Consider the following 113542-nt stretch of genomic DNA (forward strand, 5'->3'; position numbering starts at 1 on the left):
AACCTTTGTAACAAAAGAAAAGGGATTAAAACGTAGGGTTTTTATAAAATTATAAGTAGCTGAATGCAAGTGACCGCAACAAGAACACCATGCATGCATTAAAGTTTACGATAATAGTTTAAAAAGTGGAACTCTCTATAGATCTTTCGGTAACGTCAATTTTCATGTCAATAATATAAACATGATAAAAATTATGACGTAAGAGAAAGCTTATTAAGATCGAAAGAGTCTTTCTTACATTTTTCTTCCTAATTTAAAAAACAAGATGGCAGCTCATGGTGGCGTAAAATTCCATCATTCTCTCATTCCTAAGATAATTAATATTGGGAAATATATATTTTAGTAAACTTAGGGATTTGTGAGAATTTAGCGTAACGAACTATAAATGGGATTAGAGTGAGAAGAAACTTAAGGATGTTGCTTGACGCATTTGGCATCTCTCTCTCTCTCTCTCTCTCTCTCTCTCTCTCTCTCTCTTAAGCTTCTTCTTCCTCACAGCTGCTTTGGGTTTGGGGTCCCTTAATTCCTTTCCTTCCATGATTCCATCCACCCTCTCCCTCCCTCCCTCGTGCCTCGATTGCTGCGCAATATCTCAGTCGTGAGCCACCACACGTGCTGCATGCCCTAATATACATATGATATATATGTTGGAGTCATTTTTAAGCCATGTAACATTCTCTGTTCTATTAGATATTAATTAGTTATTGTTTAAAAAATCAAGATTAGTTACTTTATTAGCATCAACAAGTTTAATTAAAGTATGTAAAAGGTTGCTACCTTGCCCATGCACTGAACGCGACCTATTATATTCTTTTGTTACCTTTGTGGAGCACTCTTGTTTGGTCAAACTCAAGCAGACAAACCTAGATTTTGGGGTCCCTTTGGCCAACAACACCCACTAAACTAAGTTTATCCAATAATTCTATAAGAGGGCCAATAATTTCGCAAACCGTCCAATAATATCTAATAATCTGTTAATTTAAATGGTTAAAAGTGCTAGGATTATAGGATGATATGATGGACTGCTGAGATTGTGACAATCAGTTTTGTTAGAGTAGATGTTGTTAAGGTGTTAAGTACGAGAGTAATAGACTCTCTATATGTCTCAATGTAAAATTCAACAACCTATTCAATGAAAGCTTTTATTCTTCTTTCTTAACATGGTATTAGAGCAGTTTTCTTGTGTATGAAGTCCAATAGCCACACGTGCTCCATGTCATCTGATTTGTATGTCACATGTAAGGCTTAAAAATTACTACACACTTCAAATTATGTGTTCCATATCCCCCTCTCCATGCATGGCTTGTAAAACCAACGTGATAATATGAGCTCAAATAACATGTAGTTACTAGAATTTTAGGAAACCATATCTTACTTGTTTTGTTACAAATCTCTTTCCTTACCTTATTACTTTTCAATATTTTATAACACTCAAATATGCAATCAGAGCACACTAAATCTTGCTTCTTGAAGTTAGTTTATGGAAAATTTCTAGGATGGCATCTTTTAATCACTACAAGGAGAAGGAAACAAAACCGTTTAGGATGTGACCCTATATATAGTACTGATGATCGTGAAGAATTTCTAAATACAAGCCCCACCTTTCTCATTTTTTTCTTTTCCATGATATAAAGCGCAATAGCATGAGGAGCGTGGATATGGATTACATCAATTGAATCAACTTTCAAAGTTTGCAAAATATACAACGTGAAGAACAGTGATGATGAAGTGGTAACGTCGCCTGTTGCTGGCTATTCGTTGGACACCCTTTATGACCCTAAACCTTAAAAATGCCCCAAATAATTAAGTGAAGTTGACCTCAACTCCTGTCATCCACCTCAAGTACTCCTTCGTTGAATTAGAGTGTAAGGCAGCAGAGAATTTTTCAGTGAACAGGGAATACGTTCAGATACACTAAAAAATTTCTCTTAAGACAACAATGCAGTTTTTGCGAATGTAAGGTTTGGGATGATATCAAAATGTGTTCTTTTTAATTTTTATTTTATTTTATCAAGTTAAACACATTTTGTTGCAAATGTAGGCCAAACTACTTTTGTATTACTTTTTTCTACTAGTTATCAATCATTATACGTATTATGTATTCCCTAACTAAGATCTCCGCACTGGTCTAAAAAAATCAAGAAATCTGTAATAATAACGTACTTGAAGATAAAAAAAGAAAGAAAGAAAGAAGCTAGTTAGCATATCATCACATCCAAAAGAATTAATACATTTTGATATTTTGTTCAAATTCAACCCAAAAAGTAGGTCATTATTTACCAATATTTTTTTTTCTCATTGAACCCTTATTTTTTTATTCTCTCCCCACCTCTCCTTTCTCCCAATTTAGGATTGAGGATATATATATCTCTCTCCAAGATTCTAAAAGATGTTAGGCGCTAGGCGTGCTTAAGTAAATCTATTATATTTCATGTAAATAAGTATTTGTTTATACTTAAAATATATGTAATTTCATTATAAACTACAAAATAGAATGACATATATATATTATGAAGTATTGGAACATAATGAAAACATGGGGAACAAGCACATAGTGTGTGTTCATTTAAGTATTCAACAAGTCTCTTACAATTTATTAAAAAAATAAAATACAAAATGAAAGTCATCTATTTTCTGTCTAAGTGAGTCGCAACCTAGGCTGGTCTGGGCGAGCTAGGCAAGTGCTTAGGCGGTCTAGGTGGGCGCCTCAGCAGGTCTAGGCATCCTTTCTTAATTTTCAAACACCTAGGTATTAATCGGGATGGTGATCAGCCGTCTAGCGCTTAGAACAATATATATATCCGAGTAAAAAGTTTGAGAGAAAGAAGTTCCCCCACTACAACAAATTTGGGGACCGCAACACAAGTACTCGATTGTGGGGATTTCCCAATTAGAAATGGGGGCTTTTGAACTTTAATCATCGAAAAATTGAAATTAAATTAAAATATAGTGTTAGATTACATATGGTTTATAGTCCTTTGACGTGTATTTTAATTCAAAATTCATATTCTAGTTTTGTTTTAATACTTAATGACACATACGAAACATATGTAAATACATAAGATCGTGAAATATATTAAATTGAATTGATGTACCTAACATTTGTACCGAAATATATGTATCGTAATAATATTAAAATAAACTATTAATGTACTTGAGTGTATGTACCAAAAAGTATATTGAATGTCTGATATAAATATATCAAGGTATATTAAATGAATTAATGTACCTAAATGAAGAACACAAAGCATATCAGAATATCTTATAAAAAAATTAATTTACCTAAATGTCTACAACAAAATATATTATGATAAATCGTAAATGCGGATGAGCAAGATAAGCGGAAGATGGGGTGGCTTGCCTCCTCGTTCCCTTTTACCTATGCCATGAAGCTCATGGGCAGGTTATCTCTAATTGGATTTCCTTTTCTAACTGGGAAATGAAATAAAGACTAAATGTAATTAATAGATTGAAATTAGGAAGAAAAAAGAGAAATAAAATATCAAAATATAAAGTAATATGAGGTGATTAAATGTATGCTGACATGCATGGACATTCAGTTAAGGACTAAAATTAAGTTTTAATCTTACATAAGATTTTATTTTAAAAGTAATATTTTTTTAAGAATTTTAACGAAAAACTCTTGGTACTAATCATTTTAACGAAAAACTACATTTTTACACTAAAAAATCAATCTTAGTACTATTCACTTTACATTTTATTTTGTCTTTATCGTTAAAACTCAAAGTTTTTAAGTCATTTTCATTAGTTTTCGTTATTTTTTTAAGGAATAGAATGAAGTTTTCTATTGAAAATGTCTAGAGGAATGTCGTGATTTGGTTTTAAATGAAATTTTCTCAATAAACTTGGGGAAGAGCTTAGATGAGGAGAGCATTGGACGACGTGATAAACTCAAAACGAGGAGCTCAACAATATTGTTGAGTTCTTGCTGAATTTAGATAGCTAGGTAGAGTTTCCAAGTGTTTTTTTTTTGTTTTAATTTTTTTATATAGAAAATTGATGATTTATTAATGACTAGTAGTATTAAAAGCGAAAGGAAGACAACTTGATCCGTATCATGAAGGATTAGGCAAGCTAGATTACATATTAGGGTTTGATCGGCCGATCTAACCATGCAACTTACTCCTTCCCTCCCCTGGCTCTAAATTATATTAAAAATTTAATATTATTCTGATGTAACAGCTTCTAGAAGTGAATTAGCATATAACATCAACATTCATTCCAAATTGTGACTCGATAGGAATAAATATGTATATATGTGCACGTCTCTATCTGAAAATTGTTTGTGTGTTAGCATAAAACCCCACGTCATTTTACATAAATCAATTAAATAGGCAGACTTTCTAATCCAAACTCGAAAGCAAAGTTTAAAGAATGATTAGAAAAATAGTTAACCTCAAAGATCAAACACAAGGCATGCACCTAAAACACACAAATCCCATATCAAAATAAGAAGAAAAGCACGATAACACTGGTAAAGTGGCCTTTCGGGTTGTAAGATATGCATGCACCTGTACGGAGTTCCGGCTGCACGTCACGGTTGAGAGCTCCGTTTTAGCTAACAAGTTTGTTTGCTTCATTTTTCTTGTAATTGACTTGGTTACAATATAAGGTACTCACACCAATTATTATCTAATGAGTGTGATTAGTTTGTTATAATATAAGGTTGACTCTTGACTACGGCGATCGATCGATCGATCGGCCGTCCAAAGACCCCACAATGTGATCGTCTATTCTCATCAGCTTAATAGATATAAAGAGGCAGAGATTAGGTGGTGTACTAGAAGCAATGGTTGCATCACTACAGATAATGCATACAAAACATCACGATCGGCCGTCCAAAGACCCCACAATGTGATCGTCTATTCTCATCAGCTTAATAGATATAAAGAGGCAGAGATTAGGTGGTGTACTAGAAGCAATGGTTGCATCACTACAGATAATGCATACAAAACCCTGATGTTTTGGTCGGCATCTAATTATCTTAAGTTTCCTGACAAAAAAAAAAAATGGTTGTCAATTTGTGTTTATTACCTTATTTGCTAAGGGTGATGGTAATCCTATAATTAGTAGCATTTTATCCATCATCCCACTAGCAAGTTCCTCAACTATAATTATTCTTCATTCCTCCATTTTTTTCTATTTTTATTTACCGGACAAAGAAGAGCCTTTGTGTGGTGTAGCTTTGGACTCTTCTTTTTTGTGCAGATAAGTTTGAGTCGCACAACAATTCAGTTGGACTGTTATATCCTAGAAGAGACATGTCAAGAGATATATTGTTGCACCGGTTTGTAGACTTTTGTCAAACCATAATGGACTTGAATCTCCTTAAAGAGAATGAGATATACGCATCTCAGCCTAATTATCTACACGCTTCTTAGAAAAATATCATTTTTCCCAATAATTTTCCCAAACATATCTTAAGTTAACATCACCAACGGATTACTAATAGATTATGACGTGACCCCAAAACCACAAGTGCTTCTGGTTTAGTTCATTTCGTCCTGTACGTACATATGTCTTTTCGATTAATCGACCCATAGCAATATTTGAATCGACAAGTCAGTCACTTCTCAGTCCCTTGGCTTTATAGGACGGTTTCTAGCTAACTTTTTAGATTTTCTTTCTTGAAGCTTCTTTGGGATAATTTTATTAATTTCAAGTGTATATGTGTGTGTGTGTGTATATATATATAAACGACTTTCTTCGTAATAATTTTTTTTTAATCGGCATTAAGGCATGCTAAGCACCTATTCATTATTTAATTACAATGTGACTGGCTAAAACTTGATCATATAGGCAGATATATTAGTAAAATAAGTGTTGACATAGCTAGTCATGTTTATATTTCAGGCTCAACCCACCTACTTACAAGTTTTAAAGTTGACAGAATCATGCAGTTAGTTTACAAGAAAGGCTACTAATGATCATGATTTGTTTTCCATTAAATTTGTGAAGCACTCTGCATGGGATTATCATGCATAAGCTCAATAGTGTGACACTGTGCTTTCGATATGGTAGATTTATACTTAAAAACAAAAAATTATATCTAACTAGTTGTATTCAATTATGTGTCTTTTTTTAATCTAAAACAACATAAATTTCTTTGAATGTGCGAAGATTAACCAATACACAATACATAGCTTAACAAAAATTGGGGATAACCAATAAGCCCATTCAACAGCAAGATGCAAAACAAAAAGGAGAACCCTAATCCTTATCTTGCTAAGGCAGAATGCAACTGGTGTCGCTGCCCCCGCCACTTCCACCTTGCCAACAACTATAAGGGTAGCTTCCCTAAGAAAATTAACACCGCGTTGACTTCAACGAAGGCATTGCAGCAAAAAAATTTCAAACCCGCAACAACAGAACGTCACCAACCAGATTCGCCACAACAAACGACGCACCGTAAAAGAACCACTAGATCCAAACCACAGTCACAAACCCCTACAAAAAGAACCAAAAACGCAAAAATGGAGAAGGAGATGGGGTTAAGAGGCATCTTAAACACCCCCTTGCTTTGGGCTAAGCCGCAACACGCTTGGCCCCATATTCCGGCATGCCGGTCATGTGAGGGATGGTAATGGGAGGATTGAGATATGATGACGGCCAAAAGAGATTTGCCACTTGTAGCTTTGAGCGAAGGATGTGGGAGTGCGGTGTGAGAAGGGGGATCTTATGAAGTAGATGGAAGATGGAGGGTGTTAGGGGTTGAAGAAAGGCAATTACAAGACAAGAATTGGGTTTACCGAAGATAAAACACGGTAATAAACACCAAAAATTTGACGAAGAACACCGAAAAAATGGTGAAGCACGCTAGGAAACCAAGCCATCCACGAAGAGCATGGCTGGAGAATCATGAGTCGAAAGGGAAAGAGAGAGAGAGGGGGAGCGGTGTTGTATTTAATTATGTGTCTATACCGATAATGATAGAGAATTTTTTTCCCGAAAAATTATCAGAAATTAACCCTAAAGTAGTCCCATTTTCTGGTGAAACCCTAGAGTAGTGTTGATCTGGCAAAAAACAAGGATAATAATATTTACGCACTAATTTTTACCTCTCACATATTTTTGTAAATTTGTGGTCATTGATCTTTCTAAGTTCATTAGATCAAATAGGCAAAAATTAAAAAATATGTGTAAGAAGACAACATAGGTGTGAATAGCACTGGCAGTGATTACTGCCATGAGAATGATGTTATTTACCGCTTTCAAATCTATAAATCCCAATTCCTTTGCAAATCTGCGATGTGCACTCCAACTATAAACTCTCTGCGTTGTTGGCATCAGATTTGCCCCCACCACTAAATCACAATCTTGAACCTAAATTCACCACCGATATCATGTGACCATATCATGACTGGTGTGGACATAAATACAGAAGCACCATCATAAAAAAGAAGAAAAACTGACATAATAATATAATTAGCTTTTCAAGATGTGCATGATTTAGTACTTTCAGAACAATAAACTCGCTGGGACTTGTTCTTCTTTACGTTCTATCTCGCATGTCACGCAATGATTCATAGGACTGCGTCGTCGCTTGTTGACTCCGCAATTAAGAAACAATGAAAAGGAGAGATTAGAAATAGAATTGTATGCTAATCAAACTTTAGGAATCGGCCCTACTTGTCTGTCACGGAGACAATTATTTTTTCGGTGTAACCGGAAAGTTTGAGGAAAGCAATCACACAAATTTGACAAAACAAATTACACTTGATGAGATTGGTTACAATACTTACATGTATTTAATACAAAATTATAATATGAGGGTCAGTTATATTCATGTGAATATATGTATTTAATGCAACTACCTCTTAACTGTTGAGATGGTGATTGTATTGAATACATATAAATATTGTAGTCAACCCCACAATTTGTATTGAATAGTTACATTTCTAATTGTATTAGGACATTTTGTGATAAAATTAACACATGTCGGTTTGTGCTACAATTTGTATTGAATGGTTAAGTTGAGACAATATCAGTCTTATTAGTAGTACTAGTAAGTTGTTGGTCCGACTTTGAAATTTTAACATAGAACACATAATCGGACCAGTGACGTTACTAATTCACTCAAATTAGAACATGCAGATTTGTTCTTTATTTATATTATGGTATTACCTTAAAGCATATCAACCTCATCGTTCACCCTTAATACCCAACACGTAAAATAATACACTACATGATTTTGTTCTAATACTTATAAAGATTTCTCCCATGGGAGAGAGTTGTAATTTTGTAATGCTGTAATGCTCAATGACTGCTCAGTGAGACATGATTAGGACACCGTTTTTGTGCTGTAATTTCCTTGGCAGACATAATTGCAGTACTAATAGCGAGCACATGGTTGCATGGCAAAATGATAGATAAGGAATCCAAAGGAAATGATATGAAGTAAAGGAGAAGAAGATAAAGATTATTGCGATGCCTTTATATGTATCAAACATGGTTTGATGTTGTTGGTAGACCTCAAAACAATCACTAATTACGTTTTTCAAATCTTCCAACCACCATTTGCTTCCTTAAAAGGACCATTTTCTACCAACCTAGATTTCTTGGTTGGTTGCTTTATCTTATGGGGTAAATTTGGGATAATTATGCCTCAGTAATCCTAATATATACATGGTTATTTTAACTTTTACCGTTTTTGTTAATTACAAGAAATATTATTCCTCTGAATAAAATTAAGAAAATGAGGATGGTTTCTCTTCTAGTAAATAACCTTCGGAAAGAAAGCATTCCTCCCTCTTGCCTGCATCTGAGGGATTGGGCGCTCTAGTAGGGACATTTTATGGTGTTAATTAATAAGAGGAGGTAGAGTGAATGATTTGCCAGGTGGGTCTTTACCAACTTAAGTTTTTTTTAGGGAAGTCAGAAAACGCGAGCGCCCCATCATAATTCTGTTTTTTATGAGCTACGGGTCTTCAGTCATACTACCGCATTTGCCAATAATTTAGGTAGCGAAGTCTAGGATGAAATGACTGATTGGTTTACTGGTTTGTGACTTAGGTTAAGCTCTGTCTCGGAACCTTGCGGAGTTTGGAGTAAAGCATCCGGAGGTTGGCGTATCTTGTTCGTTCAAGATAGAGAAAAGAGGGGTTTAAACCAAGATGCAATGAGTGAAGAGAAAATCCTCACCTTAACTTTTGATCCTTTGCATCATTGAAAAGTTTTCATCATTGCGAAGCCATTTTCCAGAGCTACTCCTTCCTTTCACATATGGGTCAAAAGTCAAAACTTTTGTGCTTTAATCCACATCATATTGACTTGTATGCAGAAATTATTGAATGTTTGGGTTTGATCTAGCTGGAGTTGTATTTAGTTTTTCCTCTTTTGTTTCCCAAATGATTTCCCACAGCTGCTGCTTTCTGCTGATTACTTTGAGTAACCAACACTCTTTCCCTTATGATTTTTACAGCTGCGTCATGATAACAAGGCTATCAAATTTGTAGAAGTAGCTCCTCTTCTAGTATTCTTCCAAAGTTATGATTGGGCTTTTTTCTTTAAATAGCCCAGGAAGCCCACTTGAACTGTGAATAAGTTCCTCCTGACCCAATAAAATTCAATTGGGCTTCATGTGATAGAATGTCTCAAGCTAATAAGTTTCTCTCTTAAATGAGTCCATACAGTTAAGCCCAATTCAAGCTGGGCCTCCTTAAATGACCCGATTTGGTTATGGCAATCTGACTTCGACCTATCCTGATTCTGAATCATTACCCTAACCTTCCCTCACTGCTTGGCTAACACCGGAAGCAAAGACTATTACAAACCCTAACATTAGACTCATAGAAATCATTACAAATTCTAAACTCCGAAATGTAATTGTGGTGGAGAGCTATAAAAACTCGGCACGTGATGTAGTGCACTGAGCTTTTGGACACCCTCCCATTAGTCTATGGATAGAACTCACTCCCAAAAACCGGCTTGTAAGAGGGATGTGCTTCAAATCTCAATGCACTACATCAAGAATTTGCCAAGAAGAAAACCGATGATAACTTCTCCAACACATTACAATACAAGTCAATGTATTTGAGTACAATCTAGTCTGGTGAAATATGGTCTAATACGGCTACCAAATGAGGCTTTAACGTTACAAATAAGACGTCATTGTTATGTTTGTTCGAGAACTTTGGATAATCAATGGATTCAAGCTTGTGTTGATGTTGTGTTATACGTGCTTCATACACATTGAATTGGGTAATAAACATTACCTTATGTGAGAATATCAGATATCTACTTGGCCTCCTTATACGATGCCCTCATTGGTTGCAATCAGTTCTCAGATATATTGGTGACTCTGACTTGTAATGTAAACCACCAGTTTGTGATTTTTCCAGGTAAGCTCAACAACTGGAGGTGGAGGGAATGAAGGGGCCCACTTTCAGATTCTGCACGCCACATGGCAATCCAAAAGCCAATCGGACACCACTCTCCTATCCTACAAGATAAGCCCTTCAATTCTTTACATTAACTCTCTCTCCCCAAACACTCCAAACCCCCCATCCAATTTCACAGATCAAACAAGCAGCAAGGTTTGGTTGAAGTCTCACAAAATGGCCTCCGCTTGGGCTTCCTCTTCCGCCATTGCAACCGTCGCCGTATCTTCACGGTAATTAGTAATTAATTAACTTAATGTTGTGGTTAATTACTTGCTCTTGCATGGTTTAGTGGAAATTTGGAGCTTTGTTTTTAGTCACGTTTGCTTAATTGATACAACAAGGATATGGATTATACTGCAGCTCCCAGAAGGGTGGGGCTACTTTGGCAGCGACCAAGGCTTCTTTCTTTGGTGGAAGGAAGCTGAGAGTGAGAAGCTTCACAGCATCCACCGGATCATCGTCATCTTTTACAGTACGTGCTGCTGCTGCTGACCCTGATAGACCTCTGTGGTTTCCGGGAAGCACCCCTCCACCATGGCTCGATGGAAGGTCGGTCCAAAATGTTTCGTATACCTACATATAAATGTTCTCTTATCGGACTGTCTAGCAACATTTAGTCTTTTTTGTTACTAACATGTGAACTCTAAAAATAATACTCTATATTCTATATGTTTCTTTATATAGTCTACATCTTCCTTGCTAGTTTCTGATTACGTGTTTATTATGCCACAATAATGCAGCCTCCCAGGAGACTTTGGCTTTGATCCGCTTGGTCTTTGTAAGTTGAACACCAGTGTTACTAAACCCTAACCCTAATTCTCACATGATCTCTAAATGCTGATGAAATCTGTAACTAATAATGTTTATTAAATTGTAAGTACAGCATCTGACCCAGACAGCCTGAAATGGAACCAGCAAGCGGAGCTTGTACACTGCAGATGGGCAATGCTCGGCGCAGCCGGAATCTTCATCCCCGAATTCTTGACCAAAATTGGCATTCTAAACACCCCATCATGGTACACAGCCGGAGAGCAAGAGTACTTCACAGACACCACCACTCTCTTCGTCGTTGAACTTGTTTTGATCGGGTGGGCCGAGGGAAGGAGATGGGCGGACATCCTCAAGCCCGGGTCTGTTAACACAGACCCAATCTTCCCCAACAACAAGCTCACCGGGACAGATGTTGGGTACCCGGGAGGGCTCTGGTTTGACCCACTTGGATGGGGAAGCGGCTCGCCTGAGAAGATCAAGGAGTTGAGGACAAAGGAGATCAAGAACGGAAGGCTAGCTATGTTGGCTGTGATGGGAGCTTGGTTCCAGCACATTTACACTGGGACTGGCCCCATTGACAACCTCTTCGCTCACCTCGCTGATCCCGGCCATGCCACCATTTTTGCTGTAAGTGCAATTAGTACAGTTTAAATTGATTTAAACTAATTTGAGAACATGTTCAGGGTTTTCTTAATTAGGGTTAACATGTATTTGTTTTGGTTGGTTTTTGACAGTCTTTTTCCCCCAAGTGAGGAAGGAAGGAGAATTATAATTGGGACTCAAGTGCGTGAGGAGAAGGGGCAACGTTGGTAGGACTTAAAACTTGTAATTTGATTTGCTTGCCTTGTGTACAAAAATATATTTGGAACCTTCGTTCCAATATGTATGAAATCAGCTGGTGACCTACAAAATCGGAACTTATAAATATGTAGACTACTGTTTTGCGATATAGGAGGGAACTATCGAACCTAGAACTACAAATGTATTAACAAGTGTTCTAAATCACTCGAGTTACAAATCCACTTCAAAACGATTTCTTTTTTTCGTGGAAAGAACTCAACTTGGGATCTATTTGGACCACAATATTCATTACGAAAAGGTTAAACAACATGAACTTCTAAAAAATCCAAATCCTGGTTTGTGTAGACAGGGAGAAGATGCTCAAAGCCTCAAACATACAGTCAGATTGCAGTCTTATTTATTAAAATTAAGCGATTTCGAAGTTTCAATCATGTGAACCGATGTTCTTATCTAATAGCTTGGGAATTATATACAATAAAACCGGTTACAAGATTTTACTCAAAATTAAACGTGCGGATCTAATAAACTGATATAAGCTGTATATTAATCACGATTTAATATCATTTTTAACAAGCTTTATTTGTGCATATGGAATGAGGATCCTCTTTGTGAGGATTTTGGGGATCCATAAATCATGTATGTTTATCATATATCGTGTGATCAGAAATTATTTTAAATTTTTTATTTAAAATTGAATACAAATAGTATCTGACAAAAACTGACCACACACTATACGAAGTACGATGAACGGACATGATTTATGAATTTTCAAGATTCTCATAAAAAGAAGGGAGCTTTAATGAAAAGGATCTAGGCCAACAAATATTTAACCAAAAATCATCCCAAAATGTTATTTAACCAAAATGGCTCAAAGTTTAATAAAAAATCATCCAAAACTATTATCAACGGGTCAAACTTACAAGCCCAAGCCGCTACAAATCTACGCTTTCGTAAGTATCCTTAAATGATTTAATATTGTCATGGCTCTTCACTAACCTCAACCCAGAACAAAACCACGCGTAATAACTCTCTGTCTTCATATCAAATCAAATTCCCCCATTTCAAAAACACTCAAATCAAAGTTGAAAAATGAAGCATTCATCGGAACAAAGCCGCCTAAACAAGTTCAAAGAAGTTTAATGGCAGAAATCGACGAAAAAGTGTCTGGAAAAAAAGAAAGAACCGAAACATAAAATTATTTCTAGAGAACCCAAAACATAACACTGATTCCGAAGAAAAAAAAAATCAGATTTAGTGTTTGTTTTATCTGTGCACAAACAAACACTGTATTTGGAAAGAAAAGAACCAAAATCCAGAAACAGTAACTTAAATTTCAGAAACAATCTATGTTTTAACCTTTGACTGTTTCTTTTCTTTCATGCATCAGTTGATTATATTTAAGAAACATAGTGCTTATTTTGCTTTGAATCCAAATACAATGAATTTCACTATTTCTTTTCTAACTTACATTTAAGAAACAATATGTCTATTTCATTTGGATTCTGAAACAGTGACTTAAATCCAAAAACAGCAACTTAGATTCCAGAAACAGTGTTACTTAAAATTCAGAAACAGTGACCCGTCGTTATTATTGAATAACATGCAGATCTCAAATTTATTTTATGGAGAAACAAGCGATGAACTTCACTGACAAAAAAAAAATTGAAAAACAGTACCTCGAATACACTATGAATAATAACGACGATCACATTTCAACGAAATAATACAAAATATAAATTAAATAGCATGAGGATCTATAATTTTGTTTCAAAGAAAAAGAAGGTCTTTCAAACAACGATGAACTCCATTAACGACAAAAATCTAGAACTCAATCTAAAAAAGTTAAGGGTAAAATCAACAAATCATAATTTATTATAGTTTAGCCATTTTTAGTTAAACTACTTTAATATGGGCCTTGTATTAATCATTAAACAAAACTTATAACATAGTTTTTTATTAAAACTAAAAAATTTCAAATTATTTTCATTAATTTTCCTTAAAAAGAATCCGAAAATGATCATCCTTCGTTTATATGTAACCAGAATCTCCTGCCCTTTCATCTGAAAGTTGTACAAGGTACTTAATCATCAACTTGGATGCCAAGTTGCCAACTAACATCCACAAGGCTCTCAGCCTCAACATAATTTAATCAGGAAGGTGAGCTCCGGATGGAGCGGAGGCACTCCCAGATTTAACCATCAAATCATGCATATTATATTCAAAATCTAATTTATCAATCATTTCTCTCAGACCAGTTAAAATTTAATCCAACAGCAACAAAGAAAAGTCCATTTTAAAAGTTATAATAACTTTAGCTATTATATTAAATTTCAATAATTCGGATCTCCATACTTGATGAATTAGGAAGAAATGATCCGAAGATAATTCATTTCCATTCCCCTCAAGTTGAAAACAAAAGGACAATTATTTGTTTTGGAAGCATTCAGCTTTTATGAAGCTAAGGCTCATGGAAGCCAAATTCATGTTAGTTGGTTTGGAGATAAAAAAAAAAAAAAAAAAAAAAAAAAAAGTGATTTCCGCCCATTCTTTCCGTTACCACACATTTCTGAAGAATTAAGGATAAAAATAAACACCAGAGTACTGAAAAAGAGACATGTACGGAAATCATTTCTCAAAGAGAAGTTGTTTGGACCAAAGTCCTGAAATCAACACCAGATTAGTTAGTTAACTAAACACAAGGATTGGACGGTAAGATTTCTGTTCACTCGTTAAATTGCCAAACACTGGTTCTTGCTTTGTAGTTTGCACAAAAGCCCAAGTTGCAGATACGAAAACAAACCCAAAAAAATGAATAAACACAAACTTTGTGGCCACAAGCAATAAATTAAGCAGCAAATACTAAAATTCTAATTAAACTTGAGTAAACTAAATTGTGAAATTCAGTGGAACCCAATACAATTTACAAACAAATTACACTTAAAGGTAACAAATTTATCAATTAAGCAGACAAATTTAGTTATAAAAATATATTAATTTGAAGGAAAGTCACCTCATTACAGCCGAATGATGAACTCTCACCTTCTCTCCTTCTCTCAAAATATCATTAACTTACTATAATACAAGATCTAGTTTTTTGTAGTTTCTACAATTTTTTTTTTTTTTTTTTGGAAAAAAAATTGTGAGGAAAGAGAGAAATTCTATGACTTTCTAATAAGAACCAGAACTGACCCAGCTAAGACGGAGGGTTGGGACGCTGTACGGAGATCTGAACCGGAAGTGGCCGACCCGTACCCGACCCACCGCAGCTGCTACATAACGTACGACCCGACCCGGCACAACTCCGACACCCGACATCGCCGTCGGACCAGCGGGAGCAGAAGCACGAGACCCGACCCGTTCCGTTACACCTGGGACACCGCGGGAACGGGCCGGCCATGGTGTTCCGGTCCATGATCGTTTTGACCAAGACCGCGCCCGCCAGGACGCCGAGACCGGTGGCCAGCTGAGTCAGCACGATCGGACCTCCCATTGTTGCTGATGTGGCAGATAACCAGGAGAGAGCAGAGAGAGGGAGGAAAATAAGCGAAAGGTGTAGAACGAGGATTTTTATTATTTAATTTTTGGGGTTTTATTGCAAAAAAATTGAAAAATTAAAGTGGTGAAGTGAATGAACACGTAGACGCCGCTGGGTGGGATTTTTAAGCACGTCGAATATTTGGAATTTTGCGGACGTGTTTTGTATTTTATTGATTTTTCTTCCTTCCACGCTACTGGTAGGATTGTACCACTTGATTTTCTTTTCTTTTTCTTTTTCTTGTACACCGCTGGAAAATTTTCAGGTGTGATAGGCCTGAAAAACATTTTGTGTTTGTCATGTTTGTGAAGAGTTTATAGTATCTTAACAAGATGTGTCATGTTAAATTTATTATTTCAACAGATTTTTAGTAGGCGACTCAATTGATTAATGGGTTGTGTGTTTCGTCTCAGACTAACAGACTTTTAACAGGTTATTTTAGTGTCCTTTCGCGTTGTGTTAGTAGGTCGGTTAAAAAATTGTCAAACTTACGTGTGATGTTAATTAGTTTTGAAATTTTTATGGGTGTTTGTAAAAAATATCTGAAAGTAGATAATGGGTGTGATTGTTGTGAATATTCTGATAATTTCCTATTCCAAAAATTGTTAGACTCGTTAAATTAATTACTGATAAAATATCTCTCGTCTCTCTGGATCCATATGCCAATGAAATAGAACGGCTACTCAAATATGAGTAGGGACTCTTACTCAAAACTCTTCATGTTCAACTCACAGAGCTTTGTGTTTATGATCATAACCGTTCATATTATAAATCACATTGTAAATATCATCTCTGTAAAAAATGAATTAAAATTAAGGTCGTTTAGTTAATTTATTCTAGCAAATACATAGACGGTTCGTAATGTTTTTACTAATTCCGTTCATTTGTTTTTATATAGTTCGATAACTAAACAACTTTAGTTTTAATTCATTTTTTACAAATGAGATCTTTATAGAGTAATTTATAATATGAATGATTCTAATTATAAAAACGGAATTCCATAAATTGATAACGAATAATTTTGAGTAAGAACTCCTACGCCTTCTTTGAAGAGGCAAGTATTGTTCTGGTATTGTCGCAAAGCCAGCCACATTCACGGATGGAGTTACAAGTACACCTTGGTCTCCACTAAAGTCTTCAATTGCTTCAACCATATCACAATTGTGTATAATGTCTTCAGTTGTCAATTCATTCCAGTAGGGAGACAAGTCCTAATATAATTATCAGACTTATCCTTCCCGTGGATGAGAGCACTTATATAGATCATTTTAACCATTATTGTGACATTCAGATCCAATAATACAATGTCACATATAGAAAAACCTAAATATGACGACATTGTATTGTTGAGTAATTTTCCCGCTTCATAGTTTCTTACTTGAAAATTCACGTCTTTGCGTTATTTTTTATCACATTTTATGAATTAGTTGACTAAACTCTAAAAGTAAGTAGTGAACTGGATCTTTCTGAAATATATTTCACTATTTGCTTTAGAGTTTAGCCAACCAATCCACATTGGGAAAGGGCCCCCAAAAATCACCTTACGAACTATATAACATAATACCTAGAGATTCCCATCATCGCCATCGTATGCCGCTCACACCTCAACATTTCCAAGCCATTTTTCTGTTCGATCCGGAACAAAAATAAAAGAAATGAAAATTTATCATAAATCTATTAAATGCCGATGTAAGAAAAATATCGAAAATGAAGATAAAGAAAGAAAATTAAAAAAAAAATTATGAAGTTAAATTGTAAAAAAACCATAAGAAAATTTTAAGTATCTAAATAAAACATCATTAAAATATTGAATTTAATAACGATACTCCTGAAGAAAAATGAAAATATCAAAAAAGTCTTGATGATATTCTCAAACTTTTAAACCATGTTCATAACTTTGCTTCAAACGTGTATGTGGATCTAGAAAGTGATTAGAATTCACTTTCAAACAATGAAATTTCAGCTTGAACAATCTTGATCCTTGAACTTTATACTTGGAAGTCATAAATGAATATCTAGAATAGCGATTTTGATCAAATCTAAAATGAATATTAGTATATGAAAAAATTCAAATCGAGATATGAGTAATTACTTTGTTATACGAACTATGTTGGTTGAGGAACTTCAAGCACAAAGAGCTATCTTGGGCAGAACTTTGTCTCTAATTTTCATCTCCAAAACTAGATTGTTTCTTTGAAAAATTCTCACAATCATGCTGTTAAATACTGATTTTGATGGTCTTATCGAGGAATGAAGATAAGAACATATCAACAAACATCGACAAAAAAATCTCAAATGGGATACGTTACCAAAAATGGGGATATCGAGTAAATTTCAAACAACCTCACAACTTGAACAATAGCACAACAACGTTAAATCTTTCTTAGCCCAACATTTAATTATATAAAATAATGATTTTAACTATTTAAAAATAAAAAAATTCTCACAACCAAGCAGTTAAATAATGACTTTTACAGTCTTATCGAGGAATGAAGATAAGAACATATCAACATAAACATTGACAAAAATCTCAATTGAGATACGTTACCAAAAGTGGGGATATCGAGGAAATTTCGGCGAAATTGTAGGCACGCTCACAACTTTGACAATAGTACAAGAACGTTAAATCTTTCCTAACCCGACATATAATTATATAAAATACTGATTTTGACTTTTCTCAAAAAAGTTTTCACAACCAAGCTGTTAAATACTAATTTTGACGGTCTTATCAAGAAACAAAGATAAGAACATATCAACATAAGCATCTACAAAAAATCTCAATTGCGATACGATACCAAAAATGGAGATATGGAGAAAATTTTGCAAAACTTAGACATGCTCACAACTTGGAAAATAAAATAAAATATTTCACTCCTAATTCAGGAAGAAAAAAAAAGAATGCAACGTAGGATGAGGGGTGAGGTCAAGCATCACGCTAGGCAAATTATTGTCCATCTGTGGGACTAGTGCCTGAAAGGCAAATGGATGTCATGATATGTTCAGGGCATGTCAAGCCTTGTAAAATGTATGTCATGACATGTCAAGTCTCACAAAATGTAAATAATTATCTTGATGTGGATCGTTGCTCTACTAACTCAAGTAGTTTAAGGCGTGGTAAATGACCCCACACGTATAAGAAGATGGTGACCAAAATTAAAACACTTTTACTCTCATCATACATCAATCACATTATTGCTTTGTTTAGTTACAAGTTCACACTATCAGGCTTGGTGATATCAAATTTAAGTGTAAATCTTTATGAATATTTTGCTCCAATCAATGTTTCCTGAAGTGGAACAACTTATTTTGTGATTGGCGCGGTGTATTCTATTACCTTATTTAAGTGAAAATAGCATGGTGTAACAAGCAGTTGATATGGCCGAGTTGGTCTAAGGCGCCAGATTAAGGTTCTGGTCCGAAAGGGCGTGGGTTCAAATCCCACTGTCAACATTTCTTTTTCTTTTTCTTTCCAGTTTCATGATTTTAATTTTATTTTTTTGGGGGGGCTAAAGTTAGTTTGAATTTTAATTTGCATTTGAAACGGAGAATATTGAGCTTAAAAAAACAATTAGCATCCATTAGCTTCAATTTTTTTCCAAAGATGGTACAAATATTTTCTTAGGCCCCAGAACAACCTACAAAATCGAGTTGTGGAAAAACTACAAATTTGCACGGCAGGAGCATATGTACTATGAATTAGGCCCAGTTTAATATTGTTTTTTTCACTAAAAACTGCTTCATTTTAAAGTTAAGCAGTAAAAAAGTGTATATCCTGCTTATTTTAAAAGCAACGAGCTCCAGACAATAGCATTTAAAAGCAGTTTATAGATTACTTTTAAAAGCTGCTTTAATAAAAACAGAGTTAGGTCTTTAATAAATATTTTCAATTGTTGTATACCTTGATTAATTTTTTTTAAGTGACATTATTTAGCTTTCCGCACGCATTTTATTTTTTAGAGAAACAGGTAAACACTACCATTGTTACCACCATCATTACCTCCACTGCCACCATCGCTACCACCACCACTACCATCACTGCCACCATTGTTACCACCATCAATGTCGCCATCGCCACCACCACCACCATGCATCATTACCACAACTGTTATCACTGCCACCACAACCACAACTGCCACTACCACCATCATTGCCGCAACCACCACCACTGTTGTCGTCACCCACACTCCTACTATTATGAACATTTGTTATTATATACATTTATATCACTTTTACATTAAATTTTACCATACGCTTTTACGCTGTTTTTTATACACACAATACTTTTAAAATTCAATTAGCCAAATGCTCATCAACTTTATTTTACATCTGATCGTTCTTAAAACACAGCAGAAATAGTTTTTTTTAAAAGCACAACAATCCCAAACTGACCCTTATTACAAAAAATAACAAACGACTCCCAATAATATTATCACACACGTTAGATTAAATTTCACAATCAAATAACCGATGCCACTTGCATTGCTCCATTTCCTTTTTATTTTGGATAATCAATGATGCCTGCATTCATACTTATTTTCTCTTGTTTCTTCTTAACTTGTAATGAGCCACACATTCACGGGTGCAAGCCCACGTTGTTGTAACTCTCCCACGTCCTTGTGTAGCACCACCTCCTACAATTCTATATCGCCAAAAATTCTTTCCGAAACCGAAAATTCAATGAGAAGGAATTTAACCGTATCGTCAGAGAAATGCTTCTCAAGAGGCACAATTTCAGCATTTTCTCCATCAGTGAATAGCCGAGGCACGCATTTACCATGAAAGCATTCCCTCGATTCCTGGCCATAAGTAGAACATCACCGCTTCGAAGGAACATTGCTGTTGGAGGAACCTCCCTAAGCTTTCCGCCGAAAAGGAAAATTGCTTTGCAGCCTGAACCGAGGAAAGTGAGACATTTGTTGATGAACAACCAGGATCGAAAAACAAAAATGAAATGGCTACCTCATGCTTACGGTAGGCTTACTCCAATCAGCTTCTATGTCATCAAGATGTCCCCAAGCATATCACCTAGACAAAAAACCAGAAGACACAACAAATGTAAATTCCATGTCATCAAGGTGGCCAAAGTAATTGACTATTGCACCTTCAGGCTGGAACTCTTCACCCAGAGGCATTGCAGGTTTTGCCAGTCTTTTGGGCCAAAATAAAATTGAAGCCAAAACTGATTTTCCTGAGTTTCCTTTTGACGACACTTGATGTTCTTCAAAGAACTTCCACCCGTGGCAGTTGGCACCCCCTTTGCTGTCAGTAGGATTACATTCAGAATTTGAACTCCCTTCTGCAGCCAAAACTTTTCCCTCGTTCGCCACAGATAATAAATCATTAATTGGCCACGTAATATCCATACATCTCAATCGGAAAAGAATCAATAGAAAAGAAAGAATCGGAATGCATTGTCATTGGTTCTATTAGAGGCTGCGGGAAGCTGGTTAAACCCTCCTCTGTCCATTGGCATTTTTCTTCTACACGCAGTGCTCCAGGAATGAAATAAAATCCTGCAAGGTTTCCAAAAGGAAGGATGTATATGCTACAACATTGATGACTCGTACATGAACACTTCACATTGCAGCATTAACTAATTTACGAATTCTATCCATAAAACTATTTATTTTTTGTTCAAGTGATATTTAAATTAATTTAATCTAAAAATACAGAACAACGAATTAAAATGAACGCCAACTTTACTACGCCCACGTCCGCGTTCTCAAATCCGTCAATTCAAATTCCCATAAATAGTTGAGTTCATAAAATAAAAATACTTTTATACCCTCGTAAGCGGTAAACCAACCGCAATCACTCCAAATGACTTTTATACCCTTCATGATCCCCTCACCAACGCCAATTTCAAAGGATAACTTCGTCCTTCTAAATTTCAAAGAATGTCCTTTATTTATCTTTTGGGACAGAAAAATAAAAAAAAACACACACACACACACACAAAATAGTCTGTTCTCGGAATCGAAAAAGGACCAGAAATGGCGTGCAGGACTGCGCTCCGCTCCGCTCTGCTAATAGAAGCGTGGCGACCCGTTCATCTCGCTCGGAGCTCCGCCTCCGCCTCGTTCAGGACCCGCGGATTCTCCTCCCCCAGGTTGAGCCGCCACTTCAGGACCCGAGACATCCACTTGGTGCGACGGACTCACCTCAACTGCTCCCACAACGAAAACTCGCCGGCTTTGTCGGAGGACGACCAGGGCCCGCCGCAAGAGGCCATCTTGAAAGCAATTTCAGGTTTCGCTCGCCTCATAGCCTCCGAAATTTATTTTATTTTACCTTAATTTTTTCTATTAATGTGTGTTTTTGACTCGTTGTTGGTGTTGGAATTGGATGCAGAGGTGTCGAAAACAGAAGGGAGGGTTGGGCAGACGACGAATGTGGTTATCGGAGGCACGGTGGCGGATGATTCTACGAATGAATGGGTCGACTTGGATCAAAAGGTATTGGGAAAGCCATTGTCTTAATTTTGACTTAAAAGCTCATTGATTAAGTTTTTAAGATTTTTTATGAGCTTGTGTATATAAATGGTATGGTTTTGTGCGCGCGCGCGTGTGTTTTAAGGTAAATTCGTACCCGACTGTTAGAGGGTTCACAGCAATTGGAACTGGAGGGGATGATTTTGTGCAAGCTATGGTTGTTGCTGTGGAGTCCGTAATTCAGCAACCTGTTCCAGAGGTATGCATACTTACGATATATATATATGTGTACGTATCCCTTGTTGTGGATGGCTGTCATTTCAATTCGTTGATAGATATATTTATGAATTGGTTGTCGAATGCATGTATTTGCAAGCATTATGCGTACCAGTACCTTGCTGAAAGCAAGCCATTAAGTGGACATACACTTCTGGGGGAAGTTGTTTCCCTTTTGGGTGAAATTTTTGTAAATAGTATTTCATTGGGTGTATCAATGTTCATGAATACGTAGGAACTTGGGTGCATGAGTAAATTCTTTTAACCACTTCAATAGGAGATGAATAAAATAGGCAACTAGCAGTTAATTTGGAGTTGACTTCTCAAGTGTGTAAATTTATGGACTGATACAAGTGAATCATGATAGCCATAGAGGTGCTTGTTGTCGTAAAGCATGCGAGGACATATTGTTGCAATGTTTAGTATGTGCCAAACTATACGCAAAGATGTGGTGCGTTTGAGTTGTTTCTTAGACTTCTGTGTAAATCCTTGAAATTACTATCAGTAGGCTTAAGGTAATTTTATTATTCATTGGGGTCAAAGGGAGACCTTATAGCGATGTATATTACCATGTCCCTCGTGCGCTTTAATTTTGTACAGAACTTTATGATTCCAACCAAAGTAAGTGTCACTGTAGCTCGGAGACAATAAGATGTACTAATGGACAGCCTGAGGAATATGGCTTGTGAAGCAGTTATGAGAAACAAGGAGCAGCTTTGACCAGTGATCATGATGGAAAACTAATCATGGTTTATGCAGTTATCCACCGAGAAATATCTTATTGCAAGCTCAAAGCTCCTGAAGAGGAGTGAGAAATGTGCTCAAAAATGATTTTGAGCGTTATTAGGTTTGAATTGAAAATGCTGTGCAAAGAGTTCAGCAAGGCTGCTATGTCGTAAAAGGAACTATTCAACTCCTCTATTGAATGTAGTAGGTACTTTGCCAACATCTATTGAGAAAGAGGGACCTGTTGGCTAGAAAAATGTGGTATACATCCTGCCCTTAGTGCTCATAACTGAAAAAGGCTCTTGACGTGAACTTATTGAGGGTTACATGGAACCAATCATAGGGATACCGACCAATAGTTGAATTGACCATAGGACTATCAGAATGCGCTTTGAAGTTAGATTGTTGAGTGTAAAATGAAGTTATGAACATGGCAAATTAAGATCAGTGGATGCCAAATTATTATCTTTTTTGTGAGTTCCATCATTGGGTATTTTTTACCGATAAGATAATTGTCAATGAAAGGAACATTATACTAAAAGTACTGGGAGTCTTTGTCTTCTCGGCTTGGTCACAATTCATGCAGTAATCATGAGTTGGTATTGGTTTTAATTTAAACCTACCATACGATAAAATTCATTTCATCCAAAGTGATCATGTGGCGAGTGGTAGGATGGTGTAACATGTATCAACTATCCTTGCGCATCAATCCTTTTTGTTGCCCGTTTTGAATTAAGAATCACTTTCGAAAATGTGATTGTTGACATGTTTACTGATGTCTAATCAATCAAGTGCACGAGTTCAATCCACTCTCAAAATAATGAATGCAAAAGTTTGATGGACAATTTTATGCAGTGTTGTGTTTTATGGCAGGGTCGTGTGAGGCAGAAGGTATCATCAAGGGGAAAATATGTATCTGTAAACATTGGACCTGTTCAAGTAATTTCTAGCGAACAGGTTTTCCCCCCTCTCCCCTGCACAACCGCCACGAATTTGCTAATGTTATTTCTCTATATCCATGATGTAAACAAATTTTCATGTAGTAAAATGGTAAAATTTATAATTCAATGACATGGAATATTACTGTGGTTTCCAGGTCCAAGCTGTGTACAATGCCATGAGAAGAGATGATCGGATGAAATACTTTTTGTAGCGGGGATAATCCTTTTTTACCGTACTTTTGTACAGAGTGCCAATTTATAGCGGCCTTCCCAGTGCCCTCCTCGTCTGGTTCAGATTTGGGCTAATTCATGATACCAGTGAGCAGAGCAGTCGTGGCTCAGAATCTATCCATATGCTCGCTCGGTATGTAATCAGGTATAACTCAGAAAGTAGGCATTCATCGGCCTGTATTATTCGGTTGTGAATTTTATGCTTTGTTTACTGATTTTATGAAAGGCCAGATTAGTTTCCTACTATTTTAGAATCATCTGTCCAAAGATCGTATCCAATACAATTAGGGCTCTTTGAAGTGTTTTTAAAATGACTGAAGACGCTTTGGATGATAGTGTTTTTGGAACTAATTCTTGGTAAAAATGTAAGTGATTTGGAACTCAGAAACACTTTCACCAAAAGCGTTTTTAATTATTTTAAAAGCACTTTCAAACGAGCCCTTAACTTCTACTGGGGGGCATATTTTTCTTTAATGTTGGCTTCGAAGTCTGCGAAATGAGTCGATTTTAGTCGTAGTTTTCTTTGGGGTAATTTGTTTGAGGACACAAATGCTTTCAGCATATTTCAATAATGCAAACCAATTATTATCATCATGCTAATCGAGTCCGTCCAATTTGATATTCGTGAAGAAATAATGTGTTTGGTTGGAGATGAGATGCTGCCGACATACCAATTTAGCAAAATTCCAACCATGTAATGCAAACATATGAAGCGTTTTGCTTCAAAGCTTTGGCTCAAGGGAGCAACCAAATTGCTGCCATGCGGCGTCTCGTACGCAATAAGACCTTTTGTGCATCAACTAACGTTTGGAACTTGGAAGGGGGATTGCACTAAAGGGATCAAACCAATCCAACACAACTATCATTTTTAAAGAACGATAGCGTAACTAATATTAATTTTATCTGACGGCATGTTGTTAAACGAGATTTTGAGTTCAAATTTCTTGATCGACAATTGTAGACAAATGAGCTAAAACAATGCAGAACTTGCAAGATGAACAAATAGTGTTTTGATTCCAAGCAGTATGCGTGTAATGGTTGATGGATGTGAATGTTTAGGACCGCATCTATTTTGAATTGTGGTTGTGACTAAATTAAAGCATTATATTGATAATCATGCTTTAGCCCACATCATTAACCATATAAACTAATCCCTGGTTTGGGGAAACATATTTTACTTTAAATACATCTACGCTACAAAGAGTAACATTCAAACTCGAATGCAGAGAAAAAAGCACGCTACTTTGAATAACTGACACATGATTTCGTATACCGCCTTCCCAACAAATAGAAAATAAACCCTAAAAGGCTAGACGAATTGGTTGTACGTGAATATTCAAAGGCAATCGCATAATTTTATTTCACAAATCAAATCCCACCTAAAATTATTATTAACTTCGGTTCTTTCTACTAATTTATCTAGTCGTAGGCTGAGTTCATTAAAATTACGAGTCCCTATCGTTTTTCTAAAGATTCCTGAATGCGTATGCCCTCCTCAACGAGTCGCCATCTCTCCCAATAATTTAATTAATCTTTGATGACCAAATACTTGGCATCTTTATTAAAAAAACTTTGCTAGTTGTTGACATTTCGTCGTCTCCAACTTTTTGTAATATTTTATTTTGTGTAAGTTAGATTGAATTACGGTGTCACGTAGGCATTTCGGTATAAAATATATAAACTTACGGGTGACACAAGTTAAAAATCCAAAAATTAAACCATCAACTAGATGCCCTACTTAGTTTTGGTTTAGGGTTGAGGAAAGGCTACGAGATCAACTACTTCCGTAATCAATGCAATTGATTCTTAACTTTTCAAGTATTGGATTACATGTTGTAATGTTCGACTTACATGTTTTTAAATTTTGTACGTGTTAATAAAAGCTAAGACAGTCACTCATTTCTAATAAGTAGACATGTCACGAACGTTTGAAAATAAAGATTTGAAGCTGTAGACATATTGTGTACACTTGGGTTAATTAACCTGAATAATTATAGTTTGCTGAGCTAATCAAGGGGATTATATAATTGAATAAACTCTGATTAATGTCCTAAATGCTGTGTGCGGGTGTTGCTTTCATCACTTGCTGGCATTGCTCTCTTTGTCTTGAAGATATATGGTTTTAATTTAATATTTCAATTTGATTCCCCAACCCTGCACCTACAGCATATAATCTTCATGTAACAGAAGACTAGTCTCAGCTTCTTGTTCAACATTTCTATTTCCTCTCCCAATTTTCTATGTTCTCCTGCTTCTGAAGGAGGGAGCAGCAGCATGGGAAGAAACATACAAGAAAAAGACATCATGAATGGCAAACTCAAGGTACATATACATATGTCCATAAACTTTCCTCTCTAACTTAATTACTTCAAAATTGCTCCTAATTGGTACAAGGAAATGATTTCCGTCCATTCATTCTCTCCGTTTGCCCCTTAGTTCTCCTTAGTAATAAAACTGAAAGGCTAGGAATAAATAGGGTGTGCATCGAGAGAAAATGAGTATTTGGAAATCACTTCCCATTGACATATCTTGGCATAGTGAAGTTGGGTAGAGCACAATGCTCTTCTTCTGCACCCAAGTTCAAATTCTTCTCATCGTAGTTGAGATAATAAGAATAAGAAGAAATATTGTTGCTAAGTTTGAGCTGTAAATTTCTAATTCTCTGCTCTTTAGGATAGAGTAAAAAGTGAACTCCAAGAATTGGCTTCAGGTTCTTCACCAAACTCACCAACTCAAGATGGAAGTCCAAGAAAAGATGGGAGACCAAGCAGCATGATAATTAAGGTCGTTGAATTCTGTTCTTGGACTAATTAGCCCATTACATTTTTCCCTTTTTTTGTAAGTGTGACGATCGCACCACCTTGTGGTATTACTAATTCACGTGTTAATTGAATTCCGCTATACTTGTTTGAATTACAGAAGGCAAACACCATGTTTCCTGCTCACTTGATAGCAGAAGCCATATCCTCACTCAGAGGCCTTGATCTGAGATGGTCAGGTCCAATCACACCAAGTGAGATGCAATATGTTCAGCAATACATCTTCGCAAAGTACCCAGAATACTTCAATGGATTAGTGGAGGATGTCGAAAAACTAGACATTGATAATCTTTCGATCAACGAAGAATCATCAGGAACTCCACCCCATGACAATAAGCTCAAGTCACCCAAGAGTGTGGCACCAAAAGAGTTGTCCCCATTCAGCAGCACTCACTCAGACCTGGACAGGACTCAGATGGAACCCTCAAGACTTTTAGACATCCTGACCAAGAAATCTTCGTTCCAAGGGAACTTTGTATCCATTCCTGAGGTCCAAGCAAGGAATAGGGCATTGAAGCACTGTGGGTTACAAGAGGAGGATTATTTAGTCCTTTTCATGGCAAATTACAAAGATGCTATGGTGATGATTGGTGAGAGCTACCCTTTCTTCAGAGGAAATTACTATATGACCATTGTGGGTGAGGAGACTGATTCCATAAAGGAATTTGCAAGTACCAAAGAATCTAGGGTTATTTCAGCACCAGAAACTTGGTTGGATTTGAGGATAAAAGGGTCACAACTTAGCCAGTACTTTAGGAGAAAGTGCAAGTATAGTCCCAAGGGACTGTTTTCCTATCCGGCCACTGTCAATGGAGCTAAATACTCCATGCATTGGATCTCGGAGGCTCACAGGAACTCATGGCATGTCCTGCTTGACGCAACCGGCTTGGTTTTGGGGGAGGACCGGTTAGCACTGGCGCTGTACCGGCCAGATTTTGTGCTGTGCACCCTCAACAATACACACACTCAGACCCAGCCATCCAACATCACTTGCCTCTTGGTCAGGAGAAAAACATTTGATACTATGACTAACCTAGCCTAGGGTTTCATCATGATATTGCTTTTAGTAACAATAAACATGTGTAATTTCATGGATCTGATTGTACTTGTTCCTGTTATAAATGGAGCATAGTAAGTCTTTATTTTTCTTTTTCCTAATCTTATTTTTGAAAACCTAATAGTCTTGACATAAGGCATGTTTTACTTTCTTGGTCAATCAGCATTAAGCAAAGAATTTGTGGTTAGAGCTTTTACTTTGGAGTATTTCGCTGATATTTTCTTGGAACTTGTAGCAACTGCTGATTTTTCCGTTGAACTTCATCTGCGCCTATTATTCCCTACCCTCAAACGTCAAACCTCAAGTCATTGTAAACAGTTAAATTTCAACTTACTGGTCATGTTTACACGCATTTCATTCAACTTCATTAGCTGTTATTTGGTATTATTTTAGGAGAAACTAGTTAAAATAAAAGTTTAGAGGGAAATCAGCAATGCAGTACAAGTTATGGTGAGAAGTCATAGAAATATTCTTATCATTAATTACACCGAAGTTTTATGTTCCAAAAATGTGCGAAAGACAATACACATTGGCCATTGGAGTTTTCACTCACTGTCTCTTGACCTTCACAAAGAAGATTATGGAGTCGAACATTAAGGCCTCATCTACATGCAGAGACCAAGAGGATCAAACAATCAGAAGCATCAATAGTTTAAATCTGAACAAGGATAAGTAGCAATTCATAACCTCTAAACAGTAACAAATGAAGGATAATAATGTCTGCCTTGCAACCCTAACCTAACCTAACCTCACTAAATAAATAAAGGCAAGTGGCGCTTTACGAATGAGGATCTTCTTCGGATCCTCAAATCGTGTCCGTTCATCTTACATCGTACGGTCAGAAATCATTTTAAATACTTTTATTTTAAATTAAATATGAATAGTACCTGACGAAAACTGACCGTAAGATATACAATGAACGGACACGATTTGAGGATCCACATGATCCTCACAAAGAAGATTCGGAGAGGATCCTTTTAGGTCCTTTACCACAGTGGTGGAAAAGAAGTTGAGCCGTTCCATGAAGGTGTGGGTTTGAACCCGTCGATGACTAATCGAACATCTAATCTGACAAAATATATCGTTTGACAAAAAAAAAAAAAAAAAAAACCCTTAATAAAAACAAGGGAACTTTAACGAAAAATCCTTGTATTGTTCACTTTAATAAAAAAAACTACATTTTTACACTAAAAATTCAATTCTGATACTATTCAATTATTGGGAGAAGGCCACTTTTGGGCCCGAAGTTCAAGTTACAATTAGATAAGCCTATCAGCATGGGTGTATAATTTCTTTTTATTCTTAAAACAAGCGGGATTTGAAGAGAATATCGAATGCAAGATTTTGAGTGTAGAAATGAATATTTTTAATCAATTAAACTAATAAATAAACATGCAATTCAATAATTAGATTAAATTAATGATGATATGATCGGTAAGCATATACCCCAAGTACTCGGATTGTTCCGCGGTGTAACCCACACACTGCGAGTGACATTCCAGTTGACAAGGTCTTTACAATTAACTCACAAGCCTAAAAAAAAAAAAAAAAAAATTAAAGTCGGAAAGTACCTAAAAAATTCGAAATCGCCATTATTGTTCTGTTGAGAGGTCATTTACTTTCGAATCCGGATTTTCTTTGTAAGGATTCCGAAGATTCGTAAATCATGTCCGTTCATCATACATTATGCGATTATAAATTATTTAAAATTATTTTTATTTAAAATTAAACACAAAATTACCTGATAAAAATTGACCATACGATTTACGATGAACGGATACGATTCACGAAGCCTCAAAATCCAAAAGGAATCCTATTGAATTACTTTCCACCATTATCATTAATTAATTTAAATTATCTTTCTTTTCACCGATTATTCCAGGCCCACTAATCATTCCGTCAACTTATTAATATTTTAAAAAGAACAACCAAAAAACTATTAGGAATGAGTTTTTGATAGATCGTGCGGTTAAAAATTATTGTAAAATTTTTATTAAAAATTAAATATAAACAGAAATTAACAGTATGATTTACGATAAACGAACATGATTGGAAGATCTTCGGGAATCCTCACAAAGAGAATCCTCTTTCAACTAATAGTGAACTATCACATTTCATACATTATCATATTGTAAAAGCACTTCATGTTATTAATAAAATCTAATAGTGGAGATGGATGGGGGATTTTCTATGTGCAACGGTCTTTTTTTTTAAATTAAAGAAAAGCTAATTTCAACTAATCGTTTTATAATAATTAAAAAAATACATAAAAATACTGTAAAAACAATTCATAATTAAATAAAATTAAAATAATTCCTCAATAAAAAAAAAGAGAGAGAGAAAGCAGCGAGTAGTAATGCGTAACGATTCTCCAGTCTCCACCAATCCAAGCTCGCCGTTACGACCGCCGCGGGATTTAGCAAAAACGCGAGCCGTCACCGTGCGTCGCGTTTGCGGAGGAGGGGATCTCGAAGTGCCACAGCCTCCCCACCGCCTTAACCAAAAACTTCCTGCACAAGAACTCATTCGCGAACGCCTTCTCCACCTTCCGATTCACATCGTGCAGGAACACGTGCGTCACACCGGATCCCTGCCTCCTCCTCGCCATGACAGCCGCAGAGAAAATAGCCCCCATCCGGCCCGGCGCCTCCGGGAAATACCCGCGCGGCGCGTCGATCATGATCAGGTCCCACTCTTTGTCGTACACCTCGTCCGGCAGGTTGTCCAGCGCCAGCCTGCACTCCGTATTTCCACGCAGGACCGCCTCGGACGGGGAGCACGACCGTTTGGAGCGGTACGAGGAAAGGAGTTGGTCCGCCTCCTTGAGATGCGTGCGGTAGCGCACCGTCTGGGCCCGCAGCTGAGGGGCGTCCTTGAGGACGCTTTGGACCCACTTGGGATCCTCCTCCAGGAACAGCGTCGTGCCGCGTGGATTCAGGGAGGCCCACATGAGGGAATCGAAGCCGAGGCCGAACACCAGGAAGTTGCAGGGGGCGCGGGACTTGAGGACCTGGAAGGACACGCCGATCTCGTTTCGCGACTGCTGCGGGGTCTGGCGCGACGTGGCGTAGTGGAGGATGGCCTGGATCTGGATCGCCACCGGCGAGTAGTTATTGTCGACGGCGCGTAGAAATGTGGGGCCGGCGATGGAGTAGAAGACGGAGGTGCCACCCTGGCAGAAGCTGGAGATGGCCAGCGCCGCGCCGATCAATAGAACCAGAGTCACGGCGAGAAACCCAGGTCTCTCGGAAAATGGACTCCGATTCTTCATGTTAAACTTTTTAATAATATCACCAACAATAAAGATCCAAAATAAAAAAGTGAAATGTAAAAGGGTAAATCTGCAGATGTCGGTTGCGATTCTAGGTTCCGGTGTGCGGTGGTTTTTATAAAGGTGGAGAGATTGGAAGGGGAGGGGAGGGGCGAAGGGGAGGGGGGTGTTTCGATGGGGACATTAATACGATTATTAGTGCAGCAAAAATCCTGTCTGCGGTTGCCTGGTCTGGTTTTTGTGGGTGCGCAACTCTCGTCGCGGGGTGGACGAGATGGGAATGCTTCACATTTTTTAAATCTCCACAATTTTCTAATGGTGCTCACTCGACTGACGACACGTGACTTACTTACTGTTGCGGAACTTTTCTAAGTGCCGGGTACTCAGGTACTGACTCTCTACTCATTTTTTTCATTTGGCTTAAAAAAAATCAAAATTTTCTTTGGTTTTTAAGTTCAAGAAAAATTAAATAATATGTTTATTATTATTTAAATAATAAAAAAGTATTTAAAGTATTATTGGACAAAGTGTGTGTCCTTTGCTGTGTATGGATTTGGCGATGTCTTGATAAAAGTGGACCACGATGGATAAATTTCATCGGCTAGATAGTGCGAATGAATAAGAATCTTACCAATAATCTGAACGGATATTATGAATGGATAATAACACATGATACTATATGAAGGGTCGAGAATTTTAGCAAAAATTTATAATGATAATGACACATGCAGAATAAGACGAAGAGAACATTTAAAAATTAAAAAAGATATATTTATGAATAGTAATCGCACTTGCCATTTTCCTTCATTTTTCGAAACTAGTGAACTTGCCCAAAGACAATACTTGTTTGGAGTGAATAGTAAGAGCAATTTTGTTGACCTTACCCTCCAATTGTCATTGCCCTTCACCAACTAATAAATGTGCTCTTAGTCTACAGATTTACACTAATATCTATGAATGACAATTTGATTAGTAATGCTTTGGAGACTAAAATTTTAAGGGTAATGCTAGAGAGACTAAATTTGTATCCAGAATTTTATAAACTAAATGACATGAAAATTGATGATTGAAATATTATTCAAACGTTGATAACGTGTTCATTTCTATTGGTGACATATTATTTAGTTTACAAATTGTCTACAAATTTAGTACCTCTAGCATTACCCAAATTTGAAATCAAATTTGCAAACCAAATGATGTATCACTAATAGGAAATAAGCACGTTAATCAACGTTTAACGTTTAAGTAATAATTCAATCATTAACAACCATGATTTGATTAGATCCAATTTAATGAAACTGTTGGCTACAGATTTAAATTTAAGGAACCTTTTTTTTTTCCCTGTTGGGACTGTAGGCTTAGCACAAAGTTGAATGGAAAAATTTATAAACCTATCGGCTAGGTTTGCTTATCCCACTGCTTTTTTTTTTTCGAAGGTTTTGGTAAATTAGACCGATGAAACATCAAAATAAAGGTACAGTCGAAGTGATTAGCTACAATACAGTATGCAATTCAAATAACATGAACGGCAAATATTAGTACAAAATATTTTTGTTATACTAAAATAACAAGAAAATACAAATTTCATGTAAAAAATGAATACTTGTATTTTCTCAAAATTAAACGATGAAATCCAACTAGTCTCCTTCGGGCACTAAAAAGATGATTAATTGTAGTTCGTCACGAATCATCTTTTTAAAATACCCTTGGCCACGGGCGTGGAGACTTTTTTGCCGCGGATGCAGTCCGGCTGATTTGTCCCAACCAGTGCTGAAATTATAACCGCAATTATTGTTGGTGCATGATTGGCAGGCAAAAACTTAGCAAGAAAAAAAGATATCAAAAGGTAACAAACATGCAATGTGGGGGTAGTGGTTGCCGGTTGGCATGTTATATCACAAACTTTTGTCGTAAAAAAAAAAAAAAAAAAAAAAAAAAAAGAAAAGGAAAAAGATGTGGAGTATTGCCTTGGAAGAGTCCGGTAGTCCATGAATAGTAGTGTCATGAGAATCTAAACATAATAGCAATTTTCTTTTACGATTTTTACCAACCACACACACACACACACACATATATATATATAGGAAGTATTTAAAGGAAGGAATTCCATTTTTCAAGTTGTGGGTCCACATTACATCGAATTTTAACGATTCTAACCGTTTATTTTTCAATTTGCATCTTTTAGAATCATTATTACAAAATATTAGTCAAATCAAAAATATTTGAGACATCTAATTGAGTTTAAAGAAATTGATGAACACTTTGTTTTATAAGAAACGATGAAATTTCATTGTGATAATTAAATAGACAAATGTTTCGGATTGAACTGAATTTTTGCAAGAATGATTCATGAATCGGGCAAACTAGACGGTTCAAATAGTTGAAATTCGATGTGGAGTGGATTTTACAATTAATTCTCATTTATGGAACAAAAATAAAGATCCTTTTGCATAAAATTTAATTTCTACCCTCCGAACATGCAAAAAATAAAATATGTAAGCATGGCTCGGTATAGTTCAATTCATATACTAATTTATTTTTTTATTTTTTTATTTATTTTTGTATAAAATGAACGGAACCGATCCATTTTCAATTTGAGAGGAAAGCAGACATAATTATTGCGGGGTTCCGACTTTCATGTGAACATGGGCTTAGCTTAGGCCCCACCAATAGCCTAACATTTCTTGGGCCTTTAGGGGCCCATCATCAATCATTGTTGCTGTCGTATTTTAGTCTGAGCCGTTGGATCATTGAACGACTCCCGAGAAGGAAAGCATTTGAACCCTCGAATCTCGCACATCACGGAGCTTCCACGTGGTCAAAGGCTACAGCTCACTTCACCAAAAGCGAAACCTCATCTCGTCAAGTGCACATTCCTACAGCTCACTTCATTAGAAGCTATTAAATGCGGCCCAACTACCCGAATGGGCCTCCGTTCATAACGTCTTAAAGTCCATCTGAAAAACAAGAGAGATCTAACTTATATGATAGGAGGAAATAGTAAAAATATATAAAAAGTAAAAAAATAACTTTAACGAAAAGCTTATTGTTTATTTTAACGAAAAATTATATTTTTACATTGAAAAGTCAATCCTGGTACTATTCACTTTACCTTTTATTTTGTCATTATTGTTAAAACTCAAAGTTTTCAAGTCATTTTCATTAATTTTTCTTAAAAATAAGTGTGTAAAACTTGTCTCCCTACAGATCTTTAATTGTCTTCGTTGCATGCAAATCTCCTTTATCATAAAGGAGTAATGCTAGAAATATTACATTCGCGTAACATATGATGCTGTAAATAATGCACACAACTAACATTCTATTATTATCAGATAGATTCATTAATCGATATAAAGCGTATACAACATTTATTATTTTAAGTAGTATGCATGTGATATCAAAATATGGTCTATCTAACATTTTTCCTCGTAAAACAAAATTGGCCATTGTATAAACATCACAATGGTCGATGCCACCCGAAGCTGACGTGGACGGTCCAGATTGAAAGTACTCAACACCCAACTCCCCTTCATTAAATGAGCTACTTATACAAGACCTACTCTTAAGATTTCCCTTTTATATATATCGTTACCTCTTACCAGCCAATTTGTTATTACACAGTATCAAATCTCACACGCAAAGAAGAAAATACAAAATTCTTGAAATAGCTCGTTGAGAAGATGACGAGGAAAATGATTGCGGTGTTGTTCTCCGTTTTCGTCGCCTGCGCTTCTGTTGGCGACGTCAGAGCGGCAGCGCCAACGGTGGCGGAGAAGTGCAGCGACAAGTTCCAGAAGGTTGCGGTGTGCTTGAGCTACGCGACAGGGAAGGCGGAGATGCCGACGAAGGAGTGCTGTGATTCGGTGAAGGGGATAAGGGAGACTCAGCCGGAGTGCCTGTGTTACGTCATGCAGCAGGCGAACAGCGGGAGCGAGGAGATTAAGAAGATGGGGGTTCAGGTGGCCAAGTTGCTTCAGCTCCCCACTGCATGCAGCTTGAAAAACGCCACTGCCTCCGATTGCCCTAGTAAGTTTTAGAACGGTATCATTTTAGGTTTACATGCCTGTCTTGATATATTACTTTTCTTTAATACAAATCTTGAGTTGGATTTGGACTAAGTTAAATCACAAATAGTTTGTAACTAGGTATTAAACTTGTGAGCGAGTCAAATTTAGGACATTTCACTTACAATTGGGAGGGATACTCATAGATAGTAGTTCCAAGGACTTGTCCTAATATACTTCGTTAAATAAGGTGCATGCAGTGCTTGGAAGGACCAAATCTATATAGTAACTAGTAAGTGTGGATTTGTGTTTAGTTAATGATGGTGGGATATTGCATATTACCTCTTAACGTCTTAAATGAACATAACAACAAAAATTGCAAACGGAAAGGAGGAAAAAGAAAAAGGAAAACAAGCAACCCCATCAGTGATCATTTGATCTATGAAATTCAGTTTTCTTCTTCTCTTAAATAATCAAACTAGTCGTTTCATTTGTTAAAAGCGATGCAATTTAGTTTTGCGTAACAAAATAATATGATTGATAAAGTAGGTGATGCTAGAACATAAACCGTGTTTTGTCAAATTTTTTTATTCCAAGTCTCTGACAGGAGTCCCATATTCTTAGAGATTGTTTAGTGTAACCGAAACACAGGATGATACATTACATATCATTATGTAAGTGATAGGATATGTGTGTTAAAAGTTAATAACTTAAAAAATAAATTTTTTAACCACTTATATAAAAACATGTTATAAATTATCCGTGTTCCGTTCATAATGAAAATTTTCTCCGCAATATGAACTCATTTGGTAATATGTGACATGGGGGAAAATGTTGAGTGGATCCTACCACTTGAGAGTGTGAAGAAAAAATTGGGAAATTTGAAGTTTGGATTTTTAAAAAATTTCCTTTGCGGGTAATATTAAAGAGATTATCTTTACAAAACATAAGATTAGTATTACACTTATTTCTATTTCTATTTCTATTTCTATTTCTATTGCTTTGCAACCCTTCTCAACAATTACAACAAATTCAATCATTATTTATTTTTCATCCAGCATATCTCATCCAAAAATTAAGTATATATTTTAAATGGTCATTTATCACAAAGGGTAGTGCTATCCACATGTAATTTTTTATCTTCCACACACCCATGTTAATTTATGTCATTTGAACTTCTTCAGTTCATTCGACGGTCAAAAATTGAGAGAGGTGTGTGATAGCACTACCCTATCACAAATCAATAACATTTAAATTAAAATTCGTCATTCACTTTTAATTAAAAACAAATTGTCTTTCACTTATGCACATGCATATTTATTCCCTATTCTTCTTGAATTTCGTATATTTAGCCATTCCAAATCCCAAATTTATTGAATAAAGAGCAAGAAGGTTTGTAATACTCTATAAAACATTTGTTTCTATTCTATCCCACCTCGTACTTGAGTTTTAGGGTTTCCAAATTTTTTATTAGTTCTCTCTATTGAGTTTAATCATTCTTTCAATAGAAGTATTGATGATATCATGCAACGGTTTCGAAATATGAAATTCGTCAAGAATAATTATGATTACTATGAATAGATAAAATTATCTAAGGAAAATTAATGAAAATGAATTGAAAACTTTGAGTTTTAACGATAAGGACAAAATAAAAGGTAAAATGAATAGAATAAGGATTGACTTTTTAGTGTAAAAATGTGGTTTTTCGTTAAAATGAACAGTATCGTGAGCTTTTCGTTAAAGTTCCCAATTATCTATGCATATGTTAAATTTGACTACTTAATTATTCGGATATATATTTATATATTATGATGTTTTGCATTATTAATTTTATTTATGATGTTTTGCATTAGTAACTTTATAACCACTATTCAAATTTTTTTCTCTGTGTGAGGCCTATTCTCACGATGAATCCTGGCTCCACCACTACTCCAACTACCAACCAGAAATATGGCTCACATATATACGGCCACTGGCACCAGTAGATAGCCATTAATTAGGTTAAAAAGTTGATTGGCTCTTTATTAGGTTGAGAAATGCTCAAAAGTGAAACTCTTCATGGACTTTTTGCTACGAGAAATTTTTAATTATGACAGGAACACAAGTGGTATACTATGTGTTTTAATAGGAGTGGTGGGAAATTTTATTTTTTAAGTTATTAATTTTTAAGCACACATATCCCACAATTTGTATAATGACACGTGATATACCATCCCGTGTACCGGTCACATTGAAAGACACGTGATGTATATACTGATCACACTGAAAAATCTCTGCTCTGCCATCTCACAGTTTAACTTTAATTTCCATGCCAACATTATAAAACATTACGCCAAAAACATGAAGTAACCGAGAGTCCGAGAGTCTCACTTTTGTGAAAGTTTTCTTAGCATTTCTCTATTAGATTAGGGTCTCCTAATTAACCTTACTTAATGTGTGACACAGAGATCTTAATCCTACCTCATTAATGACTTTGCAATATTGTGGTTTGAATGGCCAGAGCTTTTAGGCATACCTGCGGGCTCACCTGAGGCTGCTGTCTTCATCAATAATGCATCATCAACAGCAACTCCCACTACTGGAGCTGGCGGACAACAATCGGCACCGGAAAAGGTCCGCAATTCCAACGGAGTTACAAAGCTTGGACCCCAGCATGCTGGTCTGAGGGCAATGGCTGTGGCCATCGTTTTCTTTGCATTCCCTGCTCTGTATGTTTAGCTAGCATCTGATCAGAAGATGAAGGTTCTCTCGTGAGGAGTATTTTACGTCCTTTTTGTTGGTCGTTTCTGTGTGATCTTTTTAGGGTTGTTAACATTTGATTGCCTTTGCGGTAATTTGTTGTTTCCTTGGACTCGGTATCTATGTTTTGTGAACTGCATGCTGTAGTTGCCCACTTTGGCAATCTTCTAAGTTTAATGTTCATTTGTTGTGGTGGGAGCAGATTAGTATTTATCGGAATCATCAAACATTTGAAGCAGTAAATATTTGAATCATCAAAAAGGTTTCTTTATCTAAATTGCGGAAAGAAAATACGACGAACTCAGGTGCATAGGAGAGCATGTTCTTTTGCTAATTTTGGCTATGCTCAAATGTACATAGAAAATCACAGGAGGAGAAAACTGTATGCAGAAACAACTTTTGAAAACGCCAATAGGAGTCGTGCTGTATATGCAGGGAACAATTAACTTTTAAATAAATTTGTGCCTTGGAATTCAATTCTATGAGTAAATGGTCCTCGGGTAGCTCAACTGCTCAAGCCAAAGAGAAAGTAAAGGCACCAAAACATACTGTTTCTCACACCGCGGCAGCTGACAAAGAACAGAAGTGTCAAAGGGTTTTTGGCACTTCACAATAATTTTCACAGCCAAGAGTTGATCTTTACCTCTGTAAATTGAGTTTCTCTACTGTTTAACTTGCTTGTGGTCATTATTTTGTACTGATGGTAAGTGGGGAGCATGTACGTCGCTTGGCTGGGAACGGCGCCACCAGTAATTGCCATTAGTCCAAACTCCCTGCGGTCAAAAGTCAATAGGACTGCCTGTGATACCATGTCAGCCTGTCCACAGAGCAGGACTGAGCGCTAGCATTAACCTCTGTCCAATTGTAACGTTGCAAAGACAGAAAAATGCATGTACTTCTCTTGTATAAACTCGGATAAAAACACTTCAATCTCAATATTCCGAAAAAAATTTGGTTTACTATACATTCATCGATGGCACCTAACCTATGCGGATTTTGACAGACCGTGCTCCACCCGATGAGCTAATTCCAACGTGTCCAAATGCCAGAGGTGAATCCTTTCACGATATGTAGGACCGACACCATTCGAAGGTTGGTGTTCCGTCTTGTTTAGAACAATCATGTTCGATTTTACACATATTTACTCACTCACTAATCAATTATAGTTTCGCTTGCTATTCTTAATAACGAAGAGCGGCTCTCTTCAAATCATCACAATGTTGCAAGACCTATCTTACAATGTGTCTCGTGTAGACATATTGTGGAGGACGTGAAAGCTATGTTGCGTATGATCATCGGAGCTACTATCATCCATGTGCGTCGCCAAGCCAACAGTGTTGCTCGTGGCCTCATGCACACTAGGTCAAGGTCTTTAAAGTGTCCCATGGTTAAAGTGAACATATACACTTACTTAAGAAAAAGATAAAAAAAAACACCTAATAGTCTTCGATTCGGTTCCATCTGGACCGTCCATCCTAACCGAACTTGCAATCTGAGAGGGGAAGGGGAAACACAAAACGCTGCGCTGCGATCGACCCGCCAATCAAATCCACATAATCGTATAGAAGAACCCTCACAATATCTTCGTCGAGTCCTCCAGCCAGACAGCCAGCGCTACCGTTGTTTCTGTTGGGGCAAATTGCGTTCCTCTCTGATATTCGAACCGGAATCTGATATCTCGCCGTTGATATGTCTCAGGTAATCGCCTCCCACTTCATTCAATTTCAATTTTTGCCTTTGGATTTTTCCAAATCACCGCGACGGAAGCCAAAATTAGGGATTTTGGCGCGCCGGACGAAAGTTCCAATTTTTTTAGCCGCGAATAAATTTGATATCACTGTGTTCAGGTTGATAACAGAAATTCTTCAGCAGCCAAGCGTGCTAGAACCGACGGTATGCCTTTTTTCAAATTTTCATTTTTTTAATTGAGGTCCTTTGATTCGTTTTTTTGTATGTTTTTTTTTTTTTTTTAAACAAACGATATTATAGCACTAGGTGGGTTTAGTCTCACAATATGCTAGCAATACTGTGGTTCAAACTCGCATTTGGCAAGAACTAAGACCTCTCACTTAGAGGAATACGGGTGGGCTTAGCCTCACAATATGCTAGCAATAATGTGGTTCAAACTCGCATTTGGCAAGAACTAAGACCTCTCACTTACAAGTGAAGAGGAATACCACTAGACCGTAGTACTAAGTGGCGTTTTTTGTATGTTATTAGCTACAGATGATTTTATTTTTTTTGTTTTATTTTAGTTTATTTATTTGGAAAATCTAATGTCTGTAATTGTATATAATGTGCATGTATTGATTCATAAAGTTTTGATTGTGGATTTAGGGTTTAATGAATTTGTATGATTTTTGGTGTTATGATTTCGGAGTTCATTATACCTACATATGGTGTTTGTAGGTAGTCGAAGGGAAGATGATTGGACCTGCCCTAGCTGTGGGAATGATAATTTTTCATTTAGAACGACTTGCAATATGCGTAATTGCACTCAGCCAAGGCCTGCGGATCATAACTCAGTAAGACACCGACCACGATTACACTAAATACTTATGTTAATTGGATGAGTGTGATGCTTATAATGCATATTTGAAATTTTGAAGTCGCTTTCTCAATTCCATTTGCTATTTTTGTTGTTGAAACTTTGCATGATTTGTCCATTGGTTTTCGCTTTTTTGTTTAAAAGACAAAAGAGAGATGGAGGTCAAGCGGCAAAGGGGATTTATGTTGCCAAACTTCGCTATTTATAATGAACACTTGTATATTTGGGCTGATTATATTTTTGATAATTGTGTTTGACATGGAATCTTTGTTGGGTTAATTATGTTAGATATAGATATTAAGATCCGAGTTTTGTACATTTCAGAAACCCGCTGCTAAGCCTTTCCCTGCCCCACAAGGATACACGTCTGCTGCTCCTTATCTGGGCTCTGCTGCACCCTCCTCAATGTATCTTGGTGTGCCACCCTATGGTTCTTCTATCTTCAATGGATCATCCGTTCCTCCCTATGATGTTCCATTTTCAGGGGGTTCAGCATATCATTACAACTACGGTAGCCGCCTATCTACAGGCAGCCCCTACAGACCTCTGCATTTGTCTGGACCAACACCATATTCTAGTGGATCCATGATTGGAAATGGTACGCTTTCTTGATTTATCCTATGATGATTTTGTTTTTTTCTTGATTTATCCTATGATGATTTTGTTTTTTCTTACTTGGGCAATGGATTAGTTAAGTACATTGATTTTTATACGCTGTTTAAGCAAGTTTTTCTTTTCCCGTATACAATGTTGTGGTTTTCCCATGTTGCTGTAACCTTTGCTTATGGAAGTTCCATGTGAGACTGTTATTCCTTGATGATTTAGTGTCTTATGGTTTCTCTTTTGATTTTCTAATTTTGCAGGTGGAATGTATGGTATGCCCCCTCCTATGATGGATCGGTTTGGCCTGGGTCTGCCCATGGGCCCTGGCCCTATGGTATGCGCAAAAGCTACTGTTATTGTTGCATTCTTCACATTTAGTCATCTTCGTTCCCTAGAACAATCTGCTTGATATATGTTTCCTATTGCTATTTTATAATTTAATCCAATTTTTGCGCAGTCATTTAATTACATTTGATGCTATTTGGGCTCTCAAATTTTCCTATATATTTCTTTCCAAAGTTCAGAGGAAACATTTCTTTTCTTTTGTTGAACTTGCAACAGAATTCCTTGATCTTGGATGTGGTAAAATTTATGTATTATTTTCTGTGCAGGGACCAAGGCCAGGATTCCTTCCAGATGATAAAGCTCAAAAGAAGGGCACAGGTGAGTCATCTAGTCTCCTTTCGAATCACTAGTCGTTGTTGGACATCATGTAAACAATATATATAGAAATGATCATTGAATTTTCAACTTTATTGCACATTTAGATGCTACACGTGACAATGACTGGGCATGCCCAAAATGTGGAAATGTCAACTTCTCATTTAGAACTGTTTGTAACATGAGGAAGTGCAATACGCCAAAGCCTGGATCTCAGGTCTCTCTCTCTCTCACTCAATCTCTCTCACACATGCATTTATGTATCTCTTTTCTCTGAATATTTTACATATAAGTTTCTCTTGGGGATCAATTTTTCTGACATGCAATGTTCTTTTCTATAGCAGCCTGCAAAGGGTGACAAAACTTCTAGTAAGTCATCCCAGGCGTTGTTCTCACCGAATTAATTCCTTTCTCCCTTCATTGTTCTTGACTCTATTAACTTTGTTGTCCTTTTTTTTAACGTCAATAACTATTTTTGTTTACAGAACAAAAAATGCCGGAAGGTAGCTGGAAGTGTGAGAAATGTAATAATATAAACTATCCATTTAGAACCAAGTGTAACAGACAGAACTGCGGAGCGGACAAACCAGCCGAGTCAAAGAAGTCCCCTTCACCTGCTCCGAATGAAAATAATCAGGTTTGTTGCATTAGATATTTTCTCTGGATTTCTATTGGTTGCTTGGAATCCTTGTTTTTGGTGATGTGTATACACATTTCAAACATAATATACATCTTATGCTGTGAACTATTAGTGGATCAATTTAAAAGCTTTTCTTCTGCACTTGATTTTGTTTCTAAACTGTATTGGATTTTGATTCTAGCTGTTTGATTTTCCTTGTGTATTTTTCAAGTGCATCTGTTAATTTATAATTGTCTACTGTTCCAGTGAGTACTAGACATAATTGAGGGTTGAGAAGGTCCAGAGTTGTCATCCAGCATTGCTCAATATGGGTGTCTGAAAGTCAGTCTTGTCGTCGTGTTGCAGCGGTTATCGAGTTACTCTACTTTATCATGATCTGTGTCAAGTTGTTGTATTAACTGCTATGGTATTTATGGTCTTTGTGGATTGTACAATGCATTTTGTGTCCGCCAGTACCATCTGGCATGCGTTTTACAGGTTGGTTCTGGTTTCTATTAGCTAGACCCTTTGCTTTTGGAATCAATTCATCTTTTCTAGTCAGTACGTTACCACGTATGATATGGTACCAGTTGGCTATAAAGGTTACTGTAGTCCGTATGTTTCTGGTTTTCATTTGATTCAACTTGTCCTGTCTTTTAAGTATCTATGGTTTGACCGGTACTTCTGTTAGAAGCGTATGAACCCCCCAAGTTTGATTGTCTTACTGTTAAAGAGTTGGGGACAGAAAGGTTTCTGTTTTAGTCAGTTGCTTATAGTTCAATTTCGAGTTGCCCATTTGCCTTGTTTCCTCGTTGTGGCTGTTGAAATTCTGTCAGGACTTTGGCTCTGGTATATGGTGGTTCCACGTCTTATGGCCGTCGTGAATCCTATGGCCTTTTTAAAATTATGTTTACAGTTTGACAGGCCGTTCAGTGTCATGATATACATCCTTCCCCGTGTTTGTTGTGTAGAGTGACATAATACACCTCATATGCAGCAAAGAAATTGGGGGTTCATATGATAGGTCTCGGGATCTAAGTTAAGTAGAGTGACATAATACACCTCACTGCATGATGTTTGTGCCAAGGGTCTCAATCTAATTCTACTTTTTAACGTTTTTCAAATAAAAAAAACAAATACGTTTTCCTTTAGATATGAAAGATCTTTCCGTCGCTGAGTTTTTATGTTTCTGTCAGGTCAAATTGGGTCTCTGTTTGAAAGTTTGAGATTTTGTGCTAGCAGAGTGGTGAGTTTAATAAATGCGAAATTGAAAAAAAGTGGCCCTTGAGTTGTTTTTATTTTATTTCAATAGAATTTAAGGTCTGGTTTTCTTCTTCATTTAGTCAAATTTGTAGAGTGAGGATCCTCGCTGGATTCTCCAATCACATCCGTTTATCGTACATCGTGTGGTTAGTTTTGTCAAGTACTGTTTATGTTCAATTTTAATTTAAAAAATTTACAATGATTTTTAACCGCACGATGTACAATGAACGAATATGATTGGAAGATTCTCGCCAGATCCTCTCCTAAAAATTTGTAGAGGTAAAAGAATTGTCAGAAAGCCGTGGTTGGTCAAAATAATCTTTTGCGTCAATATGTACAATCCTTCTGGCTCCCCATTGGTATATAGGGAGCAACGAGCCCATTTTTCAGGTTTACAATTTCCCACAACCAGTTGAAGGCGGCGTTTCGAAGGCGAACGTTGGTCGCCTGGCCTTGTGAACGGTGCAGGCGGCCTGGCTGCAAGGAGGTACGAGTTGCGGCCAAGGCATTGTGATTGCGGTTGGGCGCTAAGAATCGGCCGGCGGAAATTGGTTTTGTTTTTTCCATTTGTTAAAAGTATTTATTAAGAGAGAAGAATAGATAGTGTTGTCAAATGTATATATGCGAATTTTAAATGATGACGGCAGCTCATGAAATACGTACAGGTTCGAATGGTATTCTCGGTAAGGGATCTATCTCTTAAGTTCCTTGACCACCGGAAAACAAAAAGTCCGGTGGATTCCTTCCAAGGTTCACAGCACTCTGTTAAAAGTTGCAAGAAATCTGAGCTTTGGGAGGGGCATGTTAACATCCCCTTTCAATTTGACGTACAAGTCGCAACAAATGAAAGAAAATGCATGTGTAAAGCAATGTAACAGTGAACCAATTTGCTACAAATTGTCAAATTATACATGCCATAACAAAGGAGATATGGTAGCACCAGATTAAACGCATACACAGCTCTTGCATTCGCAACCGATAATATGCCTAATCCCCGGAATTTCATCCTTGAAAAACCAAAGCAGTGCCGAGTTCCTGGAAGACAATGACAGATTTTTATCAGCAGCCTCTACCAAAAAGGTACTCAAAACAGAGATTCAGATCTCACAATTTTTTCAACACAAAACTTCATCAGTGTAGTAATCAAGAGGCAAAGAAAAAGCAAATATAGCGGTAAGATCAGATACGCAATGCACAAAAAAAACTCCGCTAAAGGAACCAACCTTAACATGATAAGTTATGCGGGTGAAAGGACAGTACCCCAGGGGGAGTCAACTGAATTGGTTTGGGTTATAGCCAAACTCGTACGGCGCTTTGAACTGATGAAGATCCTGAAATTGGTTGCCAACATTACTGTGTGAGTGGGAAACGTGTGCTTGGGTATCTAGGGATGGATGCTGAGTTTGCCAGTACTCTGAAGAGGCCGGCACACCTTGAGTCATCGCATGCATCCCCTGTTGAGGTGAGTTGTTATGATAACTTTGATTGGTATCAAGTGGAACAGATTTCCCCTCGCCTGAGACCCAAGGACTCGTTGACAGAAGAGAGAGAGCACGATGAATATCCTGCGTTGCATCCAGGTTGAAAGAGATCATAGATTCTTCAGCACCTGCAAACATCACCAATTAAAACTTACACACCACCTACAATGATGTGACACTATCCAAATCGGGATTAGCAAGATCTTTTTTTCTGTGAGGTTCAACAAATATCAAACAGTGAATCATAACAAAAATTGATTGTTGGTCATGAATCATATGGCAGTCTGCATTTTGAAGTAAAACAGACCTCGGTTAAGAACCTCAGCCACAGTGCCCTTAGATGGTGACAGCCTACTGGAATCCTGATAAAGCACATTTATCGAGCCTGGACTTCCATTGTTATGAAAATTTAGCTGCCTGGCAGTGCCTCCTGCTTTTGCAGGATTTGGAAAATACTCTTTCGTTTGTGCAAACTTGAGGTTGCATGAGCCATCCCATGTTAAATTTGAAGCATGCTTTGTGTAAACATAGGGACCTTGGTCCAAAGAAAGGCTCATGCCATCTGCATCGGAACAGAAACCCAGCTCAACTTTAATGGATGAGCAACGGGGCAGTACAAATATGATTTCAAGTATTTAACATTAGCTTTAATCTAAAAGCATGCCTGATGACCAGTATTGCAGTTGGCTAAGTTCTCAGTAAAATTCATTACTTGAATCGTACTAGATGGGTGAATGTCGAAGAACACTCAAAAGATTAAATTATTAGATGGGTGAATTAAACCCTGGTAGGTTTATTTGCATTCTTGACAACTCTAAAAAAGAAACAGAAACATACTGTTTAAACTAAGATTTCAACAAAATGGTCTACATCATGATTTGATGTATGTCGGTAAATAGCAAGAATTTAAGTGAGTCCAATACCTGTGCTGAACAGTGATGAAGACAGCCTTGCTGGGTGTCTCACTACTTCTGTCTGTGGTTTGCGGCGCCTTGCATTGTGATCAGAAAGTCGCCTGCGACAGCTTCGCTTGTTTTCATCAAATTCAGAAAGGCCATGGAACCTGGTACAAAGGATTTATGCATATCAAGATCTATGTTAGAAAAGAACTAAAGCTCATTCTGATTTAACTGCTAAAGAAACAAAACATCATTGTAATTCAGAAAACAAGTAATTGCGGGGTTGCTGCATCACCCAAAGAATCTCTACCAAGCTTTACCTGCTACACTGTTGACAAAACCGAAGCTCCACACCATCTACAACAACCTTCGGAGATTTGGAATGATTTGCGCAAATTCTATGTTTGCGATGGTAATCTTTGGCTGATGAAAGATCAAGATTGCAGCCTTCAACTTGGCAGTGTGATGCAAATGCACTCTGAGCAGCAGACTTAAACCTCTTTGTCTTTGTTGCCATAGATGTGGAAATAACAGAAAGAGAAGAGGTCTCATGATTATTTCCAGCACAAACGTCTTCGAAGTACATCCGCTTACCAAGCTTTAGACTGAGCAATGGCTCGCCGGAGCCAGCCGAAACATCATGAGTTGGAGAAGATCCAAGGGCCTCAGCTTCAGCTGAATCCTTTTTATCAAAGAAATCCTTCGGGAAACCTTCAAAAGCCTCTAAGTTGAAATTGGATTTCTTACTTTCCTCGACTGAAGAATTGACAGAAGCTGATTTCGAACTCTTAGATGAACCATCTCCCAAATCAGAGCCAGAAACCCCACTACCCCCATCACCCCCAGTCGAATAGAAAGATTCAGAGTTCATTCCTCGTTCCCCTTCAATTCCCCAGTCTGCTGGTTGTAACTTCTTAGGATTTTCAGTAACTTTTGTACCATACATGAAAAGGTTCTCCAAATCCCACAGTGAAGGAGGTTTTTCATTCCACTCCATCATCAGCACCGAATTCATAAAACTACTCCAAAATCGTGTCTTCAAATAACACAAAAGCACCCAGTCACCAGACTCTGCAAACGTATAAATATCAGATAAAAAAATATATAAGCACATATGTAGCAAAGTACATGGGAGGATCAATACAGTACAATGTCAACTAACTAATCAATAAACATCAATACAGTACAATGTCAACTAACTAATCAATAAACACTATAAAAACAAGAAGCAAACATAGTAAATCTTTGCAGACTGAAGAACAATGTGCAACTACTTCAGCTCAGATCTGAACAACCACAAAGTTCTAAAAATGCAGATCAAACAATTCAATACATAAGCGAAAGAAGTATCTCACAGCAGATAAACAGCTTTCCAACCCCTGTAAATATTTTCGCAGCTATAACTAGTACCTATAAATCACCATCCTTCTAAAGCTAATAAATTTTGCCAGATTTTTAAGGCACACAGCCACACACAGCTGCAATAATCGCCATTTACTCCATTTGACCGAAGACAAAAGGCACGGAATACATAAATCCAGAACCCTACCTATTGTATTCCACACGTCCAAGTCATTTCTTCTCAGTCAAGTACTTTTAACAAGCCCCACCGATTCACAAACTTACTACAAAACCTGAACCTCCAGTAAGTTTGTCAACCGTTCCCCATTCCCCTGCAAATATTTTGAGGTAAATTTCATGCTAACCTGGATTTTTATCCTCTGACCACATATAAAATTTACCACCCTTATAAAAGATTATACATGGACATTACCTCTGCATCTCTCCCACTCTCTTCAATTATTTCCAATAATTGTTTTCTTTCTTCAACTGTAACTTGTTACCGTCACCTATACATGCATACCTTGTACTTTCCAGACCTTTAGCTCAATCATTCATATATACAATACGGTCACAATCTAAAGTCGGCCATTAAATAAGCCCCACCCACTACACCCTATCAACTATCAACCAATATTTCACACTTCAACGTCCATTGCTCTGCAATTCACACATTCCTCCAACAAACCTCAAAGCCTCTTGCAGAGGCCTCGTAGCTCAGTTGCTTAAGAGCATTGTCCATGGCCGAGGTCTCGAAACTTGAATCCTCCTACCCTAATATCAATAGTATCAAAAATATAAAAAGTAAAAGCTCAAAGCCTCTTCCTTTCTGGTCACCAAGAAATTGGCACCAGTCAACAACCATGATCACCCATCAAACTAAGCAGCTCAATATCTTAATCAAATGGGGTTTTAATCCCAAAAAGAAAGATTAATTCTTTTTTATTTTCCTAAAATCTTGTTTACTAAATACCCAATAATTTTTTTATTTTAATTATAAAAAATCTGGAACCAGACCCCTCAAAGAAATTGCTTTTAGGCATATTACCAAAGAAGCTCAATAATTTTCCAGTACAATACATATGAGAAAATACAAAATAAAATTTCAGTTCCCAATAAAGTTGGACCTCTTATTATTGGAAACAGATTAATACAGGGAGAAAGAAAGAAATAAAAATCTAAAACTGATAATTCCAAAATTAGAAATTCCAGCAGCTTCGATCGTCATAATTGCTCTCTTGTTTCCCCAAAAATACATACCAATCTAAAATCGGCACAACCACAACCGCAGCTACTGATCGTTTCCCAAAACTTCCAACATATAACATACAACATACATATTGATTCCATTCAGCACAAAAATAAAAAACAAAAAAACCCAACTTTTATACCATGAAATGCTGCAAGTGCAGAGGGAAAAAGGAGAAAAGTGAAAAAAATGGAAAATGATTGCGAGCTGAGGTTGTAATCAGTAAAACTTACATGGTGATTTGGGGAGGTTGCAGAGGAGATTGCTTTTGGGGTATTAAAGAAGGAAAAGCTTTTGTTAGCATCAATCGTCCGTTCCCTTTCCAAAGTTTCAATCTTTGGTCCTAAAAATTGACCCCAGAGAGAGAGAGAGAGAGAGAGGAAGGAGGGAGAGAGAGAGAGGAAGTACCGCCACTTGCTCCCTCACTCGGTCTCACACTTATATTGTGTGATTTTTGTTTTTGTGCGTGAGATCAAAAATGCTATTTCTACCGTTTAATTGTATAATGGGCTCTATCAATATCATAAAGATAAAATTAAGGGTTGTTTTTGGGGAAAGGATGAGAACACAAGCTCTTCTTTCTCTCTAAAAATTCGGTGCAAATAGATAGTACATGTAGCATTACATAAGTGAGATATCAAACTTTTTGGCACAGTCTCACACCCGCTCCCCTCACTCATGTTTGTCACTTCATGTTTTTTCATAATATTAACATACAAATTAACGTGAAGTTATAAAATGACAAAATAATCGTAAAATTTTTTACTTTGAGCCAGTCTCTTTAGCATTTCTCTTGTTTTATCATTCCCTTTTTCGTTTTGGGATTTAACGAGACTCTTTACTATTGATTCATGACTGAAAAAGCAGCTCAAATTGATGAGCTTTAGTGCGAATAGTATTCTTAACTTACAACTTTTAGACTTATTAGCTAAAATAATTCATAAGATTATCATAACTTTTTATTTTGATTCTTGAGAGTTAAGATTGATAAAAGTGGTCAATGAGATTGTCCACTGTCAATTATTTTAGTTATTCTGTAAAAAAGTTTTTGTTAGATTGAAAAACTACCCGTTCAAAGGAATTGGTTGATTTGACAAAAATACCCTCAATTTAACAGAGATTTCTCACAAAATGATTGACGGTAGACAATCTCATGGACCACTTTTATCGATTTTAAATCTTACAGATGAAAATGAGAAATTATATCAATTTCAATGACCATTTTGAATGAAAAAACCTAGCTTTTATTGTGTCAATTTATGACTTCATGAAGTTGACTGTTATGGTCAATCTAAATCACACACTACATTATTTTACTTGTATTTTATTATTGATAGTATTGAAATGGAAGATAATATAAAACTTACCATCCCATACATGTTTTTATGGTTGGAGACTTGGAGTGTGGTTATATAATAATCTACCACAAAAGACGTTACCAATGTCATGTGAAGCCTTCTTTAATTGAGAATTTTGGTTAGATTAAGGAAAGTAAACTTAGGAATGTGTCTTGTACTAACAACTTGGACTAATTTACAATATGACTGCTAATACTAAAATAAAATTAGAGATCGTCCCCATGTTAGGGACTCGAGATCCATTCTAGATGTCTGTGTTTGAAGCATGCAGATCAAAAGATCTTAACCGCTCAATTTTAATTGTACATTTTCTATTAGTTCATTTTACTATCCCACTTTACAAAGACTCAAAAACTTAAACAGTTTAGATCTCTTTCTCTCTCTTGAACGGTATAGATATCTTAATTTGTGTGTTTTAGACACAAAGAATCGAGTACATCTCCACCCCATGTTAGGACTTGGGCCAAATCATAATTTAACTTAAGATACTCATAATTAATAATTTAGTTTAAGATACATAAAATCAACATGGGATGGGATTGAAAGTAAGAATAATCTATTGGTTGGAGAGAGAGAGAGTTGGGTTTGGTTTTGTTTGCACAAGTATGTGTTTAAATATTCATGCGATATAATTAATTAATTTTGGCTAAACCTAGTTGTGTGTAATAAATAGTAAGTTCGTGTGGATTGAGGTTGGCAAATGGAAACAATTAGTTAACTAATCCGATAAATTAATTAAATCGAATTTCAAGATCTCATGCTGAGAAGGGCACATGTTGTTCATTACTTTCTGCCATTTGGTGTTCATTGTTTTCAAAATATCAAATCAACGGACGCCGCGTACGCATTGGAATAATAAAAAGAGTGGCAATTAGTTCATTCAAATGGAACTATTTACACTGCGAGCAGTGAGGAATTTAGGATTTGAAGTGAGGTGCATAAAAAAAATATAGTTTATTCAGTAAGGTATTTTGCCGAACACTTGGCGAACTTATTATCGTTAACCAAATTATGTTGTCCACAAGTCAACATATATAGACTTAACATTCTAGCATGCATTATATCAAACACTTGTTGGTTGTAAAAGAATCTGTATCAAACATTCGGTAGATCCTCGGAAGACCTTCATATGTATATTTTCTGAACTCTAAATGGTTCTAAAACCACCTTGGTCCCAATGTACATCCTCAAGGAGTGCGAATAATTTTTTCACAATCATTTTCGAGTCATCAAGAACTCATACTCAAGGACAAAATAAAAAGTTATAACATTGTTGAAATATTTTCTCCATCTAGTATGTGTGGAGAAGTCAGGATTCTATGTGAGGGAGGGCAAAAAGGAGGTTTGTAAATATAGATGATTAGGTTGCTTTAGAAGTATTATTAAAATCTATTTTAAACCCCCATTTACTAACTTACTGTTTCATTAAACTACAAAGACAAAACAACAAAATTGTTAAAATTTGAAGACCACGACGTGATGAGCAACAATCCATCTTCTTTCTCATATCTTGCGGCAATTGCAAGCTTGAGGCCAACAAAAAAATTCTTACAACATAGTCAGAATGAGCCCGGAACCACTGGAGTCTCTTAGTGGCTCCACTCATGTGTGAGTGATTGATTAAATTTGTCTTGTGAGTTATTCAGAGTGAATTATTTTTTGGTATGATTGGCCTATATTCCACTGAGTGGGATGAACTTCATGCATGACACCGTTTATAATATAATTATTCATTTTTAATAAATTATTTTTACTTGTATATCATGCATAATATCATGCTGTGCAAGAGAAAGTTGCCAAGATGTGTTCATTTTTTAAGTGGGAACTTTTCTTTGGGGAGCAAATATGTGTGATCCTGCAACAGGGTACGTGTGCTCGTGCAGACCAAGTGTAACCTCATTTGCTTTATACCCCCACTGTCCTCGACTTCCTTGTTCCATGGCCTGGTCGGTGGCCACCCTCTCACTAGTGTCTGGTCACTTGTGAAAAGAGACGTATCATAACAAGAGTAAATTTATGATACCACGTGATCGTATGATAGCGTTTGACTTAATTATTTTAAACCGGTTAAATAATCTTAATAGTGATTGATTTGCTAATCACATCTCAACAGCAATCGACCTAAATTAAACCATGATCTGTGTAATTAATTATTAATTTGGACATGCAATTAAATTGTGGATATATTAGCTAAGGCAGTGGAGCTTGGATGCCTTTGCTCTTTTCTATCATGCTCTCTTTGACAAGCCTTCTCATGACCTTCCCGGAGAGTGACTTTGGTATTGTGTCCACAAAGTGCACCACTCTCACCTTCTTGTATTGTGCAACTTTCGAGGCCACATAGTTGATTATTTCTTCCTCACTCTCTTTTGCACCAGCTGTTATCACAACACACGCTGCTGGAATCTCCCCTGCCTCTTCATCCGGCAGCCTGAAAAAAGTGCCGATGACATAAGTAGATAACGCAGTCCATAGCAAAGCATATCGATATGTTATTCATGCATTGTGGATACAAAGTCCATTGTTTGACAAAGGAAGACCGTCGTGCACAAAAAATTTCTACCAAAGAATCTAAACAAGAACAGCAAAACTTTTTGTTTTGATTCATCGAAATCAACTTACGGGACTACTGCTACATCTTCAACTGAGGCATGACATAGAAGAATGGCCTCAAGTTCAGCAGGAGCCACCTTCAGATGTTGCATACATAATTAGTCAAGCAATTACATTGCAATGTGGATTAGTGTAATTAATCTGGAGTAGTTATAAGTATTCCATCTTACTTGGAAACCTTTGTACTTGATTAATTCCTTGATCCGTTCGACAATAAAGACGTTGTCATCATCATCTATATAGCCAATATCTCCAGCGTGAAGCCATCCATTGTGTCGATAGTCAGTTTGGAACCGTACAGAAACTATTTGCGATAAAAAAGCCTTATTCATTTTGATGTAAATCTCTATCCTTTACCTTGCATTACACATTGACTCAAAACACAAATTTCACCGCGAGTGTTTCTCGGTAGGGATTGACTGGTGTCGGGGTCAATGAATTTGAGTACCAAATTCAGAAGAAGAAACCCTACTGAGTTTTTCTTTGCTACAAGACCTGGTCCTGCGTGTTCAGTGAGTGTGATGCAATTATGCTCCGTCAGTCCATATGCCTGCATTTAATTTAAAACAACTAATCAGCACAAACATAATTTTTTGTTACAAATGAAGTGTCTTGTCACAATGTGTCACCTCTTGGACTTGGACGCCGGGAAACTTGTTTTCGAAAGCGTTGAGGACTTCCGGAGCAAGAGGAGCTGCTGCAGTCATAATAGCTAGGAGTTTGAGCTTACTAAGATCAAACTCATCAACAATTGGATTCTTAACGAAGTTCAAAATGATCGGTGTCACAATGGGTGCATACGTGACCTCGTGTGGGATCAACGCGTTAAGAAATTTGCGAAGTTCAAATCTTCCCATCACTACCACTTTCCCCTTGTTTTGAAGTGTGGCACAACATATTCCAGTGATCCCATAGATGTGGAAGGATGGAATTAGGCCTAGCACGGTTACTTTACCAATCATGTCTGGCGTTACTCCAAAAAGCGTGGAGCTGAGGTTCGCTACTAGGTTTAGGTGAGTCAGCATTACACCCTTAGACAATCCTGTTGTGCCTGATGAGAAGGGAAGGGCACATAGATCAGTCTGCTGCAGCTCCTCATCAATTCTGTTTCCGGAACGGTCTGCTGCTTCAAGTAGGTTTTCCCAGTTCATAGCACCTTCAATAACTTCTTCTCCAAGCAAAATTACTGGCACCCCAAAAGCTTTTACCTGATCATCTCAAATTCTCAACTTAAAAGACTTAGAATTATGATCATAAATGCCTGCATTATTCAAAATAGAAGAATTAATGTGATTACGATCTGAAAGCGTTACCTTTTCATAAGTTGCACCATTTGTTACAATTATCTTGGCATCGGCAACCTCAACCTGCTTCTTAATTTCAGATGCGTGCCCCGACGGATTTGCACCCGAAAATACCCCGCCAGCAGCCATTATTCCCAAGGCAACAATGGCATACTCTGCTACATTTGGGAGAACAACCACCTCCACTTGCCCCTTTTTAAGGCCAAGAGACCATAAGGCCTTAGCAAACCACCCTGTGTCTCTAACCACGTCGCCGTGGGTAATTTTCTTTCCGGTCACAGCCTCCACGAATGCAACATTTCCAGCGTATAATTCCGCATTTTGGAGCACAAATTCTGCAACGTGATGTTATCAGGCACTCGGACACTTGGGACTGGCTTCTGATAATATGTTCATCCTCCTGGGCTGAGTTCTGCACAAAAGTTCCCATGATGGATATCTGCCGGGAGCTAGTGGTAGGGAAATTAGTGAAGTTATGAGATTTGCAATTGGATTAGTGACTTTAAAGGAAAATTAAGATGGGATTTGTGAGTTAAATAAGGAAATGTTGTTAGAAAACAAGTGAGGGTGAGATTTTCCATGGTCTTTTGGTTGGTAAGAACTTGTTAAATCATGTTTCTGTCACAAGCTATTCGCAAGCTGTTCAACTTCAAGTGGCAAATTCTGTTGGCATGTGAAAAAAGAACTTAAATTTTATGTTTGCGAAAATTGAATGGATCGGAATGCTCTTAGGGAAATTGTACATTACAATAATTAATGACTTCAGATTTGGTTTGAGCCGAATTTAATGACGTTTGGAGTTTACATTATTAGGATACAGTTGTTGTAGCCTTTGCTATACATAATTGTATACAACACGGTTGTATCAGCCTTCCATCAGGCTTTCTGCGACATAGAGCAACATAACATAACGTCTCTTCAGCTCCTTAGCAATGGAATCAGGTACGCTTTCGTGGTAATTCAATGTTTATATGGTTGGTCTTTATATTTAGAAGTTGGGATAGAGCAAAAATAAGGCAGCTGACTAGCTATTATATATATATAAAAACAGCCTGGTAGCTATTTTTCTATATTTTTTGTGCTCTTTGGTCATCTAAATTTTTTTATCTATGGCTGATGGATTCTGCAGAAAACATTGGAGTCTTTACATCTGCGGACTTGAAAGCATGCACCAATGATTTCAAAACCAGAACAACTAAATTGGATTTACTCAGTTTTTAAATCATATCGAAGACGGATTAAGCAAGGGTTACGGGAACAGATGAAGCTCGAGATGTAAAAATATGGGATGAAAAATCAGCAGGCTGCAGCAAACTCATGCATGCATGATGAGATTTTGATGATTAAGGTAATTGTAAAAGTTAATTAACTTTTTGGGTTTTGGAGGTTTACCGAATTGATGATTTAGTTTGTGTTGCCGGAAGAAGTTGAGTTTTTGACACATTCGACTGTGAATGGTCATCCAAACTTGGTGAAATTGTTTGGTTACTGCTGTGAAAAGGAAGTTGAAGGTGTTGTCTATGACCTCAATCCATGGGACACTCTGCATAATTTGACAGTCAAAGGTAAATTCAGTTTGTGTTTTGAACATTCTATTTCTTGTGGGTTATATATATGCAGTTTGGTGAAAAGTTTATGTTATTATTAAGGGCATGTTTGACTCCTTATCATAGGAACGAGCTGTTATTTGATAATCATAGGCGTTCCTGACAGTATTTGACCAAAAAGGTTTAAGTTTTGTGGGTTATAAAACCGCTGTTTTTTGAAGAAGGTTAAATTTTTAATAAAAGCGCTCTAGGAATATAAAGTCATCTCCAACCGAGGGTTGGCTAGAGGACTTGTTTTAACCATCTGACTCTCTAAGATTCTCTAATATATTAACATTTTAATGAATAGTACAATGTCATATTTGCCTCCGTCTCCAACCGAGGGCCAAAGGATTAGAGGGCTCGTTTTAGCCCTGCCACAAAAAACTTTCTCCAACCGAGGGCCAAAGGGTCATAGGGCCAAACATAATTTATTATTTAAATTTAAAAACTACAACAACTTAAATTCAAATCCAACAACTTAAATTTAAAAACTACAACGATAACTGACCCAAAAAACCAAAAAAATTAGAATTTAAATTTAATGAATGGTTTAGGTATTTATAAGAAAAAAAAAATAGAATTTTTAAGAATTTGAAAAAAAAAAAGGCCCAAAAAACCAAAAAAAATAATAAAAAAAATTGAATCTAACAATCCTGTCGGTTATAACCGAAAAGAAAATTATATTTTCTGGCCAGCCCTCTAGCCCTCTCCGATTCTGTGGGGCCCTCTCAGATTCCACAGCCCTTTGACCTAGCCCTCAGTTAGAGATGGTTTTCGGACTATTTTCGACCCTCTGAACCCATCGGTTGGAGATGACCTAAGCTTATATAGAAGTGTTTCCTGCATTAGCAATTTCGAACATATTATCTCAAGTGGGTTCATAGCGTGAATGTGCTTGTGCAATAAGCAGGCCTGCTTGAATGTCTACACAACAAGGGGAAAGCCATATTTGGTGTTGGATTTGAATGCATCTCACAAAATGCTGGATTGGGTTTGGACCTCATGCCCTTCATCTCTTTGAAATCTACCCTTCAATCTTGTTATCTATTTGAAATCCTCATCGAATTTAATAAATCTTCACAATTTTTTTAGGAGTGCAAGCTAAAATTATTTGAATTTGGACTCATTAGAGGAGGAATCATCGGTGAAATGACTACACTAAAAAAGCAGATACCAATTTCCTTTGGCTTTGTTGATCCATTTTTCGCTGCAAAGGGTTCTTTTCTCTAAAGCCAACTTATACTATTGCTGTTTTGCACACTTTGAAGTTTCAACATTATAGAAATTCTCGTAGATAGCGCTTTACCATAGTTGAGAAAAATAATAATATTTATACATTCGGGTGCAGATTTGATCACCATCGATTACCATTCTCTCTAACATTTAACAATTTAAGCAAGTAGCCCTTTACCACAGTGGTGGAAAGGAGTTAAGCCTTTGCATGATAGGGTGAGTTCGAACCCCATCGATGACTAATCTAACATCTAATCTAACAAAACTTATCGTTTGACAAAAAAAACATTTAACAATTTAACACCGTGATGTGTGTTCATTAGTTGCGATTCTTCTGGGCTCTAGGGTGATGTGTATTCATTTGATGGTGATTCTTCTGGACTCGGTGCATTTCCAGACTTGGGTCTCGTTTGGAGCCCAATCGTACGATGGACCCCCACCCACCCCCAAAAAAAAAAAAAAAAAAAAAAAAAACTTATTTAGAGGCCCAAATGACCAAAATGACCCCAAAGCTGAGGAATGAGCTTAGCTAATAGCTAAATACAAATTAGAAAATTGAAAGTGTTGACTGAAGATTCGAAAAAAGAAAAATCTGAGACGGGGAAAGGGAGGAAAGAGGATCCTCTCCGAATTCTTTTTATGAGGATTCCGGATATCCTTCAATTATGTTCGTTTATCGTGCATCGTAAGATCAGTTTTCTTTATGTACTGTTTATATTAATTTTAAATAAAAAATTTATAATGATTTTTGACCACACAATTTACAATGAACAACCGTGATTAGAGAATTCTCAAAATTCCCATAAAAAGAATCCTAAAAAAATACTCAATTCGAAGGGGAGGCAATAAAGGAACGGAATTATGGAATGCACTAATTCCGTTGTGCACACGTAAAAGAAGGGAATCCATCATGAATGTGATAATGACCAATTATACCATTCATACCCACCAGTCAGCCACCCAAATTACCAAAACAACCCTCACCGCCAAAAACTACCAAGTCTTCTTTCTTCCTTCCCTAGGAGGGAAGAAGAAGAGAAGTGTATGTGAAATGATTACCCACCGCATCCGCATCTCTCACTCACTCATTCCCCTTGGTTTTGCCGAACCTAATCATTATTTTTCAAAACCTTCCATCTTACCTTAACTTTATCCTCCCCATTTTAATCATCACTTCCTCCCTTACCAAATTTTCCACCCTCTTCCCCCATACATAATTACCTTCCATACCATTTTCCAACTTTTTCCTTCTTCTTTTGTGTAGTTGTGTAGTTGGGGAAGAAATTACAATGGCGGATCTCTTTTTGCAGAAGTGAGACAGTCGAATGATTCATATTATCCTATTTTATCCCGAATGTGAGACAATTGGAAAGTGGTTGTCTCACGTTTTGCAAAATGAAATCTTATTTTGATGGTTATGATTGCCTCACATTTTAATTTTTTAAGCTTCTGGAGAAGAAGATGAGTGTTATATAGGAAGACAAGTTAATTAGGCAAGGTTCAAAGTGCTCCATTGAAGCAACTTTTTAGATTTAGCTAGCTATGATGTGATTTAAGCAAATGTTACTTATTGCATCAATTGGGCTCTTTTGAGGTTGAGCTTGAGGGTGTCGGATGTCACATCCCGGCTCGGGGTGGATCACTTCTCGGGCCCGCTCCACCATCGTAGCACGATATTGTCCACTTTGAACTTACCATTTCCTCACGGTTTTTGTTTTTGGGAACTCATGAGCAACTTCCCAGTGGGTCACCCATTATGGGATTGCTCTCGCACGCTACTCGCTTAACTTCAGAGTTCCCATGGAACCCAAAGCCAGTGAGCTCCCAAAAGGCCTCGTGCTAGGTAAGGATGGGAATATACATATAATGCTCACTCCCCTGGGCGATGTGGGATGTCACAATCCACCCCCCCTTAGGGGCCCGACGTCCTCGTCGGCACACATGCGGCCAGGGTTAGGTTGAATATACATAAAAGGCTCACTCCCATGAGCGATGTGGGATGTCACATCGGAAGTTAGCAATATCGATAAAAAATATTGATGTCAAAATGTACAAAAATATTGATATCAATTGTATTCGACGAAAATGATAGAAATTTGTTAAAAATTAAAACTTAAAATGAAGCTTTAAAAAATGTTAGATCAAACCATAATACATTTATTAATTTAAAAAGTGTTTAAATAATATGTAGTTGAAAATTTGGTCTACAACTTTGGAGAAATTTCTTAAACAAATTTCACAGTTTCGAAATTTTTGTTGAAAATCAGTAAATATGGTTGATATTCACCAATTTTCAGATATCTTGCAAATAAAGGATGAAAATTTGGTCTGCATTTCACCCCTTCCCCCCTCTCCGTTTCCATATTGATTTTTTTTTTCCGACGAAAATATCGACAATTTCATCCATGTATTAAACACTGAAAGTAAGTAATGGGGGTGGTGGCAATCAAAATGGCATATGACAGTTCATTTTGTAACAAATTTATTAGGTAAAAGGAAAGTGCCACAAGTTTTAGGGGAAAGAAAAAGGAAAACACTAACACATGTGGTTGATACATTTAAATCAATCTTTCTTGGCTAGATTTAGGTTAATCTAATTTAAACTTTAGTATACGATTTTTAAGATGTGATTTGGCTAAAAAGAAAAGGGAAAACATCCCACTCACTTATTAGTCACTTGGTGATGTGTGATTGAATGAGTATATTGGCCATTTGCTTAGGGAATGAATTGTATGATTGCTTAAGACAAGCCTTGCGGCCATCACTCATTTCATCGAATGTTGTGGAGGGAACGTATGCCATTCTTTAACTTCTCTTTTTGTTCATGTCTTTTAGCGGAAGATATCATCAATTTCGCATGTATAAAAAAAGTTGAACCAGTTCTAGAGAAATATTTAAATTAGGTATTTAAGATAAAAAGTAATTGGACGCAAAAATGAAAAAGAAAAAGCAACTTTCAAATGTATCAATCGAAAAAGCTAACTTTTTGACGAATTTCATGTCTGATCTAGGTCATAGTGTTCTAGTTTCTCAATTGTGGATTCGTGACCTTCCTTTACCGATGTTGAACGCCTTTTATTTCAATCAGTCGTGCCCTAGGATTTTCGTTTATAATCTCCTTTTTCTCTAGTGTAAAAGAGAAAAAGGAAAAAAAAAAAAAAGAATAATGATAAGTAGGGGTACTTGGGGCAATTATGACAAATGAGTAGAAGAAAGAAAGATTGAACGGCATCAAGTTGGAAGTAGGTACTTCCGTAAGTTTAACAAAATTCATCATGAAATGGGATAAAGTGTTGGGAGGGATAATCATGCCGTGTGCGTGGAATAAGAGATATTTTCAGTGTGATCGGAACACGGTATAGTACATCATGCGTTACTATGCAAATAGTATGATATGTGTGTTAAAAAAATTAATAACTTAAAAAGTAAAATTTCACACCACTCATATAAAAATACGTAATGTACCATCCATGTTCCGGTCGTAATATAAATTTTTGGTGGAACCGGGGCAAGAAAGAGAGAGATTCCCAGATCTAATCGCAACCGTTGATTTTCTGAAAGCCGAGCTATTAATTGGTGCTTCAAAAGCTCTCTCTCTTCCGTTGTCTCCTTGACCATCGTCAAGTTATAATCTTGCGTTCACACGCTTGGACTGCAAAATCCTCTAAATATTTAGACTTGTGAATTTACTCGTATACCCATTACTTAAAATTTATAATTTGAAATAATTACAAATCAAGTTTAGGATTTAAGATGAGATGATAAATTTAAAAAGGTGTACAAATTCATACGACATTTCAAAAAGAAATTCTGAAGATTATCTCAGAATTTATAACAGTTACAAAATATTTTTTTAGTTTAAGTTCACAATTTGAAAAAAAAAAGGAAAACAAATAAAATTACCTAATACCTTTTTAGCAATAAATTTTTAGTTTTTTTGTTATCATCCGACAAAATTCACAACATAAAGTTTTACCAATTCATTGTGTTTACTCTTTTTTTTGGGTCAAATTCACTTGTGTTATATTGTGTGTATATATTTTTACAATTGTTATAGGTACCTGACATATCAATTAGATCATCTGCAATTATTATAACAAGTGAATAGTAATTATTACCCAAATAAAATAAAACAATGGGGAAGGGTAAAGTTGGAAAAGGAGAAGACATTGTTATTCAAAACATGAAAGGGAGTAATAAGGAGTGGTAACAGTACAAGGTAAATGGTATGGGCGCGCTGGCGTGGTAAAGGAAGAGTGGGTCAGAGAGAGAGAGAGAGCAAAGAGGAGCGAAAGAAAAGGGGGAGAGAGAGAGTGGAGGTGGGGGTTGGGTTTTTGGGGGGTTGGGGATGGAGGAAGAAGAGAAGGGAAAGGGGCAGCTCTGGTTTTTCTGGGGTTCTCCTCTTATTTAATTAATTATTCACAAATAAGTCAAATAAAATTAAAATAATAAGAAGAAGAATAAAAGCTCTGGTTTTTGTGTGTTTTGTTGGGATTTTGGGTCGTCAGTCGCAGAGAGGAGAGAGAGAGAGATAGCCTGTGAGGGGCATGGAAGGGCTGGCCATGCTGAGACAGCTCATCGGTCAGCTTCAGGAGCTCGTCGGCTCTCACCCGCCTCCTCCTCATTACCATCACCATCTTCAACTTCAGTTTCAACCTCCTCCTCTGCTCCGCCATCATCATTCTCAGCAACAACCGCAGGACCACCACCACCACCTCAGGTTCGCTCCCTCCCTCGTCTGGATCTCTCCCACCTTCTCAAATTCCATTTCTTTCCGACCCATCTCTTCGATTTCTTCTCTTTCCTTCGTTTCATGGTTTGTTGGTGGCATTCTGATTTTTGTTCGACGTGCTTGCCTGCTTTGTTTGGTTTCTTTTCTTCCTCCGAAGTGTAAATTACATGGCTTTCTTTGATTTTCTTGCTGAATTTGGTTGCTTTGCTTTGTTTGCTTGTTGCCATTTACGATTGAGAAATTGGGTCTGATTGCTTTCAGAAATGGTTTTGCCATTCTGGAGTTGGGTCTTACATATTTGAGGAATTTGTTACTTAATCTCTGCCTTTTAGTCTATGTGCTTTGCACATCTCTTCCTTTTGTGTTTAGCTTATTTCTTTGACACAAATTTGATGAGCACTAGTGATAGACAGTATCAATGATGCAAATGTTTGATATTTTTGTTTCTTTCTTCCCTCTCTGGTTTGTGTTCATGACTGTCCAGCCGGGGTTGGGTTTCCGGGTTCACGGTGTTCTTAGGAGGTTCATGGCCAACTCTGAACCTTGCCACGGTTGCCCATTTCTGTTTTAGTACCATTTGATTGCGTGTACCATAGCAAACCAGAAAAGGGAAGGAGCAAAAGAACAGTTAGGCCCGGGAAGTTGAATAATCTGATAAACATATGAAAAAAAGTTGGAAGAGGGGTTTTCAGAAACTTAGACCGCCAATTAAACCGTCCTCCTTGAATTGGTTAGACCAAGCTGGGTTCATTGGTAGGCGACATTAATTACATTAGGTACTGAATAGACAATTAGTTTCTGGTTAGATATGACACATGAACTTCACCTTTGGTTTCTTGTACTGTATGCTAACGTATAATGCATTCACCCGTAGACCTCTTCATATTTATTATTTAGTGTTCAACAAACTTCCTACATTTTCTATATCTCTTTCTTATTCGGTGTAGGTTGTTGGTTAGCATTATATGTTCTGCTTGGTTGTCTTCACTTCTTGACTGGTAAACTGGCTAACTTGGATTCCAGCCTTCAACAATTTGTTGCTTAAAGTTGGCATTATTTGGCGATATATTGCTTAATTTCCATGAAAATAACAAGCTAACTGTACAAGATAATCCTGCACACTGGGAGAAGCATTGTTTCATAAAATAATTCTTAGTACAAAATGTTATCTTAATTTGTTCACTTGTTCTCCGAGTTTGTTCACCTGATGTCTGTTGAATTGAACTTATCCTTGGTGTTTGATTTCAGTTTTTTTGGGGTGGAACCTTCAAAATTTAAGTGTCATAGGTCTTGCGTACTACTACATCCATGACCCTTTCTCTTTAAGTTAGGACCTTAATATTCAATATCTTTCATTTCTTGTCAATTCCATATTCTAGTAGTAGCTTTCTTCTTTTGATAAGTTATTGCAAATTACTTAAACTAATATTTAAGGCTAAGTGAAGTTCTTTTCCAAGGGATCTAATAGAGTTTCAGTAAAGCTTGTAGCCTGTATGCACGGAGTTGGCTTGAATCAGTTCTTTAAGAAAAAAATCTAAAAAAATCATGGATAAGGCCTTGTGGTGGCCTCATAGATGTGCCTACTTCATTTTTCGGTTAAGAACCCCAGATTGGGTTTTGTTTTACATCTTTGTACTCAATAATTCAGAACTTGTTATTGTTTCTCATGTCCTTATGTTAATGTACTTTGTTGACCTTTACATGTGTACATTTCATTTTTTTATTCTTGTTTAATTTCTAACTCCAGTAAAGTTCCTCAATTAGGGAGCATATAATTAACTTCATCATTACTTGTATTTACACAGGTGGTGCCCAATTAACGTTGATGAAGGTTCTGCAGATGATTACTACAGTCTTATGATGGCAGCTGGAAAATCTAGAAGTTTTAAGATGTTGGAACCGTGCAAGCCTCCTCCTACCAAGAGATCTCGTAAGGAGCAAACCCGGGGTAAATCATCTGGAACTACCAATATCACTGAGCCTATGGAACAGCATATTTGGAAAGATTTCCCGGAAGACCTTTATGAAGCCGTCATTGCTAGGCTTCCCATTGCTACATTTTTTCGATTTCGTACTGTGTGCAGGAAATGGAATTCCTTGCTGGATTCTGAAAGTTTCTCTCAACATTGTGCGGAGGTCCCACAAGCTACTCCATGGTTTTACACCATCACTCATGAAAACGTGAATTCTGGAGCCATGTATGACCCTTCCTTGAAGAAGTGGCACCATCCCACCATTTTTTCTCTGCCAACAAAGTTAATTGTTTTACCGGTGGCTTCAGCAGGGGGACTGGTGTGTTTTCTTGATATCGGTAATAGGAACTTCTATGTTTGCAACCCTCTGAATCAATCTTTTAAAGAGTTGCCGGCCAGGTCAGTTAAGGTCTGGTCTCGCATTGCTGTGGGGATGACCCTGAATAGGAGTTCAGCCAGTGGCGGCTACAAGATCCTTTGGGTGGTTTGTGATGGCGAGTATGAAGTTTATGATTCAGTGACGAATTCCTGGACCCGTCCAGGAATCATGCCATCAGGTGTTAAGCTGCCACTATCACTGAATTTCCGGTCGCAGGCTGTTTCAATCGATGGCACACTCTACTTCATGCGTTCAGACCCTGAAGGGATTGTGTCATATGATATGGCCACTGGGATTTGGAAGCAGTTTATAATTCCCACCCCGCTGCATCTGACTGACCACACACTTGCTGAATGTGGAGGCCGGATCATGCTCGTGGGATTGTTATCAAAGAATGCTGTCACATGCGTTTGCATTTGGGAGCTTCAGAAAATGACACTTCTATGGAAGGAGGTTGACAGAATGCCAAATATATGGTGCTTGGAGTTTTACGGAAAGCACGTGAGGATGACTTGCCTGGGTAACAAAGGCTTGCTCATGCTATCCTTGAGGTCGAGACAAATGAACAGGTTGGTTACATATAACGTGTCGAGCAGGGAATGGCTGAAGGTCCCTGGTTGCGTGGTGCCACATGGGAAGAAGCGGCAATGGATTGCATGCGGCACTGCATTTTATCCAAGCCTGACTGCTGTTGCTTGAATCAGGTTTCTGTTTCTGGTGGGCTTCAGCATGGCCAGAATGGGAGTTTTCCTCAACCAGCGGTTCGTCATGGTTGGTTGCAAGCTTTCCCGGCCAATTTGTTTTAGACAATTTTCGTTGCTTGTTTTATGGAGTGGACAATTCCATGGGTTGTATGACGGCCGGAGTTTTACTCTTTTGTGTACGAACTTGACGTACTGCTTTGAATCCGGAAGGCAGGTTTGAATCCTATTTTTCAGTCAACTGGATGAATGTACTCTCATATCCGTTTTGTACTCAAATAAACCGTCCGACTACCATTACGTTGTTTGCTGGTGGTATTTTATGAGATTTTTTTCTTGCGACTGCTGTGTCTGGCTGCGAATTGTTTCTGTTAATTCTTGAGTAAATCACCTCGTTTCCGGAGTGAGTTATGCAAAATCAAAGGTGCACACGAATTTCTTCAAATTGGACAAAGTAGAAATGGTAATCAAACGAGCGCAAATTCACAAATCCAACCTCGTCCAATGGTTATCAAACAAGCCCCAAATTTAACCTTATTTAACCTTGGGGGTGAAGGATTGCCAGGGCAAAGGGCAATATAGTTGCTTTCACAACCCTGAATTATTGCACAATATCTTATGTCAGGCAAACTCAACCACAAGAGAGATGGTTGCCGGAGACGCGATATGTCTCGGACACGAGACGCGATATGTCTCGGACACGAGACACGATTGTCGGAGACGGGTTAATCCAGCCATTGAAAATGAAGCAACGTATATGGAGAGAAAAAGAAACGGTAGAATTTAAGCGAAGCAGAGGAGGGGGTCCTTTATTCAAACTTCTTTTACTTCACAAGATAGAAACACCGCAGTTTTAGTTCTTACTACATCACATTTGTATATCATCAGTTTCCTATTCGCTAACAAAACAGTAAACGGCACGACAGGTTTACGCCATATCTCATAACTTAGAAAGCAGCAGCAGCATCAGTAGGGTCAACTTGATCAGGCCATGCCTCCGCTTGTAGCAGTCCTGATTATCTGAAAGAGAGCTGTTCCACACAAAGTAAAAAAATATGTCAGAATCACAAAACCACCAAAAACCTTTCATGCAATGCAGTTCAATTACGCAAGGGACACAAAATGAACCAAAACTACAGACACCAGCTTGATCTTTTCGATCAAGGCAATGCCACAAGTTCAAACACCGCTTTAGGCTACAACCCAGATGAGCATTGCCAAATAGATGGTTTAGGTTTCAATTTTCATCTTCTTCAAATATGGCAATGTAACAAATTTGGAAGCCCTTTTCGGCTTCAAACCAGATGAGCATTGCGGAACGGGCGCTTAAAGTATCAATCTTTGTATAAATTTCCTAAGGGAAGTGTTATTGGCACTTCAAAAATCTCATTCTACACTCCTCACAAGTGTATTTTTCTTTCTTAATATAGAAAGTTCGGAGTGTAGAATGAGATTTTTGGAGTGCTAATAACAATTCCCTTTCCTAATCCCAATTGAAGTTTTATGATTTCCAGGGCATGCAGCCACAATACAATGCAGGTCAAGCAAATTCAGAATCACAACGGCGGATAAAACCCAGAAACAATTACCAATTCTACGGACTATTCAAATGATATCAATTAAGCAAATTCTAGATTTTGATATAATCATGTCAGATTTGTGATCAGCGAAATTGAGTGAGATGGACATACATGATCCGATGACAACAAAGATGAAGAAGCCAAGGAGAATAGGGCCCACTGGATAATCCTTGGCCTTCTTGGCAGTCGTCTCAGGCACCGCCCCTCTCTTCGTTATGTTCTTCTCGAACTTCTCCACCTTCCTGTCAGCCAAACGCCTTGAAGTCGTCTGCAAAAAATCACCAATTCAAATTTAAATACACACACACATAAACACAAACCCAAATTCACATGCAGCTACCGAAACAATTCATTCAATCTAATTCAATTTCATAGCTGAATCTAATCGTACAATTACAGATCTGGATCAAAGCATAAGATTTCAGAAAACCCAAATGATTTCATCTACATCTACAGATCGGAGCAATGATCGAGAATTACCATGATTGTGGGTGTAGATCCGGTATCTGAGTGTGCGTCTCAGGTGATTAGTTCTCCTTGTGCAGGCTTTTCCCCTTCCTCGTCGAATTCTCTCTCTTGCAGGCGAGTTCTGACTCTCACCCTTATTTTCTCTTTCGCCAAAAACAGTCGTGTTTTCAGACGCTTTTATATTTAGCAAACGGATGATAGGGTCCCCGACCGCGGCCCTACGGAGTCACCGCCTTCGCTGCCATTGGCCTAACTCCGTAATTCGGGACACGCGTCGGGTGGGGATTGGGAGTAAGTACGCGCTTGAGACCGTGTGCGTTAGAATTAGAGTCTAGGTGGAACAGGTGTACTTGTGAAGAGAGAGAAAGTAACGCGTAGAGAGACCGGGTCCCGTATCCGGAAATTCGACAATGGATCCATTACGTACGCGGTATATTAACACACGATCCAATTGACCGTACAAATAGAAAGTGATCCGAACTAATGAAAATGATTTGAAAATTTTGAATTTAACAATAAGATTAAAATAAATGATAAATTAGATAATACTAGGATTGACTTTTTAGTGTAAAAATGTGGTTTTTCATTAAAATAAACAGTACCGGAAGATTTTCATTAAAGTTCCCGACTTTTTTTAGTTTTTTTGTCATAAGGTACCAACACACTTCACATAAAAAGTTAGAGGCTCACACACACATAATATACAAAGCAACATATAAGCCTCCAAAACTATAACAAAAGAAAAGTCCAACCCGAAAGTTGAGCCTAATATAGAAAAACACACGAGGAAACCCTAAACTCTTGGATCCTATATTCTCCTTCTTTGGTTGTTGAATTTCATTATGCGTGTCGTTGCATACATTTCATATTCACTTTTCTTTCACTATCATTCATACATTTTCGTTTCTCCTTTCTAAAACATTATCTTCCTATGATTGATAACATAAAAGTGAATTGTAAAACAAACAACAAAATGGTTATCAAAACGACCATAAACTAACTTTGCAGAAGATATGAACAAAAGAGTAAATCTAAAATAAAATTTGTGATCTGACCTAGCTAAAGTGACAATTTCTTACCTAATCAAAGCCAAAAGAGTTGGAACAAGTATAAGTAGACTTTTGAATTATTATTGACTTTATATTAAAACCAAAAACTTGTTTAAACTCGTGAATATTACTAAATATTTGTTGAGAATTAAAGTCGAAGTAAAACGCGGTGATCAAAACTAAAATTCAAGCTCTTAGTAGACTAAAATTTCATATTCTCTAAATATAAGTTGAGTGGGTCACCAACTCATGCTTTTCATTTGTCCTATGTAAGTCCTAAGTCATATCATAAACAAATTAATGGACAATTGCATGCATGGGCTCTATGGACATGAACTGCTTGGCAACGTCGGTGTCGCGCGATCCATGACGACATACTGTGTCAATGATTTCGGTACAAGAAAAAAAAGAGAGGAGAATATGACAAAACTTCTAGCAAGTCTCCGTAGAAAGACAAATTAAGAGTGCTAGCTACATTTAGAAACTAAAACCTGCATTAAAATGTTAAATTAAGCGAGATATTGGTTTTAATTTAAATTTATGTGGGTAGGGCTGTTAGTGTTAAATTATGAGTGGTGAATGAATGTAGTGGAACATAATTGAGAATATTAGGCACCATTGTGTTCTAAATTAAGCGGGATATTGGTTTTAATTTAGGATTTAATCTGATATACATGTATTGGTGTGTGTGATTCATGCATTAAAAAATCGTGTCATGTTGAGAATATTGAATAAATGAATGGTGAATGAATCTGGTGGATCACAATTGAGAGTATTAGATAACATTGTTTCTAAAATAAGCGAGATATTGGTTTTAATTTAGAATTTAGTGTGATACATGTATTGGTGTGTGTGGTTTATGCATCAACAAATTAGGAAGATCAAGTTAAGAGTACTAAATTAATGAGTGGTGAATGAATCCAGTGGATCACAATTGAGAATATTAGGCAACATTATTTTCTAAATCAAGTGGGATTATTGGTTTTAATTTAGGATTTAATCTGATACACGTATTGGTGTGTGTGATTCATGCATTTAAAAATTATGTGATCCATGTGTGGTGTATAAAAGCTATTGTTGTATGCATGTAAAATGAAGAACAAATGTTTCTTGCTAAGAGTTCTGTACGGGAGGGAGCTCGTACATCTCCATCCCTTACACAAATATAATTGCTATTGCAGTCAAACAAATATTCAACCAATAGTCAAAAAATTACATTCCCTTCAAACCAAGTAATCAAAAACCTAAACCCTACCAAGTTCTTCATAGTTTCTTCATCCGTTGATATCAATTACGATCTGAAGAAGTTCTGGAGGAAGAGCTGCGGGATCCAGTGCCCAGTGAACCGTTTGCTCGTTTGGAGATTCTTCACCTGTAAGCAAGTACCCCGGAACCTGGTGGGAGAACCGAAACATCTGTTGTCTACGATACGCCCACAAGCCATTCGTGCGATCCTGACGAAACACGGTTCTAAAACCAGCTGCACTTTCGCTAGGGGAATGACCCTTATGCCGAGCTTTTTGTCAAACTCGTCAACTTCCACTGTATCATACTTGCGGATCACTTCCTCAGCTGTCGACCGATTCCAGTCTGGGGACCAGTTTTTATAGAGGGCCCAAGCATCGCCCCTTTTGTGGATATATGCAAATTACACTGCGTGTCTCGGGTGGTACTTTTGTCCACCTATCTTTGTCATCACATACCGCCCAGACCTGTTCTTCTCCAAAAGACTCTTCGGTTCTCTCCCTGTCAAAACGGGGATCTGGATCTGGTACACTCAATGTCGACGATGTTTGGTCTAAAGGTTCCAAAAAAATCTGGAAGTTGGCTGAGTGGATGAAGATGCCGAATCCTTGTCGCCGTCCATATTCCTACACAAAGATAAAACATAAATTTAAAAAATTCCATGTAGCTATTTTATTATATCAAATTATTGTAAAACAAAAGTTACCACTGGGATGGAAATTTTCTCAAAACAAAATAGCTTAAACAAGGCTTGTAAATGTATCCTTGATTTGATATTCTTTTTGGAAATGAAACTCATTGATCCTTTATTTAATATTAATACTTGAGAAATTTGAGCAAAAATCACATACATTAGTTGAGCAAAAAAATTAATCAAACACTTTAAACTAACCAAACCAAATTTAAATTTAAAGAAGCATTTCGAGTAAGTTGTTACAAGAAAGTTGATTAAGCCATTTTCAGGAAAAAAACAAGAAAGTTGTCACAAATGATAAATCTATTGGTCCATTGGACACGGACACTGATGAAAATATTAAATTATGAAAATAAAGATAATTGTAAGTGGGGAAATCAATGGCAAACAAATTGAAGTTGTTTAAAATCCGCTAACATTTTTAGCCATACGGATGCCAACTTTTAATCTTGTTCAAATTGAAGATAGAAGAGATAACTCACCGGAAACCCGGAAACTTTTCTTCTAATCATACCAATAGGGGAAGGGGTAAGCTTTCTTCATGACTCTTGCGTATCTTCTACCTTCGACTTAGACAAGATCTGACATCGACCTCCATTTTTTGTTTCAACACATTGAATTATTAAATTATCTATTCAACAATGCATGTCATATTCTAAAATTCAACATCGGTCCGAGAAATGCTCCATTAACCTTCATGAGTTTTAATTATTTCATCTAACCCAGTTTCATAGGCCTTCATAACACCGGAAGAGATTTAACAGAAACAAAGAAAATAAATCGGAAAAGCACATAACTCGTGAACTGAAATGAAATGGGGTATCAGCTTCCACTAGTATTTGATAACGAATCAGAGGAGTAACAGCAACACTAGAGTTTTAACAACTTCATCGAGGAAATGGAGTAATGGAGCATCAGCTCATGGACAACCAATAGTTAGAGATATATCTTTCACAGGAAACAAAAAATGGCTGTTGGAAAATGTAAATTTATGGGCTTTCACGGTTTCACCTTCTATTGCCTCGAACAAAATCTTGGATTCAGCTGCAGTGAGGGGACCTTCAGGGTTTCCTGCTTCAACCCCCCGGGCACATGGATGAGATGTTCACCTATCAAACTTTCCACAAAAATTCACCAACTCATGCTGCATAGCCCCAAAATTTATAAGTCAGCAAATTCTATCTGCATATATCACAAATTAGCCCCTTTTCGCTTCTTCCGTGACAGGACTAGAATTCGCTGCTGTATCTATATGCCAGTATTATTCTCAACATCCTCTGCTACATCGCCTTGCTGGCACTTTTTGTCAATCTCCATCATATCTTCCTCTTTAATGTCATTTATTACTTTAAGAAGCTCCAACGGAGTAGCTGCTGGATCCAGCTCCCGACAACCCTTTGGAGCATTTGCAGCTTCCTGACCCGTGATCAAGCATGAAGGGATTTGATGAGAGAACCGAAACAGCTCTTCTCTAGGGATCCTCCTGGCCTCTCTGGGATCCAAGTGCCGGTGAAATACTGTCTTGAAGCCAGCCACTTTCACCAAAGGAGTCACAAGTACACCTTGCTCCTCACTAAAGTCTTCAACAACTTCGACCATATCATACTTGTGAATGACATTGTCAGCTGTCAGTTCGTTCCAGTCTGGGGACCAATTCCGGTATAGTGCCCAAACATCCCCCTTCCTGGGATATATGCAGATAGCCCCTCGTGGACCTTTTGTTGACCGAACTCTGTGAGAAAAAGAATTAAGTGAATTACTCACTTCATATTTCCCTACTCGGAACTCCCCACACGTCTTTGAGAAGCCAGAGGATACCCAGTTAAGAGGACCCAGTTCACTATTTGTTTTCGAGTTCAACCAGCTGATCCGCACTGTGAAAGGATCCACAGAAATCACCTTTTGAACTAACGCATAAAACCTTGGCATGCCATCATCATTATCATATGCAGCCCAGACCTGATTATCTTCGAAACACTTCTCTGTTCGATCCTTGTCAAAATCATGAAAATCAGAATCAGGAACATTTATCGACAATATGTCTGCATCTGAACGGACACCAGAAATGCCAGAACCTTTCATGTCAGAAGAGCCATTCTTTGTGTCCACTGGCTCACCAGACTGCTTTTGATTTCTATGCACATCAATGTTTCCCAAAGATTTTTCTCTCTCATTTCCATTCACCGTCTCTTTGGCTGCAGTCTTGGATACAGTGAATTCATTTAGTTTCTTCCGAATTTCTTTTCTAGCCTTCTCCCTTAGTAAATTTGGAATATCAATCTGGGAGATATCCCTTGTGATACTAGGCCTGGCGCTTCCGTTTGGTCCAGAAAAATTGGTTGTTCCAGCTCCTCCAGCTCCCACACCCATTTGATTTGTGACATCCCTTCTGTAGCTGCTGACACCAACATCTTCCATTCCTCTTCTTCCCTTGGCAGCATTAGGATACCCTGTAGATGAAGCACCGCTTGCCTTCCTGGAGGATTGATGTTTCCTCCGCAACTCCTCTCTTTTTAATGCTGCTTGAGCCTGCTCGCGCTCTCTCTTGGCTTTCTCATATGCCTGGCTAACCACGCTCGCGGCTTGGGCAGCTGTAGAAGCACCTGATGCTTTAGAGAATGAACCCCATTGGAAGTTGTTTTGGTTGTACGATTGATTACCATTGAAACCAGCAGATCCAACACCCATTCTATCAGCTGTTTCATGCTTTGGTGGAGCTGACTTGGCACCATTTGTAGGTGGTGGAGCTATTTCTACTGCTAGAAATGGTTCATGGCAATTCGGGCAAAGAAGATTATGATTAAGATAAATCCTGAGATACTCATACTGCATCTTGCATTTATGACACACTGTCCAAAAGGTATTAGCTTTTGGTTTTTGAGATGAAGTAGAAGCCGAAGAGCGGCTGGCCCATGAGGTACCCTTCTGATTCTGTGAGGTACCCTTCTGAGTCTGTGTGGTACTCTTCTGAGTCTGTGTATTAACCTTCTGAGTCTGTGCGCCTGACGTTGCACCTTTTGTGAAATTGTAGAAACCATTGGCCCCTGGAGGAGCCTGTGAACTCCCACTAGCAGTCGCTACCCTTTGGTGTACTCTCCTCTTCTGGTCATAGGCTACTCTCTTAGATTTATCAGACAACAAACTCCATGCTTCTGATAGTAGCTTAAACGCTCCATCAGCTCCTATAGACTTGTTCTTATCAGGGTGAAGCATAAGAGCTAGTTTCCTATATTGTTTCCTCACTGCCTCATCATCTGCTTTTGGATCCGCACCAAGTATCCCATACCAATCAGCCTCCCCATTTATTTTGTTCTCCGCCGCGATATGCACGTCGAGGGTTGCCAACATCTGGGGCATCCCCTCTAACCCCGGAAACAAATTTTGAGCCTTCAAGGCAAACTTCTTGGCCCCCATAAGATCCTTTGCTGTGAACTTTCTTTCCGCAATCTCTTTTGCCCTAGCCGCCTCATCTTTGTTGCACTCCATATTCCTATTCTATCTTCGTCCTCTCTAATGTTTGCTTACTGTTTTTACAGCACTTGAGCTTGAAGCCTTTTTTTTAATCCTAAAGTAGTATAAAAAAATCCCCAAAGCTACAAGAAAGCCGAGACTACAACCGCTACTTGCCCATGCTCCCAAATTACTCTAGCAATTCAGCAACCTTATTGTTCAAATTAGATAAAATTCAGTTAGAAAATTGTCATGAAAGTTGTATGCAAACACAAGAATCCAACAACAAATGCATATCGAGATAGATATCCAAAAAAACAACGCTTTTTCGAGCTTCTTCAAGACCCTCGTTCTCACCACGCAACCACAACATAACCAAAATATTAATTCATACTCAATTCATGACGATATATGAGTCTAATTTAACTCTGAGGCTCAAAATTGACCAGTGAAGTGATAATTAGCTCAAACAAACATTCAGCACATAATTACACAGATGCAAAATCAATGAAACTAAAAAGCACAACCCAAATCAGAGAATTGAAATCAGAAATCACAGCCATGGATCTAACTCAATCAGTTCCAATTCAGCTCCAAAAAAAATCGTATTTGATAAATTAAAGTCGGAAATGAAACCCTAGAATCAGTGATTCAGAGCACGAAATTCACTAAATTTTAGTAAAACCCTAGATTCAGAGATAAGTTTAATCACCTTATTATGTGAGCTACGCTGGTTGCTGGCTGAGGAATTTGAATCGCAGAGAGACACCATGGACGGACCTCCTTCACCAATTTTTTTCTTTCTTTTTTCTGCCCCTCCTTCTTTAGCCCACATCTAAAACATCCCCAAAACTGGCCCCTTTTCTCAAAAACAAAACTTCTCACACCTACAATGGCATCCCAAATACCAAAATTATAAAATAGAACAAGGGTATGGGCCTTCCTCTCCTAAGTATTTACTCCCAAGTCTTAACCCTAACCCAACATTTTTTCCCACCCTAACCATGGTTAAATTTTAACTCTTTAATTGCAATTATAGAAATTTTATTGGTGGATAGGGGTGTGTGTTTGTGGCGGCGTCATACATGTTGCATCGTGAAATGACATGGCAATGTGTGATTGGTTTAAATTTGAATCCACTTATAAAAATAAATGATGACATATTGTTTAGTGTGCAAATTCAATGATTCTAGAAATTCCAATGACATAAATACAAAAGTGGATCTAAGTATTTCTAAGGTAAAAAACTTTATTTACGGTAGACTGTAGAGTTTGTAAACATCATATGCTTAGAATATTCTCTTTACGAAATAGCATATTTTGAGAATATTACAACTTTCAGTTATCTTGTTGAATTTTATAATATTTGGTCTCATGATACTCAGTCTTCATTTTTAACCTAAATATTGAATTCAAATATTATAGACAACAATCGTTGCTTTACTTTTTTTATTCAAATTTCTTTCTTTTTCTTTATCCTTTTTAAATTAAAAATAGAAGGAACCCGCCACACAGTATTACAATCTAGTGGTATTCCTCTTCACTTGTAAGTGAGAGGTTTTAGGTTCGATTCTCGTCAAATGCGAATTTGAACAACATTATTGCTAGCCTATTGTAAGGCTAAGACCCACCCCCCCCCTCTTTCTTAATGTAGAGAATATCGTTTGTTTTAAAAAAATACATAGAAGGAACCCATAAGAGGACTACCCACGTTCTCTCGTCGGTGACTCTTCCTCCTCCTACCATCCATCCATTCTTTTTTTTTTTTTCCCCTTCCTTTTCTTTATATTTCTGTTTATACCAAATTTTGCATTATCGGTTCGATTAAATGGAAGTTGTTGAATGAATTAATATTTTCTTAGATATTACTATCAGTCTTAATTATGATAGTAATTATCTGGGAGAAATATATTGTGAGTTTAAAGATGAGGACAAAACCTAGAAGGGGTGTCAAACAAGTGGATTGAATCCATGCCATATTGGAGAAACAAGAAGGATAATTAGCATGTATAATTATTCAGGTAGCAAGGATAATTATTTAGGTTTGGATTAGTGTCACGATTCGATTTTGAGATACATTCAAGATCGACATGTGACGTTATCTGTTACCTGTTACATTTAGAGTTCGGCATTCAGACGGTCGGACCATTTTTACCATAAAGATGCTTATCTCTTTTGAGTATTTTTACCTCTATAGTTTGATACCTATTAAGTAGACCTATATTTTCACCAATATAGTTGAGGCTGCAAACTTGGTGTGGATGATCTAGAACTTCATAGTGATTTGCATAGCTTTGTCTTCGGGTTTTAGAACTTAGGTTGAGAGTGTTCCTTCCTTAGTCGAGGTTGCCTAATTCAGAAGTCAAAAGTGTATTCCATCACACCACCACACCCAGAAGTATTCGTTCGGTCGAATTCGATAGCGAATTAATACGCCCACATCAATATTCAAGGACACAGAAATATGTTGTTAACTTTTTGCACTCAGCATATGCACCATGTAGGCTGTATAGATTTTAGGGTCAATATCATTTATCTTCTTTAATTTATTTTTGTTTATCTTTCCTCTATTTATCTACCTCATTAGGACGAAATCAGAAACAATCATATTAGATGTAGGGCGATATAATCTGGTGGTAGCCAACCTCACTAGGATTACATGAGAGTCAACCTTGAGATAGAGAGGAAGAAAAAAATGAGGAGAAAAAAATGAGACGTTAAAGAGAAAGATGAAAAGAGACTGAATTAGATAACTTACTAATGACTCGTTTTCTAATCTGTAATCAGATTAAGGAAGTTGAATGGAGGAGAGATTGAATTATGAAGGAGTTGGAATGGGGAGGAATCATAATCAAAATCCTATTAAATTTGTTTACTAAACTATCTGAAATTGGAATAAAAATGAGATTGATTTCTTATAAGTTGTTTACTAATGCACTAGAATTGGATCGGTGGTGATTTGGGAAGAGAGAAATACGGCTATCATTTGGGGTTGGGAGGTGAAGTGAAAAGGGTATACTAGAATTACCAAAAAAAATTAGGGGAACTTTAACGAAAAACCACATTTTTACACTAAAAAGTCAATTCTGATACTATTCACTTTACCCTTGATTTTGTCCTTATTGTTAAAACTCAAAGTTTTCAAGCCATTTTCATTAGTTTTCCTAAAAATTAAGGCAATTTCAGTACTAAAGCTGGATTCCGGATAGTCATCAATCCCAGGAATCCGAATGGCACATATATATTAAGAATTCAATTATGGGAATTTCAGGATTGGGACTCCTGATTTCGAATGGGTCCCACTTGTTTGTTGATTCCTAGAGCATTGGCAAACGCTTGAATCATTTGCAAGGCCGGCTCTAAGAATTTGGGGGCCCTAGGCAACCCTTCGAAGTGAGGTCCTAAAATTCTCGGATCTCTGGTTCTTTGTATATTGATTTGTATAAAAAAAAAGAATTCGCTAAATGCATAAAAAGTTCTATTTTCACATCAAATATCATTAAAAATTAATATCAAAAGAAAAATATACAAACATTACACGATTCACGTTTTTAGACATAAATGTACTAAATGTTTGCAGTCAATGTCTAAGATTGAGAGTGAAGAACAATAAAACTTGATGATCAAGAGAGTAAATAACAATAAAACTTGATTGACGAGTATAATAAATTCAACGCCAATTATTTCTCTTGTGTTTTTGTTTTCCTTCTAAAATTAACATCACACTAACGAATTGAATATTTAAATAATCCATTGAATAAAAAGTTAATGAAAAGAAAAATAGAAATTCAAAGTTTTGATTACCTTAAACTTACAATATCTAAGACCATATGATAGTTGATTTAAACATTCAATAGAAATTGAGAGAATTGAAAATTGTTTTAAAGACTTGAGTTTTATAACTTTATATGTATTTGGACAGATGGATTGGCAGTAAATTTGAAAAACAAGAAAAATCTAGTGACTGAAAGGCACATTCGTGTTTCAAACTCAACACTCCAAAGAAAAATGAAGCCAACATTTTCACTACACTAACAAATGAATTATGATATTTTTTTTTTTTACTTTTTTTTTTTGTATTTATATGTTAATTACATGATATAAAATTTTTTTGGGGACCCTTCCAAAGTGGGAGCCCTAGACGGCCGCCTACTTGGGCTACCCTTAGGGCCGGCCCTGATCATTTGAAATGAGTGCAATTCTCATTCCTCTCATTTAATTTCCCTTACGTAAACATGCAATAAATTTATAGCATGCTGAAGCCAAAAAAAATATCAAAGGAGAAAAATTGAGTTGACATCTATTTGGGGCTGTTGAGGAAGATGTCGGTTCGGCGCTGCAAGTAGAGCTCTTGGCAGCTCGGCGAGCCTTGCAATTTGCTCAGGAAATAGTTGCATGCAGCTCAGGGATTTTTTCGAAGGGGATTCCAACTTGACCCTTGCGGCAATAAGTGGGGAGGGCGATGATCACTCAATTTTGGGTCCTATCATCAATGATAATCGTATTCTCCTGTGAAGTTTTGTTCATGCAATGACAAGTTTCATTCGACATGAAGGGAGCAGTGCTACCCATCGTTTGGCTCGGGCGGGTTTGCGAGGAACATGGGAGTCGATTCGGCTAAGAATCCTCCAATATGCTTGCTGATGTCCTGATTGAGGAGAGTTCTCATCGCAACCTTAGTTGATGTTGATGTTGTCACGCCCCGATCTTGACATACGTCCAGGATCAACACGTGACGTCACCAAGTATCCGTATATCTAACATACCTTGCTTCCAGGATATGGGCAAAGCATAACTCGAGATCCAAATGCGTAATAATTTTTTGTATACTTTATGGTTGCATCTAACCTACTCGTTATACTGCCTACGTATCCTAAACAGGGATTAAGTCATTCGTAGTTTGTCCTTCATTACCCTCTAACAATCATCACATAAATCACTATGTCTCAACATAATACCACACAACAGGCATGCAACATCACGAGGAACATTCGATGAAGCGCAACATAATCTCTAGCCATATTGGTCAATGAGTCTAATCATAATGACAACAACCATAACCAACATTATTCCACAATCACATCAATCATTAACATGTATCATACACCGAAATGCAGGGCTAGAGCAACACAGTTCGGCCGAAGCCTACATCTCTAAAGCTGAAATCGAATCTAAGGAACCAACAAGTCAAATGATGCGATTTCGGACTGCTTAACGAAATCCATCAACATTGGGTTCCAGACCACTCAAAGGAACCAACGCACCAAAAAGGGATTCCGGACCACTCAACGGAATCCAGACCAGGATACAATTCCGAACCACTCAACGGAATCCAGACCAGGATACTATTTCGTACCACTCAACGGAATCGCGGAGTAGAAGGGATTCCGGATCTCTCAACAGAATCCGAGAAGATACGATTTCGGACCACTTAACGGAATAGCAAAGTACAATGCATATTGAACCACTCAATGAAATTCAAGCTGGATAAGATTCCGGATCACTCAACGGAATCCAGACGGAGCAAGGAACCAGACCACTCAACGAAACCCCAGTGGAAACCCAGTTTCAAATCACTAATGGAACCGAGTGGAAGTCCAAGAAATATAGCAACGCTCGAAGAAGAAGACATGAAACAAGTACTGAAAATACAAAAGCTCAACGAAACAAGAAATGGAACAAAACACAAGGTACAAAATTAGAACGGTTCAACGAAACTAGAAATGAAATAATGATACAATATGTGAAACAAGTCTCGAAGCAACAAACCCCATGACAATGGGTTCATGGTCCACTATTAGCCCTCACATTTCATCACATCATGCCAAACATACAAATCAAACCACATTTCAAATATGCACGTCAAATCACCTTTCATAAATATTTCCAATTCACAATCAAATCACATAAATCGATGCCTAAAAATAAAAACAACAATTCAATAGAAATCACATTTAATAACCAAGTATACACAATATAGCGCCACTAGTACGTAAATCGAGGCACGTGTCAAACAAGGACACGTCATCACGCTGAGCCCAATAAGCTCCATAGAATCTCAACAACACTCTAAGATCAGTAACATGCTAGAAGAACTCAGGCTAGTTAACTAAAAAGTCAATCGTCGATCAAGATCGAGAGTAGGGTCCATAACCTTAGAAATCCAAACCGGAAGATCCACTTATAAGACTTCTGATCCGTAACTTCCTAAAGTCCACATTGTGCTTCTAAAACAACATACTAAAACTTCATTATGATCCAACGGTCGGATCTCCGCCAATCGCTAAGATTAAGTGGTGGTCAACGTTTGATTTTACAAACTTAGAAATCCAATTCCGGAAGATCCATACGTCGGATTCTCGATCCGTAAGTTCCTATTATTTTCAAATATTCTGTACTATTACATATTTAAGTTTGGTGCCGATCTAATGGTCGGATCGTCAATTTATATAATAACCCTATGACGGCCAACTACGAGACTATATTAAAACATTGGAATTTCACTAAACGGATGTCAAATATGGAATCGGGGCACCAAAATTAGCTTATAAAGGTCATGTGAGGTTTCGACCCACAAGCCGCCCCTATTCACCGGAAAATTCAACTATTTCAAAAAATTACCAAAATTTACAGATTTGTAGATCTCAATAAGGGGATAAATTTTCATACCTGGGCCGAAGTCCAATTCACCAGAGAAACGCCTGAAATTATCCTTGGGCCACCGGAAATCCTAGACAAGGATGTGCTTCGATTCGGCTTCCAAACGAGCTCCGACGCCTCCAGCACTGCTTGGGCTTTGTTCCTGGGGTTGAGAAAAGCCTTTTTGTGGTGGTGGTGGTGGTCGGGACCTTCGGAATTAGCCGATCTCGCCAAAAAACCTTTGGAACCCACGGGTTCCGTTCTCCTCAAATCGGGGATTCAATCGAGGTGGGTTTTGGGTGGAAATGAATGAGGGAAGGCTAGGGAGTTGTTTGGTAGGGGTGGACGGTTATGAATCGTAGGAAAAATGGACGGAAAACTTATCGAAAATTGTTGTAGACGTGGGTCGGGTCAGAGAAGAAAATCGGACAGAGTGATCAGGTGTGTCTGTCCCCTATCTCCCTTCCCCTCCTTTCCTCCTTTTCTGATTGGTCCTCCCCCTCACTTTATAATATTGGTTAAAGTGATGAGTTTATTTAACATTTATTAGCTCTTATTTTCCTTAAAAGTAGCCTTAAGAGTCAAATTTTTCATTTGCTAAGTGGAATATGACAATTAAAATCATAAAATAGGCCAAAAAATTAATATTTTGAAGCTTGAAGATTCAAAACACTCCCTATGTTGTAGCCTAGAAGAGCCTTGTACTTGGCTTCTCTAGGCTCCTATCGGGATAGTGCTGGCTATGGCAGGTGGGTTATATGCATATTTGGCCTACTTAAGATGATAAAACGTGGGCGCACTAAGTTTAAGTAGAGATTATCTTTTGATTGAGTTTAGGTAGGAGGTCGTTTAATAATCATTTCATGTTTATTTTTTATTTTTTGTTTTCGTTTCTTTTTAAATGAAGACGCTTTGGCACATCACATCACCTCACAAGATTTTAGTTTTTCATTTTTTGTGAAAAGGAAAAGTGAAAGCCAAAAACTAATATAGGTATCAAACGGCCTCCTTTAACATTTATCTTTTATAAATGAAAATCTGAAGGATTAGGAAAGAAAATAGTCATTTAGACATTTCTCCTTCATAATGTATGCTGGGGAACAAAATTTAGGTAACTTTCTAGTCAAAGAATGAACATGAATAAGCCATGAACAGATAGTTTTCTTTCCAAATTCCAAAAAAATGATAGGGTTTGGAGAAATAAGTTTCTTTACGAATCATCCCTATTCTACAAGACATTTAATACATTTGATGTACACTTATATTATGACACTTGATATACAAGAAATTTAATGTACACAAGAAAATTTCTCCCCCCACCCCTTATATTATGACATTTAATTTGGAAAAAAAAAAATCCATATTTCTGATACACTAAAAAATCTTTCAACAATTGCATTAACTATTGATTTCAAGGTAATTTATGATGATAGATTCATAACTACGTGCTCCACATCGATGAGATATGTTCATGCTTATGATAAAGGAAAAAGAGGGTATCATGAAAGTAATTTTAAAAATTTTTATCAAATTGTAAATTTTACATTAATAAAAACACTTCAAGTGTTCAATTGGAGAAAATCCTCCATTACTTAGCCATTTGTCATGTGTAATTGATTCTTAGTTATAATTTATTTAGTGTATTTTTTTTCTTCTAAAATATTAAGGTCAAAGTGTTTCTTTTTTCTTTTTGGTTAATGAACGTGACTAAACAACCCAAAACAAACAACGCTCTGTCTGAAACTTCACAAATATCGTCTAACAAAAACGAGTGGATTGTAGGAGGAGGATACCATCAGACTCCACAATCAAATTCCTAACACCCTTACCTAAAGCCATCTTCAATCACCTGACCAACGCCAAGATTAGCAATACACCTAGCCTTCCAAGAAGAACTATCACATATACACATTAAAGAGAAAAATTAAATGTGAAATAGTAATGACACCCCTGATTATTTATGTCCTTTAAAAGTTTTCCGATTTAATTCAAAGATTAGAAATAAATTCAATGAAGAATTGTCATAGTAAATAAGGTCTCATTCTCCAGTACAGTGCGTTACAAGTTCAAACATTTATAATTCTGTTAATATAACTTAAAGTAGTAATATCGTTTACAATAAAAAAAAAATTCAAAAAATAAACGAAGTTCGTGATTGTAAAGTTTTCCTCACATAAATATCTTCGAGGGGAAGTTTGTACATTAATATTTGAATTTTGAACTTTGTCCCATTTGCTTGCAATACTGGGACAAGCAGTCAAATTTTAGGGGCTTCAAATTTTGACGATTTTAACTGGAGATGATTTGCCATTGTGGGTCAATCATGAGATGACTTATTTGTTATTTGGGTGAGTGTGAGATGGAAAGTTGCTCTCATTGTTTTGCACTTTTGCTGGATACAAACAACCTATTAGGAATTTAGGATCCATTCAATGAACCTTAAACACTTGGGGAATCCTCTGCCGTTGGATTTTTACCATTTTACAAATATCTACGGTTAGTATGCGTGGAGTTTCTGACACATATAGCATATGTATACATTGCATGTTGCATGTAATTATGTGACTGGTAAGGAATGATTGAAGCAAGCAACCATTTTGCCATGCCTGCTTGCTGATCGTGACCGGCTTCTTCCCGGCGGACCCATTCATCTACACCCGCCCACTATGCATTTCCACTCTTCATGATTTTAAAAGGGCTTTCTTTTTTACTCGAACTCATTAGTAAGTACTGTCAATTAAGGATTCGAAAAAATACTTTCATGCAACGAAACCAAATGTGCCATTCATTGTTTTGGCAAAAGATTACAATGTACTAGTAGTCTGGCATGGTGACATCCTAAAAGCATCTTTAATGAACATGTTAAATTCTAAGTTGAATGTTACATAAGATTTCATAGAAACTCTAATCGATAAGTGAATCTGATTGGCATAGAAATTTTATGCTCTAATTTTGACATATGAAACAGATTGATTTCTTTTTATTTTTTAAATATTTTGTTGTGTGGGTTATAGGAGGGCATCAATCATATATCATAAAACTAAGGTTTGATTGATTTGTTTTGAAAAGTGGATCCTACAAATATTAATTAAATAAGAAAAATTGGCCGCAATCATGCGAGTCTCCTTCACGTCTCATCTTCGTTTGATCAACCGGTGTCCTCTTACTTAACGGAGCTTTTAACTGTGTTAAGTCTTATTATTTTGTGTTGCAAATGAATAAAAAATGACAGAGCCAAAACTCTCCAGTAACGCAGCCGCAACCAGCACCCTCGTCGCCACTGACGAATCTCATTCTCCCTCTCTCTCTCTCCCCTCTCTTCAACCTTGTCAACGAAAACAAAACAACTTTGGTTCAATGGGATTCCCACTGTTGGCTATATTTGAATTGGAATTCGTGTTCGATTCAATTCGTCAACTCCAATTTTATTTGATTGATTGACCGATAATAACTAAAATGCTAAGAATCAATGTGTATACTCGCCGACGACGATCATGTGCATATTCACCGACGACGATCGTGATTTTTAGATTTGTTGTGCGAGTTTGAAGAGAGAGAGGCTTGACGGTACCAACTATACAATATGAGTATGTAGATAGTTTATTGTATTCCGGGCCGATAAATTAAGGGAAGAGATCATCTCCAGATCTATCCATTTAGAGGTCAAGGATCAAATGATCTGGGATTTTAAAATTTGATCATACGACAAAAAATTATTGTAATTTTTATAAGTTTTTACTATCTTATCTGCTTTTAGCCGTTGTTCAAATTTTAAAGATCAAGATCATTTGATCTATGGGCTTCAGATGTATAGATTCGGAGAGGATCCCTTTTCAAGTTGATTTTTTTTTTTTAATAGCAACGATATGATAGATTTCATTGATAAGGAAGAGCCAGTTACAAAATTGAGAAGAGGCCGCCTTATAGACAATCAACAACTAGCAAATTTACAATAAACTGGGTTGGGGGGGGGGGGGGGGGGGGGGCATGAATAGGAGGTTTCATCCATACGAAGGGCAGAGCGGGCAAGGCGGTGAGCGGTACCATTGCCTTGATGACAAATATGGGCAACCGAGCAGGCAAGGCGGTGAGACCATTGCCTTGATGACAGATATGGGCAACCGAAGTTCCAGTGATCATGGAAATAGAAGCCTTCCAGTGATCATGGGAAGAGAAGCCTTAAAGTCTTCGATAATATGTCTCAAGTTGGGCATATTCGGAGAGTTCTCAATAAGGACTTTCACGATCTGGAGAGAATCACACTCAAAAATGAAATCATTAAAACCACTTTTCCATTGCCAACGACAAGTCTTCCCGAGCAGCCAAAGCTTCCGCTTGGAGGGGAGAGAACACGAAGCGAAATCGAATGACATGGGCAGCCACAAACGAGCCCCTATCATCACGAAAAATGATGCCCACACCCCCCGTCCTGCTATCTTCACACCATGCGCCATCTACATTGATTTTCAAAGAGCCAAAGGGAGGTTTGATCCAATTCACAACTGGCGAGACAGCAGAAGAATGGGTACGTGGAGCATGTAGCTATATCTTATGGGACCAGACCCATTGAATTCAACTACATAATGGTTTTGTAATTCGTACACTGGACAATAATTTTTTTGTTCTTTTTCTCCTTGGAAAACGGTTTCCAAGTATTCCAGAAAGTTATTGCACTCAAAATTTAATGGAGGCAGATTCTCTGCTCTCTAACTTTTTGTGCCCTCTTATTTTGTGTGGTCACGGTTAACTCATGCCAATATTTTATATTATTATTTTTTTTATAAAGATAATAAGACAAAAAAGAATAGTAATATAAAATGTTGACGTGACTTAACCGTGACCATATAAATAGGAGGGCACGAGAAGTTGGAGGGCAGAGAATCTGCTTCCAAATTTAATATGCAGTTGTGGACAAGTGTCGCTTGCACGATTGTGTTAATTGGGGAGAAAACATAATTTCAAAAATTTTGGAGACAAGAAGTGAATTTTTCTCCAAACAAAACAAGATTGTCCTCATTAAATTGACAAGGTTCGCAAATATCCCAACACGCAATTCAACATCCCTGAAAGCTTGAGCAGCTGACGACGATATCTCCAAGCTTTCATGCTCATGGCATGGAAAATGATACTTAAACAAGTAAAGAATCTCATGAATCAATCAAGAATACTTACCTCATCATCTCAAGATATTATTCTAACTAATATCTTCGGGATTATTCTTTCCTCATCCATCATACGGAAGATACACCTTGGTCAATAGGAAGCCGCCATGTGCAGAGTAGAAACCTACTATGGCTGGCCACCTTCTTATAAATACCTCATTTCTACTAGTTTTTGGTAAGCTTTATGCTATGCATACACTCACTCTTTTCAGATATACTGACTTAGGCATTGAAGATCCATTGGTCAATCCCCCACCTAGCATGTGTGGCTTAGTCGTTGATTGAATGTGTTTATTATTTTGTAAGTGCAAATTCGTCAAGATTGAAGACGGTGGATTTTTACTACTCATTAATGGTATTCAAGAAGTAATGCTAAGTATACTTACATTCACGATTAATCAACTTTAATTCTCATATTTTCGTTGAATATGCGTGCTTAATTATTGCACTATCTGAACTTCCATGCTTAAATAAACTTATACCTTTTTAGTGACAATTTATTCTTTTGGTCCGACGAGTGTTGAGCTGTTAGGTTGGAAGCAAGTTAAGAGAAGCAATACAATGTGGCAAATTCCCACCGTCGAGCATGTAGCCACATCTCTATCACGCAGACACTAAATTAATGGGGCTTTGTTGATCCACCTTCAACAATAATTCTCAATTATTCTAATCTCATTCATTAATTAATGCGATGTTTAATTTAAAACTTGAAAAATCCACACATGCCATTTTCCATCAATCACCCCCTTCTACGTTTATACAATTTAAGGGTCCACAACGTGCCGCCGAATGAAATTGAGGCTTTAATTCAAAATTAATTAGTAATGTGGGAAATAATCTAACAAATTAATGAGTAATTTTATTGGATTGTGTGAAGCATATGTGATTTTCAGACTTTATACGTGGATAAATTAATTATGATACCGTAAATAGCGTTGAGGTTCTCTATTCCAAAATCAAGTGACAATAGTATAACATACCGCTTAACTTGTAAATGTGGTACAACTCCTCACAATCCGCTAAGTGCAAGAACACTTCAAAGTTGTAATACAGGTATTCTCCCTTGCAAGTTGCAATCAAAGCATAGTTGATAGTTTCAATGATATCACTCGTCCGACAAATATTTATCGCGTGTTAAAAAAGTATATCACATATTCAATAAATGTTTGTCGTGTAATGTCTTCAACTACACGAGAGTATCTTTCATTGGTGGCAGCCAGCAAGCAGCATCGTAACATGGCTTGCAAGAATCAAACACGTATATATTAAATATCGAAAGGTAAATGAACTCAAGTTACTTTATTTTCTTGATCATTAGATTAATAATTAGGTTAAGTAGGATTAAGAGAGATGCTTCATTTCATAGACAACTTTAACCCTTTATTCTCTTTTTGTTGATGACGTGGAGTCGTGTTCGTCCTTTGGGCGGGTAGGATGCCGTAATCTCTGACGCCTAGTTTGTTTGTTAATGAAAAACAAGGATTCAAAGGGAGCTTTGTTGAGAGTGACCTAATTATGTTTTATTAATCATTATTATTATTGTTTGTAAATTAATTATTATTATTTTAATTTTTAAAAATTAGGTGGGCTATTGAAAATTTGTTCTGTCTTTGACCTTTCCTGTTGAAAACCCTATCAAGGGAGGCTCTATGTTATAATTTAAAGTTTTAAACTCCATCTCTGTCTTTTGCTGACCGAAGCTTCCAACTATATTCGTCAAAGTATTTCTTGTGGATTAATATATCATTAATCTGAATCATATGCTTCTTAATTTTCGGATCGAGGGCTCCGCCAGCGTTAATCACCCGCCAAAAACTCATAGCAAATAATCCAATGGGTAGGAATCAAGGAATTAAACCTAGATAAAGCCTGATCACGACTACTACTAAAAAGTTCTAATGAAGAAATTTACATTGATCGACAACTGTAATACTCTACGCGTTTATGAAAGAGTGAGGTGGTTATTAATTTTGTCCTTTGTTTGGGCAAATATACGAAGCTTGTGATGGTGATGTTAATTGTGTGTATGGTACGGGTTGCAAGGATTTGGACTTTTGAGTTGAAGAATACCAAACCAGCACAAATATGAAAAGGAAAAGAGAAAAAAGATTTGGACAGCCACCATTTTTGGCGGAGGCTGCTTGTACGGTTGTACCAGATGAAGAAGTAAGCTGCCCGGTTTCCTTCTCTGGGGATTATTATATATTTGTTTAATTAATTTCCTCGTAATTTATTTATTATTACGATTTTGTGTCATTTATTTAACATAAATAGCAGTTTTTTAATAAATTAGAAAGTAAAATAAGGAAGTTTAATTAGACCTAGTCTTAGCATCTCCAGAATAAATTTGTTTTGAGGACAAAACTGCATCCATCCTCGCAACCATGTTCAATGTCCAGATACGATGAAGTAAAATATATAATTTTAAGAGTAATTTTTTCGATGGATATTAAAAATTGTCACATGTTGTTATTATTTTTTTTCAGCAAACAAGTGTTATTATTTTATTTAAAATATATATATATATATATTATTTTTTTGCTAATAGGCCCCTCGAAATGACTCACACTTTGTTGTTATCCTAGGAAAAGGATCCTTGCCGGATCCTCTTTGTGGAGATCTGGAGTATCAATCAATCACATACGTTCATTGTACATCATGCGGTTATAAATCATTTAAAATTTAAAATTGAATATAAATAGTATTTAACAAAAAATGACCGCACGATGTACGATAAACAGACGTGATTGATTGATCCCCGGATCCCCACAAAGAGGATCCGGAGAAGATCCCTTTCCGATAGTGTATTCGAATTATATTATTATTATTATTAGGGAATTGTTATTAGCACTCCAAAAATTTTATTCTACACTCATCACAAGTGTATTTTTCTTTCTAATTATAAAAAATTTGAAATGTGAAATGAGATTTTTAGAGTGTTAATAACAATTCCTTATTATTATTATTATTATTTTATTAATAGGACCTAGAAATGGTACTAAACCGAGTGGGTTCCATTTATATACCCAAATTTATTCTACACCATATATAAGACAAATTAATTCATTTTAACTATTTGAAAGTTCATGTAGTAATTTTGCATATGCATAGGTGTCACTTGAATAAAGTTCACTATTTACTATTAATTAATGAAGTAACGACATGTGTGAGTTAGGAATAATTTGTCTGATTTATTTGCGCTCAAATTTAAATACTTCTTATGAATTAAAATAAATTAAAATATTATTTTATAAAAAAATTCAAACTTTTAGTAGGTTGTGGTACTTTTAGTAGGGAGACCCTCAGTGCACTCTTTCATATTTATATGCAATTAGACTCTTCTTCACTCTATCTAATTGGTTTAGAAAATGCCTCACTTAGGGAAATAATCATGTGATGTACAGAGCACGACACCTGTCCGGTGCTGGAAAGTTAGAACGAGAAGTGTTATGAACCATGAATGGCTGCAATGGAAAATAATATTTACATATTTACTGAGGTCAAATTAAGCACGACTGAAGTCCTCAAATCAATAAAATATGCTCGTCTTTAAACAGACGAGTAACAATTCAGCTTGAAAAACGATTTCAGAACCTAGAACTTTCTATGAAATTTGATCGAAAAGTAATAAATCAAGCATGAATATAGATTGTAAAATGAAAGAAATGATCCAATATTTACAAGGAAAAAACATATTAAATTATCCGAGGAAAAAGATTAAAAGTTACCAGTCAATAAAAGCTGCGATAAAGAGGCAATTTTTACAGTTTTACAGAGCTGATTATATACGAACACAATGCTGAGCTGGACTCCGACAAATTTAGCCCAAAACGAAGCGCAGAGAGGGGGGAGAGAGAGAGAGATGCTCACATTTCCAATCGTCTACCCCCACACGTGACACGTAGCAAGCTAGGCCATTACGCACATTACATTTTGGACATTCTGATTGGCCAGCGGCATAGAACCGGTGCGCTGACGTGGGACGGGTCGCTTTCACAAGGAGCTCACCAGAAACAAGGAAGTGGGTAGTAGTGATGGCCTAATCACTTCGTGACAAGCCTTGATTAAAGTGCCCTTTTGTTCTCGCCCCTGCTTTCTCACACTTTTACGCTTCTGCCACTGTTGTCGTCTAACCACCTCCCCTAGCTTATCTTCTTCGTTGACAATTTAGCCCTTGCATTTTGGTTGTATTTGCTTCCATGCCTGGTTCCTTGTCCAACTTTTGTTTCTTGTTTGTTTGTTGCTTCCTACTAGACCTGGAGGGATTGGTAACATCAACACATGTACACAAAACTCTCTTTGTCATTGGTGGGGTTGGTTTTAACTTTACTTTTAACATTTTCTTTCAACTTATTAGCTTTTTTATGGATAAAAGTTTAAGATGAGATTGGTTATTCACCATCATCGCCAGTGCATGCCCATAATTTCAAGCTAAAATGATTTACATGTGACATTTAATTGTCAGCTGTTACTGGTATGAATTTATGTAGAAATTTATAGATTGCGCACCAACGAAACTGTTGATAGTATGACTCGAACCTTGATGGAGCAACACATAAGGCAAAGACCTTATTAGCTTTGCGTTTCAATGTAACGAGCTTGAGTTTTTGAGTTGAGGCACCGTACAAATCATAATTAAGGTGGATCCTATACCGGTTAACTAGTGAACTAGTCGAAATCGAGTTGAAAAAACACTAAATATTGGTTTTTCTCCAGATAAGCTTAATTATTGGATTTTGTCACGTATATACCAAACCAAACTAACTCAGTTATATTATATAGTTGAAATTAGAGGTGGAGTTAGCCGAATCAGACATTTGCCCACTCCAACTTTTGGTTACAAATCAATGTGTTTTTGTATGCCACCAAAAAAATTACAGACATGAAGCAAATGAAATACAGCTTCGTCTGTTGTCTTCTACACTTTTTTCTTTTGCATTTTCATGATTTTCGTTCCAAATTCTTATAGTATAAAATTAGAATAAAGAACCAATCAACGCTAATCCATAATCCAAAAACAGAGAATAAAAAAACCCTAAGCCTGCAACCAAACATTGGTTTAGATTCCAGAATAAAAACAGGGATAGGAATCGGATAGAAGATAGCACAATGGCACCTCCCACAAGTTCCTATCATTGGCCCTTCTATCTTTTACCAACTCTTTTGACTATTGGTCCTCCAAATGCAATTTTGGAAAAGTATGGGGCATCTAATGCCATTCGGTACAAAGCACCGAGGCAAAGATGTCAAAGAAAGAAATTAGACCCCCATGCAAAGGGTACTTTTGTCATCGAAAAGTACAGCCTTACAAACGCATAGAGTTAACGAATTGGCACCATAGCGTGTAGAATTTGTCAACTGGGGCATTTGATGGATATGGATGTGAAGTTGTGAACGCCATGGGAAAGTTGGAGAAATAATGCAGCTACTTCTGCTTCGGTGGGAGTGTGTACCTTTACTGCCCTTCATTTCTAAACATCGAGTAGTTTTCTGAGGCATCGAAACACGATTACGTGATATTATTATTCAACTTAAACCGATTTGTGGATTTAATTTTTACTGTAAGTAAGTATTATCGATCAATCTTATTAAAACGCGTGTATCTACGGTCACCGAACATTTCTCCTAAATATATTTATCCATCTTTCCATGTAAACAAATTTAAATAATTATTTGGTTTTGTTTTTGTTTAATTAAATTTTTTATTTTCTCCTGGGTGGATGTTTTGGATGGAGATAATGGGCTGCGCTAGCAGACATTTGTACCACCATATTCTTCCAATATTTTCTCTCTCACGGATTCTTCTTCCTAATTCTTAATGTCCATGAATCATCCAAACCTGCTGGCTTCTTGTTCTTCTTCCACTCCCAAAGTTGCTACTTCCACCATTATCTTCATTCCTTATAGTGCTGTCAGTGCTTCTTCTCTGCATAGATCTTTGCAGCTGGGTGTGCTCAATAGTCAAACGTTAACAAACAAAACACACATGCGCGAACTGGGTTTGGTTTGATTTCAGGAATTTAAGGACTCACTCCTTAACTAGGATTTTCCTGTCAGATTCTCTGTTGGTTTGATTACCAAAGTTGGAATCTTTGCTGTCGCATTTGCTTGTTTTGGGTTTTGGTTGGTGGCTGAAGAGGATAATCAAATCAAACTCTTGTTAGAATTTAGAAAAAAACAGACAGAATCTTGGGATTCTCTTGTTCTTTGGAGTGCTGTTAGTAAATTTATTGTCTTTTCCTGATTTTGGGTGTCCTGTTTTTGGTTCCTGCGCACCCAAAGTTGAAGTTATTTGGGTGTGGATAAGATAACTTCTTCCCACACCACACACATCGTCCCCAGAATCCCAAAATCTTCCTGGTTGCAGTGAATTCAAGGTCGGTGGGTTTGTTCTTCCAAGCTTGGAATTTTTTACTTCTAAATGTTGGGTTTTGCTGGACAGTTCCTGTTGATTTGATAGCTGGTGTCTCCTTCTCCCTCCCTCCCTCCCTATCTCCCTCCCTCTCTCTCTCTCTCTCTCTCTCTCTCTAGAATTCGTTTGACCTCTTGGCACTGTTTGTGGTTAACTTGCTTGGTTCACTGCTGTGGTGGATGAGTTTATTCCATGTATTTGAGTTCGGTTTAAAGGTGGGGCATCTGCTTTGGATGCTATGTTGCTGGATTGTATCTGTAATTTCCATGAACTGGTACCTCACTGGTGGGATTGTGACAGACACCAAGGTAGGTTTGCTTGGTGAAGCTGCTAATATGTGCCTCAAATGGTGGGAGAAAATCCCAATGAACATCAGCAAGATCCGCCACCATTACTACAAGTATATCGGGTCGAAGAGAGTCCGAAAAACGTGGTGGAGGAGGCTTTTGTTTTCGTGGGTGGTTGGGTGGACAATTGGGAGCCTCTGGATCTTGTGGTACATGAGCTCACAGGCCAGTGAGAAGAGGAAGGAGACTCTTGCAAGTATGTGTGATGAGAGGGCGAGGATGTTGCAGGATCAGTTTAATGTCAGCATGAACCATATCCAGGCCATGTCGATACTGATCTCGACATTCCACCACGGAAAGTATCCGTCGGCCATTGATCAGGTAAAGAGATCATCTGTCAACGTGGAGCAATTTAGGATGGTAAATATGTTTTAATTGATTGTGTCATTGATGCTTTTGATGTGTATAGGCTAATTGGTGTTTCATGTTACTCGGATTGATATTAATTGATTGTACTTAATGAGTACCTACCCCTGTCTGTTAATTAACTGGTTTGCTAGTTGATGCATTTTGTTCATGTGGGGATTTGCTTTAAATTCGAAGAATTTTGTACCGGTTTCTCAACCGGTGTTAATTTGATATGTTTAGCTTAATTTAGTTTCAGATATTCAGATCTGAGCTTTCTGTAGCTATGATGCTTGTTATCTAGTTGATGGAACATCCTAACTTTCGAGCCTGCAGAAAACTTTTGCGCGGTACACCGAAAGAACTGCTTTCGAGAGACCCCTCACAAGTGGCGTGGCATATGCTGTAAGGGTGCTCCACTCGGAAAAAGAACAATTTGAGAAGCAACAGGGCTGGACTATCAAGAGAATGGATACCCTCGAACAGAACCAGGTTCATAAGAATGACTATGCCCCAGAAGCCTTGGAACCTTCCCCAATTCAGGAAGAATATGCTCCTGTTATCTTTGCACAGGATACCGTTAGACATGTCATCTCTTTTGATATGCTGACCGGGAAGGTATTTCCTTATCTAGTTTCTTTCGTCAACTTCTCACAATTCATTTAACAACTATAGTCGTAGATCCAGTCGAATTCTATTATCTTAATTAAGCAGCATGTTAATTAGTAGTTGTCTAGGATCTTTTACTTTTACTTTTACTTTGCAGTCCTGATGTATCCAAAATTTAGATGATAGTACCTTTATATTAGAAATTTAGAAAGCTCTCGACATTGTCTCATGCTATGTAGAAAAATTTGGTTTCCTGATTTGCAATCCTCACTCGTGAAGTTTCGTTCATTTGGGTTTCAACAGGAAGATCGACAAAACGTGTTGCGTGCAAGAGAATCGGGAAAGGGGGTTCTTACTGCTCCTTTTCGGTTGCTTAAAACAAACAGACTTGGAGTAATACTGACATTTGCCGTCTACAAAAGAGATCTGCCCTCAAATGCAACTCCAAACGAAAGAATTCAAGCGACTGATGGGTAAGCTTTCTTTGAATGAGAACATGTTATTAACAAAAGCATAATACAAGTCTTCCGCCAATAAAAAGCATGTCCACATTCCTTTATGGTATCATCAAGGCCTTGAAGGGATATCAGCAGACAGAATTGCTTTGCTGGACTCAGAACACTCAAAGTGGTTATACTTTAGAAGAAGGTTTTTAATCCTGTTGTTTCTGCCAACCAGGTATCTCGGTGGAATCTTTCATATTGAGTCACTAGTGGAGAAGTTACTTCAACAACTCGCTAGCAAGCAAACCATCCTTGTGAACGTGTATGATACAACCAATCAGTCGCATCCAATCAGCATGTACGGTTCAAATGTTTCAGATGATGGATTGCAGCGCATCAGCTCCTTAAGTTTTGGAGATCCCTTAAGGAACCATGAGATGCGGTGCAGGTAACTACTAAGTCTTGTGCCTTATACTTTTTAGGGTTGAGCTTCTATGTTATATAGGCCTCTCCTTGGTCTCTGGTAATGGGACGAGACTAGGAAATGTTATGTTTGTGTTACTTATTCCGATCACACTGTTTCTGAGGGACCTAGGCATCTAGAAAGTCTTGTAGAACTGTATTCAGAAGCTGAGTTTCTTCTTTATGCAGGTTCAAACATAAGCCACCTTGGCCGTGGTTAGCCATTACAACTTCTATTGGGATCCTCGTGATTGCATTGCTTGTTGGCTACATTTTCCATGCAACTGTAAATAGGATTGCCAAAGTGGAGGATGATTTCCATAAGATGATGGAGCTCAAAAAACAGGCTGAGGCAGCTGATGTTGCCAAATCTCAGGTACTTTCTGACTTTAGTTAATGCAGGAAAATTTTGTTTGGAATTGTACTATGCCTGTGCCTAATCAGATCTTAATCCTCTGTAGTTTCTTGCAACTGTTTCACACGAGATCAGAACCCCAATGAATGGTGTCCTAGGTGAGTTCGCGAGACTGCTGCTGTTATTTGTTTAAAATCATGTCCCGGCATTGCTCAAGATTTTAGAGCAAAACTACAGCCAAAAGAAAGCTTGCTGAACTTTGAGTCTTTGACAATCCTGTCCCTTTTCAGGAATGTTACACATGCTAATGGACACAAACCTGGATGTTACTCAACTAGATTACGTCCGAACTGCCCAGGGAAGTGGAAAAGCTCTAGTCTCACTTATAAATGAGGTATTGGACCAGGCGAAGATTGAATCTGGTAAGCTGGAGCTTGAGGCAGTGCGTTTTGATCTGCGAGCTATTCTGGATGATGTTTTGTCACTCTTTTCGGGGAAGTCTCAAGAAAAAGGAGTAGAGGTAAATAATGTTTCCACCCCCCCAACTACTTCCCCGGAACAAAAAACATTTTCCACTGTTTTATGTATGGTTTTCTGCTCTAAGTTTTCATTGTCTAATAACTGAACTTTTGAAATTTTCATGACCAAATTTTTGGGGAGAGTAGTTGGCAGTATACATCTCAGATCAGGTTCCTGATATGCTTATTGGTGATCCCGGACGGTTTCGGCAGATTATCACTAATCTCATGGGGAATTCAATCAAAGTAAGTGTCTAGTGGGTTCTCAACTATTTGTTAAACAGAGTAAAATCATGAGAGTGGATAAATGTACCCCTGCATATCTTTATGTATCAAACCGTATATTAGGCTTTGTTAAATACGGGAAATTAATTCTATTTAAGCCATGTTGTCCGCGTTCTGTATAAAATGGCAATGACATTGTTTATTTTATATACAGTTCACAGAGAAAGGACACATCTTTGTGACGGTTCATCTTGTCGAGGAGCTGATTGGCTCAATAGGCGTTGAGACTGAATCATCATCGAAGAACACTTTGAGTGGTTTCCCCGTTGCAGATAAACGCCGCAGTTGGGGAGGATTTAGGTGCTTCGGTCAAGATGGATCTGCGAGCCTTTTGTCATCCTCATCTGACCTCATCAATATTATTGTATCTGTTGAGGACACAGGAGTAGGAATCCCTCTAGAAGCCCAATCTCGTGTTTTCACTCCTTTTATGCAGGTGGGACCATCCATCTCACGTACACATGGAGGCACAGGAATTGGACTAAGCATAAGCAAGTGTTTGGTTGGCCTCATGGAAGGGGAAATCGGGTTTGTTAGCATTCCGAAGATTGGTTCCACATTTACATTTACTGCTGTTTTCACCAATGCCAGCTCCAGTTCAAATGAGTTAACCATCGAGCAAATCAACAGCCAGTCAAATGCTGCATCCTCAGAATTTAATGGCATGACGGCATTAGTAGTGGACCAAAGACCTGTTAGGGCCAAGATGTCAAGTTATCATATCCAACGGCTTGGAATTCGTGTTGAAGTAGTTTCTGATTTGAATCAGGGTTTAGCTAGCATAAGCTGTGGGAGTACAACTATCAATATGGTCCTTGTTGAACAGGAAGTCTGGAATAAAGATTCAGGAACTTCAGCTCTCTTTGTCAGTAATTTACGGAAAATTGATGGACAGGTTCCTCCGAAACTGTTCATTCTTGTCAATTCTAGTAGCTCATGCAGAATAAGCTCTGCAACTTCAGGTGTCTCTACCCCAACCGTCATCATGAAACCTCTCAGGGCAAGCATGCTCGCTGCCTCACTGCAAAGAGCCATGGGAGTTGGTAACAAGGGAAATCTCCGGAACGGGGAGCTCCCAAGTTTGTCTCTCCGCAATCTTCTGCTCGGAAGGAAAATTCTTATTATAGATGATAATAATGTGAATCTCAGAGTAGCTGCCGGTGCTTTGAAGAAGTATGGGGCAGAGGTGATCTGTGCAGACAGTGGTAAAAAGGCAATCTCACTGCTTACGCCGCCCCACCATTTCGATGCCTGCTTCATGGATATCCAGATGCCAGAGATGGATGGGTGAGTGATGCTTTTAGTTTTGAAAGCTTTCAATTTGAAAACCTCACTGAAATGTCAGAGAACTTAAGATTTAAAAATAATATTTAACCTGTGAGGCTTACTTCTTAGCAAGTTCAGTTTTTGCAAGTCGTCTTATATTGAAGGTAGCCATGTGTAGTTCGTTCATAAAATCTCTCTTTCGGTTGTGTACTTGGCCTTTTTTTGGTAATTTTGATCCATTTGAGCTATCCTGGATTAATTTTGTCACTACATTTATAAGTTTCATTTCTTCCCCCCCCACAGGTTTGAAGCTACAAGGAGAATACGTGACGTGGAATGCAATATCAGCAACAGTATTCAACATGGCGAAGTTTCTGCGGAGGATTATGAAAATATTCAAGCATGGCGTGTACCCATTCTGGCCATGACTGCTGATGTAATTCAGGCAACCCATGAGGAATGCACAAAGTGCGGAATGGATGGATATGTTTCAAAACCATTCGAAGCTGAACAGCTTTATCGCGAAGTTTCACGTTTTTTCCAATCTACTACAACTGGAAACGCGTAGTGAGGACTTGAATTGATGAGTTGCTGATGGCATCAGCACACCGTTTCTCCAAGACACTGTAAATGCATTCAGAATTTTCCTCGGAGTAAGTTTTTATTGACGAAGATTTAGTTTGCGCGCTCCAATGCTCCATATATTTTCATTGTGGAACATTAGAAGAAAATGTACGAAAATTTGATGAAATCATCGCGCGTGCCGTCAGGAACTGACAACACACTGCCCATTGGCTAATTTTTTCAGGAGAACATTTCTTTTGTCACAGAGAGTGTATATAGGAGCCCTGCTCGATCACTTGTGATCCAAGTCAGTTTTCTTTTCCCTTGTATTTATTTTTATGAGCCAGATATCAAAGCCGGTTCATTCTCCTTGTAAAGTTGATCCATCTCCAAGCTTCTTCCACTGAAATCGGTAACCTGGAATTTTGAGTTCCGGTTAAAGCTCAAGAGAACCGACGACGTTAAAGCTCTGGGTTTGGATTCCGATTCTGATTCTGATTCTGAATGTAATAATTGAAGCTCGCATCGTTGAAGATCTGTCACACTTTACTTAGCATCTGTGTATTATGTAGAGATTGATTTGGCAGGAAGGAGGATGTTGTAGCCTTTCCTGGGAAGCTGTTGGAGAATGCACATTGTAAATTACAACCTCAATAAAGATATGTAGTCGTACATTTTTTTCCTCTTAGATTTGATGTAACCATACAATGTTGATAATTTGAGAAAGTTGATTTTTATTGTCCGAGTCTATTGCAAATATCGAACTTTTGACATATGGATATTCGATGCCAAGCCCTAATAGCATACTCTGTTTTTTAAAATTACATAGTTTGTCGAAATAGAAATATTTTCTTATCAAACAATGGCGAGCCCCGATAACATGCTCTTTTTTGTAAAAGCACGTAGTTAGAATGATTAGTTTTTAATGGTTGATTGTAGAAGTGATAAGTTTTTAGAACGTTGTTAGAATGACTACACAATGATGATACAATGACAATTTGATAAAAACTAATCATATATCGATGACTGAACGATGACATAATAACCACACAATATTGTAAAAATTGATTGTTTCTGCAATCAAATGTCGAAACCTAATTATTCTAGATAATTGCACCAAAACAACATTGATTCGTATATGAAATCGTATTAAGATCCTACTTCTCCTTCACTCTCATATTCTTCAAGATCAAATTACGCGTTTATTCATGCACCGAAACACAAAAATTCTCTCTTCTTCAATATCGCTGGAGCGAAAGAGCAAAAAAATTATAGAATTATCATAAAAACTAGTAATGCATCCCACTACAAAACTTGCTCCAAAGTCTAGAATAAAAAACAAAAATAATAATAACAACCAGCGTTATAGTCACGCGGCAATACTTTTGGATTAGGATTGATAATTCAAAAATTATGATAATTATAATTTGACCCCGCAAAACTCAAATAATTGAAATATAAAAATATATATAAAAACTGGCCACTCGGTCACAAGTTGTCTCTACTCGCTCCGTCTCCTCCCATCGCTTTGTTTTGCAGCAGTCCCTTCTAACAAATTTCACAGTCGAGTCTGCTCTGCGGCGTGGCGTTCAGGTGCGACGGCGATGGATCCAGACGCACTTTCCAAGGCCTTCGTTGAGCACTACTACACGTTGTTCGACGCCAACCGCGCGGCCTTGGCGAATCTGTACCAGGAAAGCTCGATGTTGACCTTCGAAGGTCAGAAGATCCAAGGGTCACAAAGCATCGTGGCCAAGCTCACCAGCCTCCCTTTCCAGCAGTGTCAGCACAGCATCACCACCGTCGATTGCCAGCCCTCTGGCCCCGTCGGCGGCATGCTCGTCTTCGTCAGCGGCAATCTGCAGCTCTCCGGTGAACAGCACGCTCTCAAGTTCAGCCAGGTATAATATTGCTTACCTCGTCTTTGTTTAAATCTTTTGCGGCGATTTTAGGGTTTTAGATGTGACTCATTTGCTGATCTGCTGCTAAATCGGCGTGCGATTGGTCGTTGTTGTGACGATTTGATTGTCGTTGCGTTTCTGCTGTTGCTATAAGTAGGATTATGAGTTTTCTTGGGTATGATTTTAGTGATTTTAGCCTCTGTGATCGAGGTTTAGTTCCCGATCTACTCGAAACTCGAGCATGCAAATCCGATATTGGAACTGCAATCATTGATTGGCTGTATTTGGTATGATTTACCTGGTGTTTTTCTGTATGTGATTTGATTTGTGGACCTTATGATTAGATGCATGCGTTTTTAGCTTGTGTGATTGCAATTTCAGTCGGATTCATCATTCACCCGTGTGTGCTTATGCAGGTTTCACTCACTCAGCGGATTACTCGCGGAGACGGACATTTGTAGCTCTGAATATTCTGATTTTGTTTCTTTTATATTTGAGTTTGATTGGAGCTCACATGTTTCAATACTGTGGATGTTGTGCTCGTTTGGTGTTTCTTTTTATTTATACACATCAATTGAAGATTCTTAGTCGATTTAACGATGCCTTTTGTTGTTAATTAGATATTGGCTTCTTTTTATGTTGAACCGTGTGCATAAAAGTACTGTTTTCTCTATGTTGCAAAGGAATTCTCTATTGAATTCTCAGTTTTACTAAATAGTTGTTTCATTTTCCTGTGGCCTAAATTATGGCATATAGGTCCACGAAATTCGTCGTCTTCTAGTTTCACGTCATAGAAAGTTTTACGTTGTTGTTATGTATTTTTGATTTCATTGGTTGGTATTTATTGTTTGGAATTCTATTTATGTCTATCCGTTATCTCTCTTGACTCGAATTGCTTTGTAGGTATTATGAAGGGTTTTGTATCACCTTTTGCTTAATGGCCACCCGTTTTACAGGGATCTTGGACAACGTGTAGTGATTAACGATTTGAAACTGCTTGATTTGCTATTCTTGTCAAGAAAGTTAACTGATAGATAAAAACTCGGCAAACCTAAGTATGCTAATTAAATTGGTTCCCTTGGTTTTCTGCTTCAGTCATGATGTGTGATGCACTGACTGAGTGACAGTTCGTGATTGTTGTTGGTATATATGCATTTCTTTGGCATGTGACTGTGGCTACTTTTTGCTTGCACTCAGCCATCAAACACATGATAGAATTCCAGCATTAGTTTTATCGCCCTCCCCTCCCTCCTGCTTTGGGATATGACATTGTGTGTTTTCAGGTGCCCCATAAGGGATAAGCGCTCCATTCTGCATCTTCTTGTTGTCTTGCATGCCCTGTTTATCATTATACCATGGACTTTGCTCCTTGCTTCTTGTATTAACATTAAGAGCCGTCTCATGGTGTTGTCATTATCGCTTTGCTTCATCAGGACCTCAACAGCTTTTCACTTGTACATGAAAATTTTATGCGGCTGTATGTGTTTCAGATAAATAGTTCCAAGATTCCCGAAAAATTGTTCGTAAACCTGTTGCGAATGTGTGTTCTACTATGTTTACTTATTTTAAATAATAGGGTGCTGGCATGTGTCTTCCTTTATCGAATCCATTATTTATGTGATTTACCATTTACGTAGGACTGTGAACATCTTGAAATATTTATCTTTACATTGTAGTTTACTAGTTTTTGTTTCCATCTTCAGCTGGCTTCTACCTAATCATAGTTTTGTATTTCATTTCCAGATGTTCCATCTGATGCCGACTCAACAGGGAAGCTTCTACGTTCTCAATGACATTTTCCGGTTGAACTATGCGTGAAGATGAGATCACGAAACACATTTCTCTCTATTGCAGGTTGAACTTTCGGTCTTTGGGTTGGTGGTGTGTTTAGTGTTGTTGAATGTGGTTTTTTGTCTCTAAATTTAGAGAAAATTTCAGAGATTGTTATTGGTTAAATGGATGATGCTTACCTTGCTGGGTAATTGTCTAAATGAATACAGTTATTGGAGGTTTGAAGACTAATCCTCATATAAATTTTCTGTTTTGATGTAATATCTAGTGATTGCTTGGTGGGAATTTGCTATCAAACCACATGTGCATGAACGGCTGATAGTAGTATCGATAACGCAGCTGTTTTCACTCAAATAAATTTTGCAACGGCAAGGGAGATTTTCTTTGGTTTTTTTTCTTTCTATCTCTCTTTTCCAACGAGTTACGTTCAGTAGGAATGGCAAAAATTCTGGATAACTGACCAAAGTGCCTGGATTGGATTGGTTTGGCTGGTTTGTTTCAGTTGTCTCAACTCTGCAAGAGAAGTTCAATCGTGTCGTGCTGAATGTCCACGCACATAATCGGCACCATTGTTCGGGAGAGTTGGGTCCCGGCCAGCGGCGTTCTTGCCTTATCGTTCATTTTCTCTATCAACCAAGATGTATTTCTGAAAAATGATTTGAAAACCATATGTGTCGAACTAATCAACAGTTATAGTGATAAGTAGCATCTTCACAGTGAACCATGAATTTTTTTAATTCATATGAATGACTAAACGGTCTCTGCATAAGGAGGTAAAGGATTTTCTTCCGCACTGCCTGCCGGGAAGGGTGAGGATTTTCTTCCGCCCTGCCTGCCGGGAAGGATGAAAGTTCCATCTAAACATCCCCTTGTCAAGAAAAAAGAAGAGAAACTATTATTGCAGTGTTGGGCCGTGTCTTCTTTTGTTGGCATATTCATCTTTATGCTTGTAATCTCTGTTTCCATATGCTAACCATACTTGTTTATACGGTTTTCGTTTTCAGATTTTCGAGGTGGTGCCGATGGCAGACGGAAGCTCCGGCGTTATAATGACATTTTCCGGTTGAACTACAGAGAAAGACAAGATTATCACCCACATTTCAACAAAGGGTGGTATTATTTGCCACACTTGAACAAAATTTCCAAGTGATCCCATCCTTTGGATAACTTTCAATTATCTATTTAATCAACCAATCTTACGGTTCATCGACAATATCCATCAAGACAATCCCAAACATACTCATATGTTATGTTCGGTAATACACAAGTTGACGCATATACTGAAGTGACTTATAAAATCACCGCAAGAAGAAAAAAAAAAACTAAAAGGAGCCAAACATTAATAATAATATTCACAGTTTTGTTGAAAAATTCAATGCTTTTCACTTAGACTAATATCTGGCAAGGGGAACTCAGGTATTTGGAGTGAAGGAAGAGAAGGAGACTCACCCCGGTGGCGTTCTTCCGAGTCCTTCCCGTTCCCCGTCAGCATCCCTCCGATGCATCGAAAGGGGTGTCTGAATCCCTCGTTGAGTTTCCAAAGGAAAGTCGCCTCAGAGGCTTGCCAGGCGACAGTGAGCACAATCATGATAGAAAGCAGCCAGTGAGTGATGCTGTTCTGTTTCTTCACCTTGTTTACTTCTCTCACAATTTTTTCCGTATCAATTTCAGACCCACCGCCATCTGCTTTGCCACAACTCTCATTTTCCGGCTTCAATTCGCCGTCTTTAGAGGACGTTTCCTCTCCCATTTTGGTTGAAGTTTCCGAGTTCCGAATCTCGCCATTGCCTTTTAATGATTCCAACTGTCAATAGAAATGAGACTGAATTGAAATACCTCAAAATATTCATCATGCAACCTATCGTAATGAAAATCGACAAAAATTTGAAGTATTTTGGAGTCTCAATGGCAATTCGTTAATATGTTTATGAATTTGAGGCGCGCAAATGAGACGATAATATGTGTAAGTTTCGCTTTAAATAATTATATCACGGTAATAGTGTAACGTGTCATGAAAGTTACTCCCCTGTCAGAAAAGAAACGATACGAGGGGAAATAGATAGAGAACTAGTTGAGATGGCCGGTGATATGACCTGGGAGAGCAATCGGTGGAGGAGGAAGCTGTCCTCATCTTTATCATCATCATCGTCATCACCACCACCTTGGGAAACGCCCTCGCCGGCGGAGGATTTACTGTTTTTCCTCTCCTCTAAGAGCCTCTTGATTGCCTCATTTATCAGCTCCATGTTCTCATCTTTCGAATCCATAGGTTACGTTGTAATATCTCACCTGCAGAGAGAGAGAGATGAAAGAGAGAGAAAAACTCAAAGTCTCGAACCCTTTTCGTTAATTCTAGATTCCACCCGCAGCGCACTAAGGCGCCTCACGGAAGCTACGCGACAAAGCGTCAGCCGCTGGGTCCAGCGCTCGCCACTTGCGACGAGCCCCACGACTCTCTTCTTTGATCGAATGTTGGCCATTTTTTTCCTAACTATATTAAATCAAACGGCCGAAATTGAATAGGAGTAAATTTGACGGTAAAATAAAAATGGGTAAATTACATTTTACCTCTTCAAATTTGTAATTGATTTTAATTTCTTATAATATCTTTAAAACATTTTAATTTCATAAATTGACTTATTATTTTAGGATTTGGATCATCGACAGATCCCCTCCCTAAGGATCTTAGGAATGGGGATCCGGCGAGAATCAACGCACGTGGATCATTGATCAAAAATCGTGTGACCACTATTTTTGCCTTTTTTATATTTTTCACACAAACGAGGTTACTTTACTTTTAAAAATATAAAAAACATTTAATTGTGTCTGCACGATTTTTGATCACGTGCGTTGATCCCTAGGATCCAAATCCATCATTTTATTTCAATTTCATATGTCTATTAGAAAATTTATTAAGTGATGAAGTGACTGCCAAATCTATGACACGCGCAAAAAAAAGTATTTTTTTATACCTTTAAAATATTATAATAATTTACCCTATTAAAAAAAATAAAAAAAAATAAAAACATAACACAAACCCAGAAAACCCATCCCCCCCACCTCCCCGACCACCTCCCTTCCCCAACCTAAACCCCCCACCCCACCACCCCACCCCCACCTCCCCCGAGACGACGTACAACAGCACGATGACAGGGCCCGCGTGATTTTTGACCTCCAGTCCGGTGAGCACTAATATTCCGGCACCGATGACAACGCGAAGTCCAAACCAAATGAGGTCCCACCAGTTGAGCGTCTTCTTCATCTCGTTATGACTTCGCGCCTTCATCTCCACCAGCTTCGTGCTGTCTGCCGACCGAGTCAGGACCTGATCCACGAACCGGCCCGGCGTCTGCCTTAGCGTACTGACGTAATTACTGCAGCTTTGGAACGACTCCTCGAAAAAAAAATCGTCCTTTCAGTACGTGCAGCCTCTCCGCTATATCCCCTCATCGTCTCCTCCACCGCGCGCCACCATCTGTAAAAATTCAAACTCACATGGGGGGCTTGCGAGAGAGGTGGGGATGGGGTGGGGTGGGTTGCGGGGGAGGTGGAGGTGGGGGTGGGGTGGGGTGGGATGGGGGGTTTGGGTTGTAGGGAAGGGGAACGGATGTGGGTCGGGAGGGGGGATGGGTTTTCTGGGTATGGGTTTTGTTTTGGTTTTTTATTTTTATATAGGATAAATTATTATAATATTTTAAATGTATAAAAAAAAAATTTGTTTGCCATGTGGCATAAATTTGATAGCCATGTCAGCATCATATCATCACTTAACGGATTTTTTAACGGATGTATGAAACTGAAATACAATGATAAGTCAATGTATGAAATTGAAATGTTTTAAAGATGTTGTAAGGAATTGAAATCGACCTCAAATTTAAAGGGGTAAAATATAATTTACCCAATAAAAATTAATGATCCAAAATTAAATCTAGCAGCTAAACCAATTAAATAAAATATTTAAATCAATTTTTACCCAAAAAATCTATAAATACTTATGTACAGTTGAAACTAACAAATGAGTTGAACCTAATTTTCATTTTCATGACTTTAATGTTTTATGCGGTGCATATGTGCGTGAAATTGTGTTTAAGAATGATTTATGCTGTGTAATTTTTTATTGTTTTTTAAAATTTAAATATTTATAAATTAAAAAGTTCATAAAATATAAATAATGAAAATCTAAGTAAAATTTATTTTTAAAAAATTTACTGAAGTAAATTAGACTAAAGCACTCTGTAACAACTTGGGATTTAACAATTTCTAAATTATGGCTTAAAATTCTGTAGATTAAATTTTTAAGCTTTAATCTACATCATTGCACAAGGTCTTAAACCTCATAGCAAAAAAGTGCTCACAACTATGCACATGTGTCACGATAGTATCGTTTAGGTATTTGGCTCGAGTAACTATAGGCTAACAGTAACATCGAATTATTCCGGCGCATGTAAGTTTTCCTCTCAAGAGAGAGGAGCGTAGGCCGAATCAACAAATGACAAATGTCGGTCGGAGCATTTACATCAACAACATATATTTCAAAACATATGCTCATGATTCATCAAACAAACATCCCTTTACATAACCCAGGTCAGATGGGATCGTCATGTACAAACTCAGAAGTCAGAACCCATAAAACGTCTACCATTTATCAGTAAGATTTTCATCAACCAAATAAAGTTACTTAAGTTGGAATCATCAGATGCTGCTTGCTTCTATGTGAATAGGTACATATCAGTGTCGTCTACGTTCAAGTTATCGCCACCGGAATTTGGTGCATCTGCTTCAGCACCTTCGCGGCTAGTACCTCCTAGTTCAGCCTGCAAGCGAAACATATGTTCTTCTGCGATTAGCTAAATTCAAGTCCACGGAATGTTCCCTCACCAACGATTTGTTGCTTGTTTTCTTACCTTAGCTTGATGGTGCCGTGTCAGCATGCGATGATATTGCTGGCGTGCCTCTGGAGACTCGACCATGGACAACACACGCGAGACAGCCTCGTCAACGGCTACATTGACTTTCTGTTTGCGGAACACCTTGAGAATATCTTCATCTTCACTGTCTCTCGACTTTGTCTCCTGCCGAAAGCCACGCAAACCAACTCCTTTCCTTCGCCACCTAAGTACAACCTTGTCCAAAATTCCAACAGCCCAGCAAATTACCTTGTAGTGCTTCCTCACCTGATAACCTCGCACATACGCCTGCCAAGAGAAAAATGTAAATCATTTTACTAACTAGAAAAACATCAACATTCTGAACTTATATGCGTGTGTTGCATTTCGTTAAAATGAAAAAGGTAAAAAAGGCAACGACTTCTTTTGCATATGAATTGTATTCCTGAGTCCAAAAGGTGAGGTACCTGTATCTTCACGACTTTCTGGCGGAGAGTGAGGAAATCTTTTCGGCCTTTATACCCTCGATATTTCTTTTGAATAGATATTGCAGCTGAATTGTAATCACGCGGATTGCGAAAGGTTAGCTTTGACAACGCTGAAAGCCCTTGAATGTCATCTGAACTGATACCATAGTCATCTATACTAACACCAGCTTCTTCATGTTGCCGTTTTCTGAAAGAATGCGCCCGGAAAGCAGACTGTATGCGTGCTGCAGCCTGAGCTGCATTCCGGACTGCAGCCAAGGTGTTTTTAAGTGACACCTGATCCTCACTGCCCTCAAGGCTTCTATTTGAGATGCTGTTTACTGTTAATTCTGCTTCAAACTCAGCTGAACCTTTGGAAAACTCACTTTCTTCCAGCATAAGGGATGACAGATGGCTAGTCAGTGACAGCTCTGAAAGATAACCTGCTAGTCCCTTATGCCCATTGGTTGCTGCAATAGATGCCGCAGTTTTGCCAACTGGATCTTGGGAACTGGGATCTGTCACCGCTCCAGCTGATGCACCAGAAGCTAAAAGTACGGCAGCCATCTTTTCCCTGTTAAGAATAAGAAAGTTTCAATGATCCACAACAAGAGCTAGCCTATATGAGATTAGACAAATCCAAAAGTTATGCTTAGTAATCAACCTTAATCTTAAACAAAAACAAATCCAAACTAATAATACCGATGACAACCCATGTGCATCACCCCTTTGCTAATACTCAGAGAAAAGGAAAGTTTCATTACCTTCCAAAACGAGCAGTCCAATGTAGAGCAGTCCATCCGTTTATGTCGCGGAAGTTTATATTGACTCCACAATTTAGTATCGGGTTTAAGGCCCATGCAAACCCCAAACCAGCAACCATGTGTATTATCACTTGCTCTTTCTTGGACAAGGAACAACCATTCTGGTCAAATTCATGGGATCTGGAAGAAAGCCATTGCTGCAACTTGTCTTTCAGTAGCTCTTCCAGAAGCCAATATATGGTACTAGATGAACTTCCACTGCCGAGTAACAAGGCTTCAATGATACTACTCCATGAATCATCGTCAGCTTTCAATTTCCTCAGGGACTCAGATCCGACACTTTCCCTTTTCTGTATTGATGAATCATCCATGAGCAACTGAACAAATCTGACTAGTAATAACAGCTCTTCAGCACTCTTAGCAGCTTCTTGTGGAGGTGAATTATTGTGAGTACAGCTACTGCTCTTAACTCGATAATCAAATTCCCTGACTTCACTGCAAGACACCCGATTTCCAGCAGTAATGCAGACAGTCACCTTCCTAGGAAGGTGAGGAGGAGCTTCACAACGGATTACACCTTCCTGAATGATCTGAGCAGGGACTTCGACATCACCAAACATACAAGTCCATGCAGATTCTGATGGATCACACAGAAAAGATCCAATAATGACGACCTGCATCTAGCAAAGTTGGTTTTAAGTAATTTGAAAAAAATAAAATATCCAAAGGAGAATGTATGATGTTAGAACTTTGTTATAAAATAGAAAACTGAAACCTAGTGGGTTATGCACTGTTGGAAACTTAGCACCATAACAACTGAACAAAACAAAGATCACAGTGACTGGCTGTTTAGATGGGATGCATTTAAAATCCAAATTAACAGTATACGAACTCTTTATTTTCTTTGGAAAATGTAAGATTAAAATGTCAAGTTAAGTTTATAGAGTTGAGGATATTTGGTGTTTGAAAGGGCTTTCATAGACACTTGTATTGGTAACTCGGATAATGGGTCATCGAGTTCTGGGCCTATAACTCAAACTTTAGTTTTGAAGCATTAGATGCACCTGGTAGAAAGTATTTGCTAGCTGGTATGATAAAACCGAGAACAATCATACCTTTGTAGCTTCAGTGGCATAACCCCACTCTGGAGATATTTCCCGAATAGTGAACTTTTGATTTTGTGCAACAGTCAAACTGATATCAGAATCAAGAGATCCTATCTGGCCTTGCTCAAATAACTGTGTATAATAGTCTGGATGTGTTCCAGACACAAAATCATATGGATACAGCTTGGATCTGTCAACTTCTAGAGGCAGTGGCAAAGAATCTGGTTACATGTGAAGGTTGTTAGAGTCTGAAAAATACTCAATAAGCGCTAAATGAAGTGTTAAAGCGATTTTCATAACGAGAAAAGGATATCATACCATTGTCAACAATATTTTCATTGGAATTTAGCCATTGATGATGCTCCTGCACTGCAGTTGGTCCACTCCTCAAGGAAGACAGCGAGTTTTCCTGTTTCGATTGGGAAAAAAACAATGAATTGATGGCTCGGTAGCTTAAAGGTACAACTAACATAAAAAGGTCATTGCCATCTTAGACAAAAGGGACCAGTGTATGCATAAAAGACAAGCAAAGTGGCCAAAAGCTATCAACAAATTCATCCAAGCAAAGGTGTAATAACAGTGGGCAGTAAAAAAAGTTTTAGCAACACTCACATTGCTGTCCAATGTATATAAAGATTTCTCCTCCGACTTTAGGACTGATGAATTCTTCCGTGGATCCAGAAACTCTTTCCAAGTAGCAGATTCTTTGTTTCCATCTCTGAATTCATGGTCAATGATTTTACAGTTCTCACCACTATAGTCTGCATTACCTTGCATCTGAGCAGGTTCACTGCAGAACTGTTCGTGCACAACATATCTGGGTTCATTGAAGGCAGCAAACTGATCCTTATTGGTGATATCAGTATAATCCAGGATATCTGAAGCATTTGGATTGTCGTCCATAAATCCTTCAAAGCTGTCCTCATTTAAGCTTAACTGCTCTTCAAGCTGTCGCAAAGCTTGATTAACATCAAACTTAGTCGAACTATCCAACTCCCCCATTCCATATAAATTTTCTAGGTTCCCCCTTCGATTTTTGTTGACTATATCTGAACTAACTTCTAGTGAACCTGGACTGGATAGATTCTGATTAGGTTCATGTAAATCACTAACTGTGGGAGTAGTATTAGAGCTTGGACTGTGGCTAAAGGAAGAAGATACTGGTGATTGTACGAAAGATCCAGTACTCGGATTGCCCTGAAATGCATCATTGTATAAAAAATTAACACAACCCGGTGGGAAAGGGGTGGTGAGGAGAGGGAGAGAGAGCGAATTCATGTGAAAAGGAGTAGTGAGATATGCCTGGTTTATAATCAGGTTCTGAAGACTCACCTCATTAGTTTCTCTATAATGCACAAGTACAATATGCTCATATGCCCTGCCAAAGAAATTCTAATTTGTGAAATATCTCTTCAGGGAAATGCACTTGACAATAATTGCAAGGGTACTCACGGATCTAGCATCCAATAGCTACGTCTTTGAAAACTTGGGTTGTCCTCTCCATGTGCGTAATAACAATTTAACGTTTCAACATTTCCAACCTATGCATACAAAACTTGGTTACTCAAGCTGAAATATAGGACTACACTGGCCTCAGTAGTACAAACAACATTAGCTTAGTGCAACAATACAAACAGAGCAAAATTAAGCACGAAGTTTTGCAGACTAGAAAACTATTTCCATCGGAACGCTGAACCATCCAAAGATTTCAAACAGATAAAGTTTATCATTTTATAAATACCCGAGAAAACAAATAATTGTCATGTGTTATAAGGACAGACCTTTTCACAAAAGAAAGCTTCAATGTAACTGAATAGATTGCTTTAACGAACCTTAAGTCGCTCATGTGCTTCACCTACGGTTCTCCCATCCTTCTTTTTACGCCAATTGTGCCCGTCTCTACGAAAGAAACGAAGGATCCTCTTGTTAAAAAGGAATAAAGATCCACCTGTCGCAAAATCCAAAAGAAAAAGACGTAAGAATAAATGGGATTCCAAATCTAATGGAAGCAACAATGCCAATAAGCCATGACATTACAATACAATAAGAAGAGCAAACAGGAGACATACTACTAGGCTGTTGCGGGGGTTGGGGTGCGATCTTGTACTTTTCATGGTTCTGCAATATGAAGAGCACTTCAGCTGGCTTCAGCCAACGGGTTTGCGCTTCTTGAAACAGATCATTTATGTTATATCCTGAGACATCAAATGACATAGAAAATATCAAACAGTTTTCAATTGACAAGACAAATACAAATTTGAGATCACTGATATTGTTATGAAATTGTTGTTTGTAGCAGGAAAGACTTAAAATTGTTATAAAATAGATTAATAAATCAAAGATAAATCAATCACGGTCGCATAACGTTGGAATTACTTCATGCAGGGAGAAATTCACCAACAAAAAGTTCAAATTTTGATGCTTGTTAATTAACACTAATTTAATTACACATTTTGATGCATAAGAAAACTTTAAACAAACTGCAAGCAGAACCAAATGTCCCTGATTAGAACCCAAATAAACACGAAGGGGATCGGAAAATTTTCAATCTTTTACATGATCTAGCATTTTCGTACTCAAAATTCGATAAAAATTATAAAAATTGTAGTTTAGTTTTTTGTTTCTGGGTATTTGCGAACAAGCTCAGTGGCCTACGTACCTGATTGCATCGTGCTCAGCTACCGAAAAATAAAAAATTGACTAACTGCAGAGAAAGCGGTTTACTTGCGGGCATTTGAACCGGAGGCGGTCGACGGAGCAAATTCGAGAGCCGAAGTTTGGAGGCGGAGAGACCGGAATCTCGATCGTGAACCGGATCTCAGGTGAGCAGAGTACCGTTGGCCTTGTAGAAAATAACCGACAGAGACAGCACGATCAAAGACTTCGAGGAGGTCTTCAAAAAAAAAAAAAATGAAAAGACTTCGAGGAGGTCGATAGAGAGGACAAAGGGTTGCAACTTGCAAGTCAGCTGTAAGCAGGAGCGAATTATCTCCTGCGCCCGGTGGCTAGGAAGCGTCGTGTCCCGATGGGCTGGCGCAAGATTATAGGCTATATGGCAATGATTGATTGATTGATTGATGCAAAGTTGGAAGCTTCACGGTACGCTAATGAGTGCTAAGGTCTGCACCGGCCGCGAAGCAGAGGAAGAAAATACGGGCAGGTGGAGGCGCCAAACGTTCTCGCTGCCAGGAGGGTATTGTGGTCATTTTGAAGCCTGTAAATTTAGCTGACCACAATATTGTTTAAATAATAATAAAATAGAAAACGTGGGACAGGTGCCGAGTGCCGTTAGATTCCTTGTTTGGATGGAAATATCCAAGATCCGATATCCCCACAGCCACATCACAGATGCAACCCAGAGCCACAGGAATACATGCAACAATATTAAGATGAAGTTTAAAACTCGATTGATATTCAATGCTACGGTCTGGTGGTATTCATTTTTACTTAAAAATGAGAGGCTTTAGGTTCGAATCTCATAGATGACGAATTCGATATCAAATTAGGTTGTCCATTGTGTTGTTTAACTGAACTTCCCCTTCATCTTAGTTAAAAATAGCGATGTATTACACACAGGCAAAAGAAAAAAAAAAAATTTATAACTCGATTTGAAGTGCTTTTAAAATAACACACTTAAAGTATTTATTACAAGAAGTACCCGCTTCATATACATTTGTAGCCCAAAAATAGTTTTCTTAAAAGCCTCTTGTCATTCTCAAAACACCTACAGACAAGCCTTGAATCTTGTCATTCTCAAAACACTTACAGACAAGCTTTTGTGACACGCCAAAAATGAGAAGCTGTTTAGGAAAATTCAATTATGCTACGTAATGTTTGGGTGTACACATAACCATCCCTTATCCAAAGGCTAAAAACGTGGAAAGGCCCAAAAAGGGACTCTTGGCGATTAGCCCAGTAATAATCAACCCCAACTTCCAATGATGAATATTGGACTTGGCCGTATTAGACCTGGTTTGGTATTGAGGTGATTCTGAAAAAAGTTGGTATCAAAAAAAGCTGGGAGCTGTTTTTGTATTTGGTAAACATTCAGCTTCAGCTTTTTTTCACAGTTTTGGGTGAAAAAAAGCCAAAAACAAGAAGCTGCAAAACCCAGCTTTGAAAAATCGGCTTTTTTTCACATCTGTTTTACATAAAAGTTTACCAAACACTATAATACTGTTTTTTTTTTTTCAAAAGCACTTTTACAAAAAAGTTTACCAAACACTCTGCTGCTTTATTTCACAGCCGCTTATTCTCACAGCACAGCAGAATCAGTTTTTTTTCAAAGCACAGCAATACCAAACCAGCTCTTAATTTGCTCCATGTCTTCCCAATGCAATAAGAAAAACATAATAAACAAAAACGAATCTCGCTCAGCTGATTAAGAACATTTATGAATAAATTGTATAAAACTATCTTAATTATGGATCGCACTATAATCTCGTACCTCATATTTTAAACATTACAATGTCATACCTTATCTTATAAATTTGTTGCAATGTCAAACCTTCGTAAATTTTTTTGTCAATTTAACTGTTAAGTGATGATGTGACAAACGTGTGGCCCACTCTCTGAATTAAAAATTAGTTAAATATTAATAAATCATTTTTTTTGTCTACACAAAGTTAAAATTAATTAAACAAAAAGAAACTATCTCCCTCCTCTTCTCTTCTCATTCTGGTTACGATTGGGCACCATCAGATCCTGCAGCCCAAACCCATCCCAAGGACAAATCCATGGATGGCAAACCCATATTCCAGTTTTGGAGTTACGGGTCGGGTCAAGCTGGTAGAGAACAAGATGGGAGACAGAGCTGTTATCGTGGGCATCCCGTTCACACTTCTGGCAAAGAACGAGGTTGTTGATAGAGCAACGGACAGCAACGACCTTGGAGACACAATATTAAGAGATCTTAAAGCTCACATGCTTCGGAAGAACAAGTTAGCGGAGTGCACATGTTGGTCGCTGAACAAGCAAAGCTTGGCGTAGTCTGCTCGGCGGTAGAGAACTAACAGTTGGTTGCTGCAGAAATTGCAGGCACCCCTCTACACCTCCAGATTTGGGGGTCACCATTTTCAAATCCCTAATTTCCTATCTACCGATATTAAACTATCCCAAATTTTGTAAAAAAATCAGGGCTGTTTGATATCCTATTTGAAATTTTTTATCATTTCTCAAAACATTTCTTGAAAACAATTTTCTTTAAGACTCAAAAACTTGATTGGTTTGCTATGTAAATGTTTTAAATCTTACGAATTAAACTAGACAAAGAGATCTAAAAAGAGGGGATCGTATGAGAGGGAGCAAGAGAAGAAAGGAGGAAATAAAGTAAGAGATGATTAAAGGAAAGAGAAAGAAAAGAGAGGATATGAGGAGATAAAGAGGAAAAATAGTGAGAGAAAAAACCAAAAAATGAAAAAAGCGGATTGGAGAAGAGACGAAAAAGGTAAAAAAAAAAAAAAAAAAGAGAAAGAAAGAAGAAGAGAGAGAGATAGATTTGGAGTGAGAGGGGGGGAGGGAGAAAAAAGAAAGGAGTGGAGTTTAAATTTAAAAACTCACTTTTTATGTTTTTAGAGAATATACTATATTTTTTGTTAGTCTTAAGTTCAGTTTTTGAAAATAGTCATACCAAACAAGTTTTAAGGCCTAAAACTTGAAAATTATTTTTAAGTTTAAAAAGTTGGATTCAAGTAGAGTACCAAACAGGCTATCAAAGTTCCAAACTTTGAGAGAGATTTTTAAAACCCTTTTGAGAATTGAGAAAAAGAATTTGAGGGTGCCAAGCTGTACTCTCATGGTGGTGTTTTTGGCTGGGGGAGGGGGGGGGAGCAACATTTTCTCTAGAAATTGGGGTCAGGTTCTCCAGACGGTGGTGGGGGTGCAAACAACCAAAGTTTAATTTTTTAGAGCTTGTTTGATATCCTACTTGAGTTTAACTTTTTTAATTGAAAAACATTTTTTGAGTTTTAAACGTTGAATTCTTGTTGGGTAGGACTTCTTTTAAAAATTGGATTCAGAAACTAACTTAAAAAATAAGTTATTTCTTAAAAACACTAAAAGTGAGTTTTCAGAGTTTTTTTCTACTTTCTCCTCAACATCTTTTTATTGCACTCTCCTAACCTTTTTTTTTTCTCTCTTAACCCTTTCTTTCCTCTCTCCCCACGTCACACCCTGTCTTCTCTCT

At 37.5% G+C, this 113542-nt stretch overlaps 15 protein-coding genes, 1 non-coding gene and 3 pseudogenes across 22 annotated transcripts; 10 read left to right on the forward strand and 9 right to left on the reverse strand.

Annotated features, from left to right (window-relative positions):
- The first annotated feature begins 10512 nt into the window (after positions 1-10512).
- Positions 10513-12085, forward strand: LOC137731511 (chlorophyll a-b binding protein, chloroplastic-like). The gene is made up of 5 exons (XM_068470631.1): positions 10513-10633; positions 10764-10952; positions 11144-11181; positions 11287-11801; positions 11909-12085. Exons 1-5 carry the CDS (start codon positions 10578-10580, stop codon positions 11924-11926), a joined length of 816 nt encoding a protein of 271 aa, XP_068326732.1. The 5' UTR covers positions 10513-10577; the 3' UTR covers positions 11927-12085.
- Positions 12086-14906: 2821 nt separating this feature from the next.
- LOC137731836 (uncharacterized) lies at positions 14907-15605 on the reverse strand. Its single transcript, XM_068471073.1, has one exon. The coding sequence runs from the start codon at positions 15463-15465 to the stop codon at positions 15169-15171; it is 297 nt and encodes a 98-aa protein (XP_068327174.1). The 5' UTR covers positions 15466-15605; the 3' UTR covers positions 14907-15168.
- Positions 15606-18879: 3274 nt separating this feature from the next.
- On the forward strand, positions 18880-18960 carry TRNAL-AAG (transfer RNA leucine (anticodon AAG)). Its single transcript has one exon. It is a non-coding gene; the product is annotated as a tRNA-Leu (tRNA).
- A 1181-nt stretch (positions 18961-20141) lies between these two features.
- Positions 20142-21350, reverse strand: LOC137732596 (DNA N(6)-methyladenine demethylase ALKBH1A-like; annotated as a pseudogene).
- Positions 21351-21454: 104 nt separating this feature from the next.
- On the forward strand, positions 21455-24706 carry LOC137731755 (uncharacterized). The gene is made up of 5 exons (XM_068470951.1): positions 21455-21759; positions 21862-21965; positions 22087-22200; positions 23817-23900; positions 24040-24706. The coding sequence occupies exons 1-5, from the start codon at positions 21504-21506 to the stop codon at positions 24094-24096; spliced, it is 615 nt and encodes a 204-aa protein (XP_068327052.1). The 5' UTR covers positions 21455-21503; the 3' UTR covers positions 24097-24706.
- Positions 24707-26267: 1561 nt separating this feature from the next.
- On the forward strand, positions 26268-28076 carry LOC137733041 (uncharacterized). Its single transcript, XM_068472269.1, has 3 exons — positions 26268-26437; positions 26789-26899; positions 27035-28076. The coding sequence occupies exons 1-3, from the start codon at positions 26390-26392 to the stop codon at positions 27974-27976; spliced, it is 1101 nt and encodes a 366-aa protein (XP_068328370.1). The 5' UTR covers positions 26268-26389; the 3' UTR covers positions 27977-28076.
- Positions 28077-30085: 2009 nt separating this feature from the next.
- LOC137731666 (arabinogalactan O-methyltransferase 2-like) lies at positions 30086-31795 on the reverse strand. The gene has a single exon (XM_068470846.1). The coding sequence runs from the start codon at positions 31260-31262 to the stop codon at positions 30408-30410; it is 855 nt and encodes a 284-aa protein (XP_068326947.1). The 5' UTR covers positions 31263-31795; the 3' UTR covers positions 30086-30407.
- A 3078-nt stretch (positions 31796-34873) lies between these two features.
- On the forward strand, positions 34874-38211 carry LOC137733020 (non-specific lipid transfer protein GPI-anchored 1-like). Its single transcript, XM_068472248.1, has 2 exons — positions 34874-35288; positions 37767-38211. The coding sequence occupies exons 1-2, from the start codon at positions 34943-34945 to the stop codon at positions 37982-37984; spliced, it is 564 nt and encodes a 187-aa protein (XP_068328349.1). The 5' UTR covers positions 34874-34942; the 3' UTR covers positions 37985-38211.
- A 1334-nt stretch (positions 38212-39545) lies between these two features.
- Positions 39546-43064, forward strand: LOC137730811 (ranBP2-type zinc finger protein At1g67325-like). Of its 2 annotated transcripts, none has more exons than XM_068469788.1 (10): positions 39546-39703; positions 39853-39898; positions 40415-40530; positions 40878-41151; positions 41417-41490; positions 41768-41819; positions 41924-42033; positions 42158-42185; positions 42302-42453; positions 42703-43064. In XM_068469788.1, exons 1-10 carry the CDS (start codon positions 39695-39697, stop codon positions 42703-42705), a joined length of 864 nt encoding a protein of 287 aa, XP_068325889.1. In that variant the 5' UTR covers positions 39546-39694; the 3' UTR covers positions 42706-43064. The 2 variants fall into 2 exon arrangements, with proteins under 2 accessions (XP_068325889.1, XP_068325890.1); XM_068469789.1 differs by having other exon boundaries at positions 42161-42185.
- Positions 43065-44542: 1478 nt separating this feature from the next.
- Positions 44543-49042, reverse strand: LOC137730809 (squamosa promoter-binding-like protein 2). Of its 5 annotated transcripts, none has more exons than XM_068469787.1 (6): positions 48902-49042; positions 46399-47114; positions 46103-46242; positions 45487-45741; positions 44922-45307; positions 44543-44733 (listed from the first exon to the last, which is right to left on the reverse strand). In XM_068469787.1, exons 2-5 carry the CDS (start codon positions 47091-47093, stop codon positions 44970-44972), a joined length of 1428 nt encoding a protein of 475 aa, XP_068325888.1. In that variant the 5' UTR covers positions 47094-47114; positions 48902-49042; the 3' UTR covers positions 44543-44733; positions 44922-44969. The 5 variants fall into 5 exon arrangements, with proteins under 5 accessions (XP_068325888.1, XP_068325886.1, XP_068325885.1 ...); XM_068469785.1 differs by having other exon boundaries at positions 46399-47147; XM_068469784.1 differs by lacking the exon at positions 48902-49042 and adding an exon at positions 48811-48891 and having other exon boundaries at positions 46399-47147.
- A 3170-nt stretch (positions 49043-52212) lies between these two features.
- Positions 52213-54426, reverse strand: LOC137730637 (4-coumarate--CoA ligase-like 1; annotated as a pseudogene).
- A 633-nt stretch (positions 54427-55059) lies between these two features.
- LOC137732597 (serine/threonine-protein kinase PBL13-like) lies at positions 55060-56762 on the forward strand (annotated as a pseudogene).
- A 4331-nt stretch (positions 56763-61093) lies between these two features.
- On the forward strand, positions 61094-64890 carry LOC137732005 (F-box only protein 6-like). The gene is made up of 2 exons (XM_068471284.1): positions 61094-61485; positions 63303-64890. Exons 1-2 carry the CDS (start codon positions 61313-61315, stop codon positions 64546-64548), a joined length of 1419 nt encoding a protein of 472 aa, XP_068327385.1. The 5' UTR covers positions 61094-61312; the 3' UTR covers positions 64549-64890.
- Positions 64891-65332: 442 nt separating this feature from the next.
- Positions 65333-66749, reverse strand: LOC137731582 (uncharacterized). The gene is made up of 3 exons (XM_068470730.1): positions 66611-66749; positions 66242-66398; positions 65333-65581 (listed from the first exon to the last, which is right to left on the reverse strand). The coding sequence occupies exons 1-3, from the start codon at positions 66611-66613 to the stop codon at positions 65535-65537; spliced, it is 207 nt and encodes a 68-aa protein (XP_068326831.1). The 5' UTR covers positions 66614-66749; the 3' UTR covers positions 65333-65534.
- Positions 66750-70391: 3642 nt separating this feature from the next.
- Positions 70392-73943, reverse strand: LOC137731099 (uncharacterized). Its single transcript, XM_068470178.1, has 2 exons — positions 73749-73943; positions 70392-73247 (listed from the first exon to the last, which is right to left on the reverse strand). Exon 2 carries the CDS (start codon positions 73070-73072, stop codon positions 70835-70837), a length of 2238 nt encoding a protein of 745 aa, XP_068326279.1. The 5' UTR covers positions 73073-73247; positions 73749-73943; the 3' UTR covers positions 70392-70834.
- Positions 73944-90214: 16271 nt separating this feature from the next.
- LOC137732374 (histidine kinase 3-like) lies at positions 90215-97185 on the forward strand. 2 transcript variants are annotated; one of them, XR_011068330.1, is made up of 11 exons: positions 90215-91917; positions 92278-92559; positions 92854-93023; positions 93229-93441; positions 93645-93831; positions 93917-93968; positions 94101-94330; positions 94476-94574; positions 94768-95900; positions 96183-96532; positions 96688-97185. XR_011068330.1 is itself a non-coding variant. In XM_068471686.1 (10 exons), exons 1-10 carry the CDS (start codon positions 91429-91431, stop codon positions 96445-96447), a joined length of 3120 nt encoding a protein of 1039 aa, XP_068327787.1. In that variant the 5' UTR covers positions 90215-91428; the 3' UTR covers positions 96448-97185. The 2 variants fall into 2 exon arrangements, 1 of the variants encoding a protein (XP_068327787.1); XM_068471686.1 differs by having other exon boundaries at positions 96183-97185.
- A 756-nt stretch (positions 97186-97941) lies between these two features.
- Positions 97942-100388, forward strand: LOC137731597 (nuclear transport factor 2B-like). The gene is made up of 2 exons (XM_068470752.1): positions 97942-98344; positions 100088-100388. The coding sequence occupies exons 1-2, from the start codon at positions 98048-98050 to the stop codon at positions 100160-100162; spliced, it is 372 nt and encodes a 123-aa protein (XP_068326853.1). The 5' UTR covers positions 97942-98047; the 3' UTR covers positions 100163-100388.
- A 907-nt stretch (positions 100389-101295) lies between these two features.
- On the reverse strand, positions 101296-102532 carry LOC137732598 (uncharacterized). Its single transcript, XM_068471910.1, has 2 exons — positions 102229-102532; positions 101296-101939 (listed from the first exon to the last, which is right to left on the reverse strand). The coding sequence occupies exons 1-2, from the start codon at positions 102400-102402 to the stop codon at positions 101508-101510; spliced, it is 606 nt and encodes a 201-aa protein (XP_068328011.1). The 5' UTR covers positions 102403-102532; the 3' UTR covers positions 101296-101507.
- A 2036-nt stretch (positions 102533-104568) lies between these two features.
- LOC137731983 (calmodulin-binding transcription activator 4-like) lies at positions 104569-110308 on the reverse strand. The gene is made up of 12 exons (XM_068471256.1): positions 110018-110308; positions 109428-109553; positions 109191-109306; positions 108811-108899; positions 108691-108736; positions 107971-108555; positions 107677-107767; positions 107368-107579; positions 106253-106926; positions 105489-106062; positions 105040-105330; positions 104569-104949 (listed from the first exon to the last, which is right to left on the reverse strand). The coding sequence occupies exons 1-12, from the start codon at positions 110025-110027 to the stop codon at positions 104845-104847; spliced, it is 2919 nt and encodes a 972-aa protein (XP_068327357.1). The 5' UTR covers positions 110028-110308; the 3' UTR covers positions 104569-104844.
- Positions 110309-113542: the final 3234 nt, after the last annotated feature.

Source organism: Pyrus communis, chromosome 4 (assembly GCF_963583255.1).
Source record: "Pyrus communis chromosome 4, drPyrComm1.1, whole genome shotgun sequence".
Lineage (NCBI taxonomy): Eukaryota > Viridiplantae > Streptophyta > Magnoliopsida > Rosales > Rosaceae > Pyrus > Pyrus communis.

What these genes read in the sequence shown, in the direction of transcription:
- LOC137731511 (XM_068470631.1), top strand. Translation starts at nt 10,578, where the DNA reads ATGGCCTCCGCTTGGGCTTCCTCTTCCGCCATTGCAACCGTCGCCGTA. An exon ending in ACCGTCGCCGTATCTTCACG is followed by an intron (nt 10,634 to 10,763) that starts GTAATTAGTAAT and finishes ATTATACTGCAG; the next exon opens with CTCCCAGAAGGGTGGGGCTA. An exon ending in CTTTGATCCGCTTGGTCTTT is followed by an intron (nt 11,182 to 11,286) that starts GTAAGTTGAACA and finishes TTGTAAGTACAG; the next exon opens with CATCTGACCCAGACAGCCTG.
- LOC137731836 (XM_068471073.1), bottom strand. Translation starts at nt 15,465, where the DNA reads ATGGGAGGTCCGATCGTGCTGACTCAGCTGGCCACCGGTCTCGGCGTC.
- LOC137731755 (XM_068470951.1), top strand. Translation starts at nt 21,504, where the DNA reads ATGGCGTGCAGGACTGCGCTCCGCTCCGCTCTGCTAATAGAAGCGTGG. An exon ending in GGGTCGACTTGGATCAAAAG is followed by an intron (nt 21,966 to 22,086) that starts GTATTGGGAAAG and finishes GTGTGTTTTAAG; the next exon opens with GTAAATTCGTACCCGACTGT. An exon ending in AAGTAATTTCTAGCGAACAG is followed by an intron (nt 23,901 to 24,039) that starts GTTTTCCCCCCT and finishes TGTGGTTTCCAG; the next exon opens with GTCCAAGCTGTGTACAATGC.
- LOC137733041 (XM_068472269.1), top strand. Translation starts at nt 26,390, where the DNA reads ATGGGAAGAAACATACAAGAAAAAGACATCATGAATGGCAAACTCAAG. An exon ending in TCATGAATGGCAAACTCAAG is followed by an intron (nt 26,438 to 26,788) that starts GTACATATACAT and finishes TCTGCTCTTTAG; the next exon opens with GATAGAGTAAAAAGTGAACT. An exon ending in CAAGCAGCATGATAATTAAG is followed by an intron (nt 26,900 to 27,034) that starts GTCGTTGAATTC and finishes TTTGAATTACAG; the next exon opens with AAGGCAAACACCATGTTTCC.
- LOC137731666 (XM_068470846.1), bottom strand. Translation starts at nt 31,262, where the DNA reads ATGAAGAATCGGAGTCCATTTTCCGAGAGACCTGGGTTTCTCGCCGTG.
- LOC137733020 (XM_068472248.1), top strand. Translation starts at nt 34,943, where the DNA reads ATGACGAGGAAAATGATTGCGGTGTTGTTCTCCGTTTTCGTCGCCTGC. An exon ending in CACTGCCTCCGATTGCCCTA is followed by an intron (nt 35,289 to 37,766) that starts GTAAGTTTTAGA and finishes TTGAATGGCCAG; the next exon opens with AGCTTTTAGGCATACCTGCG.
- LOC137730811 (XM_068469788.1), top strand. An exon ending in CAAGCGTGCTAGAACCGACG is followed by an intron (nt 39,899 to 40,414) that starts GTATGCCTTTTT and finishes TGGTGTTTGTAG; the next exon opens with GTAGTCGAAGGGAAGATGAT. An exon ending in GGCCTGCGGATCATAACTCA is followed by an intron (nt 40,531 to 40,877) that starts GTAAGACACCGA and finishes TGTACATTTCAG; the next exon opens with AAACCCGCTGCTAAGCCTTT.
- LOC137730809 (XM_068469783.1), bottom strand. Translation starts at nt 48,769, where the DNA reads ATGGAATCAATATGTATGTTGTATGTTATATGTTGGAAGTTTTGGGAA. An exon ending in GTTGTGCCGATTTTAGATTG is followed by an intron (nt 47,148 to 48,679) that starts GTATGTATTTTT and finishes ACGTTTGCAGAG; the next exon opens with TCTGGTGACTGGGTGCTTTT. An exon ending in TTTTGTCAACAGTGTAGCAG is followed by an intron (nt 46,243 to 46,398) that starts GTAAAGCTTGGT and finishes CCTTTGTACCAG; the next exon opens with GTTCCATGGCCTTTCTGAAT.
- LOC137732005 (XM_068471284.1), top strand. Translation starts at nt 61,313, where the DNA reads ATGGAAGGGCTGGCCATGCTGAGACAGCTCATCGGTCAGCTTCAGGAG. An exon ending in GACCACCACCACCACCTCAG is followed by an intron (nt 61,486 to 63,302) that starts GTTCGCTCCCTC and finishes GTATTTACACAG; the next exon opens with GTGGTGCCCAATTAACGTTG.
- LOC137731582 (XM_068470730.1), bottom strand. An exon ending in CTTTGTTGTCATCGGATCAT is followed by an intron (nt 65,582 to 66,241) that starts GTATGTCCATCT and finishes TGTGTGGAACAG; the next exon opens with CTCTCTTTCAGATAATCAGG.
- LOC137731099 (XM_068470178.1), bottom strand. Translation starts at nt 73,072, where the DNA reads ATGGAGTGCAACAAAGATGAGGCGGCTAGGGCAAAAGAGATTGCGGAA.
- LOC137732374 (XM_068471686.1), top strand. Translation starts at nt 91,429, where the DNA reads ATGAGTTTATTCCATGTATTTGAGTTCGGTTTAAAGGTGGGGCATCTG. An exon ending in CTCAAGAAAAAGGAGTAGAG is followed by an intron (nt 94,331 to 94,475) that starts GTAAATAATGTT and finishes TGGGGAGAGTAG; the next exon opens with TTGGCAGTATACATCTCAGA. An exon ending in CAGATGCCAGAGATGGATGG is followed by an intron (nt 95,901 to 96,182) that starts GTGAGTGATGCT and finishes CCCCCCCCACAG; the next exon opens with GTTTGAAGCTACAAGGAGAA.
- LOC137731597 (XM_068470752.1), top strand. Translation starts at nt 98,048, where the DNA reads ATGGATCCAGACGCACTTTCCAAGGCCTTCGTTGAGCACTACTACACG. An exon ending in ACGCTCTCAAGTTCAGCCAG is followed by an intron (nt 98,345 to 100,087) that starts GTATAATATTGC and finishes TTTCATTTCCAG; the next exon opens with ATGTTCCATCTGATGCCGAC.
- LOC137732598 (XM_068471910.1), bottom strand. Translation starts at nt 102,402, where the DNA reads ATGGATTCGAAAGATGAGAACATGGAGCTGATAAATGAGGCAATCAAG. An exon ending in TCCACCGATTGCTCTCCCAG is followed by an intron (nt 101,940 to 102,228) that starts GTCATATCACCG and finishes TTCTATTGACAG; the next exon opens with TTGGAATCATTAAAAGGCAA.
- LOC137731983 (XM_068471256.1), bottom strand. An exon ending in AAGCACATGAGCGACTTAAG is followed by an intron (nt 108,900 to 109,190) that starts GTTCGTTAAAGC and finishes TTGTATGCATAG; the next exon opens with GTTGGAAATGTTGAAACGTT. An exon ending in AGAAAGTCGTGAAGATACAG is followed by an intron (nt 105,331 to 105,488) that starts GTACCTCACCTT and finishes TTCTCTTGGCAG; the next exon opens with GCGTATGTGCGAGGTTATCA.